The 141,673-nt window shown below is 51.3% G+C and overlaps 3 protein-coding genes, 1 long non-coding RNA gene and 3 other non-coding genes across 8 annotated transcripts; 5 read left to right on the top strand and 2 right to left on the bottom strand.

Annotated features, from left to right (window-relative positions):
- Positions 1-43,744: 43,744 nt before the first annotated feature.
- On the bottom strand, positions 43,745-43,818 carry TRNAT-AGU (transfer RNA threonine (anticodon AGU)). Its single transcript has one exon. It is a non-coding gene; the product is annotated as a tRNA-Thr (tRNA).
- Positions 43,819-48,115: 4,297 nt separating this feature from the next.
- TRNAS-UGA (transfer RNA serine (anticodon UGA)) lies at positions 48,116-48,198 on the top strand. Its single transcript has one exon. It is a non-coding gene; the product is annotated as a tRNA-Ser (tRNA).
- A 2,094-nt stretch (positions 48,199-50,292) lies between these two features.
- On the top strand, positions 50,293-55,800 carry LOC132249414 (perilipin-3-like). Of its 2 annotated transcripts, XM_059724488.1 has the most exons (6): positions 50,293-50,403; positions 51,490-51,577; positions 52,391-52,676; positions 53,480-53,679; positions 54,098-54,226; positions 54,335-55,800. In XM_059724488.1, the coding sequence occupies exons 2-6, from the start codon at positions 51,515-51,517 to the stop codon at positions 54,701-54,703; spliced, it is 1,047 nt and encodes a 348-aa protein (XP_059580471.1). In that variant the 5' UTR covers positions 50,293-50,403; positions 51,490-51,514; the 3' UTR covers positions 54,704-55,800. The 2 variants fall into 2 exon arrangements, with proteins under 2 accessions (XP_059580471.1, XP_059580472.1); XM_059724489.1 differs by lacking the exon at positions 51,490-51,577.
- Positions 55,801-66,316: 10,516 nt separating this feature from the next.
- On the top strand, positions 66,317-66,388 carry TRNAA-CGC (transfer RNA alanine (anticodon CGC)). Its single transcript has one exon. It is a non-coding gene; the product is annotated as a tRNA-Ala (tRNA).
- A 13,504-nt stretch (positions 66,389-79,892) lies between these two features.
- On the top strand, positions 79,893-83,240 carry LOC132249110 (olfactory receptor 2B6-like). The gene has a single exon (XM_059723485.1). The coding sequence runs from the start codon at positions 80,307-80,309 to the stop codon at positions 81,342-81,344; it is 1,038 nt and encodes a 345-aa protein (XP_059579468.1). The 5' UTR covers positions 79,893-80,306; the 3' UTR covers positions 81,345-83,240.
- Positions 83,241-97,202: 13,962 nt separating this feature from the next.
- On the bottom strand, positions 97,203-99,730 carry LOC132249186 (olfactory receptor 2B6-like). Its single transcript, XM_059723535.1, has 2 exons — positions 99,697-99,730; positions 97,203-98,206 (listed from the first exon to the last, which is right to left on the bottom strand). The coding sequence occupies exons 1-2, from the start codon at positions 99,728-99,730 to the stop codon at positions 97,203-97,205; spliced, it is 1,038 nt and encodes a 345-aa protein (XP_059579518.1).
- Positions 99,731-108,780: 9,050 nt separating this feature from the next.
- LOC132249413 (uncharacterized) lies at positions 108,781-117,729 on the top strand. Its single transcript, XR_009460902.1, has 3 exons — positions 108,781-111,648; positions 115,720-115,971; positions 117,332-117,729. It is a non-coding gene; the product is annotated as an uncharacterized LOC132249413 (long non-coding RNA).
- The last annotated feature ends 23,944 nt before the right edge of the window (positions 117,730-141,673 follow it).

Below are 141,673 nucleotides of genomic sequence, written 5' to 3'. Positions count from 1 at the left end.
CCGAGCCCCCAAGACCTGGAACAGACTGCCACCAGAGGTGGTGCAAGCACCTACTCTGGAGTCCTTGAAGAGCCAATTGGACGGTTATCTTGCTGGGATCCTATGACCCCAGCTGACTTCCTGCCCCTGGGGCAGGGGGTGGACCCGATGATCTTCCAAGGTCCCTTCCAGCCCTAATGTCTATGAAATTTATGAAATATATATATATATGTTGATGAGCAGACCCCACTGTGGTTTTGGGCATTACAGGGATCTTTGGCTTAGGTAAAAGAAGGGTTGCTGCAGAGCAAATGGGGAGTTGAAGGGGAAGGAAGAGTAGGTGAGGTTCAGAGAAAAAGTATAGCAACAGCTTGACTATAACAGTTATTTCTTGCCAGGTATAGGGACTTATGATGATACCAGTAATAACAGGCATACAAGAGAGAGACAAATAAACACTTACAATATGACATAGTCATATTGGCAGGAAGACAGGGGCAGCCGGCTGCTCGGACAGCTGGGACACGTTCCCCACCACCCAAGTTCCCCGGCAGCGGTGCAAACCTGTGTGCCGCCCAGCCAATCGCCGCCTGCCCTTTCGGGGGCACATGCACAGCTGGCTGGAAGCAGTACGGACAGACATTCAGACAGACACACAGCCAGCCAGACTGAGCCTTGTATTATGTTAGTGGTTATGGGGGCTGCAGGTAGCAGCGTGGCATGAAGAAACCACGCTCCGGGCCGGGCAAGACTCTGGTCAGGGATGTCCGGGGGAGTCCACCAGTGCCACAGAGGCATGGCATGAGGTGGCCAAAAAGGATTTCCATTTCTAATCCCAGCCTAAAAAGAGCTCTATTCATGTCATTGTCCTTAGTACAGTTGCTGGGGTGGGGGGCGTGCTCTGAGTTGACAGCACGGTGGAGTCGAACGCGCTTTGGGCCGGACAATACTCTGGTCGGGGATGCCTGGGAGAATCGCCCAGTGCCACAGAGTCATAGAGTGGGGTGGCCCAACAAGGACTTCCATTGCTAATCCCAGCTCAAAAAAACGTTCCTTATTCGAGCCATTGTACTTAGCGCAGTGGCTGGCGGGCTGTCAGATAGCAGCCAGGCATGGGCAAACCACATCTTGGGCCTGGCAAGTCGCTGGTCAAAGATGTCCATGAGAGCCCTCTGGGGGCACAGAGGTATGCCATGGGGTGGCCCAAGAAGGATTACTAGCTGTAATCCTAGCCCAAAAGATTGTTCCTTTTTCAGATCCATCTATCTAGCACAGTGGCTGGGGTGCTGTCACTTAGCACCCTGGCACGGCCCAAACTGCCTTTTGGGCCGGGCAAGTCTCTTGCCAGAGATGTCCAGGAGAGTCCCCCGGTAGCACACAGGTAAGTCAAGGAGTGGCCCAAAAAGGATTTCTAAGTGTAATCCCAGCCCAAAGGCCAATTCCTTCTTCAAGCCAATGCATTTCGTACAGTGGGAATGGGGGGCTGTCAGCTGGTAGCCTGGCACTGCCAAGCTGTGCTTTGGGCCAGGCAAGATTTTGGTTACAGGTTTCATAGTTTCATAGTTGTAGGGTCGGAAGGGACCTGAGCAGATCATGAAGTCTGACCCCCTGCCATGGGCAGGAAAGAGTGCTGGGGTCAAACGACCCTGGCTAGGTGATTGTCTAGCCTCCTTTTGAAGACCCCCAGGGTAGGAGCCAGCACCACTTGCCTTGGAAGTTGGTTCCAGCTCCTAGTCACCCTGACTATGAAGTAGTGCCTCCTGATGTCTCGCTTGAATCTACTCTCTGTCAATTTATGGCCATTATTCCTTGCTACTCTGGGTAGTGCTCGGGGGAACAGGGACTCTCCCAATGCCTGCTGGTCCCCTCTGACTAGTTTGTAGACTGCCACTAGATCCCCTCTCAGCCTTCTCTTGTGGAGGCTGAAGAGGTTCAGGTCCTGTAGCCTCTCCTCCCTGACCATGCGACTGGCCCTCCTTTGGACCCTCTCGATGCTCGCCTCATCCCTCCTCAAGTGCAGCGCCCAGACCTGGACGCAGTACTCCAACTGAGGCCTGACCAATGTCGCACAGAGGGGGAGGATCACCTCCTTGGACCTGCCCGTGATGCAGATCTAGTTGTAGCCTGTCCTTCTTCTCTAGCGTGCCCACTTCTCCCCACATCTTAATGTCAGCCGCGAATTTGAACAAGGTGCTTTTCACCCCCTCGTCCAAGTTGCTCATGAAGGTGTTGAACAGTGTGGGCCCATGGACCAAGCCCTGGGGAACCCCACTGTCCACATCCCTCCAGGTTGAAAATGACCCATCCACCACCACTCTCTGGGTGCGGTCCTCCAGCCAATTTGCGACCCATTTGACTGTGTAGGCATCGACACCACAGTCGCCTAATTTTTTAATGAGAATGGGGAGAGTGTCGAGGAGAGTGGCCCCGTGCTGCAGACTCATGGCGTGGGGTGGCCCAGGAAGCATTTCCATCTCTAATCCAAGCCCACCAAACAATTCCTAATTCAAGACCATATACTTAGCACAGCGGTTGTAGTGCTGTCTGTTGTCAGCCTGGCACGGCCAAACTCCAGTTTGGGCCGGATAAGTCTGTAGTGACAGATGTCCAGGACAGTCCCCTGCTTGCACAGAGGTATGATGTGTGGCCCAAGCAGAATTTCTAGCCATAATCCCAGCCTGAAAGCTAGTTCCTTATTCAAGCCATTATACTTAGTATAGTGGGCATGGGGACTGTTAGCTGACAGCCTGGCACGGCCAAACCAACCCGTGCTTTGGGCCAGGCGGGACTGTGGTTAGGGTTCTTTGGGACACTTCCCCAGTGACATCGCCATGAAATATGAGGAGGCCTAAGAAGTATTTTGCCCCATAATCCCATCCTAACCTGACCTGCATTTAGGGCTCTGTACTTGATGTGGAATATTATTTTACATATTAATTAGTATATATGCATAGCTAATGGAATTCTCTTTCGTTAGGATGTGGAATTCATTAATAACAAGTTTTTATTGGGTCTAGATTAGCTTTGAAAAAGGAACCGGGAACCAGGAATAAGGAATAAGGAACTGGGAATAAGGAATAGGGAACCGAGAATAAGGAATTAGGAATAAGGAACCAACTTCAGCCTCATGGACTGGGCTGCCTTGTCCCTGGGGCAGTGCGAGAAGGTCGAAGGAAGGCTGATGCCTTTGCTGGTGTTGGGAGAAGGTAGCGGGGATGGCGCCCGGGGTGGTGGAAACCCAGGCAGGCTGCTATCTAGCCAGGTACTGCCCCAGCTCAGAGGCACCTGATCCAATGCTTCCCTGATGACATAGCAAATCAATTTACCTTCCAATAAGGCTCCATTTATTTTTGCATTGAACTCAAACTGAATAATATAGCCATAGTCTCTAGCATATTAGTAACTTTTCTATTTTCTTTTTAACTGGAGAAAAAAAAATATTGTGTTACATATGGTGATGATGCACTACACTATCTGCACCCACCTTTTTAAAATCCTAAATCCACCCATGTGTATTATTAAGAAGATCTGGCAATGTGATCACAGGGAAAGTTCCCTGTGACTGAGAGATGCTAGAATCATTACCATATTCAAAAAAGGGGATCGATTGGATTCCGGCAATTAGCAAGAAATTGGACTCCCATCCATGGCTGGGAAGATCCTCACCCACATTCTCCTCAAAACATTCAGTTTTCTTACTAAGCAGATTTTACCTGAGTCCTAATGTGGTTTCAAAACACTGAGAGGCACAATAGATATCATCTTTGTTCCTACAGAGCTGCAGGAGAAGTGCTGCAAGCAACACTGAGATCGTCACATAGCCTTCTTTGACCTGACTTAAGGCTTTTGATTCAATCTACAGAGAGGTCCTATGCAAGATGGTGCAGTCACTTGGAAGAACTGGATGCCTTTAAGTCATAGATTCATAGATTCATAGATGTTAGTGTCGGAAGGGACCTCAATAGATCATCAAGTCCGACCCCCTGCATAAGCAGGAAAGAGTGCTGGGTCTAGATGACCCCAGCTAGATACTCGTCTAACCTCCTCTTGAAGACCCCCAGGGTAGGGGAGAGCACCACCTCCCTTGGGAGCCCGTTCCAGACCTTGGCCACTCGAACTGTGAAGAAGTTCTTCCTTATGTCCAGTCTAAATCTGCTCTCTACTAGCTTGTGGCCATTGTTTCTTGTAACCCCCGGGGGCGCCTTGGTGAATAAATCCTCACCAATTCCCTTCTGTGCCCCCGTGATGAACTTATAGGCAGCCACAAGGTCGCCTCTCAACCTTCTCTTGCGGAGGCTGAAAAGGTCCAGTTTCTCTAGTCTCTCCTCGTAGGGCTTGGTCTGCAGGCTCTTGACCATACGAGTTGCCCTTCGCTGTACCCTCTCCAGGTTATCCGCATCCTTCTTGAAGTGTGGCGCCCAGAATTGCACGCAGTACTCCAACTGCGGTCTGACCAACGCCCTATAGAGGGGAAGTATCACCTCCCTGGACCTATTTGTCATGCATCTGCTGATGCACGATAAAGTGCCATTGGCTTTTCTGATGGCTTCGTCACACTGCCGGCTCATGGTCATCTTGGAGTCCACTAGGACTCCAAGATCCCTTTCCACCTCTGTGCCACCCAGCAGGTCATTCCCTAGGCTGTAGGTGTGCTGGACATTTTTCCTCCCTAGGTGCAGCACTTTGCATTTCTCCTTGTTGAACTGCATCCTGTTGTTTTCTGCCCACTTGTCCAGCCTATCCAGGTCTGCCTGCAGCTGTTCCCTGCCCTCCGGTGTGTCCACTTCTCCCCATAGCTTTGTGTCATCTGCAAACTTGGACAGAGTACATTTCACTCCCACGTCCAAGTCGCTGATGAAGACATTAAAGAGTATCGGTCCAAGGACCGAACCCTGCGGGACCCCACTGCCCACACCCTTCCAGGTCGAGACCGACCCATCTACCACGACTCTTTGGGTGCGACCCTCTAGCCAATTCGCCACCCACCGGACTGTGCAGTCATCCACATCACAGCCTCGTAACTTGTTCACCAGTATGGGGTGGGATACCGTATCGAAGGCCTTCCTGAAGTCTAAGTATAGGACATCCACCCCTCCTCCTGTGTCCAGGCGTTTCCTAACCTGGTCATAGAAAGAGACTAGGTTGGTCAGGCACGATCTGCCCGCCACAAACCCATGCTGGTTTCCCCTCAGCATAATTTGTCCTGCCGGGCTCTCACAAATGTGAGCCTTGATAATTTTTTCAAATACTTTACCAAGGATGGAGGTGAGACTGACCGGCCTATAGTTGCGCGGGTCCTCCTTCCTCCCCTTTTTGAAAATGGGGACCACGTTAGCCCTTTTCCAGTCCTCCGGGACTTGGCCCGTGCGCCACGAGCATTCGAATATTCCTGCCAGTGGCTCTGCAATGACGTCGGCCAGTGCCTTCAGCACCCTCGGATGGAGCCCATCCGGGCCTGCCGACTTAAAGGCATCCAGTTCTTCCAAGTCAGCAGCCCCGGATGAGCTCCATCCGAGGGTGCTGAAGGCACTGGCTGACATCATTGCAGAGCCACTGACGGGAATATTTGAACACTCGTGGCGCACGGGCCAAGTCCCGGAGGACTGGAAAAGGGCCAATGTGGTCCCCATTTTTAAGAAGGGGAGGAAGGAGGACCTGGGGAACTATAGGCCAGTCAGTCTCACCTCCACCTTGGCAAAGTTTTTGAAAAAATTATGAAGGCTCACATTTGCGAGAGCCCAGCAGGACAAATTATGCTGAGGGGAAACCAGCATGGGTTCGTGGCAGGCAGATCGTGCCTGACCAATCTAGTCTCTTTTTATGACCAGGTTACGAAACGCCTGGACACAGGAGGAGGGGTGGATGTCCTATACTTAGACTTCGATACGGTATCCCACCCCATACTGGTGAACAAGTTAAGAGGCTGTGACTTCGATGGCTACACAGTCTGGTGGGTGGCGAATTGGCTGGAGGGTCGCACCCAGAGAGTCGTGGTGGATGGGTCGGTTTCGAACTGGAAGGGTGTGGGCAGTGGGGTCCCGCAGGACTCGGTCCTTGGACCGATACTCTTTAATGTCTTCATCAGTGACTTGGACGAGGGAGTGAAGTGTACTCTGTCCAAGTTTGCAGATGACACAAAGCTATGGGGAGAAGTGGACACGCTGAAGGGCAGGGAACAGCTGCAGGCAGACCTGGACAGGTTAGACAAGTGGGCAGAAAACAACAGAATGCAGTTCAACAAGGAGAAATGCAAAGTGCTGCACCTAGGGAGGAAAAATGTCCAGCACGCCTACAGCCTAGGGAATGACCTGCTGGGTGGCATGGAAGTGGAAAGGGATCTTGGAGTCCTAGTGGACTCCAAGATGAACATGAGTCGGCAGTGTGACGAAGCCATCAGAAAAGCCAATGGCACTTTATCGTGCATCAGCAGATGCATGATGAATAGATCCAAGGAGGTGATACTTCCCCTCTATCGGGCACTGGTCAGACCGCAGTTGGAGTACTGCGTGCAATTCTGGGCGCCGCACTTCAAGAGGGATGCGTATAACCTGGAGAGGGTCCAGAGAAGGGCCACTCGTATGGTTAAGGGCCTGCAGACCAAGCCCTATGCGGACAGACTAGCGAAACTGGACCTTTTCAGCCTCCGCAAGAGGAGCTTGAGAGGTGACCTTGTGGCTGCCTATAAGTTCATCACGGGGGCACAGAAGGGAATTGGTGAGTATTTATTCACCAAGGAGCCCCAGGGGTTTACAAGAAATAATGGCCACAAGCTAGCAGAGAGCAGATTTAGACTAGACATTAGGAAGAACTTCTTCACAGTTTGAGCGGCCAAGGTCTGGAACAGGCTCCCAAGGGAGGTGGTGCTCTCCCCTACCCTGAGGGTCTTCAAGAGGAGGTTAGATAGGCATCTATCTGGGGTAATCTAGACCCAGCACTCTTTCCTGCCTATGCAGGGGGTCGGACCCGATGATCTATTGAGGTCCCTTACGACCCTAACATCTATGAATCTATGAATCTATAAGATCCTAAAGAGATATGAATGCTTGCAAAATGTGTTACCATTCTCGGACTTCTTCGTGATGACATGACAGCAACAGCCTAAAAAATGTCTCAAAATGACCCCATAACTATTAGAAGCGGAGTCAAGCAAGGGTGTGTACTTGCACCGACACTCTTTTCAATCTATACTGTAGCTGTGCCACATCTCTCTGCTGACTAGACTTCCACCTGGAGTCAGCATCCAGTAGTGCATGGACGGGAATCCTTTAACATCAGCGGGTTATGTTCCAAATCCAAGATAACCAAACACCTTCATTACTAGGTTTCAGGAAGCTGGTGGTTGTCTTGCATGCCCAGTCAGTTGAGGAGCTCTGGATCAAACTTGATTGCTTCTGCGAGGCATATGAAATACTTGAACTCACTGCCAGCTTTATGAAAACCAAGATACTTTACCAAGCTATGCCAGCTCAATCAGTCGCTCATCCACAATTAGAGAGCAATCCTTGGAGAATGTTGAGAATTTCCCCTACCTTTCCCAAAAACTAAACATAGCCACTGATATTCAGCAGCCAAGTCTGCCAGTGCTGTCTTTGGACATCTCCAAAATTGTGTCCTTCATGATCATGACATCAGGACCGAAACCAAACTTCTCCTCTATCAAGCTGTTGTCATCTCAATGCTGTCATATTGGTGTAAAATTTGGATGACATATCAGAAACACCTGAAAGCCTTGAAAAGTTACCACCAGCAATGTCTTTGGAAAATCCTCCATATTAGTTGGAAGGACAGAAGAACAAATGTCAGCGTTTTGGCTCAAGGAGACACCACCAGCATTACAGCCATGTTTCTATGTCACCGGCTCCATTGGACAGGACATATCATAAAGATGCCAGACAACTGGCACCCAAAATAGGTCCCAGACTCCCACCTCACCAGTGGTCGCTATTCTACAGGTAGTCAAAAGAAGAGGTTGAAGGACACCTCGAAGGCTAACGTGAAGAAATATGATAGTAACATCAATGCTTCAGTGCCGGGAGACTTGAGAGCCCCCGTGGTGTTGTGATGTGTGAAAAGGCACTGATCATTTCCAGTAAACTCACCTCACTATAGAGGCAGATAGATGAGAGAGACAAAGGGAAAAAAGAGCTGTAACCCAATATTACCAGGATATGCTCCTTCCCCGCAAACTTTGCCATGTCTGAAGTCAAATGTACAGATCTTCAGTGATCTATGAACTCACAGATGATGTCCCTATTTCCTGGAAAATTTGCTGCCTCGTATCAAGGAACTGCTGCAGCAGAAAGCGAGGGGCCATGTCCTTCACTACTAAAATAAAGAAAAGCACCTGGACTGGGATGGGTGGGGCGTGGAATAAATATCAGCAACATCCACCTCCATTCATCACACAGGAGTTGGATTGCGACACTGGGATTAATTCAGAGAGAAGGGGACCATCAGCCTGAGTCGATGAAGGCATGAGGGTGTCCCATCCCTAACTGGCTAGGTCCAGACCTACTCAATTTCTTAGCCTGCATGACTCCCTTTTCCCTTCCTCACCATTGCAACAAGCCATGAAAGACTTAAGAGGAGTTTATACAAATTACAGCAGATGAAACATAAGTGGGGGGAAGAAGGGGACAGCATGGGTAACATGGGAATGAGCATCTATTGCAACGCACCAAGGCAGATGGGGGACAGGGAAAACAGCAAGGACAATGTCCTCCTTTTATACAGGCCATGCAACCAGGGAATGGGGGAAGGAAAAGAGCAAAGGGGATGTCATAACGTTTGTCCATTACAGATGACCAATCCAGGTTTGGGGAACAGCAAGGATGATGTCATAATGGAGAATCAATACAGACCTCCAAACAGGCTGGGGGAAGGGCAAACTACAAGGGTGAGGTCATAATGTATCTCTAAAACACATCGCCAAACCAGGGAGTTGGCAGGAAGGGAAAATAGCAAGGACATTATCAGAATGGGTGTCTGTTAGAGACCTCCAAACTGGGACGGCTGGGAAAAGCAATGATGACATTGCAATGGATGTCTCCTGGAGGTTTCCAAAGAGTCAGGGGGACGGGAACACAGCAGGGATGTTGCCACAACGTGTGTCTCTTACAGACCACCAAATGGGGGAGGAAGGAGGAGGAAGCTTTATTAAGCCACTGTCCAAGGCTTCCATACTGCAGACTGTGTGAGAAAGGCCAACAAATGTGTCAGCTCCTCAATGAACACAGAGAGGAATCAAGTTAAGGGGAAGTGGAGAAGGCTGACAGAAATAGTCAGGGAACATGAACTTGGCGGAAGGATCTGAGCGCACAGTTCGCAAGTTTGCAAAGGACCCCGCAGAAGACAGGAAGCTACCGAATGGTCTTAAATTGCAACAAGAGGAGCTTAGGCTGGATATCAGGCCTATGATTTGATTACTCAGTCATGTCTCTAGTGGGTTATGGAATAGAGAAAATCCCACACAATTTACTGATTTGTTTTGATGCACTGGCTGGGGGAGTAGTTAACTGATTGCACGATTTCACAATGATTACACACTTAATTTATACAACACAATTTTATTTTAAAACTCTTTGCTACGTATATAACACTGCTTAGCTTTAAGAAACACCACAAACATTAAAAACACAATAATTACATATATCAGAAACAATGCTCCGAATGCACTTCCTTCCCAAACAATACTATAAGAATTAGTGTTACAAAAACTACAATTACAACTAAAAGTTAAATTTGAATCAATACTATTATTTTTCATATTATACTTACAATCCTAGAATTCCAAGAAGCCAAATACCAAAATATGGTTTCATTCCTCAGTAGTACGAGTTAATGGGTTGGCCTCAGTAGTACGGTTCAATGAAATGGGCTCAGCAATACAATTCAATAGGCTGGCTTCAGCAGTGATAGGACTAAGTCCCCTTCCTTCAGTCCTTTTCAGGTGCTCCGTGGCTTCAGCGTGAACTAAGAGATTCGTGTTCACGGAGAGGGTGGTTCAGGTGATCAGTCTGGACCCGGGCTATACTTGCGATTTTTCCTTCGTTGTTCTACAAGTATAGTCACCTCCAAATTGGGACAGTAAGTTACGGTTTTTATTGAGCGAGCTGCCGTCAGTGGGCTCCTCCTACTCAATATATCACTGCTCCCAAATTTGGGCTCGGATCTTACTCAACAGATTCTTTTACCTTTGTTGAGCATTTTAAATTACCTTTGGGAAACTTCCATATCACTGCAAATGCCCTTTTCTTACCAACCTGGTCAAAAGGCCTCAGGGTTTGATCTCTTGGAATTCAGGATATTTGCTCTCTTTGTAAAAGATTTCTAAAAGATGAAATTTAAATTAAGACTTTAAGCAAAGTCAGGACCTTTTGCACGTAGTCCCCAAAACAAAGAACTAGATAAGGAGATAAATCTTATCTTCTTCCTGAAACTGGCTAATGGGCAACCTTTACAAACATTCAAACTATTTCATTCAATATGACAAGTCAGTGCAGTGTCCCACCCCTACTCCATCCCGTATCTTCTCTGTCTGCAACTTCTCCTGCAGCTGAGATTTCAGGTACTTCCAGGTTGCCACGATCCACATTTGAGCAGAGAGGTGCAAAGGACAAGCTTCTGATCCCGAGTGAATTGTCCCAACTTTAAAGCAGGCAATTTCTAGTAGATTTGTCCAAAGGAAAATCAGTTGATTCCCTGCACTTGGGTCCCAGCAGTGGAAAAAAAGTTCTGCTTCTGCACGGTTTAGCCCAAGAGCACAACAAATCCTGAAGTCTCTGTGGAGAAGAGAGGAGAGGACATGGTATGTAGAGAGTGGGTGAGTTGAGCCCAGGAGGGGGAGGCCCCTCGCCCCATGCCTTGCCCCAGAGCCAGGCAATGCCCTCCTATGAGGCAGATCAGAGTTGGGGTCCCCTAGCAGGGAAAAGCACCTGCCCCTTTCTCCACAGCCACTCGGCTCTCTCATCACAGCCATCTCTTCCACCCTCCTTGGCATTGCCCTTCTCCTTCCTCACACCAGGGCCACTGGGCTCTAGTCCTCACCTCAGCCAGGGCTGCCCCATTGGCCAGCACTTTCCAGTCCTCGGGCCGTGCAGGCAGGGAGGGACCATGGCCACAGAGGGAGCAGCCAGAGGGCTGGAAATGGACCCAGAGGCTGCCCCACAGATTCACACTCGGTTGGGGGCACCGTGTGCCTCGATGGAGCCGTAAGTCCTGAAAACAAGCAGACTAAAGAAAGGAGGCTGCCAGGAGCTCACCAGGGCTGCTGCCCTCGCCTGGGCACTCCAGGTCGCAGTGGGCACCAGGGCAGCCGGGCAGCATTGTGACATCAGCCAGCTCCCAACAAAGGGCGGTGAGGCCGGCAGCGCAGATCCCTGCCCCAGAGGACGTGATTCTCACCCTCGTGCTCCAGGCTCCCTCCACGTGGGGAAATAGTCCCCATTCAAGGCCCAGGTTGAACCAACAAAACAGTGAGGACAAAACAGCAAGAAACAATAAAGAGTAGGGAGAGATGTTACAAGGCAATGGGACTTGTTGCATTACCCAGTCTTTATACAACCAACAATTAATCAACATGTTAGCAATGACTGCTTAAGTGTTATCAATAAGTAATCACTAAATTGTATATTTCCAATGACATTCAGTTTGCGTTGTTAAATATGAACAATAATACTAGGAGCAGAACAATTTGAGAATATCTTTTCTTGGAGGGACTTGAAATCTGGGCAGAGGTGGTGGAGAAGTAAGATGCAGATTCAGTAAGGGCATCTTGTGCCCAAAAGCTTGTCAGCTGCATTTCTTAAGTCTGGGGTTTGACTGATAAAACGTATTGTCAAGCAAATCCACAGGACTCCCAGCTACACCCCAGTACAATGCTCACCCTAATGTGCACACGCTTTTCTATCACAGATGCAGAGCTCTTCCTCAGCACTGAATGATGAAGATGGGATGCACTGCGTGTCCACGTCACTGCTCCCTGTGTCAGCCCTGGCACCCCAATCTGGTGTGGGGCTGCCCCTCTGCTCTGCAGGGTCACTTCCTCACTCCTGGCCCCGCACTGTTGGTATTTTTCAGGCAGTCGGATCCTTCTGCTCTGGGGTCAGTTGTTGTGTGGGTCAGAGGTCGCTCTCCGGTTCTGGCCTCCCTTCCCTGTCCCATGGGATTTTCTCTGTGAAGCATTTTGATGCTGCCTCCTAAATCAAATATCACCACCCCTGCCCCCAGACTACAAGCCCATCTCATCTGCACACGGAGTTCATTCAACTCTGCAGCAGGCCATGGCCAAATCCTTTCAGCTTCTTCCTGGTGGTTTCCATGGCATGAGTGGAGGGAAGGGCCACCCTTGGGGACTATCTGCTGTCTTGCACACCCTGCAGTGCTGCCACTTGACACCAGTGGGCAGGACCCCTGCAGCTGTGAGGAAGGGCAGGAGCCCAGGGCCTGGGGTTTGGGCTGCCAGGGCCAGCCTGGCTGGGTGGACTCACCAAAAAGCGGTGGGCATGATTAGGGAGCATTTAGTGCATACTGACTCAAACTTGGCTTGATCTTGTTGAGAGTACTATAAACAGTTCTGGCTTCTGTTTCTTAAAACACACAGGGAGAAGTTAGAAAGGGTCCAGAGGTGGGCAGCTATGATGATCCAAGACCTCAACAGCAAATCATGCAATAAGAGGCTGTAGAAGCAAGGGCATATCATGGCAGTCTTGAAGTACTAGCAGGGCTGCCATACAGAAGAGGGAAAGACCTTTTTTTCTCTTGCTGCAGAGAGGAGGATGCATGCCAATGCTCTGAAGCTGTAGCAAAGGAGGATTAGGTTGAATATCAGGGAAAGCTTCTCCACAGGGTGAGAGCCTGCCTTGGGAAGTTGTGGACTCTCCATCACTGGGGTTGTTCAAGAGGTTGTGCAGCAACTGCTAACAGAGGATTTGGACAAGCTATGCCTATGTTGTACCATGGGTATTTCCCAGGCTTCTGCTCATTGCCTCCTGCCCCACTTTCAACTACGTCTCGTGACATTTTTAAGCCTTCCTCAGAAGTATTATGTATTGACTGCAGCCAAGGCTGGGGATTTTGATGGATGTGCCTGTGGCAGGCGAGCAGGGGGAGCTCGTGCGCTGAGCCACCCACATCATTGCACCCGACCACCTTCCAGGCTCCGAGTGCCTCCCTGGGAGCACCTCACGTCTAGCCGACCCCCTTCCTGGAGCAAACCCGCTACCCTGGGGATAATGCTGCCACCACCCAGGGTCTGAACTTATCCTGGCTCTGTCCCCCCTGGGAAACACAGGCCTCGTTGCCCTTGAGGGTACTCGACTCACTTTAAGAACTTGGGGTGCTTCCCTTAATCTGCAGCAGAAATAGCGGTCTCTTTTAGTCAGTCGAACCAAGGGGACCCCAAGACATAATCTAGCTCCTCTCCCAGTAAGTCTCCCATGCTAGGTACAAAGAAGAACTTTATTGGTGACAAGGAGTACGTTTGGAATAGGGTACAGATTAGAGCAATATCAAATAAATACCATAGAGCAAACAGGGTGGGTTTCTAGCCTTTGACCACGCATCTGAGTTACTGCAAGTTATATATCTAGTTAGATCTCAGGTAGCTTATTTACAAGTATCATCCAGAGGCAGGTGAAGGTTCCCTCTGGAAGTAGGCAGTTTATTGATCACGAGTTTCAAGAAAGAGAGCAAATTTCAGATGGTCCAGGTTCTCTCTCTGAGTTCTTTCATAATGACTACAGCCCCTTCTCCTGGTCTGTCCTTAACTTATGTAAACCTTATGACCTCATTTACACGGTCCAATGGAGGCCAGCACCTGTTGGCTGCCAGCCAACCAATTTGAAATGCATCACTGGTTGCCAGGTAGACTGGCATTGCTTGGAACAACAGGGGAGCTAAGCCCCGCACCCAGGGTTGTGATGCCAGTCATGTAGGCAGGGGGAGCAGGTTTCCATACTCCCTCAGGAATGTATCCAGATCAGGTTACAACTCAGGGTTAACTAAAAAGATGGGATGTCTGCCCCCTCCGGGGCCATGTTAACCAAATTGTCACATAGCAGAATTTTTGGGGAGAGACAGAGGTGGCATTCTGCCACAGTGCCAATGCACCTGCTGAAAAAGCTGGCAGTTCATGCTCCAGAAAGAGGGCCTTTCTTTTTGCTCAGTGGTATGGCCTGGGCGGGGAGGTTGCCTTCCTCTGTAGAATCATAGCCTGAAAGAAACATAGCATTTCAGGTTTGAAAGGGACCTCAGGAGGTCACATTTAGCCAATACGACGTGGCAGAGGGTACCCTCTGCCCCATGGTTGTGCGAAACACAGTCCTCAAAAGGCTTCACTCCTGGCCCACCTGCAATGCCACCACCCACAGAATGGGGCTCCAGGGCATGAGCTGGGTGGACTGTGACAGGGGAGCACAGCCGACCCCAAGCAGGTCATGCGTGAGATCAGCGGGAACCCGTGCACTGACTGGGACTGGGAATAGGAAGTAGGGAAGGAGGACGCATGAAGAGCTCCGCAAGGCTAGAGCAGCATGCCTGGAGTTGGAGAAGAGAGAAGGATGGATGGAGGGCACAAGCAGTGGCTGCAGAGCAGCGATGTGGGCAGAGAGGTGGGTGGGATCAAGGTAGCTGAAATCCCAAAAGTGGGAGCAGGTTAAGGAAACAGTCCCCACACCCGCAAGCTAAGGAGCTATGTCCCCTGAGAGCCAATGAGCTATGGGGCTCTGGGGGAAAATACATGATGACAGGCGTCAGAAACTGTACAGAAACTCCTCAAGGCTCCACAACACAGGACACAGAGCACATCACAGCATGGCGCACTGTTTTACTGTGGCTTGAGGGACAGCCCATGGCCGTCTTTCTGAAGCAGTCCCCAGAACTCAGGGACTCCTCCTGGTCTCTCAGTTGGACACTGGCTGTTTGTCATCATCCTTTCAGCTGCATGGACCTGCTCTGGGCAGTGGTCGCCTGTCCTTTGAAATGGTTTTCTGTAGCACTTGGTGGAGATGCCTGCAGAAGGGGGAAACCCTTGAACCATGAAGCAGGATGTCCAGCTCATTCTGTCCCCTGGGGCCTGGCACTGAAAACACATGGCTGAAGGCATAATTGTGACCAAGGTTTCAGGGCAGTGACTGACAAATACTTTTTCCCCTTCCTGAGGCCACCGTCCCTTGTGGGCTATCCAAGGCACCTGTCCAACGGGCCCGGCCATGCTACTGTCAACTGTGAGCTCTTGTAGGGTTGGAGGAACCGCATTACTCTTCTGCCACGCTGCATCTCCATCCTTTTCACTGGGTACCTATTCTGGGTGGGCCTACCAACAGGCTCAGGAGAAGCAGTTAGACACTCTTGGGAGGCTGCCATTACCAAGTTAGGCTCTTTCCTTTGAATTCAGAAACCCCCTGAGTGCAGATTCCCATGCCTACAAATGCCACCTGGAATATTTCAAAGGATGTGAAGAAGGGATGAAGAAAAGATCCAAAATTTGCTAGCACTGCTGGATGCTTGGTGGGAAGTTTAGGACACTTCCCTTATTCAAACCCAGGGAGTTCGAATCAGAAACGACCTGGGCTCCCAAGGAAATGTACTTGTCCTGGACTGTCACCATTGTCATATGAATATAATAGTTTGAATGTTTGTAATAGTTGCCCATTAGCCAGTTTAGGAAAAAGACAAGATCCATCGTCTTATCTAGACCATTGTTTTTGGCCTATGTGCGGAAGGTCCTGACTTTGCTCAAAGTCTTAACTCTTGAATTTTATCTTTAGAGGCCTTTAACAAAGTTAACATAAAAATGACCCTTAAGCAAACATCCCACATTGCAAGAGATCAAACCCTAGGGCCTTAGAAAAGATTGGAAAGAAAGAAAATTCCCCACAGTAGTTAAATGATCAACCAAAGAAACTGATTACCAAGCAAAAGAATCTGCTGACTAAGATCCGAGCCCAAATTTGGGAGTAGTGACAGGTTTGGGTAGGAGGGGCCCAAGACGGCAACTCACTCCATAAAATCTGTAACCTACTGTCCCAATTTGGAGGTAACCTCACTTGCAGAACAACCAAGGAAGAATCGCAAGTGTAGGCCGGATCAGACTGATCACCTGAACCACCCTCTCCGTGAACACTTAGTTCACGCTCTTAGTTCGCTCTGAAGCCGCGGAGTGCCCGAGCAGGACTGAAGGAAGGGGACTTAGTCCTATCAGTATTGAGGCCAGCCCATTAAATTGTACTACTGAGGAATGAAAGCATATTTAGGTGTTTGGCTTCTCGGAATTCTAGGATTGTAAGTATATTATGAAAAATAATAATATTGATTCAAATTTAAGTTTTAGTTGTAATTGTAGTTGTTTTTGTAATACTAATTCTTATAGCATTGTTTGGGAAGGAAGTGCATTTGGAGCATTGTTTCTGATAGATGTAGTTATTGTGTTCTTAATGTTTGTGGTATTTCTTAAAGCTAAGCAGCGTTATATGCGTAGCAAAGAATTTTAAAATAAAAATGTGTTGTATGAATCAAGTGTGCAATCATTGTGAAATCATGCAATCAACTAACTACTCCCCCAGCCAGTGCATCAAACGAATCAGTAAATTGTGCGGGATCTTCTCTATTCCATAACCCACTAGAGACAACCATGATTTGCCACCAAGCACCAGCCTCGTAGTTCCCTGCAGTTCCTGCTTCTTGATGCAACAACCATCTTCCCATGTGAAATCCCCATCTGGCAGAAGTGTAGTGTGAAGCTCCTGGCCTAGGATACCAAAAACAAGGATCGGTGAGCAGAGCTGTCCCTTGTGGTGGGGGAGGGAATCAGGGGAACCTCCCCGGGCCCTGTGCTTTGGCGGGCCCCGCGGAGCCGGGCTGAACAGCGGTAGCGCAGAGCTGGGCAAAGCGGAGGCTCCACGTTCAGCCGCTCGCTACCCACCCCCCGTCCCCTGCCGCCACGACCGATGGCAGCGGCAGCCTGCCATCAGAATTGGGGTCCACCCTAAGGGACCCCAACTCTGATCTGCCTCAAGGGAGGGCATTGCTTGGCTCTGGGGCAAGGCATGGGGTGAGGGGCCTCCCCCTCCTGGGCTCAACTCACCCAGTCTCTAGGTACAATGTCCTCTTCTCTCTTCTCCACAGAGACTTCAGGATTTGCTGTGCTCTTGGGCTAAACCGTGCAGAAGCAGTCATTTTTTACAGTGCCGGGACCCAACTCCCTGGAATCCAATGATTTTCAGCAAATCTGGTTGAAACCGGCCGCTTTGAAGTTGTCCATTGCACCTCTCTGCTTGAATCAGCTGCCTTTCAGGAGTACAGAGGTGCTGAAGCCTATGTCATGGCAACCTGGAAGTACCTGAAATCTCAGCTGGAGAAGTTGCAGACAGAGAAGGTACTGGGTGGAGTAGGGGTGGGACCCTGCATTTTCTGGGTCATTGAACCATAGGCCTGGAAGGACCATCAAGAAGTCGTCTAGTCCAACCCCCAGCTCAAGGCAAGCTCATCCCTGGCCCAATCAGCTCAGTCATGTGACTATCTAAACTGCTCTTCATTTGCAAACTTCCTAACTGGGCACTCAGATCCTTCCTCCATGTTCATGTTTCCTGACCATTTCTGCAGCAACCTTCTGCACTTCGCCCATTACTTGATTGCTTTCCATGTTCATTGAGGAACCTACACTTTCCTTGGTCTTTCTCACAAGGCCTGCCGTATAGTTGCCTTGGAGAGTGGCTTAATGAAGGCTCCCACTCTCCCCGCACCCAATTTGGGGGTTCCCCTCCCCATGACTCTTTGGAAATCTGTAATAGACATCCACTGCAATGTCACTGTTGCTTTTCCCAGTCGGCCCAGGCAAGGTTCTTGCTATTTTCCCCTTCCCCCAACTCCCTGGTTTGGTGTCTGTTATAGAAATGCATTATGGCATCACCCTTGCAGTTTGCCCTTCCCCCAGGCTGTTTGGAGGTCTGTATTAATTCTCCATTATGACATCATCCTTGCTGTTCCCCAAACCTGGATTGGTCATCAGTAATGGACTCAGGTTATACCAACACCCTTGCTCTTTTCTTCCTGTATTCCCTGGTTGCATGGTCTGTATAAGAGTAGGACATCACCCTTGCTGTTTTCCCTGTCCCCCATCTGGTTTGGTACTTTGTAATAGATGCTCATTCCCATGTTACCCATGCTGTCCCCTTCTTCCTCCCGCTTGTTTTATCGGTTGTAATTTGTATAAACTCCTCTAGGTATTTCATGGCTCGTTGCAATGGAGGGAAGGGAAAAGGGAGCCATTCAAACTAAGAAATTGAATAGGTCTGGGCCTAGCTAGTGTTGGCACTAGATTTATGACCCTTTATGACCTTTTTCTGGGCAGATTCAAACCCTCAGACTGAGCACAACTTCTTCCATTTGATAATAAACAAATGTAATTGATACACAGTGAAAGCAGATAAGAATAATGCAGGCAAGGCAAATAAAATACCCCCCGATTCTATATGTATCAGTCCTAGGGGTTGTCAGAGAGGGAAGGTATGTCTGGCCAGTGCACGAGCTTCACCTTGTGGTTCTCTCTTGAATGTCTGATGTCAGCAGCCTGGAGGTCGAGGGCCAAGGAACACCCTCCTCAGTGGGGTGGGGGAGATGGGCTGGTGAGGCACGCTCAGTCCATGGTGGCCTTGGGGTCCCCCCTCAGGGACCCTTTGCGGCTCTGAAGTCCCTCCTTTGGTATTCTTTCTCTTCCTGATGACTCTTCTTCTCCAAGTACCAGGGATTGGTTTCCCAGTGATCGACATACTGCCCATGTTCTGTCCTGTCAGCATATTCCTTTGTTCCCACGTTCCCATCATATACACACATCTTAACTTGGTCTTTTACCGATGTCTTAAGTTGGGCAAGCCCCAGCCTCTAAATTTGGTCCATACAACAAAACTGGAAATCCCAAGAGCTCTGCAGCTGGACACTCTGACCTAGTCGATGCAACAAGCCTATCTCCTGTTATGGAAACACTGTTCACGTTTCTCCGCCTGGTTGTCTGTTGGCTTCACACACAGAATCTGCCTTGAATGCTGTGAACCTTCATCACCAACAGGCTTTTGGAAACCACTTCACCCTTGCTGTTCCCCTGGATCACCGTTCTAATACATATCTACTTTACCTACAAGCCAAACCTGAAAGCAAACCTCTAAATATCATTTTCTAGCCACTGGCCAGTTAGGGATGAAAGACCCTCATGGCTTCATCGACACAGGTTGATGGTCTCCTTCCCTCCAAATGAAGGCCAAAGTCCACTTTTCCCCCTCGGGAATAATGTCCTAATCATGGGACATTAAATAGGGATCATGTCCCAATAAATAGGGACATGATCACTGAAGACCTGTACATCTAGTCCATAGACCACTGAAGAGCTGTGCATTTGACTGCAGACATGAGAAAATGTTGCGGGGAAGGAGCAGATCCTGGTAATGGGAGAGTCACTAACTAACACCTGTGGAATGAAATGCTGCTTCCACTGCCAGGTGCTTGTTGTTAATGTTTTGGGTAGACCAGATATCAACGTGGGGTGCAACTGTACCACTTTTCCCCCTCGGGCTGCCCTCGTAGCTGGTGAGAGAGCTTTTTTCCACCTTGCTTGTAACTTTCAGCTGGAATTCGATCAGCACCACATGCTTTGTTGTTCTTCGCCCGCTTACGAGCTGTCCAGGCCTCTTGATCAGTTGGTGGATCTACAAGGTACTCTTAATGGGGTGTTGTGGAATCGCATTAATGTTATTATCGTCAACATTACAATCCCGGTTTAGGATGCTTAAAAGTGCTCTGCCCACCACACTTACATGGCAGAGCTCCTATCACAGTGTTTTTCCATGCTTGGACCTCAGAGAGATGGCTTCTTGTGTGTTTGGCCTAGAGCTAGCTTTGATTGTGCTGAAGAAACCACACATTTTGTGGTTGTCAACAAAAGTTTTAATGCCTTTTGCTTTGTGCTCCCACCACTTGTTCTTTCACTCTTCAGTTTTCCTCTGGGTCTTGGTTTTAATGTGGTCACAAACTGTTTGGCTTCTGTTTGGAGTTGATGTCATTCTGCCAACATCTACAAGCTCTGCTTTTCCTGTCAATGAGATCTTGTATTTGAAATCCATTGGGATCGATCTTCCCCACCTCTTCCTTTCCAAGTGCTCCTTTTCATAACTCAGAGTCCCTCCCCACTCCAGTATTAATATCACCAAGAAGAATTATTTTATCATCTTTGGGGACAGATGACAGGACTTGGTCGAGTTTAGAATAGAATAATTTTGTTTCGTCTTCTGCATCAAGGGTTGGGGGGGTGTACTGATGACTGTTACTGTTTGGTTGAAGATGCTCATTGTTGCCAGCCAGACATTTCAGTATCTGGAAGACAACCTTGGACTTGATAGCAAACCCAGCACCATGGCTATGTTTGTCTTCTGTAGCTTTTCCTTTCCAAAAAATGTGTGGCTCTGTGAGCTGGCCCTCCTCTGAGTGTCTGGGTCTCACTAAGTGCAAAAATGGAAATATCTAATCATGGAAGTTCTGGATGTTCCAGGTTGCAATCTTCTTGACTCAGTTCGGGCTGTGGATAGATTGATCCCATTTGATGCCATTTTCAGTCAGGTGAAGTGAGATCGTCTCTGTTTAGGGCCCCTTTTCTAACTCCCTACCCATATGGGGGAAACAAAGTGGATCCTAAATAGGCCTGTTCAGTCATGATTGCAGCTGCTGAATTGCACACCTGTTATAGCTCCCAGTGCAAAAGTAAGCATCATCATGAATGGCATGTGCTCCTGGCAGCTGCGGGGGCATAGCTGCGGCAGGAGTTCGGAGCTAGTAAGTGTGTGGGGGGGAGCGGGGGTTGGGGCGTTGACCAGGGGTCTCAGCAGCACCTTTTTGTAGGGGGTGCATGTGCACCCACCACGCGTCACCCATGAGCATCATATGCCTCTATGTAGGTCTAACATGGGGTTTTTGGTAATCATGAGCTGCTATCTCCATCACCTCTCACCTATCACCATAGGACTTGCTGAGAAAAGAAGGCGCTTGCATGTGTGTTCTTTAACATGGGGATGTTACGGAGCTTGAGTAGCCACAAAGTACTTGGTGAGAAGGAAAACTGAATCCAAGATCAAGGAAAATCTAGTTGACCGGAGGCTTCTACTTTGCCACAGCCTTCATCCACCTGTGCATCCATTGTGAAGTGTCCTTGCTTCATCTGCTTGCTCTACCACTGAGGGGTTTTATTCTTGTTTTTGGATTGCTGTTAGTGCAAAACTCCAGATGCCATCACTTCTGAGGTCATTGGTGGCACATAAGACTGTGCACCACATCAAGGTTGCTTTATTTGGGAGGTATCTCTTTCAGATTGACTGTGAACTGCTGTCCATCTCTCTCATGTAAAGGAGGATTGTAAGCAGGTTGCTTACCCTGTTGCCTTAGCCAGGTGTGTCAGCTCCATTCTCCAGTTGTCAGGGCAGCTTGAGTCTTCATGAAACAACCACGAATCCACAACAAAACCACACAAACAAACCAAAGCCCCTTGGGCCTTTCCAGATTTTAGGAGAATCGGCCTGCCCTTTCCTCTCTCCAGTACCTGTCTCCTGCGGTTCATAGCTGTCTCTTTGGCTCCACCCGCATCAGGTGTCTTCTAGCTGACCCCAAGCCTCAGGGTCCACACTATTGTGCACTGAGCCCTGCAGCTGGGCTCCGAATCCTTCATGGGCTCAGACCTAGACACAGGCATGGGCGAACCAGGTGGCCACTTGGAGCACAAACAGAAAGAGACCCCAAAAAGGAAAAAAAAAAAAAATTACAATTGCAACAAATGTTTTAATGCTGTGCATATATAGGACTGGGAATGCTATCAGTTGAGAGCAAACTAGTTAAAGACATCGATACCACAGATGTGATCAAGACTTTTTCAACAAAAAAACTCATCTCTGGCGAAGCGGGGCCCAATACTAAGAGTTCTCCTGGGGCTGCCAGGAGGCTAGGTACGGCACTGCATGGGCTGAGCACCTCCTTACAAGGCACCTCTGAAGGGGAAATATTCTCATGGTCTCTGCTTGCCACTGAGGTCCCTGCAGGCTGCTGCGGACAGCAGGATGTGGTAGCGATCTGTGACCTGCTGTTGTCCCGCTGGGACGTCACTGCTTCATTGACTGTGCCTCTGCTCCATGGAGCAGCACTGCAGGAGACGTGCTGGCGTGCTGCAGCAATGCATTGGCTAAATCTCTGTCCGTCTCTGGCCTAACCCTAAGCTCCTGCCTCACACAGGAGGAAGGAGCAGGGAGTCAGCTCACAGCTTAGACTCGTTCTTTCCTCAGGGGCCTTGGACTAAGTGCAAATCTCCAAGTGCAGCAATCAAGCCGTTTGCCCCTTCCCTGGACTTGTCTTCTGCGTGAGGATGGGCACTTGCCCATGTCCTTTGTCAAGTGCAACCCTGGCCAGCAGCTCTGCTTCCCAGAGGCGCCGTCATGTTTTGGTTTGAAGCATCAGCGGTGAGAGGAGCTCAGGCAGCAAATCCCCGCAGAGCAGGGGGCTGGGGTTAGCCCTGGTGCCAAGGTGGACTCAGGGGCACTGGCACAGTACAGTGACAGGCCTCAGGCACCAAAAGCATTCAGTGAGATTAGGAAAGAAGTGGAGCGTGTTTCTCAGTGATGGTGTGGCCCACACTGCGGGGAGTGGGGGCACTGAGACTGTGTGCATAGTCCCTGTATGCAGCAGGGATCCCAGCCTGTCCCCGCAGAACAGGTCTCTGCCCAGCCATCCTCCATGGCGGTGACAGTGTGGGGCTGGGCAGCGCAGGGCCGGGGTCTGCTGCCCCAGGCTGTCACGGCCACGCTGCTTGGGGCTCTCCGTGGAGTCTGGCTGGGAGCGGCGCAGGGAGAGGCTGCAGGGAAATGGAGTCTGGCCAGCAGCCAGCTCTGCCATTTTGCCCACCCTGTACTAAATGGTTGCAATCCTTGGCTCCAGCAGATGGCTGTGCATAAAGACACCTGCACTGCACTCCTTTGGGGAAAAAACATCTGGATGAGATCCAAGCTGAAAGACGAAGTCAAACCAGAGGATTTCCCACGAGCTTTTTCTTCCACCGCAGCTCCCTGCAGCCAGCGTCGTCTCTGTATCGGCTTGGGAAGCATCTTTGACTAGAGCCGCTCTGTGAGTTGCCTTGTTGCTCACCACCTCCACTGCGGTCAGCTTTGGCCTCCAGGCATGAGACGCACGCTAGCTCCTTGGGGTCTGAAACCACTGAAAGGAGGAAGAAATGTTTTGCTTATATCAACTCACAGGGTCTGGGGTATTTTGAGAGGAGGAAAGGACAGGCATACGAGGTGGGGAAGGGAAGAGGTGATGATCAGGAGGCATAACACCAGCACCAAGTGGCTGCTGAGACTCCAATCCTTAGGAATTTCGCCCTCCCAAGAGCCGGCGCGAGCGCTCCTGGGGAGCGCCTGGTGCCATCACAGCCCAGGCTTGGCTGCTTCTCACCTAGCCCAGAGCAGCTGCCGTGCTTTGATACATATTTACTTCTCAGCGTAGGACCAGCTTGGAGCTAGAAACATCAAATCACTGCACTCTTCTCAACTCAATACAAAAGCCATTTAGGGCAAACATTTGTTAGAAGCTACTAGGAGAGACCGGGCAGCTCCACCCCTTCTCTCCAGGTTGCTGCACTGCCCACCCAGCAGAAGAACACTGGTCACCCCTTGAGACTGTTGGCACTGATGGAGTAAAACACCTGTTGTCTTTCAGAGCCTGAGAGCTCCCCATGGTTAAAGTGAGAAATGCTGAACTCCAGCCTTCGCAGCCTCAAGAGCTGGGATGGAGCAGGGGAAATAGAGGGGGCTTGGAGGCAAGAGAAGGGCAGCTCAGCCTTAGATCTCTCTGCAGCCAGGGAGGGAGTTGCTCTGAAAAAAGGCAGATGGGAGCAATGAAGGAGGGAGACGAGGCTCCTAGCAAAATGCAGTGTCAGTGCCTGGCACACAGCACCTTATCTCTGGTACAATTTACATCCGCTTTGTGCGCTGAGGTAGCTTGCTCCAGAGCTTGGAGCAGAGGTGACTGGTGATCCTGCTCCGACTTCCCCAGCACCACCTCCAGGCCACTCACAACCTTCTGGGCCAGAGATGAGCCAATCACAACGTCCGTACTGCTGGTCACTTCTGATCTGGTCTTCTCCACACCCTCCTGGACGGCCACATTCACTACACTAGACACTGCAGCCTTGGCCCCAGCAAATGCACTGCAGACAGTATCCTTGGCCCCTGCCACTGGAGCTGCCCTCAGGTCCTTGGCCTCTGCAGGCACCTAGAGGAGGCAGAGGCAGCTTACTGCAGGAGTCTGGAAGAAGAAGGCCCGCCTTTCTCCCTGACAAGGTTGCCTAGGCCTCAAGTCACCAATAACCTCCTGAGGTCCTAGAGCTGGTGCAAAGCCCCAGGGCTTCAGCAAGGGCCCTCATGTCCACAGGAGTGAGGGATGATGATGGTCACTGCTCCCTGCTGCAAAGCTGGGAGGCAGAGCTGAACCAGGACCGGGCAGCCCCCTGCCACTGTAGTCTCCAAGGCTTGTGGAGAGGATCTACAGCAGGGGAGGGCAATTATTTCAGCTAGAGGGCCACTTAACAAGTTCTGGTGAGCTGTTGAGGGACTTGTTGCCCCACCTTTAACAAGCGCCCCACCCCCTGGTTGCCATCTTGGGACTGGAAGTCCCACCCTCTTCTGACCTTTGTCACTGGAAGTCCCTCTCTTTGTGGGGATGCGTGGGTGGGTGTGGGGTTTGTGGGGGGCTGTGGGGTGTGTGCAGGGGGACGGTAGCTGGGGTGTGTGTGTCGGTGAGTGCATGTGTGTGGTGGGGTGTGTGCACACAGCATTGAGAGGGGCTCCCCCAAAGGTTAGTGGGTGTGAGTGTGGGGATTGTGGGTAGGTGTGAGTGTGTGCAGTGTTTGTGGGGTGTGTGATTGTGTGTGGGGGAGGGTGCACTTGTGGGGTTTGCAGGGGAGTGTTTGCGGGTAGGGTGGGGTGTGCATAGGAGCCCCCTACACGCGCTCCCCTGAGGCAGTCAGCACTCGCCCCTGCCCCACAACAGCCCAGAGCCCATGTGCTCTGCAGCACCTCCCTGCCATCTCCACTGCCAGCAGTGCACGGCCACAGCATGCCCCTATGCCCCTGCACCTGCTCCGCACTGCCTGGTTGTGGTGCTTTCCGGCACCCCTGGGCACATAGCAGGGCTGGAGCAGCCCCATGGTGGGACTGGCTTTCTAGGCAGTCCAGGAAGCAACATCTCCTTCCAGCTGCTGCTGCCACTGCCCCCAGCCCCGTGGTTCTGGCAGGGACCTGCACACACAGGCTCGGCCCAGCACACCCCGTGTATGCTCTGAACTCACATGTCTGGGCTCAGCAGTGGTGGCTCCAGGCAGAAACTGTTGCTCTGCATGGCGGGGGAAACAAGCAGCTCTTTCCACTCATCGCTGCTGGGCAGTTCTCACTGCAGACATGGAAAGCCCTACATCTCCCTCACCGCCACCTCTGGGCTGCCCAGTGCAGCAGCGGTAACAGTGCAAAGCAGCCACAGGGCAGCCTGGTGCAGTGTGGGCTGCAGGCAGCTGCAATGAGTACTGCCCAGCAGCAGTGACAGGGAGGGGCTGCTTCCCCCCATGCTCAGCAACAGTTTCTGCCCGGTGCAGTGTGGGCTGTGGGCAGTCTGAGTGAGTGCTGTGCACCAGCAGCGACAGCTAGGGGCTGCTTCCCCCCATGCTGAGCAGCAGTTTCTGCTGGGTGACATTGCTGCTGCTGCTGCTCAGTCCAGACAGGTGAGTCTGAAAGAGTTGCAGGTCCCCACCAGTACCACAGGGCTTGGGCCAGTGGCAGTGGCAGCCAGAAAGAGCCACCACTGCTCAGGTTGCCTAGAAAGGCAGTCCAGCCACGGAGCCGCCCTAGGCCCGTTGCCTGCCCAGGAACAGCAGGACATGCCACGGCCAAGTAGCAGCTGGACCAGGTAGGTCCAAGGGCCCCCCATGGGTGGGATACAGACCCTCCACAGGCCAGATCCATCCAAGGGACCATATTTTGTCCAGCCCTGGTTTGGAGAGACCTCCTGTCCAGCCTCTGCCCGCAGGAAAAAATGGAGACATCTCAGGACCTCATATTCGGAAAGCATGCGCTCTACCACTGAGCTACATCCCCTCGCTTCATCTGCTCTTTTTTGATGCTCACCCACTTGAAGCTCACTGTGCAGGTACTGGGATCTACGCTTGGAGTGATCTAGTCCTCTCTCACCTTCCTGTTGACCCAGGCCTTTGTCTGATTGAATGCTGTCCAGGTGTAGGGCAAGGCCATGATGAGTCCTGCTCAGGGTTGCAAACTGTCACTAAACTTACTGACTGTCAGCATTCAGAAAGACTAGCACAGTTGAGCGTGTTTCTTGACACGCATTTCCTCTTTGAAATCTTGAGATATATCTTGTGAATTATGTGCAGGTATTCCTACAATTAATGGTGATGTGTCACTATTAAAAGGATCTCAGAAAAGCCCCTACCATGGGTAGAGAATCGCTCATCTAGATCATTTCAACAGCACTTTCAGTGTGCTAGAAATGAAGAAAATCCCAAGAAAAGTGAGCCCAGCCCTCTCTGAAGCAGGGTTACCATACGTCCAGGTTTTCCCAGACACGTCCTCTTTCTGGTTCTTTCCATCTCCATCTGGCAGGTTATTTTTGTTTTGTTTTGTTTTTTAAATATTATCAAATGTTCGGGATTTTGCTCCGCTCAGCTTCCAGGCTTGCCCTAGGGGCTTGCCCTAGGGGCTGTAACTTGGGAGTGAGAGGCAAGGGAATGTGCAGGGGGAGGGCACCAGCATATCACTGCCCCTACAATCATGTACCCCCTCCTCCCCCCGTGACTGGTGTCCTCTATTTTGAACTAGAAATATGGTAAGTCTCAGCCAAAGCTACTCCTGAGACTCCTATAGTGCTGCCTATTTTGCAAAGAGGTGGCTTAGCTCAGTTCCCTCCTTAACCTTCCCTCTCCTTTGCTCTTCCTGCAGTTTCTTCCCTTTGATGCTCCTTGTTTAGAAACAAAAGTGAAACCCTGGGAAAAGGCACAGCCTTCATCCCTGGCTTCCTTCCCACTTGCAAGGTTGAGGCCCAAACCCTGCCCTAGGGGAGCGTGTGTGAGGGAGAAGTCAAGAGGAGGCCCCGAGCTGTGGGGTCTTTCTCAGAAAGACTGTCTGGGGCCCATCAAGCTCTCGCCTGGATCTACCTGCCCAGCACCCTTTCCCCGACCCTGTCTGACTTTGGCATGTTTGACCAGCCTTGGACATAGTCAGCAGTGAAAGGACACTGCTGCATGGAAAGTGTCCTGAGAGAAAGGAGAAGGTGCATCTTGCTCCCTTGCTTGGGGCCACCATGCAGGGTAACTCCTGCAGTTGCCAGACTCAGCAGTGAAGCTCTCAGCTGCCAGGATTTCTTTTCACGTGTGGCTGGCATTCATTCACAGGTCCTCATTTTTAGTCTCCTAGCCCTAGAGATTCTCACTAGACTGCTCCCAGACGGGGATTTCAAGCAGGAGGATGGCTGTTGCCTCAAGAAAGAGGAGCTGCAGGAAGCTCCAAGGCAGGATGCCCAGTGGCAAATTATGGTGACATGACAGGAAAAGGAAGCTGGGTACTTTCTGATTTGATCTGACTTCCCTCAGTTTGGACATTGCCCACCAAGTGCTAATACATTTTGTACCTTTCCTTCATCCCTTCTTCAGATCCTTTGAAACATTCCCTGTTGTGTTCATAGGAATTGAGAACTGCACTCAGGGGGTTTCTCAATGCAAAGAAAGAGCCTGACTTGGCAATGCCAGCCTCTGGAGGGTATCTGGCTGTCTCCCCCGAGTCTGTCGGTAGGCCCGCCTGGAATAGGCACCGGGGAACAAGGAGGGAGACGGAGCGCGGCAGAAAAGAAATGCTGCTCCTCTCACCCTACAAGAGCTCCCAGTGGAAAGCAGCGTGCCCGGGGCTTTCAACACATGCCCTTTGACAGACCACGAGGGATGATGGATTCAACAAGTAGGGAATGCATTTGTACGGCAGTGCCTGGGAACCTCGGGCACAAAAGCAAATTCTTGAGTGGTCTCAAGCAAATCCCGGGACGTCATTCTCCCCTTGTACTCGGCCTTGGTGAAGCCGCAGGTGGAGTACTGTGTCCAGTTTTGGGCTCCACAATTCAAAAAGGATGTGGAGAAGCTTGAGAGAGTGCAGAGGAGAGTCACGCGCATGATCAGAGGTCAGGAAAACAGACCTTATGATGAGAGGCTGAGAGCCATGGGACTCTTTAGCAAGGAAAAGCACAGGCTCAGGGGTGATCTGGTGGCCACCTATAAGTTTATCAGGGGTGTTCACCAGGATCTGGAGGAATGTCTGTTCACCAGAGCGCCCCAAGGGATGACGAGATCAAACGGTCGCAAACTCCACCGCGACCAATCAGGTTGGACATAAGGAAGAACTTCTTTACTGTCTGAGCCCCCAAGGTTTGGAATAGACTGCCGCCGGAGGTGGTTCAAGCACCCACTTTGAACACCTTCAAGACACATATGGATGTTTATCTTGCTGGGATCCTATGATCCCTGCTGACTTCCAGCCCCTGGGCATGGGGCTGCACTCGATGATCCTCTGGGGTCCATTTCAGCCTGAATGTCTACAAAATCTATGAAATTCTGCTGGGGGCTGGGTCTCTTCAGTGCCTGGCCCTAGGGGACATCAAGAGCTGGACATCCTGCTTGGTGGTACCAGGGTCTCCACCTTTGGCAGGCAGCACCACCAAGTGCTATAGAAAGCCATTGCCGGGGAGGGGGCAAAAGTGCCCAGAGCAGCTCCACGTAGCTAAAGGGATGGTGACAAACAGTCAGTGTCCAACTGAGAGGCCAGGAGGAGTCCCTGAGTTCTGGGGACTGCTTCACAAAGACGGCCATGGGCTGTCCCTCAAGTCACAGTAAACCAGTGCACCGTGCTGCGTGGTGCTCTGTGTCCTGTGTAGGGGAGCCTCGGGGATTTTTTGTACAGTTCGTGACCCCTGTCACCATGTATTTTTCCCCAGAGCCCCATAGCTCTTTGGCTCTCAGGGGACATAGCTCCTTAGCTTGGGGTGTGGGAACTGTTCCCCTACCCTGATCCCCCCTTTTGGGATTCCACCTGCCTTGATCCCACCCACCTCTCTTCCCACCTTGCTGCTCTGCAGCCACTGCTTGTGCCCTCCATCCACCCTATTCTGTTCTCCAACTCCAGGTATACTGCTCTGGCCTTGCGGAGCTCTTCATGCATCCTCCTTCCCTACTTCCCGTTCCTTTTCCCACTGGGAGAGCAGTCAGCCCCATCCTCAGTCTCAGTCGGTGTATGGGCTCCCCGTGACCTCACTAGCATGATCTGCTTGGGGTCGGCTGTGCTCCCCTGTCAGCTTCAGACCATTGGCCTGCACCCTCCTGTCTGCAGCAAGAGAAAATAAGGTGCTTTCCTTCTTTATGGCAGCCCTGCTAGTACTTCAAGACTGCTATCATATGCCCTAGCTTCTACAGCCTCTCACTGTATGATTTGCTTTCCAAGTCTTGGACCATCTTTGCTGCCCACCTGTGGACCATTTATAAATTGCCCCTTTCTGTTTTAAAACACAGAGGCCAGAACTGTTCACAGCGCTCCAGGCAAGAAGAAAGAAATGTTGAGCCAACATACACTAAAAACTCCTTTAAGGAGCAAATTGAGGGAGCATCAAGGGATTTAAACTTACTTTGCTGTCAACCACTGTAGACTTGAGTGATCTACCAAAACATCCTAAACATCCTTGGAGGTGCAGGCATCTAAGCCCCAGTCATAGGCCTTAGACTTTTCTTTTTTTTGGAGTTTCTTTTTTCAACTTACAGATCCTTAAACCGTTTGAGCGCCAATATGCTTATGGATATACCTTTGTTTTACCAGCAACCTGGTTAATACTTAGCTTTTGGAGCTGACCTGCACCCTGGTTACGAGTTACGTCATTTTAGCGACAGGTGGGCTTTGAAACCACAACCTATGGCTAAGAAGTCTAGAGACTTCTACATTGGGCCACTGGGGCTGAGCTGGTTTGACTGCCACTTCCTAAAAAACTGCCGTTTATTGGGTCAGCCCATAGATCCCTCTTGCTCAGTATCGTGTGTCTCAGTGCTAGACAGAGGATGCTGAAAGGCAGAGCAAACCAAATCAGACCAGGGTATTTTGCACTGTTCCTCTCCCTCTTGCAGCCTCCAGGGTTTACTGTCTAGGAAGCTGTGATCCAGATACTGCATGCTCTAGAAGCAGCTCCTGGGTGACCACCGTGCTCTCGAGAAGGACAACATGCCTCTCTTGAACTTAGGAAGCCAGATTCCTTTGCTGCTCGTGGGCCACCTGCACCTGCTCGTGCACCTCTGGCGCTCAGTGCCCCCGTCCCCCAAAGTCCTCCTCCATGTGCAGGGCTTACCAGCTGGGCATGGCAGGTGGTCTTGGCAGTTGGTCTTGGAGCTTGATGGTTTCATAGTTTTATAGTTTCATAGTTGTTAGGGGATGGAAGGGACCTTACAGATCATGGGGTGCAGCCCCCCTGCACTTGGGCAGGAAAGACCGCTGGGATCAGACGACCCCAGCAAGATGGACATCAAGACACTTTTTCAAGATTGCCAGGGTGGGTAACTGTACCACGTCTCGGGGAAGCCTGTTCCAAACCCTCGGTACTTGACTTGTAGAGAAGTTTTTCCTTATGTCTAGCCTGCAGTGATATTCAATCAGCTTGTGCCCATTATTTCTTGTCCTCCCCAGGGGGCCTTGGTGAACAGATGCTCCCCAAGGCCCTGATGTATGCCCCTGATATAATTATAGGCTGCCACCACCTCCCCTCTGAGTCTTCTCTTCTCCAGGCTGAACAGTCCCAAGTTTTTCAGCCTCTCCTCATATGACCTGTTCTCTAGGCCTCTAATCATGCATGTGCTCCTCCTTTGCTCTCTCTCAAGCTTCTCCACAGCCTTCCTGAAGTGCGGCGCCCAGACCTGGATGCAGTACTCCAGCTGCGGTCTCACCAGATCGAATTAGAGCGGGAGGATGACATCATTAGCTTTGCTGGAGATGCCTCGGTAGATGTACGCCAGTGTTTGATTAGCTCTGCCAGCTACGGCATTGCACTGGGGGCTCATGTTCATTCTGTAGTCTGTCACAACACCCAGGTCTTGTTGAGATTTTGTGCTAGCAAGCCTAGCACTGCCCAGCCTGTAAGTGTGTTGTGGATTATTTCTCCCCAGATGGAGCACTTTATATTTCTACGTATTAAATGATAATGAATGACATTCGTGACTCCATCCTGAGAGGTACGGAAGGGCCCATCTGCTGCCAGGACCCCTCAACACGAGAGGTCTACTGCCTGCCTGGAGCAAAGATTCGGGATGTGATGGGAATAATCCAGGCCAGGATTAAGCCCACCGATTACTACCCCATGGTCCTAGTCCATGTGGGTACTAATGATGCGGCCAGGAGAAGCCCCGATCACCTGATGACGGACTACCACGCTCTGGGCGGTGTGCTGAGAGAGATCGGTGCACAGGTGGTATTCTCTTCTGTCCTACCAGTGAGCGGATGCGGAAGACGGCACAAGAACTGCATCAGAGAGAACACCTGGCGGCTTCGGCAGTGGTGTCTCGAGGCAGGCTTCGGCTTCCTGGACAACGACCCGCACATCACAACGAGGGACATGCTCAGTTGGGATGGGCTCCACCTGTCCCTCAAAGGTAAGCATTGTGGCGGGCCAGTAGGGGGCGCTTTTGCGTTGAGCCGCCCACCTCCCTGTGCCCGACCACCTTCCAGGCTCTGAGTGCCTCCCTGGGGTGCCTCCCGTCCGGCCGACCCCTTCCCTGGAGCACACCCACTAGCCTGGGGTTCCCGCTGCCGCCATCCAAGGCTCTCGACTCACTTTTGGCTCTGTGCACCTTGGAAAACACAGGCCTGATCGTGCAATGGGTACTAGACCCAATACAGGCACTTGGGGCACTTCCCCAAGTCAGGGGCTTATTAGGAAGCCTCCCTTAGTTCACAGACCTAAGGGGCCTCCTTGGCATAATTTAGACCCACCCCTCAATAAGTCTCCCACACCGGTCACAAAGGAGAACTTTATTGATTACAGGGGGTACGGCGGAAACAGGGTAAAAGGTAGAACAGTATCATAGAAATATTACAGGAATATCAGAGGAATCCCATAGAGCAAACCAGGGTGGCTGAGGTAGCCGTTTAAACACGCATCTGAGTTACTGAAGCTAAATATCTAATCGGATCTCGAGTAGCTTACTCACTCGCATCATCCAGAGGTGGTTGGAGTTTCCTCTGGAGGCAGGGCACTGTTGGAGCATGTGGTGATGAGGAGAGAGCCAGGTTCAGATTCACCTGGATGACCACATGGCTAATGGCTGCCTTCTTCCTGGACCGGGCCCTTAAATAACCTCTCTGACCTCAGCAGCCCGGTCCAATCGAAGCTGCCAATACTGGCCACAAACCGACCGATCTCCCAAGCATCCCTGGCTACCTGGGCCCGCGCGCAGGGCCGGGCCTTTCCCCCCTGCCCAGGTGACCAGAGCATCACCTCCCAGGCACCAGGCTTTTGTCATGTAGACAAGGTGGGAGATCCCCGCCCTGAGGGATTCAACACCAGCCTCTCAGGCTGGATGAGACAGATCTCTGGAGAGGGGCACCGACGGTGGCATTTCTGCCACACTTCCCCCCCCTCCTTTACAAGCTCGGACACGGGGCCTCTCAGGGCCGTGGGTCCGGGCGTGTTGGGTTAGGGAGTTCCCACGGGATGCCAGAAGAAGAAAAAGGAAAAAACCTGGAACATGAAACAGGTTAAGAGAATAACACAGAAACCATAAAACTTGATGGCAGTTTTACACTAGTGATTTCCTCACTAGTCCCGAGTCCCAAGGACCCACTACCCAGAGTCCTTTCGTGACAAGGCATCCGCTATCACGTTTTGGCTTCCTTTTATGTGTTGGACCGTAAAATTAAATTCCTGCAGCTGCCAAGACCAGCATTGCAGCTTGGCATTGGTGTTTTGCATGGTTTGCAGCCACTGCAGTGGGGCATGGTCCGACAGGACAGTGAACTGTTGTCCCCACAAATAGGGCTTCAGCTTGTTCAGGGCCCAGACGATGGCCAAGCACTCCTTCTCGATTGAGGACGGGTTTCGCTCCCGAGGGATTAGCTTCCGGCTGAGGTACGCCACGGGGTGCCGTGTTTCCTGGTGCTCCTGTAAGAGCACAGCTCCCAGTCCTACGTCGGAAGCATCCGTTGCCACGTAGAAGGGTTTATGCCTTCAGGATTGGTTGTTTGACCAGGGCAGCCTTGAGGGTGTTAAAAGCTTCCTGGCACCCCTGCTTCCAGACCACCAGGTTCGGGCTGCCCTTTTTGGTCAGCTCGTGCAGCGGAGCTGCGGTTGCTCCAAACCCCGGGACAAATCTTCGGTAGTAACCCGCCAGGCCGAGGAAGGCTCTGACTTGCTTCTTGGTTTGTGGAGGTGGCCAGTCTTTGATGGCCTCGATTTTGTCCCACAAGGGAGCAATATGACCTCCACCCACACGATGACCCAAGTACACTGCCTCCGATAGTGCCCACTGGCACTTTTTGGCTTTCACCGAAAGACCAGCTTGCTTGATTTTACCTAGCACAGTGGTCAGGTGAGTTAGGTGCGACTTGAAATCCTGGCTGAAGATGGCGATGTCATCGATGTAAGCCATGGCAAACCGCTCACATCCTTGCAGCAGATTATTGATCAGTTTCTGGAAAGAGGCAGGCGAGTTGCGCAAACCGAACGGTAAAATTGTGAACTCGTATAGCCCCGTAGGTGTAGTAAAGGCAGACTTGGCTATGGCATCTGGGTCCAGGGCCATCTGCCAAAATCCTTTGGACAGATCAAGAGTTGAGATCACCTTGGCTGGGCCCAGGCGATCCAGCAACGTGTTCATCCTGGGCATAGGGTACGCATCAGGGGTGGTGATGGCATTCAGCTTCCGGTAGTCCACACAGAACCGGATGGTCCCGTCCTGCTTCCGGACGAGTACCACCGGACTGGCCCAGGGACTCATTGAAGGCCGGATTACCCCCAACTCCTCCATCTCTGCGATCTCCCATTTTATTTCTTGCCACACCTTCTCATTGACTGGGTAATGTTGGGAGTATATAGGGCGATGGCTGCCCGTCTCTATCGAGTGTACCGCCAGGTCCGTTCTACCTGGTTTATTAGAGAACACAGTTTCAAAGTCCTTGAGTGCTGCGGGCAGCTGGTCCTTGTCCTGGGAGGGCAGATGGTCCGGCAGGCGGAGTTCCTCGATCCCTGCCTCGCCATCCCAGTCTCCATACATGACCGGCTCCTCGGGGTCCTCCGGAGTTCCCTCAACCGAGGGGACCCAGAATACCATCTCCTTTCTGTTGTAGTAGGGTTTAAGCATGTTCACGTGAATTGTCTTAGGTTTCCTACCCTTAATACCCACTACATAGGTTACATCATCCAGTCTGTCCAGGACAGCATGAGGACCTTCCCAAGCAGCTTGCAGCTTGTTTGTTTTTAGTGGCAGGAAAACCATCACATTCTCACCCCGCTCAAAAGTACGTAAGCGGGCCTTCTCATCATACCAGGACCTTTGCTTCTCCTGGGCCTGTCCCAGGGAGTCCCGTGCCACCTTCATCATGTCAGTCAGTTTCTGACAAAAGTCAAGCACATACTCCACCACGGAGGTCTTTGTGGAAGCGATCTTCCCTTCCCACTCCTCTCTCACCAAATCGAGAGGACCTCGCACTCGCCTCCCGAACATCAGCTCGAAGGGTGAGAACCCAGTGGGCTCCTGGGGCACCTCCCGGTAGGCAAAGAGCAGGTGCGGCAGTTTCTCATCCCAGTCATTGGGGTTGGAGTCCACATAGGCCTTGAGCATCCCTTTCAATGTCCCGTTGAACCTTTCCACCAGCCCATTTGTCTGAGGGTGGTAGGCTGTGGTCTTAAGGTGTTGCACCCCACAGCAGTCCCACAGGCACTCCATTATCTCCGCCATGAAGTTCCCAGCCTGGTCTGTCAGGATCTCGGAGGGAAAACCCAGCTGGCAGAAGACCGTGATGAGGGCATCAGCAACCACGGGTGCCTCGATGGAGGTCAAGGCAACTGCCTCCGGGTACCGCGTTGCGTAATCCACTCGAGTTAATATGTATTTCTTTCCTCTACGAGTTCTATGCTTCAGCGGTCCCACAATGTCCACTGCCACCCTGGGGAAGGGTTGGTCGATGATAGGGAGGGGTTGCAGGGGAGCCCTTCTCTTGTCCCCGCTTTTGCCTGTCCTCTGGCATGTCTCGCAAGATTTGCAATAGCTTGTTACATACTGGGCAATTCTGGGACAAAAAAAGTTCACCTGCAACCGCTGGCGTGTCCATTCCCTGCCCATGTGTCCAGCACACGGTAGATCGTGAGCCATGGCAAGCAATTGCTGTCTGTATTTTCGGGGTACTATGAGCTGGCGCTGGGGCTCCCAGGTTTTGGCATGTTTTTTCGGGACCCACAACCGATAGAGAAGCCCCTTATCCCAGACCACCTGTTCCCTCTTGTCCGGAGTGAACTCAGTTTCTTGTTCCTGAGCCATCTGCCGGAGTCCCTCCAAGCTGGGGTCCTCCCGAACCTCCCGCTTGAACTCCTCTTGCCCAGCTAGGCAATCAGCAGGGAGCTCAGGAGCTCCTGCAGGGAGTTTACACTCACCCACAGGGACTTCCTGGGTCTCCTCCCTGCTAGTTTCACCTCCCTCTGCCACTGACGGAATACACACCTCCCCGGGACTGTTACTTAACCCACCCTCGGGGTTACCAGTTCCCTTCGGGACCAGGGTGCAATCGCCATTGCAGGGGTCCCTTCCCCTGCGGCCAATGGTGTGGCTTTCTCCTGGGGATTTTCTAACCCCACTTCTTTAGCTTTCCTGCTCTGCAGGCGAGTCACTGCATGAACAGTGTGGGGCTTTGACTCTTGGGTCTGTTCCCACCTCCGGAGCTGGGCTTCCTGCTCTATAAGATCCCGTCCCACCAGGATGGGGACCGCAGTCCCTTCCAGTACCCCCATTTCCAGGTACGTTGCACAGTCGTTCCACACGACGGGGGCACGGACTACCGGTACCTTCAGGGGTGTGGACCCCACTCCTTGAATAGTGAGGGTCTTCCCCAGGATTATGTCTGCAGGCGAGACCAGGTTGGAATTAATTAGTGTCACACTGGCCCCCGTGTCCAGTTCCCCCACAAGGGTCCTTTCCTTTACCGTGATCATGGTCCGGTGGGGGGCCATCACCTCCTCCGAGTTTGTGATCCTGTAGCAACAGACACTCTCCTCAGAGTGGCTCCAGCCCTCCCCCTCACTGCTCACGGCTGTTGCACGCCTGACGGGCTTGGGTCTAGTGCTTAGCTTTGGGCAGTTGGGCTTGATGTGGCCCTGATCCCCGCAGTTATAGCACCCCCTCTTTTCCGAATTGGGTGGTTTGTCCGAATCTGGGGCCGCCTTGCGCTCTGCAGGAGGTGGCCCTCTTTCCCCTTTTTGACCTGGGCCTCCCTTCCCCCCTCTTTGGAACTCTTTTTGCTCCTTCCCAGAGTAGGGAGGCTTCTCACGGTTTAGCAACAGTCGGTTTGCAATGTCTGCGGCCTCGTAAGCATCTTTGGGGTCCCTGTTCCTGACCAGGGTCTTAATCTCTCTCGGACACCAAAAACAGAATTGTTCCAGCACCAGGAGATGGCTTGCCTTATCTAAAGTGTCAACCTTGGCTTCGGTTAACCATTTAAGGTATGTGTCGTACAACATGACCACATAATCAGTTAATGACTTTTCGGGTTGTGGGCATGTATTCCGGAATTTTTTCCGAAAATAATCCGGTCCTAACTTGAACAGGTTGGACACAGCAGCTTTGAAGGCATTATAGTCATCAGCTGCATCTGAGGGCAGGCTGTTCAGGACCACCGCCATGTCGCCCTCTACCAGCGCAGACAGGTACATCATGATCTTTTCCTCCGGCACCTTGCACCGCTGGGCTTGTCTTTCGAAGTTGCTTAGGAACATCGCAGGATCGTCTCCTTCTCGGTAGCGAGCGAAGGCGGAGACTTCCAGTTTGGGGGGTTCCCCGGATGCTTGCGGAGGGTTCGCGTTTCCCCCGTTGGTCTGCAAAGGGAGCTGAGCATCGAGCTTTTTCTGCTCGAGCTCCATCTGCATTCTCTTTTCCTCCATTTGGGCCGCCAGTTGTTCCCTCTCACGCTGGGCTTCCAGCTCCAGCCTTTTCTCCTCTAGCCGTTGTTGTTCCTTCTTTTCTTCCCGTTGTTCCCTTTCACGCTGAGCTTCCAGCTCCAGCCTTTTCTCCTCCAGCCGTTGTTGTTCCTTCTTTTCTTCCCGTTGTTCCCTTTCACGCTGAGCTTCCAGCTCCAGCCTTTTCTCCTCCAGCCGTTGTTGTTCCTTCTTTTCTTCCCGTTGTTCCCTTTCACGCTGAGCTTCCAGCTCCAGCCTTTTCTCCTCCAGCCGTTGTTGTTCCTTCTTGTCTTCCCGCTGTTCCCTTTCACGCTGAGCTGCCAGCTGCTCCTTTTCGCGCTGGGCCTCCAGCTCCATTCTTTTCACTTCCAGCTGTTTCTCCTCCAGCTCCATCCTTTTCAGCTCTATCTCATGGAGTTTCTGTTGCTCGCTCTTGGAGGGTGATCTCCCGGCAGCCTCTGGGCTTGGCGAGCGGGAGTGTGGTCCTGGGTCAGGCCCAGGACTTGATGAGCATGAAGCTGATGTTGGTCTTGACTCGCTGGTGCCCAAGAGTTTAATCAGCTCATCCTTCTTCTCTTCTAGGTCGGCGGATCTCCTCCGGCGGGCTTTAAACTAGGCTCGTCGTGGGGAGGGGAAGATGAGGGCAAGGGAAGCCGTGGACCACCAAACCATGTGGCACCCACAAGGACAGCCCAGCCTGAAGAAGGAGAACATCGGGAACCTGCAGTCCATGGGGCGGCCAGCAATACAGCACAGGTAAGCAATAAGCAGGTTAGCAATAAGGGGCCCTTTGGGAATCGGAGCTGGGGGGCAAAAAAGGCACCAGTCACAGGGCTCAAGTGCCTATATACTAATGCTAGGAGCATGGGGAACAAGCAGGATGAACTAGCACTCCTGCTTGCAGAAAACACCTACGACTTAGTAGCGCTATCTGAAACCTGGTGGGATTCTTCCCACAACTGGGCGGTACATATTGAGGGTTATAGGCTGTACAGAAAGGACAGGGTGGAGAAGAAAGGGGGAGGGGTTGCGCTCTGTGTGAATGAGCAATATACTTTGACCCTCATCAAGACAGAATCGAAGGAGGAGAAAGTAGAAGGATTGTGGGTTGTTACATGGGGGGCAAGGAGAAAGGGATTTGGTGGTAGGGGTCTGCTACAGACCCCCACACCAAGGGAAAGAACTAGATTCGGGGCTCCTGAGGCAGCTCTCAGAGACCATAAAAACTAAGGAGGCGGTAGTCATGGGGGACCTAAACTACCCAGACATCTGCTGGGAGACACAGACAGCAAAGTCCCACTGTTCACACACGTTCTTATCCTGCGTACAGGACCTCCACCTGAAACAGGAGGTACACGGTCCCACTAGGGGGAATGCCTTACTGGACCTGGTATTGGCAACGGGGGATGATATGGTAGGGGACCTACAGATTGGTAGTCACCTGGGGGACAGTGATCACCTAATAATAGAATTCATCATAAGACATTGAGTGGGTAAGGTAACTAGTAGGGTGAAAGTGCTAGACTTTAGGAAAGCTGATTTCAATGAACTCAGGGGATTAGTCATGGACGCACTGCAGAGTAGGAGTTTTGAAGAGATGGGAGCCCAGGAAGGGTGGCTGTACCTTAAGGAAATGATCCTTCGGGCACAGAGGGAGATGATCCCGATGCGAGGAAAAAGAGGGAAATGGGCCAGGAGGCTTCCTTGGCTGACCAGAGAAATCCAGGGCAGCCTGCGGACTAAAAGGGGAGCATATAAAAAGTGGAAACAGGGAGAGATTATCAAAGAGGAGTATATCTCCTCTGCTCGTGCTTGTAGGGAGGCAGTTAGACGGGCCAAAGCTACCATGGAGCTGAGGATGGCATCCCAAGTAAAGGATAACAAAAAATTGTTTTTTTAGATATATAGGGAGTAAAAGGAAGGCCCAGGGTAGAATAGGACCCCTGCTAAATGGGCCGAAGCAATTGGTGACGGACAGGGGGGACAAGGCTGAACTCCTCAATGAGTTCTTTGCCTCAGTGTTCCTAAGCGAGGGGCACGACAAGTCTCTCACTGGGGTTGTAGAGAGGCAGCAGAAGGACACCAGACTACCAAGCGTAGACCCTGAGATGGTGCAGGGTCACTTGGAGGAACTGGATGCCTTTAAGTCGGCAGGCCCGGATGAGCTCCATCCGAGGGTACAGAAGGCACTGGCTGATGTCATTGCGCAACCACTGGTGGTAATATTTGAGCAGTCGTGGCGCACGGGCCAGGTCCCGGAGGACTGGAAAAGGGCCAATGTGGTCCCCATTTTCAAGAAGGGGAGGAAGGAGGACCCAGGCAACTATAGGCCAGTCAGTCTCACCTCCATCCTTGGCAAAGTCTTTGAAAAAATTATCAAGGCTCACATTTGCGAGAGCCTGGCAGGACAAATTATGCTGAGGGGAAACCAGCACGGGTTCGTGGCAGGTAGATCATGCCTGACTAATCTAGTCTCTTTCTATGACCAGGTTACAAAACGCCTGGATGCAGGAGTAGGGGTTGATGTCATTTACTTAGACTTCAGGAAGGCCTTCGATACGGTATCCCACCCCATACTGGTGAACAAGTTAAGAGGCTGTGACTTGGATGATTACACAGTCCGATGGGTGGCGAATTGGCTAGAGGGTCGCACCTAGAGAGTCGTAGTGAATGGGTCGGTATCGACCTGGAAGGGTGTGGGTAGTGGGGTCCCGCAGGGCTCGGTCCTTGGACTGATAGTCTTCAATATCTTCATCAGTGACTTGGACGAGGGAGTGAAGTGTACTCTGTCCAAGTTTGCAGATGACACAAAACTGTGGGGAGAAGTGGACACGCCGGAGGGCAGGGAACAATTACAAGCAGACCTGGACAGGTTGGATACACGGGCAGAAAGCAACAGAATGCAATTCAGCAAGGAGAAATGCAAAGTGCTGCACATAGGGAGGAAAAATGTCCAGCATACCTGCTGTCTAGGAAATGACTTGCTTGGTGGAACGGAAGCGGAAAGGGATCTTGCAGTCCTAGTGGACTCCAAGATGAACATGAGTCGGCAGTGTGACGAAGCCATCAGAAAAGCCAATGGCACTTTATCGTGCATCAGCAGATGCATGATGAACAGATCCAAGGAGGTGATACTTCCCCTCTATCGGGTGCTGGTCAGACCGCAGTTGGAATACTGCGTGCAGTTTTGGGCGCCACACTTCAAGAGGGGTGTGGATAACCTGGAGAGGGTCCAGAGAAGGGCCACTCGTATGGTTAAGGGCTTGCAGGCCAAGCCCTATGAGGAGAGACTGGGGCACCTGGACCTCTTCAGCCTCCGCAAGAGAAGGTTGAGAGGCGACCTTGTGGCTGCCTATAAGTTCATCACGGGGGCACAGAAGGGAATTGGTGAGGTTTTATTCACCAAGGTGCCCCTGGGAGTTACAAGAAATAATGGCCACAAGCTAGCAGAGAGCAGATTTAGACTAGACATTAGGAAGAACTTCTTCACAGTTCGAGTGGCCGAGGTCTGGAACGGGCTGCCAAGGGAGGTGGTGCTCTCCCCTACCCTGGGGGTCTTCAAGAGGAGTTTAGATAAGCATCTAGCTGGGGTCATCTGAACACAGCACTCTTTGCTGCCTATGCAGGGGGTCGGACTCGACGATCTATTGAGGTCCCTTCCGACCCTAGCATCTATGAATCTATGAATCTATGACATAGTTTGTTGTCCGCGAACTTTGCGCTTAATAGTTTGCTTTTAATGGTTTGCTAGTTTGCTTTTAATACCCGAATGCAAATCATTGATGAACATGTTCTGGTCTGAAGACTGAACCCTGAGGGATGCCACTGCTCTCCCTCCACCATGATGACTCAGTTCTGTCAATCAATACGCTCTGGGTCCTACCTCGTAGCCAGTTACCTCTCCACTGGACTTGAATGAAGTTGAGGCCACATTTTCCCAATTTTTTCATGCGGACTTTGTGGGAGACCAGGTCAAAGGCCTTTTTGAAGTCCAAGTATATGACATCAACCTCATTTCCCCCATCCAGGTGGTGAGTGACCTGATCATAGAAGGAAATGAGGTTGGTCTGGCATGACCTGCCGTAATGAAGTCATGCTGGCTGTCCTTCGGCATGCTGCCTTGTGCTAGCCTGTCTGCTATGGATTCTTTGATAATTTACTTCAGGCATTTATCAGGGATTCAGGTCAAACTCCCTGGCCTGTAGTGGCTTTGGTCCTCCCTTTTCCCTTTCTTAAAGATAGGTGTCAGAAAGACTCAGTCTCTCATTCAATTGCTCTCTCTTTCAGTCTATTTGTAGATGACTTTTCTTCACAGTGGTTTCCTACCCATTCTTGATCTGTGACCATTAAATGCATTTGGAAAAGTCCAAAGCAGAATGCCTCTTTCAGAAATGATGCCCCTGGGATCTGGATTTGGGCTCTCAGTGCTGCTCCTGGGATCTAGTTTGTAACAGACTGCCAATGTGGGCTCACCAGATTGGCTTGAGATACTTACCCTGGGCTAGAAACAGTGCCAGTGAACTCGGAGCGACCCCAAGGGTGGAGCAGGGCAGCCCTGCTCTTGGAAAAGGAGAAGCCAGTCAAAAGAAGGGGTTTTCAATCCCCTCATTCGCATGGGAGGGGGTGGCTGGGATTGGGGACCTGCCACCCTGAGCCCTTGTTGGCCGGTTTGCAAGCCAGGGAGGGACTGCCGGAGGGGATAAAAGCAGCCACTGAACTGGCATGGGAGCTGCTGACAGTGCCCTCTCTGAAGAGCTTTGAAGGCCCTGGGAGAAGAAAGCAGGGGCAGGTGGCCGAGCCTCCAGCCCTGCAGCAGAGAGGGAGCAGCGGGCAGGGCTTGGGGCAGACAGCTGGCGCCCCAAGCCCTGGTTATGTGATTGAAGTTCACTGGTGAATAACCTTTCCTATTATTCTTGTTTTGTAAAAAAAGTGTAAATAGTTAAATCAGTTAAGTGTTAGACCTTCGTGGGACCATGGGCTGCTCTGTGGGGAGCAGGGGCCGGCTGGAAAGTAAATTGGTGCTGGCTGGAAGCCCTCCTCTACTCTTACCACACTATCCCTGATATTGGGCAGGGGTGGCTGTCACAGACCAGCTGGGCACTGTGAGTGTTCGGTTCAGTTTCGGATCAAGGAGGCCAAGTTGGGAGTGAAGCAAAGGCAAATTTATTATAGCTTACACACACAACAGTTAACAGAAAGATAAATGCAATAAGCAGATAATGCAGTATTAAAGAGCTAATAGTAAATAATAACAACAGACAATAACAACAGATAGATGGATCGATTCTGTTGCAGGCCAACTGGGCACTGCGAGGGAATCAGCCACTGGGCTGTTTAAAACAACAGAGAGACAGACATGGGTTGGTAACTTATCGATAGTCCCTCGATGCCAGGTCCCTCGATGCCAACTTATCGATAGTCCCTCAAAGTCAGGCGTCCTCCATCGACACTGTCAGAGGAAGATCCCTTGATCAGGATCTGAATCTCACTCATACTGGGAGTCCGGAGTCCGGGCTTGGAACAGCAATGACCGTTCTGTTCCCTCCTTCCTTCCTGCTGGTCACCTGATGCACGTGCTTTTTATACCTAGTCTTATTCTAATCTGCTGGTTTTAGAGCCACTCATAATCTTGCCCTATAGCTGTTACCCTATGGGATTGAAAGGTGTTAAAAATTACTACCCAGACTTGGGTTTATCCAATAAGCAAATTACATGCAGCATCTTCAGGTTTGAAATTAACATTACTTTGTTTAGCCTTTTAGGTGTCTCAGAATATGCTTTCTTGGAACGTGCTTTTCTGGAATGTGTTGGGTGTGCCAGGTGGCTGGATCCAGTTTTTATCGTCAAGGCTGAACCCTGAGCAAAAACCATTAGGTCAGCTAATCTTGCAGCTACAGCTTTGCCTTTGAGGCCCAGTCAGTTCCACAATTAATACAAACAGTTAGTTTTATCGTTTTGGTTAACCTTATGACAGACAAGTTACATTTGTGGGTTACAAGCTCACAAGCTTTATATTAGCTAAAATTACCTGTTAGGAAAAATACTGAACGCGTTCAAGAAGCACATATTTATTCATTATTAATCCCTCTGGTTAGGGCCGTCACAGGTGGCAACTATTGGGCTGCCACCCGGGTTACAAGTTGAATTTCACTTGGGTCTTCCTGCATCAACCAAAGACAACCTTTGAAACATGAGACGGTCTCTTGGCAAGAAGAAAAAAGTCAGACCCATGGATTTCCTATGAAGAATGGGGGTTTACATTGCACAGGGCTGCAGTTCTACTTAGAAACAGGGAAGGGATCCCACTCTTCCTGATGGTTCCCCACTGTAAACACAGCACTTGACCTACCTCTCAGCAGACCCCATTTCTTGTTAATTGGAGACAGCTTTAGTTGTCAATCAAAGTCCCAAGGGGCGGGAAGATGGAGCCAGAAAGCTAGTATTGACTCTAGGTTCAATCCTGTTTTGATGGTAAGAAACCTTCTATTGTGGTGAGAAAGGAAGCAGATACTGCTGGGATTTGAACCCAGACTCCCCTATTTACTGAACAGGTGCTTTTACCAACTAAGCCACAGTGCCCACACATAGGAAATGCTCACCCACCCCTTTGAAAATCACCAGTTTGCTTTGGGAATTAAGACAGAAGTGTTTCTCACAAGTTAAAGAAGTTGGTGGTGGGGGCAGGTGGCCTGAGTTTGAGGCAAGGTCTTCACAGACCTGACCTGACCCCAGGGCCTGGCCCCAGGGAGTCAACGTGACTTCAGCCCAACCTGGCAGCTGCACACCCAGTGCCAGCAGGGCCCCGCTGTCTCCTCTCTGCTAAGCGGTTCCCTCCTCCCAGGCCCCTGCACAAGGTGCATGCTCCTGAATCCATGCTCCAAAGCCGGGCAGTATCCTCAAGAAGCCATGCATGCTCATGGTGTTGTCCTCACATCTGGCATAAATCACAGAGTGGCCCATTCCTGTGTCTTGATGGAGGATGAAGCGCTGGCTCAGGTTTCACAGGAGCTGTAACTTCACAGGAGGAGCGTGTCGTCACAAAAGGCACCAGGAGTGGGGGTGCGGGATTTGATAGTGTCAGAACGTGGTGTGCCTGGACCAGCAACAGAAGTTGCAACCTGGTCCCCGAGGCAGACAAGTGAGTTAGTCCTCACTCGAGCAAGCCACTGAGGGCTGCTATTTCCAGGCAATACCTTGCAGCAGCCACAACATGCTGTATGGCTCTTCTTCACCAGGCTTTCCTCAGAAGATGGCTTCCTTCGTCAACACGGGCGTAGCTTCTTATGAAGTCAGCTGCAGCCAGGAAAGCTTATGCCTCCTTGCATGAGTTACTCCCCCAAGTATTACCCTGCCCTGCCTTCTGCCAATATAGCCATACTGTCCCACCATCGAAGAGGGGACCATCCTGTCTGTGAAGCAGGCTGGGTTGAAGGTAAGTCACAAGCATAAAGGAGATGAAATGCAGCCATATGAGGAAAGGCTGGGAGAACCAGGTGAGGTTGGCTTGGAGAAAGTTCAGGGGGCACGTGAGGACAGTCAGTGATTTTGGACAGCTTGCCATAGAGAGGAGGGAGGAGAAGTTTCTCCCCCCACTGCAGAGGCTGCCGTCTGCACTGAGCGCTGAGACAGACGCTCCGGAACCCCGTCATAACAGCAGGGCCAGGGAACAAGGTGCCCATGGCACCCGTGGGCTCTGTTTCATCGGAGGCGGGGTAGTGCCTGGAGAAGGGCGGGTTTCATCCAGTGCACCCTGCATTTGCGCAGGATGTAGGAGTAGAAGACGATGGTCCTTCCCAACCTCACGACTCAGAGGAGACGCTGACTCCATAGAGCTGATTCATTATTGGCACTTGCCTGGTCCTGGCATGGGCAGGGAGAAGCCCCCTGCCACTGACATGCTGCTTCAGCCACGCGGTCCACACTGGACTGGAAACAAGTTGTTTTGGCCCACGGCTTGTAAAAGGTCGCCAGTCCATGCTCCAAGTCGTGTGGAGGCAGAGACAATTACATGTAGTTAGAAAAATTCATTTTCTTGAGCAGCTGTATCTATTCAGCCCCACTGGCCTAATAGCAAAGACACTGGTGTCTTGGATCAAAGATTCTGGGTTCAAATCTTCTCCCCTGGGGCAATGCAAGGGAAAGCTTCTCCTACAGAAGTACTTACTGGGTCCTCTTCCTGTCTCTGTTGGGGTAGTGGAAGAGAGACCTCTGTGTCCATGTAGGTGGTGAGAGGAGTGTCAAGGGCTAGAAATATGTGGGGGTGTTGTGGTGCAGTGAGAGCATGCTTGGGTCTGTGACTTGTCATTGGAGCTTCTAGTTTCCAGGGCCTTCCTCACAGCTGGTGTGAGGTGAGCATAGCTGGGGGCTCTGCTCTTGGACCGTATTCATGCTTTTGCACGTATCTAGACCTGCACCATCTGCCTTTCAGGTTTCTTCCCAAATTTCCCCTTGCCTCATCTTGGCATCCTACAGGGACCTGCCTGGGCTCTTTCTGCTGCTGCTCTGAGCCAGGCTCCTTCTGCGGGAGCAGCTCTGGTATGTCTCGTTGTGTTTTCCTTGCACTGTCCCTTTACGGCTAACGCCCTCATGCTCAGCACCGCAGGGTTCGCTTTGCTTGTGGCAGTTTTGCAGCACTGGGGACTCCACGTTCTCTGCCCTGAGGATCCAGAGACATTTCTTGGTTCTTCTCTCTGCACCGGACTGGACTCTGTCAAGTCAGAGGCAGAGCAAGTACAAGATCTGCATACATCTACTGAGGCAATTGTTGAGATCCACCCTGGATATGATCCCAGAGAGTTATAATAGGAAATAACTGCTAGTTCAGCCCAGGAGTGCCCAGAGCATTGTTGCTGAACTCACAACATATTAAGCTCCCAATGAAATGCAGCAGCACAGTCTCCCAGCCCGAGGGACTGGGTTATCTCCTGGCTTCTCCCTTTTGTCAGCATGTGAGAGGAAGGCTGTGGTGGGTGCTGCAAGCACATGTCATCACCTGCCTCCTTGGGATGGGAGTGCAGGCAGCGATCAGGGCTGTGGCTGCTCGGCTCGTGGTGTCCCTCCATGGTGTGGGGTGGGAAGAGGCTCTGCCTGTTTGCATTGAAGGCAGGGAGGGGAAAGACAAACCTGATGAATAGGGGGTGAGGGCAAAGACCTTTCTCTTCAGCCACAATCCTGTCAGCTGCAGTATACCAGCTCTTGTCAGCTTTTAGCTGTGTTATGTGTAAGTTAGGCCATATTAGCAAATGAGGCAAAGGGAAGTAGAATAGAAACTGAGTCGGGGTAAAAGAAATTTCTTAAAAAGAGGAGCCAGTGTTAGGACATGAAATGTTAATTAAGTTTTCAGGTTAGCATCCTCTATCTCAACCAACAGGATGATGCAAGATCATCCCCTTTCTCCCCCAGATTGGCAAAGGTCTGTCTGGTAATGCTGGATGAAAGGAGGATAAAAGGAGTGGGATGGAAAAGGGATCCATTCCCTGTGATATGACACCCTCTGGTGTCCTTTGTTGAGGTTCCCACCTGCAAACCTAAGTGAAGATCTAATGCCTCTTAGTACTTAGTCTTCAGATTTCATAGTGTAAGAGTGATGTAGCCGTGACAGTACAGAGATGATGTGGGAGCCAAGGATCTCTCAGGGTGCTCTATCTCACTACACCTGCTGCATAGTTGGGATAGAGTTAGAGAAGCTTTCCAATGCAGGATATTCTTGATCTAAGGAAGACTGTCTAAAGATTCAAAAGGTGGTTTCCCTGTCTCAGCTATGAAGTTGTTCCAACGTAAGATATCGCCCTAAGAAATCCTTGCCTCTCTCCAAATCTGAGTAACACGTCCCCAACAAGCTGGACGGCTCTAGAATTTTTCGATTTTTGAAGATGTAAAGATTTTACTTTGTAAGACTGCTTATTTCTACTTAGATCATGAAGTCTATACACTTATGAAATGCATGTATGTGTATTTGTGTATGTGATTCTGTATTGGATAGCAATACTCCAAGATTTGCTAAAAGTATTCATAATTGGAGACTTGCAGTAAAGATTGCTTCCTCATTCACTCCATTGAAGGAGGCTAGTTTTGCAGGAGAACAGAGGCTGTCAAAAGAAACCCTCATACCCTGAAATCGCCTTTAAGGGCCAACCAGGCTTTGTGGGAGTTGGGAGGGAATAAAAATCCCTCTGGGCAGGAAACAAGACACACGCTTCCAGAGAGGTCTGGAGAACCACGGGGAACAAGAAAACCGTTGTTTGTGATCCGATGGTGCAATGTCAGTGCACATGACCCCACCTCCGAAGGCTGCGTCTCCAAATCATAGTGGGCTCAGGTGTTTCTCCTGGAGTTGTTCAGATCCTGTGAGGGTGCCACCTGGCAGTGGGGGCAGCAAGACACCCTCCACAGGATCTCATCATTCCCCACCGTTGAGAAACTCTGACCTAGACATGCTCTCCCTTGCCCAGCTCCTTTAGCTCCTTTGCTCTCCACACGTCCAGGGCCCTGTCTCTCCTTGGGTGTCTGCAGGTGCAACAGGAAGAAATGTCACATGTTCACCTGCTGTTGGAGTCCAACAAATATCTGTGCAAACGAAGCAGAGGTTTTCTGGATGCTTGACATCCTGGTCTGAGAGAGAGCACTGAAGTGAAGTGACAGCAGAGAGCTCTGTCTTTGCCCCCGCGAGAAGCAGCCTCTCTGGTTGAGGACAGCAAGATCGCTGCCCGGGTAACCAAATGGATGTGAAGTCGCTCCATGGCCACAGTGATAGATTTTGTTTCCAGATTCTGGACTTGGAGCGAGGCTTTTCTTCATCATTCATTGTCATCACTGCTGTCTTCTGCCTCTGGTCTTTCTCTTTTCCATGGGTTAGGGTCCCATACTACAAGACCCAGCTGTGGTGGCCGAGTGGTTAAGGCGTTGGACTTGAAATCCAATGGGGTTTCCCCCACGCAGGTTCAAATCCTGCTCACAGCGTCTGTCTTTGTTTAAGTTCATTCTCCATGCAATGCAATGAAATGTTCAGTTCTGGCTATACAATAACTTCTCAGAGGATGTGGAGAACTATCCCTTGGGCTCTTAAGGAAGTAAGAATATAGTCTTCTACCTGAGGTGGAAAGCAAAATTCAAGCTAATGAACTGGAAAAAAACAAAGTGATTTCTAAAAAAATACAGTCCCAAATTCAAAGACAGCACTGGGTCTACTATCCTCTGCCTTGGGGTTTTAGACTCCCCTTGTACTTTACAGCACAGTAAGATTCTTTTCACTCCACAGGCCAAGGGGGACACTGGGGAGGTGAGGAGGGAGGAGGTATAGGAAGATGGGAACTACCTGCTGCAGCCAGTGATGTCCCTGGCTCACCCCAGCTCCCCATGAAGGCAATTCCCACAGCTGGACTCCTCTGGTCAGTAGGGGAACTCCAGGACAAGACTACGAAGGACTTATTACAGCATGCATCCAACGCAAAAAGAAAAAAAATGGAACCAGTTTCTACAGGACCAACTTTACAAGCCGCAAAACAACCGTCAGAAGAACATCACCAATACGGTACACCATGTTAACATCATACTCGATGATCATCATTTGATCCAGTGGGAGCATCTACGCCAGATGCTTACCATGCAGCAGCCTAATTAGCTCTGCAGTAAAATCTCAGGCAGGACCCACGCGAGAAGCAGTTTGCCTTTTTAGCAACACAAAATGTAGCGGCACAAATCTGTGCCACTGTTTGTGCCCCAGTGCATGCCCCTGCCTGGGTGCTTTGCAGTAGGGCACATTGTCCCACTGTTCCACCTACTGCAAGGTGGGAGGAGGGGTGGTGGGGGCACAGGGTGCCTCGGCAGGCGCTATCTCTAGCCTGCACTGAGGCACCCTGTGCCCCAGCCACCCAGGCAGCGGCACGTGCTAACAGGGGAAGCAGGCAGCCCAGTGCTGCCTGCTTCTCCCTCTCCATGCACTGTGAACCCTTGCGCTGAGGCACCTGCACCCCGCGCACCCCGTGCAGCCGGTCCCCATCTGGCTGCTCCCCTGTCTCAGCGTTTCTCAGCGCAGGGACTCCACATGTCTCAGCGCGGGACCTCCACTGCGGCGCCTCGGCACTGAGGCATGCACAAACGGGAGCAACCAGCCCAGGGCTGCCTGCTCCCCCATTTGGAGGAACCCTGCGCCCCAGTCAACCAGGGACCAGCTTGCTGGGGCGCAGGGTGCCTCAGCACGGGGGCTCGACAGCGCACGGATATGGGAGAGCAGGGAGCTCCAAGCTGCCTGCTCCCCATCTCTGCGTTGGCCCTGGCACGTGACTTTGGCTTGGTTTGCACCACCTTTTTTCTATTTTGTGGCAAACGTTTCAATGTCTTTTACTTTCTCCTCCCACCACTTGTTCTTTCAGTCTCAAATTTTGCTCTGGGTCTCAGCTTTAAGCGGCGTAATATGAAAGCGAAGCAATTTAAAACATCTCGGAGTAGTGTTAGTTTAAGGTGCTGAATGGACTTTAAGGCAGCAGGAAATCCCGGGTCATGCAAACACTAACACAGTCGCGTTGACGTAAACAGGAAATGTTGTTTCCTCTACACACGGCCAAAGTGGTCACAAATTAATTTGCTTCTGTTTGAAGCTGATGTCATTCTGCCAATGCCTAGTCTCCCTCAACAGAATTGTATCAGGTGAGTTAAAAACCAGAACAAACAAGTCACAGTTATGACAGGCACCGAGGTGTGGGAGGCAGAGACAAATTAGATAGCACCTCTTTAGGAGACCAGGAGTTGCACATGATCGGTTACTAAATGTGCCATTAGGGAATGCACCTATTGATTGGCTTAACTATGTGGAAGGCTTTGGATCTGTGTACCCTTGCAGCTCCCTGTTCTGTTACCCAGGCTAATCACCTGGCTGAAAGCAAAGTTAATTAATTTATAATCACTGTGCCAGGTAGGAGAGGAGGGCCCCTTGAGAGCAACACCTAATTGGTCTGGACAGACAGTACCTCTTTCTGATTGCTCTGCAGAGCTGTCTGTCATGTGGGCCCTGCCTGCTGCTGACTTTATCCCAGGTATATAAGGGCTGGGTTGAGGCAGGTGGTGGTGTTGCTGCATGGTGAGAGATTTTGGGTTTGGGTTGTGTGTGGTCTGCTCTGAGCTGTGAAGGTGTTTATATCTTTCCAGTTGCTTTTCTTGGTTTCTGGGGTAAGAATATTTCTTGTGAGGTCTGTTTTGCTGTTCCATTTTTTTAGAAGATATTGGCTGGGCTGGGCTGGGCTGGGCTGTGCAGCAGAATCTGTATTAATAACTCTTAAGGGTGCAAGTTATTAGTTCTTCCTCTAATCTAAAAAGAGCTGATTTGTGCCTTGGGCTGGGAAAAAGTCTCCCTAGTAATTCCTTGGGTGAATTGCTGCTTGACCTAGGATAAGAGCAGGATCCTGGCTCAAGAAAAGAGCCTTAGTACCTAAAGGGGATAGTCTCCCTTGGTGGCTCTGCTCCCTGGGAAGAAGGAAAGCTCTTGCACTCAAGATGCAATACCCACCTGGGCTGTGCCTAGTCACATGGAAAACCTGTGTGAGAGGCAGGCTGTGCTTCAGCTTGTGGTGTGAGGTAATGGCCTAGTTGCCTATGCTCATGCACTAGGCAGTGCTGGTTGAGGTTTCCCAAGAGTGCTGATGACTTGGTGGAGAGGGCAGGCAGGGCTGTGCTTGGAGAGAGGGCGGCCACCAGGAAACCGCAGCTGATCTAGAGAAGGGAGCTGAGGGGTTGGCTTTCCCTCCCCTTCTAGCTCTAGGAGTGGGGGCAGCAGGTAGCTCTTCCATCCTGGCTCTCTGGGCAGCAGTGAGAAGAGGCTACCTTGTCTCATGTGCAGAGGCTGTGTTCCCCATCAGTGTGTCCTGGCCCTGCACCCCAGTGGGGTGTGCTATTGCTCCTATGTTTCCTACTATGCAGTGGATTCCTGAGCAACTTGCTGTGCTGGTGAGCAGGAGTGAAGGCCCAGGCAGTAGTACTTGGCTTGGAAATGAGGTTTTGTCATCCCTGCCCTCAGTGCAGCTGGGCCAGGCCTGAGTGCTTGGCTGGAGTGGCTCTTGTGGTCCGCTGTCTGGCTGCTGGGCTGTCCTACCCTTAGCAAGCTGCATGCTTAGGATAGCCCCCACTCCACTTCAAGGCAACTACTTGTACAAACAGCTGTGCAGCTCCTGGAAATGCTGGGTGGGGGGCAGGGAAGCTGCAGTCTCTGGGGTACTAGAAGGTATGCTGCCTGCTTAGCTCCTTGCTGCTTTCTCCTAGTTTTCAGTGACTCTATTCCCCTGCCATGGCCTCCAAGGACAGTGATCCCCGGGCTGCCATCTCTGAGCCCCAGGGGCAGAAGCAGCAGGTAGGTGCACCCTGCAGTGCTGGGGCTGCCTGGGGTGGGTGTGGTCCTGCTTGGGACTAGGGACCCTGCTCCCGAGCAGCCCAGCCTGGTGCTGGTGCCAGCTGTTGTGAGCCGAGAGTGGGGAGCAGGCCCACCCTTGGCAGGGAGTGGGCTCTGCTCGGCAAAGCTGAGGGACTGGATGAGTCCCCCTCGGCCCCAGAGCAGTCAAGTGCTGGCTCTGCCCACCCTGAGACCTCCTCTTCCTGTGGGGTGAATGTGTGACCGTTTGAGCTCAACGGTGAATAAGTCAATGTATATGCCTGAGGGCAGTTGTCCTATCTGGCCATGTGGAGAAGGAGGGTCCTGGAGGTCCAGTTCCTAAGGTAGCCATGAAAATGGAGTCGGTTGAGGGTAAGTGGAGCTGAGCAGGAACTGGGGCGTGTAATCCTCCACAATGAGTCTGTGGCCAGCTTGTTACAAGGCTGGAGACTCAATGGCAGGACCAGTGAAGGCTGTGAATATTTTCCACAAGCCTTGGAGGCTGCAGCGGCAGGGGGCTGGTCAGCCCTGGTCCAGCTCTGCTTCCTGCTGCAAGGTTGGGAGGCAATGTCCACAATAATCCCTCTGCCCCATGGGAGTGAGGACCCTTTCTGAAGCCCTGTGGCTCCGTGCCACCTGTAGAGCCTCGGGAGGAGGCAGCCGTGAGGTTATTGCTGACAGAAGTCTTGGCAGCATCTTCAAGGAGGCGGACAGGCCCTCCTCTACCCAGCTCCTGTCATCTTCCCTATGCAGCCCTGTGCTTCCAATGCAGTAAAAACTCTCTCCCTCCCCTAGGTGCCTGCAGAGGCCAAGGACCTGGATGCAGCTCCAGTGGCAGTGGCCAAGGATGCTGTCTGCAGCACAGCTGCTGGGCCCAAGGCTGCAGTGTCCAGCATGGTGGATGTAGCCAAAGCAGCTGTCCAGGAGGGTGTGGAGAAGACCAGATTGGCAGTGACCAGCAGCGTGGATGCTGCAGCGGGCTTGTCTGTGGGCCAGAAAGTTACAAGTGACCTGGACCTGGTGCTGGGGAAGACAGGGCAGTGGGTGGACCACTACCTCCCCATGACGGCTGAGGAGCTGGGTGAGGAGACTGGTACCAGGGAGGGGGAGCTTGGCAGCTGGTGGCTCCATAACCAGGGCAGTGGGCATCCTACCCTTGTGGTCACTGAAGCTACTGACCTTCATGGCTTGAAAAGCCTTTCCCAGTCTTGTGGGATCTCCCTCTGGCTGCTCCTGGCACACATGGGGGAACTGGAGGACGAGTGAGGAGCTGGATTGATTCCAGCCTGTTCTCCTTCCCTCCAGGAGGGCTACCGCTTCCAGCGGGCAGTGCTGCACAGCCAAAAAGCTGTGCAGGAAGTGGCGACCATTGCTTTTTGCTATTTGAAGTAGTACAGTTGGGTTAGTGCAACACGAAGTGGCCACAAACACTGGGCAGGGGTGTCCTGGTCCAGGTTGCCCCAGCTCCAGTTATGCCATGGTGAGCAGAGCCTGGAGGCACTTGTGGTTCAGAGGCTGCTACTTGAGCCCTCTGAGGGTCCCACAGGCGGGATGACACTATGCAAGCCCCTTTGTAGGGCTTGGTTGGAGTTAGATTGTTTCACTGGGGTGGAGGGGTCCTCAACACTTTGGGGGCAGGGAGGCTGTGCCAGGCTTTGGAGGCATCCTCCTAACCCCCTAGCTTACACCCTCTCCTGCTCCCCCCCCTAATGCAAGGCAGCTGTGCCATACTTGCTTTCCCATGGGTTCACTGTCCTCACAAGCTCCCTCAGGGGCCCTGACCCCCCTTTTTCTCCCCCCCCCCCCCTTGCCTGGGCTAATGCTTGAGTCTGCAGGTCCTGACTGGTCCCCACTGATGGGGTGGTTTCTCCTGCTTTCTTCCAGCTGCACTTGCTGCCTCTGTGCAAGGGGCAGAGGTGGCTCCACTGGAGCAGCAGAAGCAGCAGCAGAGCTACTATGTGTGCCTGGGCTCCCTCTCTACTCGCCTGCAGCAGCGAGCCTACCAGCACTCCCTGAGCAAGATGAGGAGTGCCAGGCAGAGCGCCCTGGAGGCCCTGGTCCAGCTGCAGCAAGCTGTGGACCTGGTAGGGCCTCCCTTCCTGCAGCACCCCTTCCTCCTCCCAGGGTTCAGGGCGTTGCAGGAGTTGGCTTGCAGGAGCTGGCCAGCCTGGATGTGTACCTGGACAAGCGTGCCGGCAGGGGCTGAATGTGCAGGGTTTAGGTACAAAAGGATCCTGAAGGACCTGTGGTTCGGGTGTCCCCTCCCTGCCCCATTTGGGCATGGGATCAAGTGGTCCCTCTTTCCCTAGCCCTTAGCTTGCCTGAGAACCTAAGTCTCCAGGGCCTGCTGCTTGGGGAGGACCTGCCTTCCAGTGAGGCCCGGTGGTATCTCTGCTCTAGTACCATTGGCTCCAGAAGGCATCTGTGGCTGCCTAAGTGGAGGAGGATGCTGTGGGGGTGTTGGCACTGTCCTGCCTTGTAACCTCATCTTGTGTGCCCTAGATTGGCTCAGCCAAGCAGACTGGGGATCAGATGGTGCACGACAGCCAGGAGAAGCTGCAGCAGCTGTGGCTGGAGTGGCGCCAGGGCCAGCCAGGAAGCCAGGAGGGGGACAGCACCCCACAGCCTGAGGTAGGAGTGCCCCTGCTCCAGAGCAGCCTGGCCATGCCCTGGGGCAAGTCTTGCCCCTAGGGAGCCTGCTGAGGCTTTCTCTCACTCTGGCTCCATCTCTCCCTGCAGGAGATGGGATCCCAGGCTCTGGCCACTGTCCAGACCCTCCTCCAGCAAGAGCAGGATGCCTGGCAGAGCCTGATAGCCAGTATCCAGGGGCTGCCAACCAGCATGCAGGAGCAGGTCCAGCAGGGCTGCCAGCACCTGGGGGAGCTCCAGGCTGCCTTCTCCAGTGCCCCGTCCTTCCAGGAGCTGCCTGAGGGGCTGCTGAGCCAGAGCAGGGAGAAGCTGGCCAAGGCCCAGGAGTGCCTGGATGATCTGCTGGAGTATGTGATTAAGAACATCCCCCTGACCTGGGTTGTGGGGCCACTTTCTCCTGCTGGAGGCTCTGCAGAGCAGGTGGAGGAGCCTGCAGGGGAAGGGAAGGTGGAGCCCTGAAGAACTAAACCCCTCTTGGGTTATGCCTAGTAAAGGGGTCCTTTCTCTCCAAGGGATTTGATTCAAGCTGTGAAGGTGGGGTAGTCTCATCATCTTCCTTCTGATGGGCAAGTCTTTTGCCCTCCCCACTGAGCTGGGTATTCACTTGGGTGTCCCAGAAAGGGCTGCCTTTCCCTGGATGGCTCTAATCCTGCTGTACCAATTGGCCTGTCAGCTGCCTCCTGATCGAAGGCTTCTTCTGCTCCAAATCCCTTGCCTGCCTTGTGCCTGTTTGGTTGCTGGCTTAGTGTTGATCACTGTTGCATTCACAGCCTGTCCTGAACATGTTCTTCCACCAAGTTGCAGGGAGGAAAGGAGTCCTCCTGAAGCAGTTTTGTAGAGGGGATGGTTTCACCTGCTACTAGAATAAATGCTGCATTTGAAAAAATGCTCTCCTAATTGGCTTCTAATTTGTTGGTCCCCAGCAACTCCTGTTCCTGCAGTGTCTCCCTTCCCCAGTTGACTTCCTCATCCTACTGCTGGAAAGGAAGCAGCTCATTCTCTTTTTTTCCTCGTGGCCTTGTCTCACTTGTTCCAGCTTCCTGCGTTCTATTATTCCTTGCTCCTGTTGTGCTTCTCACTTCCTCCAGTTCGTTACAGGAAACAGGAGGAGGAAGCAAGGCACCTGGTGTCCCTCTGTGTTTTGCCCACTTCCAGGAAGCCTGCAGGAACTATGTATACTTTTTGCCCTTTTCCCCTGCCTTCCTTTCTTCCCTAGTGCAGCAACTCCTTTCCTTCCTAAGAAGTCTCGGGGCTGAAAGCAGGGCATGTGGCTGAGAAGCTGGGTGGGGATCTGCATCTGAGGGCGGGAGGGCTTGGGGCTGGGACCAGGATGATGGGTTGGGAGAGCATGGGGCTAGGGCCTGAGCAGGAGCCGTAATCTCCTTGTTCCATCCTTGCCTGTTGAACTGATGCTGGTTGCATGGTGGGCCGCAGCTCTGCCCCAATCCAATGCTGTTACAGCCCCATAATCACAACTTCTGGTCTCACTTCCTTTCCTGCTTCTGACTGCAGTTCTCCACCTGGCTACAGCCCTATCCTAATACCCCAACCCATCTGCCTCACACCCATGGCTGGGGGTGAAGCCTGTGTGGGCTGGGTGATCTGTCCAGTGGAGCCAGGCTAGGCTTCCCACCCATCCCTAATTGGGTGGGACAGTCCTGGAATGAGAACACCAAGTCCTAGGCTGCATGACTTGGAGATGACACTTGTCTGGGGTTCACAGCATCAAGCAGGGATGTGGGGTTTCTGCTCACCACAGGAGATGATGGGCTTCCTCTTGTAGGCTGGCAGTGTTCTAGTTGGCAAAGGGCTGCCAGGAGCAGGCTGCAGGGGGGCCACGTGCATGTGTGGTGCATGGGGTCTGGGCATGGAGTGGGTGGAGCCCTGGCCAGTTTGCTGTCACTGTGTGCATTCCCCAGGGTGGGGTATGGAGGGGACATGTGCCCCCTCCAGATTTCTGTGCAGGGTGGGGGTGGATGCAGGCTGCCTGCTGCAGTCTCAGGGTTCCCTGCTCTGCTGTTGTCCCCTGGGAACCCCACATAGGCTGTACCACCATGGCAAGGTAGTTGGAAGGAGCTATTACCAGGGCTGCTGGGAAACGGAATCAGGTAGCTGTACTGCCCCCAGCCTGCTGCACAGGTCGGGGTGGCAGGGCTGGCTACATGTGCCAAGGCCTGGGCTGCTCTCCATGCCTGGACTGAGCAGGGCTGAGGGCCCCATTGTGGGCTGGCCAAAATGCCTTGACACAGCCCACAGTCCAGATGCAGTGTGACTTGCCTATCCCTATTCTAGGAGCCTCATCTCTTTCCATTGCTCCCGCCTGCCTCTCTTTAGAGTGAATCCTTCTCTGGTGCTGCGGGGGGCCTGCACTGCTCTTAGGTAAGCAGAAGGATCTCGGGCTGAGTTGCCCTTTTCTTGCCTTGAGACCCTTGTATTGCCCCCTGTCCCTTCCTCGTTTTTGAGGAAATGCTGAACTCCACCCTTCCCAGCTCACTTTAACCATGGGCAGTTCTCGGGCTCATAAAGAGATCAGATGTTTTACTCCATCAATGCCAATGGCCACAAGGGGCAACCTGTGCACTTTTGCCTGCCTGGCAACACAGGGACCTGGAGAGAAGGGGTGGAGCTGCCAGATCTCTTCTTGTAACCTGTAACAAATGCTTGCTCCAAATTACTCTTGTACTGAGCTGAGAAGAGTGCAGTGACTTGATGTTTCTGGCTCTAAGCTGGGCCTACCCTGAGAATTAAAAATGCATCGGACCAAGGGAGCTGCTCTGAGCCCCGGTGAGAAGCAAACAAGCCTGGTCTGTGATGGCACCTGGCACTCGCAAGGAGCAGTCACGCTGGCTTTTGGGAGGACAAGACTCCCTAAGGAGTGGTGTCTCTGCAGCCACCTGGTGCTAGTGTTATGCTTCCCAATCATTATGGCTTCCCTTCCCCACCTCATATGCCTGTCCTTTCCTTGTCTCAAAATACCCAATGGCCATGTGAATTGATATAAGCAAATCTCTTCCTCCTTTCGGTGGTTTCAGACCCCAAGGAGCTAGTGTGTGTGTCTCCAGCATGGAAGCCAAGGCTGGCTGCAAGGGCGATGGTGAGCAACAAGGTAACTCAGGGCAGCTCTAATCAAAGATGATTCCTTACCCGATATAGAGATGACCCTGGCTGCAGTGAGCAGCAGTGGAAGAAAAAGCGCTTGGAAAATCTTCTGGTTTGACTTCACCTTTCTGTTTAGATCCCATCCAGATTTCTTTCAGAAAATAGCTGCTGATACTGGAGTGAGTGTCACCCAAAGCCTCCGGTAGAAATGGGGAATCTCTGCAGTGCTGTATGCCACTTTTCATCGATTTCCTCCTTATCCCATGAGGAAGAGGAAAGGGAACAAGAAGCATTGTCGAATGTGCCTAACACCAAAAGGAGTGCACTGCAGATGTCTCTATGTGGCCAACTGCTCGAGGCAAGCGTGGTTGTCCACCTAGTACAGGGGTGGACAAATGGCAGATGTGGCCAGTGGCTGGACTCCACTTCCTAGCAGCCCCTGCCTGCACCCCTCCTTGCTGGTCTCAGTGGAGACCCCCACAGCAGTGGGGCCACAGGGCCTGGCCCTGTGCTGGCATAGCCCCACACTGTCAGGGCCCTGCCACTCCTGTGGTCTTCATGGAGGCCAGCTAGGAGGGGCATGGGCAGGGCCCGTGGCAGGGCAGGAGCTGGGCAGGGCCCAGGCCAGGATCTGGCAGTGGGCATGGTGTGGGTATGGGGCTGGAGCTGGGGTGGAGCTGCAATGCATTCCCTGCATGCCTCCGCCTCTGGAGCCCACGCTCGTTGCAGGGGCATGCGGGCAGGGGATAGCAGCTCTGCCCTGACCCTGGCTTCCCCAAAACTGTATTCTCCCCATCCATGCCTGTACCTCTTGCTCCTGGATACAGCCACATTGTAGCTGCCTAGCCATGCCTCCTGCTCATGCAGGTCCCACCTCTGGCAGTGGGTGTTGCAGGGGAGGGAGCCAGGGCAGCGGGGCTGGGTCCAGCAGGGACAGCCACAAGGAGCTGCTGCCATAGGCACTGCTGGGCAATGGAGTCTGCTGTAGAACAGAAGTTACCCACCCCGATCTAGTAGCTTTGCTTGTGCTATCCGTACACCTAGGAGCCCCAGACATAGGCTGGGACTGCGCTGGGGTTAGTGCTGTGAAGGCACCTGGTACAGAGGTGGTCCCTGGTACTTGCGTTCTGTTCTAGTGAACGTGGACCTGTGCACATGAATGTGTCCCCTGAAAGGATGGACCCAGGCATCTTGGTACCCATGATGCTTCGTGATGTTCTCAATAAAAGAAATCAGGGGTAAAACTCCCCCAAACGAGGATGGTCTGATTCACACGTTCCCATTGATTCAAATTTGCCCACAGGCAGGTTTGGCCATACATGGGTCCATCAAGGTGAAAAACTACAGCACTGTCTCTACCAGGATCTTACTTTCCTAGTCCCTATTGATGTCCTCCCTGGAGTGTGTGATCTCAATGGAAAACCCACAGCTTTGTGCAGTGGAGGCCAATTTTAGCATGATCCAACATCTGGGGCACGGTGAGAAGAAGAAGAAGACGCAATGGGTTATGGAAAACTGCAGAAAATAGAAGGGAACCATAAAGAGCAAACAGGTTCATGTCAAGGAAGCAGCCACAGCTGCCCAGCAGCCCCAAGAAGACTGCAGCTGTCTGCTGCCACTATTTGTTCAGTGAGGGGGAATCCAGTCTCCATGCTCCAGGCCTCTTTGGGTGTCAGTCATGTCACAGATCAGGGCATTTTATTTGCAAATACAGGTGAGTTTTCAAGCTGAAGATGATTGGAGGGTGTGTGGGCAAGCAAGGTACTGACTTGCAGGGGTGGAAGATGAGAGACTGCTGTCCCTGTCCAGAGCACAGAAACTGCTTGTGGGGCTTCTGGATGTTACTGTCCCTGTTGGAAAATGATAGGTGCAAAGACCTGCACCCACAGGGCCTAGGGAGGGTCATCCTCACCCTAATGGCAGTCTGGGGGAGCTGGTATAATAAAGCATGGAGAGGAGCCTGTTGGCCCATCTCCCATGTTGGGAAGACCCTCATGTTTCTGCGAGATGTTGATTTCTCTTTCAAAAGCTAGCTTGCAGTTGGGGTGTTTCAAGGTGGTAGATGGAGTTAAGATATCACAAGAACTGTTTCGAAGTGGGGAGTGGAGTGAAGATGGTGCAGAGGCAGCTTTGATTCAGCGATCAGAGTAGAAGCATGATCAGAGTAGAGGCGACAGCAGCTTTGCTGAGGTGCTCCCCTGAAGGCCTCCCTAAGTGGCACGTGAGCTGGGATTGCTCTGGCTGGGAGAGCCCCCAAGGCAAGATGTCCCTCAGGGGTGAGAGAGAGTCTGGCCCGGACTTCAGGCTCCATCATTTTGGGCAAGGAACAGAGTAACACAGGACAGGAAGAAGTGACTCTCGAGCTCAGGGGCCACCCACAACCCGGTGAGGAAGATTAATTTTAGCAATGTGTTCAGCTGGCTTCCCTGAGTTGGTGCCATGCTGCTTTCCTTCCCCTCCTAGTTCAGCCCTGTTTCTTTGAACCCTTAGACTCATTTCTGGCTAGTGGAAAATGTTGCTTGTTGATAGCCTTCTTTCTGTCCCCCATAACCAATGGTGACATTTACTTTCCCCGGCTCTGGCCAGCACTCAAACTGGCACGTGGGTTTGTCAGGACGGGATGCCTCTGGTTGAACAGGGCTTCATTCACTGCCACAGGGTGCCCAGCAGGAACAGGAACTATCTCTGCCCAGGCCTGCACTTCTGCCCTAGTGCAGAATATGTGCCCAATAGGCTGTGTGCTTGTTCCCCTGCCAGCTATAGGGACTATGCAAATGGTCTCCCTCTGCCCCCTCTCCCTGCAGGGTGGCGCACACTGTCACTGAAAAACACACTCGACTTGTTTTCTAATCTCACCGAATGCTGTTGGTGCCTCAGGCCTGTCATTTGACTGGCCTTTCTTCCTTCCTTTCTTGAAGATTGGCACCGCATTGGCATTGGCATCTCGACACAGACTCTATGCCAAAGTGTGCAGGAACATCTAGCGCAAGGCTTGAACTGGCACGCTGGTCACTAACAGCGTGTTGCACTTTGGCAGGGGAGTTCTCTGGTTACAACTTTAGATGGCTTCTAAACTGGTGCAGCAATGAGCAAAAGATGATTAGCAGATCCCCACTTCAAAGAAGTGGTTAGTTGAAAATCCTGATGAATGACAATATTATAAGGGTTCTGATGGAAACAGGACTCAATCCTCAGCTGCTATAAATGGGTGCAACTCCGCTGAAGTCACTGGGACAACAGCCAACCAATTTAAAAAGCATCACTGGTTACCTGGTCAGAGGAGCAGGGGCTTTTCCCTCCCCCACCCAGGTGACCAGAGGGACCACACTCTCGGCACCAGGCTTTTGTCACGTAGGCAGGGAGGAAAATTCCCCCCTCCCTTACAAATTCGACCCCAGTGTCCCAAGCTGACCGGCACAGATTTCTGGAGGGAGATGCAGACGGTGGCATTTCTGCCACACTTCCCCTCCTCCTTTAAAAGCTCGGGCACAGGGCTTCTCAGGGCCATGTGCCTGGGTGTGTTAGGTCAGGAAGTTCACATGGGATGCCTAAAGAAAAAGAATACCTGACACATGAAACGAGTTATAGCAATAACCTAAAAAAAACATAAAACATGTTGGGTAGTCCCCACACTAGAGATCACTAGAGATCTCTCCGGTAGTCCTGAGGAGCCGTTGCCCAGAGTCCTTTCATGACAGGGCAGCCGCTATCGCATTCTGGCTCCCCTTGATGTGTTCAATGGTGAAGTTGAACTCTTGAGGCTGCCAGGCCCATCGTTGAAGCTTGGTGTTGGTATTCTGCATCGTTTGCAACCATTGAAACGGAGCATGATCTGACAGGACGATGAACAGCTGCCCCCACAAGTAGGGCTGTAGCTTGTTCAGTGCCCAGACAATGGCCAGGCACTCCTTGTTGGATGAAAGGTTCTGCTCCTGCGAGATCAACTTCCTGCTCAAGTAAACCACGGGGTGTTGGTTTCCCTCGTGTTCCTGTAAAAGTATTGCTCCCAGGCCTGTGTCAGAAGCATCCGTGGCCACGGAGAATGGTTTCTCGTGGACTGGTGCCTTCAGGATCGGTTGCTTGGTCAGGGCAGCTTGTAGGGTATCAAATGCCTCTTGGCACTCCTGTTTCCAGGTCATGGGGTCAGGACTGCCCTTCTTGGTCAGCTCATGCAGCGGAGCTGCTGTTGCTCCAAATCCAGGGACAAATCTCCAGTAGTAGCCTGCCAGGCCAAGGAAGGCTCTGACTTGCTTCTTTGTCTGTGGGGGTGGCCAGTCTCTAATATCCTCAATCTTGTCCCGCAAGGGAGCTATGTGGCCTCTGCCCACGTGATGTCCCAGATAAACCACCTCAGGTAGTGCCAGCTGGCACTTCTTGGCCTTCATGGTAAGACCAGCTTGCTGTATCTTACCTAACACAGTGGCCAGATGAGTCGGGTGCGATTTAAAGTCCTGACTATAGACGGCGATGTCATCGATGTATGCCATGGCGAACTGTTCACAACCGTGCAGCAAATTGTTAATCAGTCTTTGGAAAGATGCAGGGGAGTCGCGCATCCCAAAAGGCAAGACGGTAAACTCATAAAGTCCCACAGGGGTGGTAAAGGCAGATTTGGCCACGGCATCCAGGTCCAGTGCCATCTGCCAGAACCCCTTGGACAGGTCGAGGGTCGAGATGATGTTGGCTGGGCCCAGGTGATCAAGCAAAGAGTCCATCCTGGGCATAGGGTAAGCATCAGGGGTGGTAATGGCATTCAGCTTCGTGTAGTCCACACAGAGCCAAATGGTGCCATCCTGCTTCCGGACGAGTACCACCGGGCTAGCCCAGGGACTCATTGAAGGCCGGATCACCCCCAACTCCCTCATCTCTGCAAGTTCCCACTTTATCTCCTCCATCACCTTTGCATTGACTGCGTAGGGTCAGGATTGGATAGGGCAGTGACTACCTGTGTCTATCGTGTGCACGGCCAGGTCCGCTTTACCTGGCTTGTTGGAGAACACCGTCTTGTAGTCCTTGAGTACGGTGAGCAGCTTGTCCTTGTCCTGGGACGGCAGATGATCCGGCAGGCAGGGCTCCTTTATCCCTGCCTCTCCGTCCCAGTCACCATACATGACCGGCTCCTCTGGGTCCTCGGGTGAGCAGTCAGCTGGGGAAACCCAGAACACCATCTCCCCTCGGTCAATGTAGGGTTTCAGCATGTTCACATGCACTACCTTAGGCTTCTTGTGGGACCCGCTCTTGCTCACCACATAAGTCACATCATCCAGCCTGTCCAGGATGAGCCGGGGACCTTCCCAGGCCGCTCGCAGCTTGTCTGATTTTAGTGGCAGGAACACCGTGACCTTGTCGCCTCGCTCAAAGGTACGTAAGCGAGCCTTTTTGTCATACCAGACACTCTGCTTCTCCTGCGCCTGGGCCAGGGAGTCTCGTGCCACTTTCGTCATGTCAGTCAGTTTCTGACAAAAGTTAAGCACATACTCCACCACAGAGGTCTTGGTGGAAGAGATTTTCCCTTCCCACTCCTCTCTCACCAAATCAAAAGGACCTCAAACTCGCCTCCCAAACATCAACTCGAAGGGCGAGAACCCAGTGGGCTCCTGGGGCACCTCCCAATAGGCAAAGAGCAAATGCGGCAGTTTCTCATCCCAGTCATTGGGATTAGAGTCCACATAGGCCTTTAGCACCCCTTTCAAGGTCCCATTGAACTTTTCCACCAGCCCATTTGTTTGAGGATGGGAGGCTGTGGTCTTGAGGTGTTTCACCCCACAGCACTCCCACAGGCACTTCATCACCTCCGCCAGGAAGTTCCCACCCTGGTCAGTCAAGATCTCGGAGGGAAAACCTAGCTGGGAAAAGATCTTAGTCAGGGCATCTGCAACTACAGGTGCCTCGGTAGAGGTTAAGGCAACTGCCCCTGGGTACCGTGTCGCAAAGTCCACCAGAGTCAAGATATATTTCTTCCCTCTGCAGGTCCAATGTCTCAACGGGCCCACAATGTCTATACCCACTCTGTAGAAAGGTTGATCAGTGATCGGGAGGGGCTGTAGGGGCTGTTTGTCCCCACTCTTGCCCGTCGGCTGACACGTCTCACAAGTGTGACAGGCTGGCTGGCAGTGACCTAGCCCAGGGGTTTTGAAAGGGCAAAAGATGATTAGAGGACTTGGGATTCCCTTTCCTCACCAATCAGGCCCCAGACACTAGCCCCTCGTGTCCCCTGATAGGTCCTTTGGGTCACCTGGAGGGGGATAAAAGGGGCAGCACGGCTGACTCAGGGAAGAGACCAGCGAGGGACCACGAGGAAGGAGCTTCAAAGAGCTGGGCCAGCGGGGCAGAAGCAGTTGTCCCAGAAGAGCCTGAAGGAGCAGGACCTGCAGGCAGCAGTTGGACTTTCAGCAGCACGGCATGTGGCTGGCAGAAGAGGCTTCCTGCTGGGCTCCAGGATCACCTATGAAAGGCTGTGGCCAGCAGGAGAGGCTTCCCTGCTCCAGCAAGGATCTAGCAGTGACCTGAGAGGTTCCCAGCTCTGCTTCCAGCTCCTCCAATCAGAGGCCAGGCAGCCCTGGGGCCAGGGCTCCAGGAAGGACAAGACGCCTAGCAGGCTGGTACAATACTGGCGCTGGTGGCTGTGTGGCAGTGTTTCTGCTTACCACATGGGAGATCTGAAGTTCAAGTCCCAGCTTGGGTGACTGGGGGTGAGTGAGATACCTAGGAGACCTTCCTCTTGCAGTGGGAAGGGGGACTTTGAGTTTTCTCCCCTTCCAAGCACCTAGGCCCTATATTTCTTTGTCCTTTGACATTTGTATTTTGTGCCTTTTTATATTTCCCCAACCAGTATTGTTTGCTCTGCTGTTTGTGTTTTGTGTTTTGTAAACCCAGTCTTGTGTCAATTATTGTAAGTGTCTAACCTTTGTTGAATCCTGCCCCTTGAGGCATTGTGGTGTCCACTATACCCCCTAATTCTGCCTGTTATATTCCCAGTATTGTTCCCTCATTAAAAGGTATATGGTTAAGTCCCCAGTGGTGGTCTGGCTCTGCTCTATAGGGGGGGGGGGGGAGAGTCCCTACACCTACTTTACAAGGGATTCTTGCTGAAGAAGCATCCTGTCTTTTAATCTGTGTCTGTAACTTCGGTCGGAGGAATGTTTGCCTCTAAAGCCAATGCCGGATCAGTTTATGCCTGGGTACTTCTCCAAAGGGCTCTAACTTTTACTGAAGGCAAAATAAAAAACATCCATTCTCACAGTCAGGCCCAAGCAGGTGGTCTCATCTATCTAGTTATGTTATGGAGCCCTCATTTAAACCAACTCCAAAAAAAAAAAAAAAATTCACTCAAGTTTGAGATTGCACTCTTTCCCCTGTGGCTTCCCCCCATCCTTATGCATGCTAGAGGGTGCAAGTTCCTTGGTTGTTCCTCTTATGAATCCCTGTTAATAGCTGGGGAGTCATGTGCAGGCTGTTTCCAGGTTTGCAGCAGAGAATGATGGTCAGAAATATTGACTGACCTTCTCTCCAGCAGATCCTTGTAAAGTAGTCCGTCACGTTCTGGGCAATCCTGGGCCAATAGAAGTTCGGCTGCAGCCACTGGCGAGTCTGATCCCTGCCCATGTGACCGGCACAAGGTAAATCATGAGCCAAGGAAAGCAACTGTTGCCTGAACTTTCGGGGTACTATGAGCTGCCAACAGGGCTCCCAGGTCTGGGCCTGGTTCTTCGGTATCCACAACCGATAAAGGAGTCCCTTGTCCCAGACCACCTGTTCCCTCTTTTCTGGAGTGAACTCCGTCTCTGACTCCTGAGCCATCTGCCGGAGCTCCTCCAAGCTGAGGTCCACTAGAACCTCCTGCTTGAACTCTGCTTGCCCCGGTAGGCAATCAACAGGGAGTTCAGGTGCTCCTGCAAGGAGTGCACCCCCACCCTCAGGGATTGCCTCAGACTCCTCCCTGGGAGCCTCAGTTTCCTCTGCCCCTGACCGACCAGACTCCTCCTGGGGACTGTCACTTAAGTCGACCTCGAGGTCACCGGTTTCCCCGATGGCTGGGGGCTGCTTGCAGTCAGAGGGAGTCAGAGTCTCTCCTTCCTCCCCCTCTGCCTCAGGAGCCAATTGGGTGACCAGGCCTTGGGAAGTTTCCACTCCTCCTGCCTTAGCCTTTCGGCTCTGTTGACGAGTCACCACATTAACACGGTAGGGCTCTAGCTCTAGGAGGTGGCCCTCCTCCCTGTGCAGGTATTCTAGCTCCATAATATCACGTCCCACCAGGATGGGGACAGGAGCCCCTTCCAGCACACCCAGTTCTATGCACGTCCCACAGCCTCTCCACTTGATGGGGGGACGTGTTACTGGTACTACAAATGGCGGGGACCCCACCCCTTGAATGGGAAGGGTCCTCCCGGGATTATATCTGCAGGTGACACAAGGTTAGCATCAATTAATGACACACTGGACCCCGTGTCCAGTTCCCCAACAAGGGTTGTCCCGTTTACCATTATCTTAGTCTGGTGGAAGGCCGTCACCTCCTCTGGGTTTGTAATCCTGTAGCAACAGGCACACTCCTCAGAGTGGCTTGGGTCTCCCCCCTCACTGCTTACAGCTGTTGCATGTCTGACAGGCTTGGGTTTGGTGCTTAGCTTTGGGCAGTTGGGCTTGATGTGGCCTGACTCCCCACAGTTATAGCACCCCCTCTTTTCCAGATTGGGTGGTTTGTCTGAATCTGGGGCCACCTTGCTCTCAGCAGCAGGTGGCCCTCTTTCCCCTTTTGACAGTCAGTAAATTTAGGTACAGTTTGCAACCCTGACCAGGACTCAGCATGGCCTTGCCCTACACCTGGGCAACATTCAATGCAGACAAAGGCCCAGGTCAATAGGAAGGTGAGCGAGGACTACAGCTCTCCAAACATGGATTCTAGCACGTGGCCACTGGGCTACAGGTGGGGGAGAGTGAGAGCGAGTGAGAAGCAGAGCTCAATGTAGGTGGAGTGGGGATGTAGCTCAGTGGTAGAGCGCATGCTTCGCATGTATGAGGTCCTGGGTTCAATCCCCAGCATCTCCATTTTTTCCGGTAGACAGGAGGTCCCTCCATACCGGGCGGACAAAAACTGTCTTGCAGACAGATCTGGCCTTTGGAGGGGCTTTATACCACCCATACGGGTGGAGGAGACCCAACACATCACAATCCCCCATTTCCACCTGCACTGAAGCTTTCTTCTCTGTAAGTGCATCTACATGAGACATTTACTGTGGAGTTGCCTAGGTAGTTGTGCAGTAAATGTCTCTTGTCTACACATGCACCCCTATTTGGCTGGACTAAATTAACTAACTCTGCAGCAGAGTAGTACTTATAAATTACAGTACAGTCAGACCCCGAGTTACGCGGGGGACACGTTCCTGAAAAACACCATGTAAGTTGAAACCATGTGTAACCCGGGCGGTACTCCAAAAGGTACCCCCTCTCCAATTGAAGGGATCAGAGCAGGTGCACAAGCGCTGTGGGAGGTGTAGGGATTCTCCTCCCCCTATAGAGCAGAGCCAGACCACCACTGGGGACCTGAAGAAGCTGCTGCTGCCATTGGTGGTGGTGGCAGGAGATGGGGGTGGGTAGTGAGCGGCTGGACGTGGAGCCTCCGCTTTGCCCAGCTCTGTGCTACCGCTGCTCTGCCCAGCTCCGCAGGGCCCTGCAAAGCACAGGGCCCAGGGGGGTTGCCCTGATTTCCCCCCTGCTCTCCCCCGCGCCCCCCCCCCCCCAACCGGGACAGCCCTGCTCACCGATCCTCGTTTTTGGTATCCTAGGCCAGGAGCTTCACACTACACTTCTGCCAGATGGGGATTTCACATGGGAAGATGGTTGTTGCATCAAGAAGCAGGAGCTGCAGGGAACTACAAGGCTGGTGCTTGGTGGCAAATCATGGTGACAGCCCAGGACAAGGACATTTCCTTGGGAGCCCAGGTCTTTTCTGATTCAAACTCCCTGGGTTTGAAAAAGGGAAGTGTCCTTAACTTCCCACCAAGCATCCAGCAGTGCTAGCACATTTTGGATCTTTTCTTCATCCCTTCTTCACATCCTTTGAAATACTCCAGTTGGCATTTGTAGGCATGGGAATCTGCACTCAGGGGGTTTCTGAATTCAAAGGAAAGAGCCTAACTTGGTAATGGCAGCCTCCCAAGAGTGTCTAACTGTTTCCTCTGAGCCTGTTGGTAGGCCCACCCAGAATAGGCACCCAGTGAAAAGGATGGAGATGCAGCATGGCAGAAGAGTAATGCTGTTCCTCCAACTCTACAAGAGCTCGCAGTTGACAGTAGCATGGCCTGGCCCGTTGGACAGGTGCCTTGGATAGCCCACAAGGGACGGTGGCCTCAGGAAGGGGAAAAAGGAATTGTCAATCACTGCCCTGAAACCTTGGTTACAATTATACCTTTACCAGTGTGTTTTCAGTGCCAGGCCCCAGGGGACAGAATGAGCCGGACATCCTGCTTCATGGTTCAAGGGTTTCCCCGTTCTGCAGGCATCTCCACCAAGTGCTACAGAAAACCATTCCAAGGGACAGGCGACCACTGCCCAGAGCAGCTCCATGCAGCTGAAGGGATGGTGACAAACAGCCAGTGTCCATCTGAGAGACCAGGAGGAGTCCCTGAGTTCTGGGGACTTCTTCAGAAAGACGGCCATGGGCTGTCCCTCAAGCCACAGTAAAACAGTGCGCCATGCTGTGTGGTGCTCTGTGTCCTGTGTTGGGGAGCCTTGGGGACTTTCTGTACAGTTTCTGATGCCTGCCACCATGTATTTTCCCCCAGAGCCCCATAGCTCATTGGCTGTCAAGGGACACAGCTCCTTTGCTTGGGGTGTGGGGACTGTTCCCTTACCCTGCTCCCACTTTGGGGATTCCAGCTTCCTTGATCCCACCCACCTCTCTGCCCACATTGCTGCTCTGCAGCCACTGCTTGTGCCCTCCATCCATCCTTCTCTCTTCTCCAACTCCAGGCATGCTGCTCTGGCCTTGCGGAGCTCTTCACGCGTCCTCTTTCCCTACTTCCTATTCCCAGTCCCAGTCAGTGTACGGGCTCCCGCTGACCTCATGCATGACTTACTTGGGGTCGGCTGTGCTCCCCTGTCACAGTCCACCCAGCTCATGCCCTGGAGCCCCATTCTGTGGGTGGTGCCATTGCAGGTGGCAAGGAGTGAAGCCCTTTGAGGACTGTGTTTCGCACAGCCATGGGGCAGAGGGTACCCTCTGCTAGGTGGTATTGGCTAAATGTGAACTGAGGTCCTTTTCAAACCTGAAATGCTATGTTTCTTTCAGGCTATGATTCTACAGAGGAAGGCAACCTCTCCACCCAGGCCATACCACTGAGCAAAAAGGAAGGCCCTCTTTCTGGAGCATGAACTACCAGCTTTTTCAGCAGGTGCATTGGCACTGTGGCAGAATGCCACCTCTGTCTCTCCCCAAAAACTCTGCTATGTGACAATTTGGTTAACATGGCCCTGGAGAGGGAAGACATCCCATCTCTTTAGTTAACCCTGAGTTGTAACCTGAGCTGGATACATTGCTGAGGGAGTGGGGAAACCTGCTCCCTCTGCCTACATGGCTGGCATCACATTCAGGGCTTAGCCTCCCTATTGTTCCAAGCAATGCCAGTCTACCTGGCCACCAGTGATGCATTTCAAATTCGTTGGCTGGCAGCCAACAGGTGCTGGCCTCCATTGGACCATGTAAATAAGGTCATAAGGTTTACATAAGTTAAGGACAGACCAGGAGAAGGGGCAGTAGTCATTATGAAAGAACTCAGAGAGAAAAGCTGGACCATCTGAAATTTGCTCTCTCTCTTGAAACTCACGATCAATGAACTGCCTGCCTCCAGAGGGAATCCCCACCTGCCTCTGGATGATACTCGTGAGTAAGCTACCTGAGATCTAACTAGATATATACCTTGCAGTAACTCAGATGCGTGATCAAAGGCTACAAAGCCACCCCGTTTGCTCTATGGGATTTCTTTGATATGACTCTAACCTGTATCCTATTCCAAACCTACTCCTTGTCACCAGTCAAGTTCTCCTGTATACCTAGCACGGGAGACTTAATGGGACAGTAGCTAGATTTCTGCTGCAGATGAAGGGAAGCACCCCAAGTTCTTGAAGTGGGTCGAGTACCCTCAAGGGCTACTAGGCCTGTGTTTCCCAGGGGGCACAGAGCCAGGATCAGTCCAGACCCTGGGTGGTGGCGGCGTTACCCCCAGGGTAGCGGCTGTGCTCCAGGAAAGGGGTCGGCCAGACTTGAGGCGCTCCCAGGGAGGCACTCGGAGCCTGGAAGGTGATCGGGTGCAATGAGGTGGGTGGCTCAGCACAGGAGCTCCCCCTACTTGCCTGCCACAGGCACATCCATCAAAATCCCCAGCCTTGGCTCCAGTCAATACGTAATACTTCTGAGGAAGGCTTAAAAATGTCATGAGACATGTAGTTGAGAGTGGGGCAGGAGGCAATGAGCAGAAGCCTGGGAAATACCCATGGTACAACATAGGCATAGCTTTTCCTCGATCCTCTGTGAGGAGTTGCTGCACAACCTCTTGAACAACTCCACTGATGCAGAGTCCACAACTTCCCTAGGCAGGCTCTTCCCCTGTGGAGAAACTTTCCCTGATATTCAACCTAATCCTCTTTTGCTACAGCTTCAGAGCATTGGCCTGCATCCTCCTCTCTGCAGCAAGAGAAAAACAGTGCTTTCCTTCTTCTGTATGGCAGCCCTGCTAGTACTGCAAGACTGCCATGATATGCCCTTGCTTCTACAGCCTCTTATTGTATGATTTGCTGTTGAGGTCTTGGACCATCGTAGCTGCCCACCTCTGGACCCTCTCTAACTTCTCCCTGTCTGTTTTAAAAGACAGAAGCCAGAACTGTTCACAGTCCTCTGGACAAGACCAAACCAAGTTTGAGCCAACATGCACTAAACACTCCCTAATCATGCCCACCTCTTTTTGGTGAGGCATTTGAACTTGCTTGCATGCTTATCCCTGCAGACTCACAGGCACTCTAGAGATCTACCAAGACATCCCAGTTATTCATCCCTTGTTAGCATGCTCAGCCTTCTTATACTTGTATTTATGATGTCCTTTTTTTTTAAAGTTGAAGTTCCTTGAACTCAGTTCTTAAAAATAAGTACAGACCAGTTTGCCCAACTCTGACAAGGCCAATGAGGACATACTTTTCTTTTCTGCGTCTGGGTTAAGGATTAGATCACTGCACCTCAGGTGGGGCATGATGCCACAACCCCTGGCTTTAAATGCAAGTATCTTATCCATTAGGCGACTGGGGCTGAGGCTCTGGCTGCCCCTACTACATAAAAATTAGTTTCCTGGGTCAAATCACAGATCCCTCTTGTTCAGCATCCTGTGTCAAGCAGTGCTTGACTGTGGATGCTGAAAGGCAGTGCAACCAGGATCAGACCAAGGTATTTTGCAATTTTCCTCTCCGTCTTGCAGCCTCCAGGGTTTGCAGTCTAGGAAGCTCTGATTCAGAGGCTGCATGCTTTAGAAGCAGTTGCTGGGTTGCCACCATGCTCTCGAGGAGGGGAACATGTCTCTCTTGAACTACAGAAGCCAGGTTCTGTGGTTGCTGGACATCAGCATGTGTGTCAGCCGTGTTGCGCTGATCATCCTCTATGCCATCCTTGGGGAAGCCAGGCACCTAATCAGGGACAAGGTAAGCAGAGGGTTGGGCTCAGGGAGTGGGTGGGGGGGGCATAGGGCCCCTCACCTGTAGGCTACTTCATCAGACTGCCACTTGGTGGCCTGGGGAAACAAGTGTGAAAGCAAATGCGAACCTTGGAAAGTGCCTTTCAGAAAGGAGTTTGTTCAGCTGTATGCTCAGGATGGCACCAGTCTGTCCCCTGCACAAATACAGCCCCTTCAGCTGCAAATCTCTAGGCAGGACCTATGACAACACATAAAACTCCATCAGGAGAAGCTGCCATGGCCTAGGTAAAGGGGGAGGGTGGCGTGGCGAGCGCTGACCGGGGTCGTGGACCACCCGCAGATGCTGCCAGCAACATTGGCAGCCTCCAGCAGGGATCGCGGACTGCCCGCAGATGCCGCCAGCGGCGTTGGCAGCAGGGTGGGGAGCGGCAACTAGCCTGCAAGCACCACCGACAGTGTTGGCGGCACCTTTCTGTAGGGGGTGCACCGCCACACTCAGGGTTTGTATGTACAGCCACATGCACCCACTACGCGTCACCCTTGACTCAGGCAATACCTTGTCAAGCTGGAGGACTTCTGGAAACATGCCACAGATGTCATCAGTTGTGCTGAGACATGCATCCCTGCCTGTGCTACAGCTCTGCCATGGGCATGATCCACTGACACAGGCTCTTGTCTCCCTATGACTGGAGCTCCCCCTGCCCCCCTACTCTCAGGTCTCCTGCCCTGAGGGGAGCACTCCCTGGGGTCCCTGGAAAGCTCTTCCTCAGGCAGGAACAGAGCCTGAGACGGGGGTGGGTCCATGGTGCAGAGCAGTGGTGTGTAGGGGCTGGTGAATGCAAGTAGACATAGTTTTGTATATGAGGTCATGGCTTTTTGCCCCCCACCCCCAACCCTCTGTCTGTCCAGCTATGTCCGTGCTCCACCACCCCCTGCTCTAATGACTAGGCCCTCCTCACCTCCCAGACCTTGGCAGAGAGCCCAGGAGTCCAAGCACCCAAGCCCTGCCTTCTCTAACCTCGTCCTTCTCCCCAAGACCATTTTGACCTAGCTCACTTGGCACTCACTGGTCTCAGTACAAGTTGATGCACACTGAGTCCACCCGCCCAGGCTGGCCCTGGCAGCCCAAACCCCAAACCCCAGGTCCTGGGCTCCTGCCCTTCCTCACAGCTGCGAGGGTCCTGCCCACTGGTGTCAAGTGGCAGCACTGCAGGGTGTGCAAGACAGCAGACAGTCCCCAAGGGTGGCCCTTCCCTCCACTCATGCCGTGGAGACCGCCAGGAAGAAGCCGAAAGGATTTGGCCATGGCCTGCTGCAGAGTTGAATGAACTCCGTGTGCAGATGAGATGGGATTGTGGTCTGGGGGCAAGGGTGGTGACATTTGATTTAGGAGGCAGCATCAAAATGCTTCACAGAGAAAATCCCATGGGACAGGGAAGGGAGGCCAGAACCGGAGAGCGACCTCTGACCCACACAACAACTGACCCCAGAGCAGAAGGATCCGACTGCCTGAAAAATACCAACAGTGCGGGGCCAGGAGTGAGGAAGTGACCCTGCAGAGCAGAGGGGCAGCCCCACACCAGATTGGGGTGCCAGGGCTGACACAGGGAACAGTGACGTGGACACGCAGTGCATCCCATCTTCATCATTCAGTGCTGAGGAAGAGCTCTGCATCTGTGATAGAAACACGTGTGCACATTAGGGTGAGCATTGTACTGGGGTGTAGCTGGGAGTCCTGTGGATTTGCTTGACAATACATTTTATCAGTCAAACCCCAAACTTAAGAAATGCAGCTGACAAGCTTTTGGGCACAAGATGCCCTTACTGAATCTGCATCTTACTTCTCCACCACCTCTGCCCAGATTTCAAGTCCCTCCAAGAAAAGATATTCTCAAAATTGTTTTTGCTCCTAGTGTTATTGTTCATATTTAACAACGCAAACTGAATGTCATTGGAAATATACAATTTAGTGATTACTTATTGATAACACTTAAGCAGTCATTGCTAACATGTTGATTAATTGTTGGTGGTATAAAGACTGGGTAATGCAACAAGTTCCATGGCCTTGTAACATCTCTCCCTACTCTTTATAGTTTCTCGCTGTTTTGTCCTCACTGTTTTGTTGGTTCAACCTGGGCCTTGAATGGGGACTATTTCCCCACGTGGAGGGAGCCTGGAGCACGAGGGTGAGAATCACGTCCTCTGGGGCAGGGATCTGCGCTGCTGGCCTCACCGCCCTTTGTTGGGAGCTGGCTGATGTCACAATGCTGCCCGGCTGCCCTGGTGCCCACTGCGACCTGGAGTGCCCAGGCGAGGGCAGCAGCCCTGGTGAGCTCCTGGCAGTCTCCTTTCTTTAGTCTGCTTGTTTTCAGGACTGATGGATCCGTCTGGGCACACGGTGCCCCCAACCGAGTGTGAATCTGTGGGGCAGCCTCTGGGTCCATTTCCAGCCCACAGACTGTTTCCTCTCGTCTGTGACCATGATCCATCCATGCCCGCACGGCCCAAGGACTGGAAAGAGCTGGCCCCTAGGGCAGCCCTGGCTGAGGTGAGGACTAGAGCCCAGTGGCCCTGGTGTGAGGAAGGAGAAGGGCAATGCCAAGGAGGGTGGAAGAAATGGCTGTGATGAGAGAGCCGAGTGGCTGTGGAGAAAGGGGCAGGAGCTTTTGCCCCCTAGGGGACCCCAACTCTGATCTGCCTCAGGGGAGGGCATTGCCTGGCTCTGGGGCAAGGCATGGGGCGAGGGGCCTCCCCCTCCTGGGCTCAACTCACCCATTCTCTACATACAACATCCTCTCCTCTCTTGTCTGCAGAGACTTCAGGATTTGTTGTGCTCTTGGGCTAGACTGTGCAGAAACAGTCATTTTTTTCCACTCCTGGGACCCAACTGCTGGGAATCCACTGATTTTCCTTAGGAAAGTTGCAGACAGAGAAGGTACTGGGTGGAGTAGGGGTGGGACATTGCATTTACTTACTCATCAAATTATAGGCCTGGAAGGACCCTCAGTATGTCCTTTATTTAGAGCCCAGCCAGGTGTGGGGTGTGCTGGATTGAGGCTGTGTGCACGGGTCCCTGTTGTGACCTAGCCAAGTGACTATCTAAACTGCTCTTCATTTGCACACTTGCTAACTGCGCACTCAAATCCTTCCGCCATGTTCCTGTTCCCTGACCATTTCTATCAGCCTGCTCCTCTTCGCTTAAGTCTCCCACTCTTCCCCCACCCCATTTGGGGTCTGTAAGAGACACATTGTGACATCATCCCTGGTGTCCTTCCCTCCCGCTGACTGGTTAAACTCCCATTGCAATGTCAATGTCACCGTTTCTTTTCCCAGCTTCCCAGTTTGGAGGTCTCCAACACACCCATTCTGACATTGTTATTTCCCCCTCCCCGCAACTCCCTGGTTTGGTGTTTGTCATAGCGATGCATTCTGACATCACCCGTGCAGTCTGCCCATCCCCCAGGCTATTTGGAGGTCTGTAGTAATTGTGCATTATGACATCATCCTTGCTGGTCCCCATACCTGGATTTGATGGGCTGTAATGGGCACAGGTTATGGCAACACCCTCTCTCTTTTCCTCCCCCCATTCCCTAGTAGGACATCATCCTTGTTTTTTTTCCCTGTCCCCCATCTGGTTTGGTGCTTTGTAACAGATGCTCCTTCTCATGTTACCCATGGTGCACCCTTCGCCCCACACCCTCCCGCCCCTCCCCGCTTATGTTTTATCTGCTGTAATTTGTATAACCTCCTCCAGGTATGTCATGGCTTGTTGCAATGGAGGGAAGGGAAAAGGCATCCATTCAAGTTAAGAAATTGAATAGGTCTGGGCCTAGGCAGTGTTGGCTCTAGATTGTCTACCAATTAGAACCGCTCGAATTGAAACACCCTCCCTCCGTACCCAAGCATGTCTATAGGCAGCCTTTGTGGTTTTCTGACATTTTGAACACTTGATACTTTGCCATATGCTGTGGTCATGTGCAGCTTAGCCACAAGTTGGGGGCTGGGGGCAGGAGTCACAGGATGGGATTCTCTGGTCTCTGTTACGTGGCAAGTCAGGGAAGATGGTGACAATGGGACCTTCTGGCCTAAATGCTGGGGAAAGGGCAAGAAGGAAGAACATCAGGTACCAGCTTCTGTTCTCCATCTCCACATCAGCATAACAAAGCACCAAGACACGTCCTTTGGAGCGCAGAAAGAAGCCTTGGGATGCTGCCTTGCTCTGCCCCTCTGCACTTCGTGTCTGAGACAGTGAAATCAAAGTCATCAATTGTTCTGCTGCATTTCTCAGTTTGCCTGTAGTACTCATTGTTATCTTAACAAGCCCCAGTGGAGCTCATTTATAGGACAAATAATAATGCCAAGGGCCCAGGAGCTGCTCCTTTTGGGTAACCGGTTCCAGGTGGAAGGAAAAGGAGAACAAATGCTGGAGAGGAGTCTGTTTATTAAACTTTTTGGCAAACTTTGCTTCAGTGTGCCAAATCTCTCTCTAGTGCTTCCTGGCCATTGAGATCAGGGATGGGAAGTAATGACAACATCCTGCCCGCCCCTTGGCTCTGCCTAGATCCTCTGCTCAAGAACATTCCCAAATGTGTGGTCTTGTCTCCTAGTGAATGATGTAGCTGATGGGACAGCCGGGATTCACCATCTTCAAGTCAGAGAAATTTTCACCTGGTAAAATCAGGAACAAAACTCCCCCTGGCTTCAGTAGGAACCTGATTCCATACCCCAGCCCCAACGCCCTAATATTGTGGCACCCGTCCATCCTTAATGCAAGGGACATCATAAAACTCCCAGCAGGCAGCAGCCTGATATTTGTAGCAATGAGGACCTGGGTCCCAGGGACTGCTGGAGGCCACGTGGGACGGTGGACACTGACTGAAGGGGCAATGTGCAAACAAGGAGGCCCTGCCTCTATTGGGAAGCCAACCAGCTGCTGCTGGGAATTGCTGCTGCCTCATGCACTACCACTGTCCAGTGCACAGAGCCGCCCTCTTAGGCTCTGGTGTAAGGGGCTCAGCTCCACTGACGTCCCTAGGGAATCATCTCCTTTTGCTACCAGAGAGCATGACTCTGTGACACATTTGACCTATCCCACTTCTTAGGTATTGCACACTCTTGGGCCAAAGTGTTCAAACACTGGTGTCCAGAGTTAGTTGCCCAAGTACAGCCTGTGACACCTCCATAAAAGTCACCTGGTTTTCAGGGTGTCTCAGGCCACAGTGGCAGGAGGAGAACTGCCCTTCGCACAACCATGTCGTCTGGTGAAGTAGCCTCTGGAAAGGTTTAGTTACCCAACTCCAGGCCCCCAAGCTGGAGGGTTTCTGCAGGAGTTTCTGCACTCCCTGACCCCTTCCTTGTCACACTTTAGGCAAACAAGTGCTCTTCACTTGGGCTGTTCTGCCCAGCAAGCCAGGTGCCGTGCGCCGTGCAGGACACAGCGCCATGGGCTGCCCAGCCTTACCAGGCTGCTTCACTATTCCTGTAGCTCCCATGAGACAGCCGGATAATTAATTTTGGATTAGCGCTCTGTGCACGTGTGTGCTGGGTGGAGCTGTTAGGGTAGATTGTCACATTTCTGCTTGAGGTTGCACCTGCCTGAATGCGCATTATAGTATTATTTAAACTTTTGTTTTATATTTAGCCTTACTTTACCATTGCTTAAGTATTGTATAGCCTTATTATTATTGGAACTTGTCATTTTCCCGCTGTCTGCAATATCAGCTGGCCTTGAGCTGTTCTCACATTACAGCCTCTTGCAGGAAGCTGATGCCCTTGAGTTTACTTGCATGTTGTTTCTTTCCTTTTTATCACTGAGAAGTTTGTCTAACATAACATAGTATTAGCCTTGTTACCAGCTCAGACTAACTGAACTTGGCACTAACCAGCTGAATCAGAGGGTTGAAATGATTGGATGTGTTAATGAAACGTGATGAGAGGAGACCAATGGACAGCAGGCAGATTGGGACACTGGAAAAAGACCAAACTGAGATGTGGACATGTGATGGGTCTGTTGAACCCAGTCACAGGATGGGATTCTCTGGAAGCAAAGAGTCATCAGAGAAGTGAAGTTGAAGAAAGCATAAAATGGGGCAGCAAGAAAGTTAAGGGTGTCTCATCATAAATCCAGCCTTCAACACCTGTCTGAATTTTACCAGCCATAAAAACGTTCCACTGATACAGCCTCTGCCTTCAGGAAGTGACGTGCCACCGTTTCTCTGGAGCAGGGTTACCATCTGGAAATTGGGTGACCTCATTGTACTAAGTGTTTTTCTCTCTCTTGGATGGCACCAAATTATGGGGAAGCGTGGTCACACTTGAAGATAGGCCACAGATATAGGTGGACCTAGATAGGCTGGCAAGTTGGGTTGATCGGAAGCACATGAAGTTCAACATTGAGAAATGTAAAGTGCTCCATCTGGGGACGAACAACCCCCTACACACCTACAGGCTTGGCGGCACCAAATTGACCAACACTACGAAGGAAAGGGACCTGGGGGATCTGGAAAAACGTCTTCACAGTTAGGGTGTCCGGACTGTGGAATAAGCTCCCCCCAAGAGGTGGTGCAATCGCTTACCCTGGAAATCTTCAGGAGGAGACTGGACAGTCACCTTGCTGGGGTCACCTGACCCCAGTTACCTTTCCTGCTTGGTGCAGGGGGCTGAACCCGATGATCTTCCAAGGTCCCTTCCAGCCTTACAATCAATTAATCTATGAACCTCTCACTAGATAATGCCCCCCTTAGGCAAGAGGTCACAAAGAATGCCCTCCATGTCTATAGCATATTTCGGAGATAAAAATTATGATGCAAACTTTCCGATTCACCCTCATACAATATCAGCATACGTGCCCTTGTCCACCAGAGGAAAAAGGCCATTGTTTGAGACGGGGCTATGTTGGAAAATAGCTGTGCGTTCAATATCAATGCATACCTTATCTGTGCATAGTTAATTCTTTTTTTTTGATAATATTAAGAAAACAGGAGGAATTACTTTTGGACTGACCATTGTAGTAATGCATGAGACATTTCTATTCTGTCCATTGTGTTCCCAGCATCAAACCCAGTTATGTGGCTACCTCACGGTATAACGTACTGTGAGTTCACAGCTTATCCCGTGTTTGTGCTGCAAATTAACTTGGAACTATCTCTACTCAACGTGCAGTTTACAGCTGAGTTAAAAAAAGAATGATTATATCTTAATGTGCCCTAATACAGAAAGCTCCAAAAGAGGTTTCTGAAAGGAGAATAAAGTGAAAACAACACACTCCCTTCAATTATGGGGTTCACAGTAACCCTAAAGAGCTAATCCAAAAGAACTGTGTCGTCCTAAGTATGACGTATGATGAGAGCTATCTACCATCAAAACTATGCCTTGATTTAATTCTGTGTTTGGGACACCATCCCTGGAGCATTCTGCATCTCTCTGAGCCTAATAATACAGAGCTGCATTAGCAGGTGCAGCCTTCTTTCAATGGAGACTCAAATGGTTAATCCTTTGGAGTCATTCCAGTAAGATTTTCCTTGTTTCATAGCATCAGCCCTTTCAGACAGTTGCGGCATCATTAGTCAGTCTGCTCTGAATCTCCGAGTTTCTACTTAATCTCTGAGTCGACCCACTGTTTATGTTAGGTACATTGTAAGCCCATCATTTCGGCCAGATGAAGCCGTCTGCAAACCCAGGATTGTAAGTGGCTTTCACCCTGCTCAAATGCTGACATCTGAACTAGACTGCATGGTAGCAGGTGAGTTGAGATTCCCTTTGATTACCTTTTTGTGCCTGTTTCTGTCTCTGCTGACTCTTGGGACTTCCAGGGCCGGCAGTCTGCACAGATGAGGGGCTCTGTCCTGGCTGGCACTGTTCTCCCTCAACTCCAAATGACTTCCCTGGGACACAGCTCAATGAGGGGCTGAGCCCACAGCTTGTGGTCCTGTGAGTCTAACAAATCCCAAGTATACAAAGAGCTATGCATGGCCAGGGTGTGTCCGGAGCAGAAGTGAGATCCATAATCTTTTCCAAGATTGCTGTGTGAGGCTTTGCTTTCTGTTCCTTACGAGGAGCACCGAGTCTCACCAAGTCTCCTCCATACTGCAGCAAGTGCTCTCGTGTGTGTGCCAGGCACATCTGCAGGGGAACAGCACTGCCATGATCCACTTCAGAAACCAGAGCTATTCTGCTTTTCTGAATCAAAAGTCAGACTTGCTTTGGCAACATGGTCCTAATGTTACTTGAGACATTCGAGTGATCAGTCACTTCCTGCTCTTGGCTTTTCCCCTAACGCTGCACAGAAAGCACTGGCAGACTCTTCAAAGTTAAAGGCAGAAGAAGGATGTGCAGTGTACCTTCACAAACAGGTCACCTTTCTGCCTAGGGTCCAGTCCAGGATATGGGATGCTCTCTCATCTCTGGTCTCTTACAGTCAAATTTGGATACCCAAACTCATTCTGGATAGCCCCTTCCTCCATTGAGGTGCATGGAACAGTTCAGGATGGCAGGGGTGCTGAGTGTGTGAGGGGCCATGGCAGTCTGGCACACCCTGTGGTGTGCAGAGAGGAAAGTGAGAAGAGCAAATCACCCCACTAAAATATCATCAGCTCTACAGAGCTCCCTATGTTCACTCACTGTGAGCCAAAATCTCTCACCCTTCCTTACTTTGGGAAGTACCGCTGCAGGTAAATGGCTGCTCCACGTGTAAGCAGGAAGTCATGGTCCTGCGGAGTGTTTCTTGGCTGGTTCGTTTGGTGATCTAGAATGAAATTCTCAAAGCATGTACTCCGGGAAGCTAGGGCAAGAGCAAGGTTGTTTTTTGATTGAGAGAAGACGGAGGAAAAAAATCAAGAGAGAATATCATACACAGCATTTGTTTTTTGTTGTGCTGAATGCAAACACTGCATGCATGAGCTAGGTATAATCTGGGGTCAGTTCTGATGCACTGGGCATATTATGCTTATGGTAGTCTTTGTAAATGATTACCACACTCAGACCTGGGCGTTCTTTCCACCTCTGGCCGTGTGTCACCGCTCAGTTCAACATCCACCAAGTCCCAACAGGATTTTTGTCTCCCTTTTCCAGCTGATATGCAGAGGAGGTCTCTCAAACTGCATAGTTAAAACCTGTGTGTCCAACTCAAGAGGTGACAGGTTCAATCTTTTCCCCTACCCGTCGTGCAACATTTAATAACATCAGGGTCTATTCCCATGCTGTCATTCTAACCCACAATTCCTTTTGTCCCTTTCTGCAGGCCTGTGCATATATGTCCGTCCACATTTGGCCTACGCAATTCTGGGTCTAGCATGGAGAGCAAGGTGGGAAAGAGGAATCACAGCATGGGCAGAGAGGTCATTCTGCTGGGAATTTCTGACCAGCGAGAGCTGCAGTGGCTCGTTTTTGTGGTGTTTTCCTTGGTCTATGCTGTGACTGTGCTGGGAAACCTCACTATAATCACACTGGCCTCCTTGGACTCTCAACTGCACACCCCTATGTACTTCTTCCTCAGCAACCTGGCCTTCTTGAACTTGTGCTATGTTTCTATTGTGGTCCCGAAAATGCTGACTAACATCCTGACAGGGAGCAAGAGCATTTCCTATGAGCTGTGTGCAGCGCAGGTCTGCATCACTTTGTTCCTGGGCTCCACTGAATACCTCATCCTCATGGTGATGGCTTTTGACCTCTATGTAGCCATATGCAACCCCCTGCGCTACAATACTGTCATGGACAGGAGAGTGTGCATCAACCTGGCAGCAGCATCATGGGCAATTGGCATCCTGGCAACAGCCATTCCTTCACCTTTCTTGTGGCCAGTGCTGTGTGGCCCCAATGTCATCAATCATTTCTTCTGTGAAACCCCAGCCCTGGTCAAGTTATCCTGTGCGGACACCTCCAGCACAGAGAAAATGATGTTTATAGGGGGTTTCTTCACCCTCATGTTCCCTCTCTTCCTTGTCCTGATTTCTTACATTGGCATCATTCGGGCTATACTGAAGATTGGCTCTGCTGTGGGGCGCAAGAAAGCCTTCTCCACATGCTCCTCTCACATGACTGTGGTGACCATATTCTATGGGACGAGGATGTTCATGTACATGCAGCCCCAGGCACAGCACTCCCCAGACAAGGACGAGGTGGTTTCTGTCTTCTACGCTGTTCTCAACCCCATGCTGAATCCCCTTATCTACAGTCTGCGCAACAGGGAGGTGAAGGGAGCCCTGGGCAGAGTGCTACAAAGGTACGAGGCCTTTACTGGGACGGAGATGGGAGTCAGCTGTGAAATCAGATTCAACTGCGCCCCCTATAAAACCTTGGGCGTAAGGAAAGGACAGGACAGCAGCAGTTAGTGTTGATCTCACTGTATGTTTGGGAGACAGTCCCTGCACATAGTGCAGGGGGGGGGTGCGGGATTTCTGCAATTGCGCGTCATCAAAGGGTCACCTGGCTCAAAGAGTTCATTACTTGGAATTATTCCACTGTCTTGTAACATCGGTCCTGTTAGGGTGCCGTGTCAGTCAGATGCGAGTGCTGCGGTCCTAGGATGAGCTGGTGGGCATTTTGGTTGTGTTTATAAGAATCCCACACTTTTGGCCAGGAGAACCCTCCAGCAGGCACAGCATAGGATGCTGGTTGTCCCAGCTCATCTGAAGTTGCAGGTGAGTTGGGACGCTTTCCAAATCCCATTTTGTATCCCCTCCGTCGTCTCTGTTGACTCACTCAACTGGAGTGCTTGGGACACAGCCTGTTGAAGCCACCAAAATGTTAGTCCCGTGAGTCTATTCTAGTCCTCACTAGCAACACCTCAGCATGAGAGCGGGGATTCCCTTAGATCTCCTTTTTGTGCCTGCTGCTCTCTCTGATGACTCTTGGACCTTCCCGGGTCAGTAATAGGTGCAGATGTGGAACCCCATACTGTGAGGGACTGGACTCCTGCAACTCCCACTGAATTCCCAGGCTGGGGACTGAAAAGTCAAAGGGACTGAACATCATAGCAGGATACTTTTTTCCACTTGGAGCAGAGAATTGGCTAATAAATAGATGTGAGACTGCAGAAATAGCGAGGGGCTTTGAGAAAAGCTGGGACTGCTCACGGTACCTGTGGGGGAGATGGGTAGAGAACTAGACAGCTGTGCCTGTACAATGTCCCTTTCTCTGTCTCCCCCTCTCTCTTTCTCTCTCTCTTACGATCTGTTTTGTCTGTCTGACTGTTGCACAGAGGCTGTTAAATCTCTGATCTTGTCCATCTTTTCCTTGGAGGAAACAAAGTCTGGGTAGGAGCAGACACTTCTGAAAACTGCCCTGGTGGGAGAGAGTGGGCAGTGTCGTGGCAGGAGCTGCAATTGAGAGGTAGCTCCAGATCAAACGTTGTCTGCAGATGCAGGTGGTGGACACCCTTAAAGACACCGATTCCTGCCATGGAAGGTGTCTTGGAGAGAGGGTGTGAGAACCTTGAATTGGGATTATTGTGGCAGTAGCAGGTTTTTCTTCTAGCACCTCTGCTCTGCTCACCAGGGCACTCCAAGGGAAGACAAGATCCAACAGCCACAAACTCCTGGAAGACCATTTTGAGCTGGACCTAAGGAACAACTTCTTTACTGTCTGAGTCCCCAGGGTCTGGACTAGACTCCCCTCCAGATGTGGGGCAAACACCCGCTCTGGACACTTTCAAGAAACACTTGGATTCTTGCTGGGATCGTCTGACCCCAGATGACTTCCTGCTCCTTGGGTGGGTGGCTGGACCAGGTGATCTTGCGAGGTCCCTTCCAGCCTTAATATCTATGAAATCAATGAAAACCTGTGCCTACACCATGCTATAGCAAAAACCTCTCTCTTGCACCATGCAAGCTGGCTGTAGCAGAGCACCTCTGCTTTCAAGCAGCTTGACCTCATACTTTTGGGTGTGCAAGATGAGGTGAAGTGTCACAAGGCCTGGGCTGTGCCCTCCTGTACACGTCCCAGTGACCCTGCAGCTCCACCATTTTTGGCTCCATCTGGCAAAGCTCACAAGCTCTTGCTTCACCTCTCGCACATGCTCTGTGGGGTCTGATCTGAGCTGCACTAACGCTGCAGCTGCAAAATGGTGCCCTTGTTGTGTCTGGGTGCAAATGGCCTATGAGCACAGTCCCTCTTTTTTGGCATAGGCAAGGGTCCAATCACATTTCTCTTGCCCTCTCTTTTTGCACCCTGGTCTCCCAATCTAATAAATGCATTGTGTGCGCTCTGTGCACCTTAGTGTATTTTTCTGTGCATGTTTTCTCCATTAAACTTGTTATAGTGTTTGGCAGTTGTTGTTTGTCTTGATCTGTACAAGGGTTGCTAAATCTATACTACACCAGTATATCAGGCGTTTAAGAGGCAATCAGCTGTGTGGCAATATCAATACCATATTTACTCAAATCCAAAACAAGGCTTTTCCCCATTCAACATGGAGACTGAAAACCCTCACTTGGATTCAAGTACCAGCTCGAGGCAGGAGGCTGCTGCAGGTCCGGCTGCCGGCCCGGGTCACGGACAGGATGTCTCATGCAGCAGGGGTAGTGCAGGCGTGAGCGCAGGGTGGTGGTGGAAGGAGAGAGGGAGAGATCGTGTAGTGTATGGCCCGGGTGAGTGCGAGGGAGGGGGTGTGTGGTGGGGTTGTTGCACAAACGGCTAGTTTCGTGCCCCTGGAGGCTTTTCCAATATACCTCAAGGAGAGAGTCACACACACTCAGGCTGGATCCATCTTGAGTTTATTTGTTTGCAAACAGATCGACAAGGGAGTTCAATGCTCAAAGCCGAGTCGACGCCTAGCCACGCCCGAAGTTACATTTTTATACCTCTCATGAACAAGATTCCATTGTGGCAATCTGTGATTTGCTACGTTTTTCTGCAAAGTTTAGTACATGCGTAGTCCTAAAACGAGCAAGTAACAAGGGTTGCAAAATTTATGTGCAAAGCAGGCAGTAACTAATCTTTGTGTTCCCACAGGAATCAGCCTTATCGCAAACCGAACATTTGTTCGGACTGTTCCTTATTATGCTACTGATTATCTAATGCAGGAAGAAAGAAGAGAAAAAGAAACAATTTTCAGTTCTCAGCTGTGAGGCCTTTTGTGTAGTGAGATCATGAGACATTTTTGCCACAGGGTGACCCTGGCAGGAGACGGTGCAGGGACAGGGCAGCTGCTGTGGCTCTGGCTCCTGCCACAACTCTGATCCTGACCTGGGCCCCAGGCCACAACCACAACTGTCCCGCAGGGGCCGGGGTTGGAGCAGCCATCACTGGTGGTGTGCCGGGAGAGTGGCTGAGTTGAGCCCAGGAGGGGGAGGCCCCTCACCCCATGCCTACTCCAAAGCCGGGCAATGCCCTCCCCTGAGGCAGATCAGAGTTGGGGTCCCCTAGGGGGGAAAAGCACCTGCCCCTTTCTCCACAGCCACTCGGCTCTCTCATCACAGCCATCTCTTCCACCCTCCTTGGCATTGCCCTTCTCCTTCCTCACACCAGGGCCACTGGGCTCTAGTCCTCACCTCAGCCAGGGCTGCCCCATGGGCCAGCGCTTTCCAGTCCTCGGGCTGTGCGGGTAGGGAGGGATCATGGCCACAGACTGGAGGGAGCAGCCAGCGAACTGGAAATGGACCCAGAGGCTGCCCCACAGATTCACACTCGGTTGGGGGCACCGTGTGCCCAGACAGATCCATCAGTCCTGAAAACAAGCAGACTAAAGAAAGGAGACTGCCAGGAGCTCACCAGGGCTACTGCCCAGCCAGGTGGGGTTTGGGCCAAGGCCTACAGCGCCCCAGGGAGAAGCAGGACAGGGCCGTGGGTGGCTCATCTGGGGGATGGGGAGGGCCGCTGGACTTCATGGAGACAAGGAGACCCTGGAGTGAATCTCTGATCCCTGTCATGCCAGGTCATGGGGCAAGGAAGCAGTGCAGAGCGGTGAGCAACCCTGCTGGTCCCTGCCGTGCAATTCGGTTCTTCAGGGAGCAGAGATCTGTGCCGGGGGTCTTCTTGGTGCCGCTGCCCACCCGCTGATCTCTGCCCCCTGCGGAGCCAGGTTCCATCATCTAATCCAACCCCCTGCTCATCCCCAACTAGATCATCCCAGCCAAAGGTTTGTCTAGCGGGGTTTTGAAAACCCCCAAGGTTGGAGATTGCACCACCTCTCTGGGTAGCCTGTTCCAGTGCTTTACTATCCTCCTAGTCAGAAAATTCTTCCTAATATCTAACTTAAACTTCCCTTGCTGCAACTTAAGATAGTTGCTTCTTGTTCTGTCAACTGACACCACTGAGAACAGGGAACACCTTACAGTCCATTCATCCACCCTCTTTCAAACCCCACTTCAGGTAATTGAAGGCTGCCGTTAAGTCCCCTCTCAGTCTTCTCCTTTCTAGACAAAATAAGTCCAGGTCACTCAGTCTTTCCTCATAAGTCATGTGCCCCAGCCCCCTCACCCTTTTTGTTACCCTCCGCTGGACTCTCTCCAATTTGTCCACATCCTTTCTGTAGTGAGGGCCCAAAACTGAACACAGTACTCCAGATGTGGCCTCACTGATGGTGAATAGAGGGGAATAATCACTTCCGTTGACCTACTGGCAGCACACCTAGCAATGTAGCCCTGTATGCTGTTAGCCTTCTTGGCAACAAGGACACCCTGCTGGCTCATATTCAGCCTATTGTCCACTGTAACCACTAGGTCCTTTTCTGCAGAGCTGCTGCCCAGACAGTCTGCCCCCAGCCTGTACCGGTACGTGGGGTTCTTCCGTCCTAAGAGCAGGACTTTGCATTTGTTCTTGTTGAACCTCATGAAATTCCTTTTGGCCCAATCCTCCAATTTGTCTAAGTCACTCTGAATCCTAGCCCCACCCTCCAGTGTATCTACTACTTCCCCGAGCTTGGCGTAATTTGCAGACTTGCAGAGGGTCTGCAGACTTGCAGACTTGCAGAGATGACTCTATGCCATCATCCAGGTCATCGATGAAGACATTGAACAAAAACGGCCCCAGGACCAACCCCTGGGGCACTCCACTTGATACCGGCTGCCAAGCAGACATCGAGCCATTGATTACTACTCTCTGAGCCCAATGCTACAGCCAGTTTTCCATCCACCTTACAGTCCATTCATCCAGCCCATACTTCCTTAGCTTGCCTCTGAGAATGCTGGGGAAGACCATATTAAGAGCCTTACTAAAATCAAGGTACACCACATCCACTGGTCTCCTTGCATCCACCGAGCCAGTCATCTCATCATAGAAGGCAATCAGGTTGGTCAGGCATGACTTGCCCCGGTGAATCCATGCTGACTGTTCCTAATCACCTTCTTCTCCTTCAACTGCTTAGAAATGGATTCCTTAAGGATCTGTTCCATGATTTTTCCAGGGATCGAGGTGAGGCTGACTGGTCTGTACCACCCTGGATCCTCCTTTTTCCCATTCTTAAATATGGACACTATGTTTGCTGTCTTCTAGTCATCTGGGACGTCTCTGTATCACTATGAGTTTTCAAAGATCATTGCCAGCGGCTCTGCAATCACATCAGCCAACTCCCTCAGCACCCTTGAGTGCATCCCATCTGGCCCCATGGACTTGTGCATATCCAGCTTTTCTAGGTAGTCCCCAACCTGTTCTTTCATCACTGAGGGCTGCTCACCTCCTCCCCAGACTGAACTGTGCTGCCCAGTGTGATAGTCTGGGAGCTGACCTTGCCTGTGAAGACTGAGGCAAAAAAGGTATTGAGCACTTTAGCCTTTTCTGCATCCTCTGCCACAAGGTTTCCTGCCCCTTTCAGTAAGGGATCCACACTTCTCCGATCTCCTCTTGCTACCGACATACATGTAAAAACCCTTCTTGTTACCCTTCACATCCCTTGCAAGCTGCAACTCCAATTGCACTTTGGCCTTCCAGACTTCATCCCTGCAGGCCTGAGCAATACTCTTATATTCTTCCCTAGTTATTTGACCAGGTTTCCACTTCTTATAAGCTTCCTTTTTGTGATTTAGTTTACTAAAGAGTTCCCTGCTAAGTCAAGCTGGTCTTCTGCCATACTTGCTAGTTTTCCTGTGCATCAGGGTGGTTTGTTCCTGCACTCTCAGTAAGGCTTCTTTCAAGTACAGCCAGCTCTCTTGGCCTCCCCTCAGTCAGGCTTCCCAGGGGATCTTGCCCATGACTTCCCTGAGTGAGTCAAAGTCTGCTTTTCTGATGTCCAGGGTCCTTATTCTACTGCTCCCCATCCTTCCTTTTCTCAGGATACTGAACTCAATCCTCTTGTGGTCACTGCTGCCCAAGTGGCCATCCACTACTACATTCCCCACCTATACTTCCCTGTCTGTGAGCAGCAGGGAAGAATTGGTGGGAAAGGTAATAGTGAATGGCAACTTGGGCAACAATTGTCCCAGCTGCCTGTGGAGGGTTTGGGATTGAGAGTATGGTCTGGGGTAGAAAGGTAAGAAAGGTTTATTGACTTCACAAAAACAGGACTAAGCGTAGTATAATAAGACAGATAATGACAGACGATAATAATTCACGTTGGCAACTTATTGGTAGTCCCCTCTGATTCCTGATGTACAAGTTTCTCTTTCCACAAAGCTCAGCGAAGTCAGGTGTCCCCGATCAGCGCTGTCTGAGAAGTGCTGGGAAGGACCTTGGTATTCAATCCTTGGGCTCCTTGAGATCCGCGGGCCCACTGATCCAGGTCAACAGCTAATTAGTAGTTCCTTTCGCAGAGCTGTTTCTTCCTTCTAAATGATTTCCGGATGTGCCAGCCAATTTATAACTTCTGAGCAGTGCTGATAACTTACAGCCATTCAGATTCTTTTTACTTCATCTCTCCTTAGACTGACCCATAGCGGTACAAGCCTTGCATTCTTCTGATAAGGTTAATTTTAACTACGCCACAGAGCCTACCATCACTACTTGTATAAGGCTTTGCTAAATTTACTAGGCCTCATACTACATCTTAGACTTTAATTAGGCTCTTAGCACCAACATATAGCTTAATATCTGAACAAATGACAGAAAAACACTTGGTCTAATCTTCAGAGAGCCTTCAGCAAGCACCCTTATCACACAGACGTAATTTTCAGCTGTCACAACAGTGACCACGAGATGATGTACTTCTGCCTCAGGACCCCACCACTACAATAGAAGGCTGGCTGCCTCCCAGGTCTCTTATGAGCTTAATGCCATTAATGATGGAAATGTGCCCTGCTGTTATGGTGATAGGGTTATTAATGAAATCTTTGCTGTCCTGAAGTCAAGGTGAGTTTTGTCACTGTCTTCACACAGGCCTGGAATTTTCCTCACATGTGTACTTGACAACAATGTTGACTCTGCTGGACAGCTAGCACCTTGCTACACAATGGATACATCTAGATATGCATTGATGCACTGTGGTTGCAGTGCATGAAGTATAATAACTGTAGTAACAGGTACTAACTCAATGTGTAATAACTGACACTACTGCGCAGTAGCACCAGCGAACGTGTTTTAAGTGATGCTAATGCACAAAAGACTAATTGTACTGCACATTGGCCCATTCACATGGCTTTTACCATGATATGCTAATGCACAGTATAATTACTCTACTGCACATTTTGTGCACTGTGTAGACATGTTCAGTTCTGTCTCGTACATGGGATCTCCTAAGGCCAAAGAAGGCTTCTGATCAGCTGCACAGAGCACAAACAGCATCTGAAATGACTGGAAGGCTGAGGGCATTTTCAGCAGGTGCAGCAAATCTGCTCTGCCTGACAGAGACCTGAGCTAAATTGTGATGTCCATTCCCCACCCATGTGAAGAGACACCATTTCTTAAAGAGAACAAAACTTCACCCACTGTTGATTGCCATTAAGCCTCAAATCTTTTTTTTCTGATCTCAAGATGAAAGATGCACAGTTCTTCCATCTCCTGTCTCACTCCCCGGAGACAACATGGGTAGTTAACTTTCCTGTTGTGGATAATGTGGGCAAAGCCAAAGGATGCATAGGACACGTTTCTTCCCACCCCCAATTTCAATGAAACTTTGCATAGAGAGCACAAAAGCGAGGCTTACATCATTACAAACAAAATTGAACCAAAAGTTAATTCATTTGGAAACTTACTCTGTGTTTGTTATCTTTTTCCTTCCACCTGGGATCCGTGTCACCTAAGAGGCTCATCTGTTTCCTCAGCATTAATTATTTGCCTTTTAAATGAGTTGCCCTGGGCCTTGTTAAGAAACCATTAACACGCACCAATGCATCAAAACAATCACTAACTTTAGTTTACTGACATTGCTGCTTTCAGGATGTGGCCATAGATAATTTGTCTTGTCGAAGTGAATCTGTGCTTTCAAGACCTTGTTTCACCCAGTAGAGGGTGATGGCTGGCTTGTGCATCCCCAGATCGTGGCTCAGAGGGCAGCTGAGATAGTGCCCGAAGGCAGGTCAACACCCGCAGAAAGGTCACCACATCACTGAAAAAGAGTTGTCCCCAGGAACTCACATACGCACACTCACCCACCACTAAACAAGGCAAACAAGGACAGGCAGCTCCCAGAGCATGCAAGGAGCTGCCATGACAGTTTACAAGGCAACCTGCTACATTGGCCACCAGGACACTTTGGCACCTCCCTGCCCCTATGTGGGGTACCTCAGCACACTCTCCCCCACCCCCAGCAGCTCCGCCTACGGGGAGCAGGTTGAAGACTGGAGGGTGGGGAGTGCTCAGTTGCCAGGCCGTGCGTTACCAGTCAACCCCATTAATGTTGCAGACCTCCACAGGCACTTCACAAATGCAGCCGAGGCAGAGGGACAACTCTGCAGTTACTGCCAGGCAGCAGGCCCAGAGCTCACTGAAAGTACCCAGCAATTCATCCAGGGGCACAGTCTTTCCAGGCAGGCTCTGCCCTCAGCTGCAAGCTCTGCACACACTGCTGTGCACCGTAGCCCATTCAGAAGCAGCACTTACGCAAGTAATGCCACAGCCAATTCCATTGCCCTTTGGCCGGGGAAGCCATAGTTAAGTAAGTGCAATTCCAGCCTACCCACACATCAGGGAGCTGCCTAGGGACACTCCTCTGACCTCATGAGCTCCAAGCAATGCTTAAAGGGAAATGGTTCTAGTTAATCCACTTCAGGCATCCAGCCAGCCACAACCACGCACAGGCCAGGCCACGCAGCAGACGTTGGTCCAGGCCACCACTGAAATGTCTACCTTGCTCCCTGACATTGCAAGAGGCCTATCAGTGGTGGCTGCAGTGTACTTGTGGTCTACAGAGGGAGCTCCTGTAGCCATTGGCATGAAGGCAGCCCACAGCTGGCACTCGGCCTTAGGTGCATCAGCTGCAAGCAAGAGAAGGAATCCAGGCCCTGTCCTGCCTGGAGCGCCCTCCTAGCCAGGGTCAGCAGGCAGGGAGGTTTTTCTCCAACATTATCTGCCACCACCTCTTACCCTGGAAGGACCCACTTGGCAGTGGAGATCTGACCCCAGAGGTGAGCACAAGGATGGGGGGAAGTGCAGGGAAGGGGAGCCAGCAATAGTCGCCCTTCCAAGTGTCCCTGACGCTTTTGATAGAATTTCAGGTCCTGAGAGGGGGAAAAGGACAAGGTCAGCACAACTAGGCTGGTAGAGTTCAAAAAGGAAGATTTCCCCCAACTCGAGGAGTTAATAGCCAAGGTGCCATAGGGAGACAGGCTGAATGGTAAAAAGCACCCAGGAGAGCTGGGAGCTTCTAACGGCCAGAGCACTGGAAGCCTCCCAAAAATGGGAGCACAAGAATGTCAAGGGACTAACGTGGCTGCACAAGGAGCTTTTAGGATGTCTCAAATGCAGAGGGAAAGCATGCAGGCAAGGCAAGAATGGGCAGGTCACCAAGGAAGTGTATCAGGAAATAGCAAGAACCTGCAGGGACAAAGATGGGGAAGGCAGAGGTAAAGAAATGAGCTCTATCTGGGGAGGGAGGTTCAAGACACCAGGAAGAAATTCTAGAAGTATATTGGCCATAGAAGTAAGACCAAGGAACCTGTGGGTCCTCTGTTAACAAGCCAAGGGGGAAGTCCTAACCAAGGGGTAGACAATTAGTTTGCCTGGAGGGCCACTTAATGAGTCTTGGTGAGCTGTCAAGGGCCACAAGGGTAGCTCTGTCCCTTGACAGGCACCCCACCCCGGTCAGGATCTTGGGACCAAAAGTCCCACCCCTAACCCCTGACCTTTGTCACCACAAGTTTCTACCCTGCCTCCGCCCTTGCCCCAGAAGTACTCCTCCTGGGAGGCACTGGGAGGGTGTGGAAGGGAGGAGGGGAAAGGTAGTGATATTTTGGAACCAGAAACCTCGCCCCACAAATCATATGCTAAAAATCAAAGATCTACTATAACATATTTTAATTTTATTTCAATAAATATTTTTGTCCTGGTTTATGCACATTTGCATAGTGTATGTTGAGGCAATTGCATAACAGCTTAAAACACAGTCTTCCTCTTTTATATTGTGTTGGGGAGTAGGGGGTGAAAATGAGGGGAGTGGGTGTGTGTGTGGTGGGGATGGGTTATGTGCGTGGGGGTGTGTAAGCCTCCGAGCTCAGGCCTGCAAGTAGGATGCCCGCCAAAGGTTTTGGGAATACCTGAAGCCCCAGATGGGGGTGGAGGATGGTTGCTGGTGGTAGGGCCACTTACGGTTCTGGACTGACTCTCGGATTTGGAATTTGGCTTGGAATACAGAAAATTTAAATAATAAGAAAACAAACAAAAAACCAAACCTGTTCCTCAGCGAGGAAGCCCTCTTAGGAGGCTTCTTCCTTGCGGTGTATTTTGCCAGCATTCTGGAAACTTCCAGCAAGAGAAAGGGATTGGCAGATTTCTACCTACTTGTCCTTTTAAAAATGAAACATGGGGAAAGGGTTTGCAGCCAATTTCTGCAACCGCTCTTTTCCTGCCCTCGCCTGAATGCAGGCTTGTTAGAATCGTTCATGTAAAAGCAAAGGGTCCCAACACTGTGTTCCCAAATTGGCGCATGCCACTGAATTCCACGGCGCAGTGAAGTGAGAGGAACAGCAAGAAACAGGAAACAGTCACTTGGCAAGAGAGGCAAGCTGAGCACTGCACTACTGTTGCACAAATTGCTAGTTTCGTGCCCCTGAAGCCTTAATCCAAATACCTCAAGGAGGGAGTCACACTCAGGCTAGGTCCATTGTAAGTTTATTGATTGCGCGATCGATCGACAAAGGGGTTAAGTAACCCAAAGCAGAGTCGACCCCGGGGTACGGTCCAGGGGTCTTTTATAGCTTACCTAAACAAAGAACCGTAGCATGCTGTGACCTATGCATTTAGTGGCTGTTTTACAATTTCTACAAGCTTCTATTCCAGACGTCACAGTTTCCATGATCATATCTACGTCTCCACAGGATGTCGAAGTTCAAAGGTAGCTATGCTCAACTTATTATGGGATATGTTGCACCTGCGTGTTTTGCACAGGGGTACTGCGGTAAACTTGGTGCCCTTTAGTAAACCCCTGGCTTCCTGTAACTCTAGGTCACTGTGCTAGTTCTAAGTGTTAAGCAGTCTTTAACTTATATGCAGAATCTGCTTGCAAGCCATACTGGATACAGAAGCACATTTGCCAAAATAAAGCATTAGGTCTAAAGTTAGGCATAAAATCTAGCATATTTGTACTACACTACCTAGGGTTATACCAAGAGATATAAAGCAAAGGCCAGGCCAATGTGGGGGATTACAACCTTGTCAGGGCTCGACCTGGGGGAGACCCGGATTCCCAGGTTCTGTATGAGACTGGAATGTACAATCCTAGCTTTGCTGGAGCTGCATTTCCAATGCTTCTTACCTGGCACATATGTTGTAAGTCTTAAAAACAAAATCTTTTTAATAGGGCCCATTCAGGCCTGTTACCAGGCAAGATCCAAGCCTGCAGGAGTGGAGGCATTGATTCCCATCCCCACTGCTACCTATTGGTGCATTGCATGACCTTGTACTACCTGCACTGAATTCACAGGCATTCCCTGGCCACCTCCCTGTACTTGCTAAATTCTGGGAATTAGACATTGCTGACATGTCTGGGTGCTTCTCTAGCAGTCCCTGAAATAAAGTTGTGCGAGCGTGGCAGAATCTTGGCTCTGGAATTGATTTCCCTCTCAGCCCAAAGCTGCATCTCACCGATCCTCAATGCACAATGGGAGGCCTAGGATTTTACGCAGGCACTTGTCAGAGGTGCTGCTGGAATGAACAGTACCTTTGTTTTCTTTCTGGATATTGCACAAGTTTCAAGGGGCCAGGTTTAAACCCTTGCAAGTAATTGTCAGGACTGAAAAGGTGACATGCATTTACAGAGAAGGAGCCATGTCCCATTAGCTTTCCTAAGACGAGCAACATTTTTAGAGATAAGGCTAGTTGCCAAACTAAGGTCAGCAGGATTTGCTGTACCTGCATCATGGAAAAACACATATCAACTCTGTATTTCCACAGTTCTGAGAGGAAACAGCTTCAATAGCCTGCCTAGTTCTGGGCTTCCATGAAAACCTCTGGACTGTTGACCAGCGAGTGGGACAACAAGCACAACCAAGAGCCAGGACCAGACTCAGATGGGCTCACCTCACACGGAAGACACAAGGTCATGTAAGATCTTGAAAGAACCACCTTGGGCCTCGAGAGAAGGTTTCTGTTAAGCCCACAGCCCCCTGCACCTTGGTTTTGACTCTGGGCACAGCGGGAATGATAGGGATGGGATGGGATAGAATCCCAAGGGACTGCTCCCTTCAGGAATCAATAGATTCAGAATTATTACATCCCTTATGGACAGACAATGTACGGGATCATCCTTCCTAAAATTGCTCGAGTCTTCACTGGCATTTGTGGGATAGAACCATTAAAAAATAACAAAGTAATAATCACATATTAAAGCATAAGTGTCATAATGGGTAAACTACCTGTCATAGATCATGTTTAGGAGCATTTACATACAGATCCATCCATCCATCCATCCATGCATCCCAGAGAACATTTCCATACTTCCTTTACCTAAATTTATTGAGATTTTGAAAAAGAATATCAACTTTCAACCTTGGGTGAAGAGAGGCTGTCTTCACATACATTTTTACATTTAAGGTATTTTTCAAAGTAGCCCATGGACAATAATTACTTTTAAAACACAAGTTGTTAAAAGGACACTGAAATTAACAACAAGTTAAAGGTTATCGCCATGTAGCATGGTTTCATGTAGACTGCAATGTTCATATTTTTGCTAGGAGAATATAGTATGCAGTTTAGACCACCTGATCTTTCTGCTAGTTTTTACTTTTACTCAAGTGCAAATGCAATAGGGTCTTGTCTCTATACCATTTGCCATTTAATGCAGTGTAAGCAAGATAAGGGTATGAGCATGCTTTATTTCCTAGGGCACCCCCTGGAGTAACTAGGAACAAGGGACACAAATTGACAGACAGCAGATTTAGGTTGGACATTGAAAAGACCTTCTGCACCATAAGGGTTGCCACAATCTGGAATTGGCTCCCGTGGGAGATGGTGCTCTCCCCTACCCTAGGGGTCTTTAAGAGGAGGATAAATATGTACCAGGCTGGGGGTCATCTGAATCCAGCGCTCTTTCCTGCCGAGGGCAGGGGGTCAGACTCAACGACCTACTGAAGTCCCTTCTGGCCCTAACATCTATGAATGTATGACACGGAGCTAGGCAGTCGTAGCTTGACTCCAGAGCAGGGACAGGCAATTATTTCGGGCGGAGGGCGGCTTACTGAGTTTTGGCAATCCATCTAGGGCCGCATGACAGGCAGCCAGGGGCAAATACATATTAATTTTCTAAATTTTTTAGGGTCCCCGCAGGCTGGATAGAATGGCCTGGCAGGCCACATCCAGCCCGCGGGCCGCATTTTGCCCACCCCTGCTCTAGAGCAGTGGTTCTCCACCCATGGCCCACGGGCCACCTGTGGCCCAATCAGCACACTGCTGTGGCCCATGTGACATTCTGTTAAAAAAAAAGGAAAGATTGCTGCCTGCAGCTTGTTAAAGTCAGGGATCTGGGTTTTCCGATTGCCATGGAAAAATGTGGAAAAATGCAGATTTTCCCATTTTAAGGAAAAAAACATGGATTTTCCCCTTTACAGGAGAAAAAGAAAATGCAGGAAACAGCGGGTTTCCCCTTGCAGGATGACAGATTTCCAGCCTACAAGGGGCGATTGGGGTTGCAGGGAGTAGGAGGAGGGTGACCGGAAGCAGGGGGCACCATGTACATGTACACAGCTGCACATGGCAGCTAGGCAGTAGGGAGAGAAGCTCCCTCCAGGTAAGCCTATGCAGGGGAGGGGAGGGCAGACTGAGGCCCCCAGTGAGGGAGGGCGGGAAGGAGGGAGTGGGCAGAGTAGGACAGGGACTGGGGACATCACCCAGCCAGGCCAGCAATGTGAGGTTGCGGGGCCAGGTCAGGGAGTGGGATGGAGCCACAGTTGGCTTGTCTGGGGGGGCAGTGGTGCGGCCAGCTCCCCACTGTTGCGCGCACACCCAGCAGGGTATGGAAGGGGGCACATGCCTCCCAGATTTGTGCGTGGGGTGGGGGTAGATGTGGGCTCCCTCCTGTGGGCTTGGTGCCCTGTTGCCCTCCCCCCAGGGGATCTTGAGGGCAGAGCGGTGCAAGGAGGCTCAGTGCCACTGCATGGATCCCCCTGCCGGCTGCGCCACCATGTTGATGCGCCCCCTGCCTGCCTGGCAGCAATGGGGGGCACGAGTCCACACTGCAACTGCTGCTGAGCAGGCAGGGGGCACCTTGCCATGGCGCTGCGGCTGGAGTAGGGCTCCTGGCATTGGACTGAGCCTCCCCACCCACCAGTGCCAGGTTCGTCCAACTGAGTGCCAGATGCTTTAGTGGGAGGGCAGCATGGTGCGAAGCCCTGAGTCTTCAGCGGGCAGTCTGCATCCACCTCCCCACCACAGCCTCCGCTCCAGCCATGCCACCTGTGGGGAAGGGAGAGTGGGGGCAAGGGAACCCGGCTCCGCGCTCCACTCCATCCAGAGCAACCATCACCTCCCACAGACAGCAGCTGGGGCTCGGGCACTGCTGGGGGGCAAGGGGCTGTGGGCCCTGGCCCCATATCCCTGGCAGCTGGACCCCTTCAGCTGTGGGGTGTGGCCCACATAACAGGGACTCCAGAGCAGGCAGCTATATCTGTACAGGACCAGGACATGAGTGCAGGGGCAGATGAGTGGGGTGGGGGTGCACTTGCACTTTTCTTTCATTGCTGGCCTACCCAAAGTTTAAAGAAACTGCCTGGGAGTGGCAGCATCATTTCTATTCTGGCAGCAATGAGGAAGTCACTTGACTTCATGGCTCATTATAATCCACTTGATTCCTTCCCAACTCTTCATTTCACAGGTGTTACCAAACCGCTGTCCTTTTTTCCACCCCTAAATAAATGGCCTTAATGTCCCACTAATAAAACTTCTATTTCTTCTGCAATTCTGCTGTCTCCTCACTGCTTCTGGCAGTATAGCTCTGCAAACTGCTTTTAACTCAGGTGCAAAAACAACATGCATTGGATGCACTATCAAGATGGCCAAAACTTTATTTCGGTTTAGGAATGTGAGAAAGACGTACATTTAACACTAACGGCTCCAAGAATAAATAAACAATGGCTTTTGAGCATTTCTGAGCATTTTCCTCAGCCCCTCATGATTTCTGCAGTCTCACTGGCTCGGTCCAGTCTATCTATTCATCAGCAGCCAATGCTCTGCCCCGAGTGGAAGAAAGTATCCATGCATGCTGCTCAGTACTTTTGTCAGGCTGGCAAAACAAGGCTGCATCTTCATTGCAGACTGGATAAAAGCTCCTTCAAGCTGACTGTTTGGCCCATTTCCATTCCCGTATGGACAGGGGTGCTCCTCTTCCTTTCCTTTTTGTCCATGTGACCTCTACTATACTAGAGCAGTGTGTCCTTGTAAAACTAAACCTTTACAGCCCCATAAACAGTGACTTCTGGTCACAGACTAGGCACAGATCACTGTGACAGATAAATTTCACATGTAGTGAAGGGGCAAGATCCCTGCTGGGGTCAACTTCTTTAACTGACTTCCATGGTTATCACACAGACTTTGGCAGTTCACTGTGAGGTGCTATCTGCCCTTTCATGACTCCCCCTGGCCTGCTTATAGGCAGCTGGAAATGGCCAAACAATACTGTGTGTGTCTAAATGCCCTTTACATGACACCGCATTGCATAGATATGGAAGGGAAGGCTATATTCTTCCAAAGGCCTTGTACCTTTGCAGCACTCTGCCCAGGGCTCCCTTCACCTCCCTGTTGTGCAGACTGTAGATAAGGGGATTCAGCATGGGGTTGAGAACAGCGTAGAAGACAGAAACCACCTTGTCCTTGTCTGGGGAGTGCTGTGCCTGGGGCTGCATGTACATGAACATCCCCGTCCCATAGAATATGGTCACCACAGTCATGTGAGAGGAGCACGTGGAGAAGGCTTTCTGGCGCCCTGCCGCAGAGCCAATCTTCAGTATAGCCTGGATGATGCCAATGTAAGACACCAGGACAAGGAAGAGAGGGACCATGAGGGTGAAGAAACCACCTATAAACAATATTCCCTCTGCGTAGGAGGTATTCTCACAGGATATCTTGATAAGGGCCGGGCTTTCACAGAAGGAATGATTGATGACATTGGGGCCACACAGCACTGGCCACAAGAAAGGTAAAGGAACGGCCATTGCCAGGAAGCCAGTTGCCCATGAAGCTGTTGCCAGGTTGATGCACACTCTCCTGTTCATGATAGTATTGTAGCGCAGGGGGTTGCATATGGCTACATAGCGGTCAAAAGCCATCGCTGTGAGGATGAAGCATTCAGCAGAGCCCAGGAACACAGTGACGAATGCCTGAGTTCCACACAGCTCGTAGGAGATGCTTTTGCTCCCTGTTATGATGTTAGTCAGCATTTTAGGGACCACAATAGAGACATAGCAGATATTCAAGAAGGCCAGGTTGCTGAGGAAGAAGTACATAGGGGTGTGCAGTTGAGAGTCCAAGGAGGCCAGTGTGATTATAGTGAGGTTTCCCAGCACAGTGACACCGTAGACCAGGGAAAACACCACCAAGATGAGCCACTGCAGCTCTTGCTGGTTAGACAGTCCCAGCAAAACAACCTCTATAACCACACTGTGGTTCCCCCTTCCCACCTTGCTCTCCCTGCTAGACCCAGAATTGTGTAGGCCACATGTGGACGGACATATGCACAGGCCTGCAGAAAGGGACAAAAGGAATTGTGGGTTAGAATGACAGCATGGGAATTGACCCTGATGTTAGGAAATGTTGCACAACGAGTAGCAGTAGAGATTCAATCTGCCACCTCTTGAGTTGGAAACACAGGGTTTAAGTAGGTGGTTTGAGAGACCTCCTATGCAGGTTTGCCTGTAAAAGGAAACAAATATCCTACTGGGACTTCAGGGATGTTGAACTGAGTGGTGAAACAAGTCCAGAGGTGAAACTACACCAAGGTCTGAGCGTGGTAAAAATTTACACAGAGTAGTATAATCATAATATGCCCAGTGCATCAGAACTGACCCACAGATTTTACCTAGCTCTATAAATGCAATACCTGCATTCAGCACAACAAAAAACAAGGGATGCATTCCCTCTTGGTTTTTTTCTGTCAATCCTAAACAATCTTGTTCTTGTGCTAGCTTCCCAGAGCACATGCTATGAGAATTTAATTCTAGACCATCAAATGACCAGAGAGGAAACACTCCTCAGGAACATTACTTCTTGCTCATATGTGAAGCAGTGATTAACCAGCAGTGGCACTTCCCAAAGTAAGGAAGGGTGACAGATTTTGGCCCACAGTGAGTGGACATAGGGAGCTCTGTAGAGTTGATATTTTGGCGGGGTGAATTGCTCTTCTCGCTCTCCTCTCTGCACACAACAGAGTGTGCCAGATTGCCATGGCCCCTCACACACTGAGCACCCATGCCATCCTGAATTGTTCCATGCAGTTAACTCATTGTGAGTTTCTGGGGAGGAAGGTGCTATTCAGAGTGAGTTTGGGTATCCAAATTTGACCGTAAGAGACTAGAGATGAGAGAGTATCCCATATCCTGGACTGAACTCTAGGCACAAAGGTGACTTGTTTCTGAAAGTACATTGCACATCCTTCTGCCTTTAATTTTGAAGAGTCTGTCAGTGCTTTCTGTGGAGCATTAGGGGAAAAGGCAAGAGCAGGAGGCAACTGATCACTGGAATGGCTCAAGTAACATTAAGACCATGTTGCCAAAGCAAGTCTGACTTTTGATTCAGAAAAGCAGAATAGCTCTGGTTTCTGAAGTGGATCATGGCAGTGCTGTTCCCCTACAGATGTGCCTGGCACACACACGAGAGCACTTGCTGCAGTATGGAGGAGACTTGGTGAGACACGGTGCTCCTTGCAAGAAATGCAAAGCAAAGCCTCGCACAGCAATCCTGGACAGGACTACGGATCTTAGTTCTGCTCTGGACACACCCTGGCCATGCCAAACTCTTCGTATACCTAGGGATTTGTTAGACTCACAGGACCACAAACTGTGGGCTCAGCCCCTCAATGAGCTGTGTCCCAGGGAAGTCAGATGGAGTGGAGAGAGAGCAGTGCCAGCCAGGACAGAGCCCCTCATCTGTGCAGACTGCCGGCCCTGGAAGTCCCAAGAGTCAGCAGAGACAGAAACAGGCACAAAAAGGTAATCAAAGGGAATCTCAACTCACCTGCTACAATGCAGTCAAGTTCAGATGTCAGCATTTGAGCAGGGTGAGAGCCACCTCCTATGAGACAAGCTAAATCTTACTGGAACGACACCCAGAAATTAAGTCTTTGAGCCTCCCTTGCAAGAAGGCTGGTAATGCAGCTCTGTACTATTAAGCTAAGAGATGCAGAATGCTCCAGGGACGGTCTCCCAAACACACAATGACGTCAATGCATAGCTTTTACTGTAGACACCTCTCCCTGTATTTCACTTTTAAGATGACACAATATTTTTTGGATCAGCTGTTTAGTGTTACCGTGAACCCCACAACTGGACACAGTGCGTTGTTTTCACTTGACTCCTTTCAGAAACTCTTTCCAGGATTTCTGAATTAGAGTATGCTAAGATGTAAATGTTTTTTTTCCTTAACTCATCTGTATATTGCATGTTGAGTAGGGATAGTTCCAAGTTTATTTGCAACACAAACACAGGATGAGATATGAACTCATGGTGTGTTATAACATGAGGGAGCACCGCATGTTATGGATTTGGTGTTGGGGAACACAATGGACAGAACAGAAGTGTCTGATGCATTACTACAAAGGTCAGACCGAAAGTAATAGCTCTTGGATTTTTTAATATTATTGAAAAAATACTTAACTAGGCACAGATACAGTGTACATTGATGTTGAACACACAGCTATTTTCTAACGTATCCCCCTCTCTATCAAAGGCATTTGTGCACTGGCAAACAAGGACATGTATCCTGATATTGTATGAGGGTCAGTCAGAAAGTTATGCATCATAATTTTTACCTCCTAAGTATGCTGTAGACATGGAGGGCATTCTGCTTGATCTCTTGCCTAAGGGGGCCATTGTCAAAACAGAGATCTATGTCACGACCCTAAAGAAACTGAAATAGTGCCTGCAAAGAGCCTGTCCTGATAGAGATGTGCCCCTGGTGCTGCTTCTGCATGATAATGCTTGTCCACATACATGTCTTGGAAAAAGACAACTGATGATGAAGGAAACTGTTGGAAAATAACTTGTGTGGTCAGCAATGCTGTAGAATTTTTTTGTGCAAGTTTATCATTCTTTCAATGATATTTGGCTGAGAAAAAAAGAGAAGTTATTGCTGTCTTACTGGCTCTGGTATTTTCTGGACATTTCATTGGTGCTTGGTGTGGTGATGCTAAACACAAGGGCATATACAAACATGCTGGGCAACTTTGCCAAATTAAAGCATGGGCCCACATAATTTTAAGTAGTCCTTGTTAGGCTAAACCCTGGATAATCCACCAAAGTGAGTGTATTCCACTTAGCAGAAAATGACAACACTTTGCCCCTGGTAATAAGGAGCCAGGCAGCTGTGAACATGCTATCCCTCCGCCTGCCCATAAGTCAAATTTCTACTCCTTACCTTCTGCTTCTATTTCACTCCCACTCTGCCCCACCCAACACACACACACACACACACACACACACACACACACACACACACACACACACATTGGCCATCCAAAATGATCTGGTTATCTCGTGGGAGCTACTTGGAGAAAACTAAGCAGCTACATAAGGCTGGGCAACCCATGGAGCTACGCTCTGCTAGGACAAGGGCAGGCAAAATATGGCCCGCAGGCTCAATCTGGCCTGCCAGGCAATTTCATCCTGACCACGAACACCCACCAACTAACTGCGCCCTGCCCAGCCTGTGTGCCTCATTCCCGCCCTCATTCAAGGGCCGTGGCCCAGCCAGCACACAAGGAAGGGAAGGGGTCTACCTCTTTATGTGAAGGAGCAGTATACTTCCCTACAAGCAGAGATTGGCACCCAAGGAGGACAACTTGAGACCCTCTGAGTTAGAATATGGGGAGTGTGTGATGAAGGGGATATAACTGTAGGTGTCTATTACAGACCTCCTAGCTGGGAGGAAGAGCTTGACCACAAATTTGCTAGGGAACTGGCAGAGGCTGCACGCTCTCAGTGCATGGTTGTCATGGGCGGCTTCAACCACCCTGACATCTCATGGGAAGAGCATTCAGCCAAATCTGATCAATCACGAAGCTTCCTCACTTGCATTGGTGAACTCTATTTGACCCAAGAAATCTACGGGCCGACAAGAGGTAAGGCACTACTGGATCTGGTACTGGCCAAAGGGGATTATCTAGTCAGTGACCTGAGGATCGAAGGAAAGCTTGGTGACGGTGATCATAAGTTGATCGCTTTCTCTATCCATCACAAAGCTGACAAATAAGTCAGCAATGCAGAAATCTTTGACTTCAGGAAAGCTGACTTTCACAAGCTCAGGAGGTTGGTCGTTGAGGCTCTGAGAGACCATGATCTGACAGGGAGGGGAGTCCATGACGAGTGGTCGCTCCTTAAGGGCGTGATCCTAACAGCACAAAAGAAGTCCATTGCAGCCCATAGGAAAGATAGAAAAAGGGCTGGAAGACCCCCTTGGCTCATTAGGGAACTCATGGACCTCCTGAATCTGAAAGAGAAGCTTCTAAAGGATGGAAGCTGGAACCACCCCTAAGGAGGATTATGCAGCACAGGCCCACACCTGTAGGGAGCAGACCAGAAAAGCCAAGGCTGAAACCAAACTCAAACTGGCAATGGGAATCAAGGACATTAAAAAGTCCTTTTTTAAATATATGGGAAGTCGGAAAAAAAAAAACAAAGGCAACGTCGGACCCTTGCTGAACCAAATGGGGCTACTAACAAGTGACACCCAGGAGAAAGCTAATCTCCTCAACGATTACTTTGCATCAGTTTTCCACCAGCCCAAGGGGATCACTCTACATGACAGGATGCAGGACTACCAGGGTAAGGGCAATCATATGCCTATAATTGGTGAAGATCTTGTGAGCAAACAGCTTGAGAGGCTGGACATCCACAAGTCAGCTGGCCCTGATGGAATGCACCCAAGAGTGCTAAAAGCCTTGACTGACGTCACAGCACAACCAATGGCAAGGTTATCTGAGATCTCGTGGTGCTCAGGAGAGGTTCCTGAAGAATGGAAGAGGGCCAATGTGGTGCCTATCTTAAAGGAAGGAAGGAAGGAAGGAAGGAAGGAAGGAAGGAAGGAAGGAAGGAAGGAAGATCCAGGGAACTACAGGACAATCAGTTTGACCTCAAACCCCGGAAAGATCTTGGAAAAAATCATCAAAGAAACCATTAACAACAAGCTAACAGAAGACAATGTTCTGAGAGAGAGCCAACATGGCTTTGTTGCGAGTAGGTCTTGCCTGACCAACCTAATTTCCTTCTATGCCCGGTGATGCATCACCTGCAGAAAGAAAAAAAAGGTTGATTTCATATATTTAGATTTTAAAAAAGCCTTTGACTTGGTCTCCCAGGGTGTCCTCATGATAAAATTGGGGAACTGCTGCCTCGACAACCTTATGGTCTGATAGCTGGGAAACTGGCTCTGTGGTTGGACCTAGAGAGTGATAGTCGATGGAACACAGTCAACATGATGCATGGTGACTAGTGGCATCCCCCAGGGCTCAGGACTAGGACCATTATTCTTTAATATAGTCATAAATGAGCTGGATTCAGGTGTCAGAATCAGACTGGCTAAATTCACAGATGACGTCAATTTATGGGGAAGTGCAGTCATGCTGAGGATAGGCTGGCAATTCAGGCCAACTTGGACAGGCTCACAAGGTGGGTGGATAAAAACCTGATGACATTCAACACAGAGAAATGCAAGGTACTCCACCTTGGGAGAAAAAACCCACATCACACTTATCAGCTCAGCAGTGCTACACGCACTAGCTCCACAACCAAAAGAGACTGGGGGGTCACAATTGACCACATGATGAACATGAGCCACCAATACGATGCCGCAGCCAGCAAAGCAAATAAAACTTTGCTTACATCTACTGATGCATCTCAAGCAAGACCCAAGAAGTCATCCTCCCACTTTACTCAGCCTTGGTGACGGCTGCAGCTGGATTGCTGCATCCAATTCTGGGCTCCACACTTTAGAAAGGATATAGAGAAGCTTGAGAGAGTCCAGAAGAGAGCCACAAACATGAGTAGAGGTCAAGAGGACAGGCCTTATGAGAAGAGGCTGAGAGGCATGGGACTCTTCAGCCTGGGGGAGCAATGACTCAGGGGTGATTTGGCAGTCTATAGGTATATATGGGGTGTGCATCAGGAACTGGGAGAATGCCTGTTCACCAAGGCACCCCAAGGGAAGATGAGGTCTAATGGTCACAAACTGCTGGAAGACCATTTTCAACTGGACATAAGGAAAAACTTCTTTACAGTCCGAGTCTCCAGAGTCTGGAATAGATTCCCCCCAGAAGCGGTGCAAGCACCTACTCTGGATACCTTTAAGAAACACTTGGATGCTTATCTCGCTGAGGTCATCTGACGCCAGCAGACCTCCTGCCTCTTGGGCATGGGGCTGGACCTGATGATCTCACGAGGTCCCTCCCAGCTCTAAAGTCTATGAAATCTATGAAACTTCTGGGTGCGGCTGCTGCTGACACTACTGCAGCCATTGGGGGACCTGTTCAGCCTCCCGTGTCCCAGCAGCTTCTCCTATCTCCTTGTGGCAGCACTTGCTCTGGGAAGCAGGTAAGGAAGTGGTTGGAGCAGGGGGAGGCAGAGTTACAGCTGGGCAGGTGTGCAAAGCATGGGGCTAGTGAGAATATGAAGCCCGCGCCCACTGGAGCAGCAGGAGTGTGGAGCTTGGGTGGGTAGAGTGTGGGTGTGAGGGAAGGTGGGGGTGTGTGGGGATCCTCCCAGACACTCCCCCTATGGCACACAGGCCCCACCGTGAGTGGCAGCAGCAGCAGCAACAGGAGCTTGGGGCACACGTGACCTGCGTAGCTTCTGCTGCCTGGCAGCGCACAGGTCTGGCCACCACTGCACATGGTGGCAAAGAGTGTAGCCAAGCCTTCCCGCCTCTATCGCACAAGGCTCCCTGCAGGGCACACGTAGCTCCCAGCACTCGTGCGTCACCGGGGGAAGCCACGTGCGATGGAGCCGGCTGCCTTCCCCGCCCCCTGCTGTGCAGGTCCCCAGGCTGCTGGGAAGTAGCAGGGCGGGACTCCCCCCCACTTCCAGTGGAGTTCCAAGGACTTGCACGGCAGCCAGTGGGGAAGGCAGCTGGCTCCATTGTACAGGTCTATCCTCGGTGGCACACGAGTGCCAGGAGCTGCATGTACACCATGGGGAACCCCCCACAATAGAGGTGGGCTGGCCTGGCTGTGCTCCTTACCACCATGTGCAGCTCTGGCTGCAGCCAAACGCCACCCGGTGGCAGTGCCTGTGCAGGCCATGAGTGCTACAAGTGCCTGCTGCCTGCTGCTGCTGCTGCTGCTGCTGGCAGGGGCTGTGAGCCATTGTGGGTGGGTGTTGGGGGTCACCATACTCTCCCACCTGTGATGGGCAAAGAAGCTATTACCCTGAAATAAAATAGTTCACATAAGACAAAGAAGCCATTGTTCTAAAGTACAGTGAACATGCACTCAAGAAATGTCTGTTGCTGTGCAGTTCTTGCTAACATATCATAATGTAACCATTGCCTAACTTTTGCTTTTGAGAAAGTATTAATTCAGCTAAAACAGAAAAATGCTGATAAAGAAATGATCGCAACAAGTATTGCTTATTTGTTAACCCTGTAGTCTTGCCTTGTTGTAAAAGTATAAAAGAACGCCCCACCCTTCAGTCGGGGCCATTTTGCCTCTTTGCAGGCTTATGGTCATTTGCTTGAGCAAATAAATTGCAGTAAAGCCTTTACTCGTGTTGCCTGGTTCCTATGCAGCTAGACAAGGAACTCCAGGGAGTTTTCTCCCATGACACACCCTCCCTCACATCCCACACACCCACGGCCTGCCCCCACATGCACCCCCACAGCATACCTTATGCCTCCCCGTACACAGCCACAGCCCATCACCACTCCTCCCCCAACACCCTCCAAGCCGCCCAGCCCCACAACTAAACAAGAGTAACACTTTATTTTTGAGTAATTATGCATTTACCTCTATATACACCGTGCAAACACAAATCATTGGAAAAAAAAATTGTAATAAAATGGAAATATGTTAAAGCAGGTGTTTGACTTTTAGTATATGATTTGGTTTTCTTTGGGATCGAGATGGCACCTGCGCCTCCCAAAAGGAGAACTCCTGGAGGGCAAGGGAAGGGACTTCAGGCAGCTAAAGTCCGGGGTTAGGGGCGGGACTTCTGGTCCCCAAATGGCGACCAAGGGGCGGGGGAATCTGTCAAGGGGCAGGGCTACCCATGCAGCCCTCGACAGCTCACCAAAACTTGTTAAGTTGCCCTCCTGCCAAAATAATTGCCCACCCCTGTGCTAGGACAATGGTACCTGGCCTGCTGGGCAGAACAGCCCAAGTGAAGAGCACTGGTTTGCTTAAAGCACGAGAAGGAAGAGGTCAGGGAGTGCAGAAACTCCCGCACAAACCCTCCAGCTTGGGGCCTGGGGTTGGATAACTAAACCTTTCCAGAGGCTACTTCACCAGAGGGCCTGGTTGTGTGAGGGGCAGTTCCCCTCCTGCAGCTGTGGCCTGAGGCAGCCTGAAAACCAGGTGACTTTTATGGAGGTGTCACAGGCTGTACTTGGGCAGCTAACTCTAGACACCAGAGTCTGAACACTGTGGCCCAAGAGTGTGCAATACCTAAGAAATGGGATAGGTCAAATGTGTCACAGAGTCATGCTCTCTGGTAGCAAAAGGAGATGATTCCCCAGGGACTTCGGTGGAGCTGAGCCCTTTACACCAGAGCCTAACAGAGCAGCCCCATACACCAGGCAGTAGCAGTGCCACAATATTATTGCATTAGGGCTGGGCATGAAATCTGGTCCCTACTGAAGTCAATGGGAGTTTTCTTCCTGATTTCACTTTCTAATGCACCAAGTCTGCTTCCTTGGAAGCAACTAAGGCTGGAGAAAACTCCTGACTGCCTCCACTGGTTTCTGGGTTACTCTGAGCATGACCAAGTTCTAACATAGCTGGACGGCTGTGGGCATTTTCAGCAGATGCCATAAATGTATGTGCCACATGGAGAATGGGTGCAAATGCTGGGGGCTCCCCTTCAATTGCACCCATTCCACTAATATCCACAGCTGAATTTAGCCCGTAGGCTCCAAACCTTCGTTCTGAGATGAAGATGAGGAAGCACGGCTGTCCCATTGGCTACATCATTCACTAGAAGACAAGACAACATATTTGGGACAATAAATGACAACATCCTGTCTACTTCTTGGATCCAGGCAGAGCTAAGGGGGGGGACAGGACATTGTCATGACTTCCCATCCCTGATCTCAATGGGCAGGAAGCACTAGAGAGAGCGAGTCAGGTCACCACAAACAAAGTTTGCTAGAAAAGTTTAATTAACAGAATCTTCTTCAGTATTTGTTTTCCTTTTCCTTTTCCCTGGAAGCTGTGTCACCCAAAAGGGGCAGCACCTGGGTACTGAGCTCCAATTATTTGCCACTGAAATGAGCTCCATGGGGCCTTATTAAAACAACTGCAATTAAGACACTCTAACTGGGGAATGCAGCCAAACAACTGATACCTTTTAGTTTACTTTCTCAGCAAAGGAGTCCTGGTTGACACAGCAAGAGACGAATCTACAGCTCCTTCCAGTACACCAAGGGCCTCCTGTTCCTGCATGGCTGTTTCAGGATGCTAGTGTACATCACCCTTGTGCCATCATAAAGCACAAAGCTACACCCTGGATACCTTGTGCCATCATAAGCACTTTTTACCTGGGGACACATCTCATGGCTGGCATCCCAGTGTGAAATGTGTGCCCAGGGTGTCTCTTCCAGGGGGCTTCCTGCGGCGTGTGGTCAGCAAGCCGGAGAACCCCTATGGGGAGTCTGCTGCTTGCAAACACATACTCCAGGTTGAGGGTGGCACCCAGAGCCATTGTCCCACAGGGTTGGACCCCTGAAGTCCTGGGAGTGGCAGAAGCCCAACCCTGCAGGACAACAGCCCTAGTGACTTCTGTTTCTTCTGGTCAGTCGGATTAGCTGTGCTGGGACACATCCAGGCACAGGTGAAAGGACATAGGGCGGGCTCCTGTATGTCACAGGCTGGCAAGGATATGGCATAGGGCAATGCTGCCCAACCTTTTGGTCCTGAAGGCTGGATGAGTGCTTTGGAGTCAGGCATGGCCATGGGGCCAATCCAGCATGCGTGGAGCCTCGGCTCTGAGCTCGACCACGCCTTAGCTCCACGCACACACCAGATACAGCCCATTACCCCAGCCCCTGTCCTGGCTCCACCCCTACGAATGCGAGATCAGGCCCACTGCCGATCCCTCAGCCCCGGCCCCAACAATGCCCCCAGAGCTGCATAGGCCAGATCAGGTTGGGTGCCATACCCCCTGCCCCAGGCCCAGCTAGGAGTCTCATCTCTGATCCTAGCATGAACTGCAAGGCCCGACTGCCAATGCCCTCGTCAGCCCTGACACCGCCCTCCTACATGGATAACAAGACAGGCAAGCATGGACACCACCAATCAAATCCAAAGCCGCCTCCTCCATAGCAGCACAGAGATGTGAGTTCTTATTGCGACTGCCTTGGAGGCACTGGCCTCTGGGCCTTGGGCTCTGTCCTGGGCAGTGGGGGACGCAGCTTAACCGCCCTTCAGGATACGAAGCAGGAACCGTCTCTCAAGCCCACTCACTCACAAAGGACACCTCTGCCCACATGGCCACCAGTCAGCAAGGCAGGAGGCGGGCTGTGGTGCAGAATCGCAGACATGACCCTCACCATGGGGGCTCCTCCCAGCCTTCGCTGAAAAAAGGCAAAAGGTAAGCAGGTTCTTTCCATTTGGAAAACATCCTCTGACCTCAAACTAGCTCTTGTTCCCGTCTCGTGAGAACGGGTCACACGTGCAGTCTGGACCTAGGCAGCTACTGCACAGGGCTCCTCCTGCACCAGTGGTCGGGCCAAGCCAAACCCCTCTGCTTTACCAAACTGTGGCTGTGTCCACACGCAGCCTGGGCCCAACCCCACTGGTTGCTTGTATCCACCTATCCCCCAACCTGCTGCAGACACAGCAGCAGCAGCACTCTCTCCACAAGGAAACAAGACTGTTTACTGTCGTTTCAGGTCCAGTGACCATGGAGCCTGTCAGGGGATGACTCCCGGGAGCCCAGCTCTGTACGCTTTGTAGGGATCCTGCCTTTTGAAGAGGTCTGTTTCTCACAGGACGAGATTGAATCTAGCTGTGAGAAGCTGGTGAGACATAAGGCTCCAAAGGGTTGCATGATGGAGTTGTCCCCCTGTTGTAACCCTTGGCTCTGGATGACCGTATTATTCAAGTTTAGTCTGGTGGCTGCTACGTGTCAGAGCCACAGGCTGGAACAATCCTGCTGCGGGCCCAGGCAAGCCAGTGTTTCCACCTGGCCACTGATGAATCTCCCTGCTCCTTGGCTGCAGCACATCCCTGGCACAGCTCCTCCCTCCCCAGAGCTGGGCTGGTGCAGGCAAAGCTCCTAGCTCCCACACGCTGCTGGAGCTCCCTGGCTCCCTGCGCTGGACCTGGCCTGCAGGCTGCATGTTGCTGGCTCCTGGTGTAAGCTTTCCTGGTAGCTACTAGAGCTCCTGTACTGAACCTACTAACACCACAAGCTGCTCCTTCCCCAAACCTGGTGGGACAGAGCCCAGCAAGGGGCCAAGGCAGTTTCTGGCTTTATGCTGCCCTTGTGCTGATGGTTCAGCCTCCCACAGCCTGCATCATCTGCTTCAAGGAATAACCCAGGAGCGGGACACTTTGGTGACTTGCCTCTTTGCCTCAGCTTTGCAATTTTCTCCTTCCCATTGCACAGCTGAGCCTGCTTTAGCCCTGACCCTGAACGTTAGACAGACACTCTGTCAACTTCCTCTCCAATCCCGCCCCTCTTCCCCACACCTTTAGCCAAACTTGCAGGGTCAGGTTTATTGCTCTGGTGTCCTGCTCTTTCTATATAAGATACACACAATATATAGTGATCCAGAGCAGGACAGAGGGCAAATATCAGTGCCACTTTGGGCGCCTGTACACGTGCAGCAAGGCTGCTCCAATACACTATATTTACAGCACATTGGAGCAGACTCGATTAATCGTGTCTACTTAAGCATGGTAATTACCATGCTCTAGCAGACTCCAGTATCGTGTATCTGTTTCTTCATGCTGAAAAACGGTGGGGGGTGCTCTAGCTAACGCTCACTGGGCGAGCTTTAGTTAAAGCACCCCTGCCTCCATTTTTCAGCATGGGGATGCTGATACACATGAAGCTCTGGGCACTTTAATTAGAGCAGCTCTCGGAGCCACTCTTATTAAAGAGCCCCCCTGCCACCCGCAGTCCCAGAGCACGTCTATGGACGCCCCTGGTTCTGGCTTCTGCCTTTCAGTCTCTTGCAGGCTCTTCCCCAGGCTCCAAGACCCTCCAGCAGGAGCAAAGGGTGCCAAGATCCAGCTGAGGGGGCCTGTTTGCACCACACAGGTCTGCAGCCCATGCAGGCAGCCCTGGGCCTTGGACCGGTAAGACAAGCACAACCTGCTATAGCAGAAGAGCCCCTCAGGTTCGGGCTTTTAGGAAAGGCACTCACCTCCATGGCAGGACCCATTTCCTTCTCCAGGGCTAGTGGGGACACTTCAGTCCTGCCAGGGAGAAGCAGATTTTTTCAGAGCTGCTGCTTCTTCTAGCATGTGGCTCTTGGCCTCAAAATACTGCCCTTCACTGCATTGCCAAGAGCTTCTCACCACTTGTCTGTAGCCAGCAGCTCTCACGGGGCATCAATACACCAAAACTCACCTGGATAAGGTTCAAAGCAGCCCACTTTTGCCATGAATTTGGTGGGACCCTAACAATTCCTGAATGAACCCTCTCCTTGAGGGAGCAAACTTCTCCAAGAGAGAAACCAGCATTTGTCTCACATAATATTTCCACGTATATGAGACCCACAAGTAGGTGGCATGTGGCATACTCTGGAAAGAGTTTGAGCTGCCTTTAACCCAGAGGAAGGATATCAGAGAACCTCTGGCAGGCGAAATACCACGGTCTTCCTATTTAGCAAAGAAGCAGGACAGTCCTTCTCTGCCAGGGCAATCTTTCCTACACCAAATATCAGCAACAAAGATGGGCTTAACTTAAATACCCACAAAGTTTAGAGGGAAACAGTTCAGGGTAGGTATAACGGGCATGGGCAGGATAAGGACAGAAACATAAAAATCAGCACAGCCGCCAGTCAGCGATAAGAAACAACCCACCCCACAGACGGAGAAACCAGAGCCACAACTCCAGCCCAGCTCTCGCCGCACCTGATCTCTGCTCAGTAGCACCAGCCCCAGCCCCAAAACACCTGAGAAGACGTCAGTCCAGGGGCTCACATGAGATAACTCTGCAGCGCAGTCGACAAGAGGCACTCTCTGCCCTGGCCACTGGGACAGGAGGTGAGTGGAGCAAGGTGGCCTGGGAAGGGGCAGGATTAGGAGAGTCCCTGAGGCTAATGCAACCAATCCCATGTCCTTGTAACATCTCTCCTTCCTGTAACACTGTTTATTTGTTCCTCACTGTGTGTTTGGTTTACCTGGGTCTCAAATGGGGACTATTTCCTCAAGTGGAGGGAGCGTGGAGGAGGGAGGTGAGCACCGCGTCCTCTGGAGCAGGGATCTGCGCTGCCAGCCTCACCGCCCTTTGTTGGGAGCTGGCTGATGTCACAATGCTGCCCGGCTGCCCTGGTGCCCACTGGGACCTGGAGTGCCCAGGCGAGGGCAGCAGGCCTGGTGAGCTCCTGGCAGTCTCCTTTCTTTAGTCTGCTTGTTTTCAGGACTGATGGATCCGTCTGGGCACACGGTGCCCCCAACCGAGTGTGAATCTGTGGGGCAGCCTCTGGGTCCATTTGCAGCCCTTTGGCTGCTCCCTCTGTGGCCATGATCCCTCCCTGCCCGCACGGCCCGAGGACTGGAAAGCGCTGGCCCATGGGGCAGCCCTGGCTGAGGTGAGGACTAGAGCCCAGTGGCCCTGGTGTGAGGAAGGAGAAGGGCAATGCCAAGGAGGGTGGAAGAGATGGCTGTGATGAGAGAGCCGAGTGGCTGTGGAGAAAGGGGCAGGTGCTTTTCCCCTCTAGGGGACCCCAACTCTGATCTGCTACCTGCAGCCCTCATATCCATTAATATTATAAAAGGCTTAGTCTGGCTGTCTGAATGTCTGTAATGCTTCTAGCCAGCTGTGCATGCACCCCTGGGGGGGGCGGGCAGCGATTGGCTGGACGGCACACAAGTTTGCACCACTGCCGGGGAACTTGGGTGGTGGGGTACGTGTCCCAGCTGTCTGAGCAGCTGGCTGCCCCCCGTCTTCCTGCCAATGGGCAATGGGGCCAGTGGGGTAGCACGGTGGCCACATGTCCTGGATGCCACAGAGCCATTGTTAGTTCTCTACAAAAACCCCTGCCCAAGCTCAAGTTTCTGTCCTGGTGCTTGCATCCAAATGTGCACCAGGTCCACTCCTTTCCTGCCTGGACTCCCCCCATGGGCCGTGCTCAGACCTCTGCCCATCTGCCAGCTCCAGCAACTCCTGGGAACCTCGACCGGTTCAAGCTTTGCTGAGTGGTGAGACCCCAACTCTCTCTCTCTCTCTCTCTCTGACTCCAGGAACCTGCCTTTTATTCTCTTACTGGAGTCACAGTTTTCAAAACCTGACTTTTGTTAATCAAACTCGAGCTAGACTTCCTCAAAAACCTAACTGAAACTATGTCATTTTGTAAGTGTTCATTTGTCTCTCTCTTGTATGCCTGTTATTACTGGTATCATCATAAGTTCTTGTACCTGGCAAGAAATAACTTTTATAGTCAACCTGTTGCTATACTTTTTCTCTGAACCTCACCTACTCTTCCTTCCCCTTCAACTCCCCATTTGCTCTGCAGCAACGCTTCTTTTACCTAAGCCAAAAGATCCCTGTAATTCCCAAAACCACAGTGGGGTCTGCTCATCAACATATATGTATTTCATAAATTTTATAGACATTAGGGCTGGAAGGGACCTTGGAAGATCATCGGGTCCAGCCCCCTGCCCCAGGGGCAGGAGGTCAGCTGGGCTCATAGCATCCCAGCAAGATAACTGTCCAATTGGCTCTTCAAGTTCTCCAGAGTAGGTGCTTGCACCACCTCTGGTGGCAGTCTGTTCCAGGTCTTGGGGGCTCGGACTGTAAAGAAGTTCTTCCTTATGTCCAGCCTGAAACGGTCTTGGGGAAGTTTGTGACCATTTGACCTTGTCATCCCATGGGGTGCTCTGGTGAACAGGCGTTCCCCCAGATCCTGATGTACACCCCTTATATACTTATAGGCAGCCACCAGGTCCCTTCTGAGCCTGCGCTTTTCCAGGCTGAAGAGTCCCGTAGCTCTCAGCCTCACTTCATAAGGCCTGTTATCCTGCCCCCTGATCAGGCGCATGGCTCTCCTCTGGACTCTCGCAAGCTTGTCCACATCCTTTTAAAATTGTGGAGCCCGGAATTGGATACAGTACTCCAGCTGCGGCCTCGGCAAGGCTGAATACAGTGGAAAGGTGACAGCCTGCGATTTACTAGAGAAGCATCAATGGATGCTTGATTTCATGCTTGAAATCTGGAAAGCTGATTTCAATGAACTCAGACGATTAGTCAAAGACGCACTGCAGAATAGGAGTTTTGAAGTGACGGAAGCCCAAGAAGGGTCTTTGTGCCTTAAGGAAATGATCCTTCGGGCACAAAGGGAGACGATCCCGATGCGAGGAAAAAGAGGGAAAGGGGCCAGGAGGCTTCCTTGGATGACCAGAGAAATCCAGGGCAGCCTAAGGGCCAAAAGGGGAGCACATAAAAAGTGGAAACAGGGAGAAATAACCAAAGACGAATATACCTCCTCTGCTCGCGCTTGTAGGGAGGCAGTTAGACGGGCCAAAGCTACCATGGAGCTGAGGATGGCATCCCAAGTAAAGGACAACAAGAAATTGTTTTTTAGATATATAGGGAGTAAAAGGAAGGCCCAGGGAGGAATAGGACCCATGCTAAATGGGCAGAAGCAATTGGTGATGGACAGGGGGGACAAGGCTGAACTCCTCAACGAGTTCTTTGCCTCAGTGTTCCTAAGCGAGGGGCAAGACGAGTCTCTCACTGGGGTTGTAGAGAGGCAGCAGCAAGGCGCCAGACTTCCATGCGTAGACCCTGAGATGGTGCAGAGTCACTTGGAAGAACTGGATGCCTTTAAGTCGGCAGGCCCGGATGAGCTCCATCCGAGGGTACTGAAGGCACCTGCCGACATCATTGCACAGCCACTGGCGGGAATATTTGAACGTTCGTGGCGCACAGGCCAAGTCCCGGAGAACTGGAAAAGGGCCAATGTCATCCCCATTTTCAAGAAGGGGAGGAAGGAGGACCCAGGCAACTATAGGCCAGTCAGTCTCACCTCCATCCTTGGTAAAGTCTTTGAAAAAATTATCAAGGCTCACATTTGCGAGAGCCCGGCAGGACAAATTATGCTGAGAGGAAACCAGCACAGGTTCGTAGCAGGCAGATGGTGCCTGACTAATCTAGTCTCTTTTTATGACCAGGTTACGAAACGCCTGGACACAGGAGGAGGGGTGGATGTTGTATACCGAGACTTCAGTCACGCCTTCGATACGGTGTCCCACACCATACTGGTGAACAAGTTAAGAGGCTGTGACGTGGATGACTACACAGTTCAGTGGGTGGCGAATTGGCTAGAGGGTCGCACTCAGAGATTCGTGGTGGATGGGTCGGCTTCGACCTGGAAGGGTGTGGGCAGTGGGGTCCCGCAGGGCTCGGTCCTTGGGCCGATACTCTTTAATGTCTTCATCAGCGACTTGGACGAGGGAGTGAAATGTACTCTGTCCAAGTTTGCAGATGACACAAAGCTATGGGGAGAAGTGGACACGCCGAAGGGCAGGGAACAGCTGCAGGCAGACCTGGATAGGTTGGACAAGTGGGCAGAAAACAACAGAATGCAAAGTGCTTCACCTAGGGAGGAAAAATGTCCAGCACACCTTCAGCCTAGGGAATGACCTGCTGGGTGGCACAGAGGTGGAAAGGGATCTTGGAGTCCTAGAATAAATTCCTAGCCGCCCTGACAGTGAAATTACGCTTCCTAATGTCTACCCTGAAACTACCCTCCGCTAGCTTGTGTCCGCTGTTTCTTGTAACTCCCGGGATTGCTCGGGGGAACAGGGACTCTCCTGATGCCTGCTGGTCCCCCTTGACTAGTTTGCAGACTGCCACTAGATCCCCTCTCAGCCTTCTCTTTTGGAGGCTGAACCAGTTCAGGTCCCTCAATCTCTCCATGTAGGGCCTGCCCTGCTGCCCCCTGATCATGTGGGTGGCCCTCCTTTGGACCCTCTCCATATTGGCCACATCCTTCCTGAAGTGCGGCGCCCAGAACTGGACGCAGTACTCCAGCTGCGGCCTGACCAGTGTCGCGTAGAGGGGGAGGATCACCTCCTTGGACCTGCTTGAGATGCATCTGTGGATGCACGACAAGGTATGGTTGGCCTTCCTGACCGTGTCCCCACACTGTTGGCCCGCGTTCATTGTGGCATCAATGACGACTCCAAGATCCTTTTCTGTCTCGACACTGGCGAGAAGCGAGTTCCCCAGCCTGTAGGTGTGTCGCTGGTTCTTCCTCCCCAGGTGCATTAGCCTGCACTTGTCAGTGTTGAACCCCATCCTGTTCTCTTTGGCCCACCCCTGTAACCTGTCTAGATCCGCTTGCAGCCTGTTCCTTCCTACTAGCGTACCCACTTCCCCCCACATCTTAGTGTCATCTGCGAACTTGAACAGGGTGCTTCCTACCCCCTCGCCCAAGTCACTGATGAAAATGTTGAAAAGTGCAGGCCTGAGGACCGAGCCCTGGGGAACCCCACTGCCCATATCCCTCCAAGTCGAATAAGGGGACTCCAACTCTGATCTGCCTCAAGGGAGGGGGATTGCCTGGCTCTGGGGCAAGGCATGGGGTGAGGGGCCTCCCCCTCCTGGGCTCAACTCACCCACTCTCTACATACCATGTCCGTTCCTCTTTTCTCCACAGAGACTTCAGGATTTGTTGTGCTCTTGGGCTAAACTGTGCAGAAGCAGTCATTTTTTCCACTGCTGGGACCCAAGTGCAGTGAATCAACTGATTTTCCTTTGGACAAATCTGCTGGAAATCGCCTGTTTTAAAGTCGGGCCAATTTACTCGGGATCAGAAGCTTGTCCTTTGCACCTCTCTGCTCGAATGAGGATCATGGCAACATGGAAGTACCTGAAATCTCAGCTGGAGGAGAAGATGCAGACGGAGAAGGTACGGGACAGAGTAGGGGTGGGACACTGCACTGACTGAGTAATCAAATCATAGGCCTGATATCCAGCCTAAGCTCCTGTTGTTGCAATTTAAGACCATTCGGTAGCTTCCTGTCCTCTGCGGGGTCCTTTGCAAACTTGCGAACTGTGCACTCAGATCCCTCCGCCACGTTCATGTTCCCTGACTATTTCTGTCAGCCTTCTCCACTTCCCCTTTACTTGATTCCTCTCTGTGTTCCTTGAGGAGCTGACACTTTTGTTGGCCTTTCTCACACAGTCTGCAGTATGGAAGCCTTGGACAGTGGCTTAATAAAGCTTCCTCCTCTTTCCTCCCCCATTTGGTGGTCTGTAAGAGACACACGTTGTGGCAACGTCCCTGCTGTGTTCCCGTCCCCCTGACTCTTTGGAAACCTCTGAGGGACATCCATTGCAATGTCGTCATTGCTTTTCCCAGCCTTCCCAGTTTGGAGGTCTCTAACAGACACCCATTCTGATAATGTCCTTGCTTTTTCCCCCTCCTGCCAACTCTGGTTTGGCGATGTGTTTTAGAGATACATTATGATCTCACCCTTGTAGTTTGCCCTTCCCCCAGCCTGTTTGGAGGTCTGTATTGATTCTCCATTATGACATCATCCTTGCTGTTTCCCAAACCTGGATTGGTCATCTGTAATGGACAAAGGTTATGACATCCCCTTTGCTCTTTTCCTTCCCCCATTCCCTGGTTGCATGGCCTGTATAAAAGGAGGACATTGTCCTTGCTGTTTTCCCTGTCCCCCATCTGCCTTGGTGCGTTGCAATAGATGCTCATTCCCATGTTACCCATGCTGTCCCCTTCTTCCCCCCACTTATGTTTCATCTGCTGTAATTTGTATAAACTCCTCTTAAGTCTTTCATGGCTTGTTGCAATGGTGGGGAAGGGAAAAGGGAGCCATTCAGGCTAAGAAATGGAATAGGTCTGGACCTAGCCAGTTAGGGATGGGAGACCCACGTGCCTTCATCGACTCAGGCTGATGGTCCCCTTCTCTCTAAATTAATCCCAGTGTCACAATCCAACCCCTGTGTGATGAATGGAGGTGGATGTTGCTGATATTTATTCCACGCCCCACCCATCCCAGTCCAGGTGCTTTTCTTTATTTTAGTAGTGAAGGACATGGCCCCTCTCTTTCTGCTGCAGCAGTTCCTTGATATAAGGCAGCAAATTTTCCAGGAAATAGGGACATCATCTGTGAATTCATAGATCACTGAAGATCTGTACATTTGACTTCAGACAGGGAAATGTTTGCGGGGAAGAAGCATATCCTGGTACTGTTGGGTTACAGCTCTTTTTTCCCTTTGTCTCTCTTGTCTATCTGCCTCTATAGTCGCCGACCGCTTATCCCTGACATATCCCTGCCCTGCGTTCCCGTTGAGTCGTACACCAACGACTCTCAACTCGAGAGCTCCGGTTCAAGAGCTCTTCGTCCAGTTTCTTCTTCTGTTTTTTGTTTGCAACTGTAACTCAAGTGAAGTTGACTTTCTGCCTACGCTGTGTCCATCAACAGTGTAAGTAAAGCATTCTTTGTTCAACCGCTACGAGTCCGTGCCTAATTCTACTCCGTCGTGAAAAAGTACCCACCTGCCGGTTCGGGCTACTGGCCATAGCCCCGAGCCTTACCGCTCGACCCGCACAGTCAACTGACTGGGCATGCAAGACAATCACCAGCTTCCTGAAAACCAGTAATGAAGGTGTTTGGTTATCTTGGATTTGGAACATAACCCATTGATGTTAAAGGATCCTCGTCCATGCACTACTGGATGCTGATTCCAGGTGGAAGTCTAGTCAGCAGAGAAATGTGGCACAGCTACAGTAGAGATGGAAAAGAGTCGGTGCAAGTACACACCCTTGCTTGACTCCGCTTCTAATAGTTATGGGGTCATTTTGAGACATTGTTTAGGACTGTTGCTGTCATGTCATCATGAAGAAGTCCAAGAATGGTAACACATTTTGGTGAGCATTCATCTCTCATTAGGATCTTCCATAGGACCTCACTGTAGATTGAATCAAAAGCCTTAAGTCAGGTCAAAGAAGGCTATGTGACGATCTCAGTGTTGCTTGCAGCACTTCTCCTGCAGCTCTGTAGGAACAAAGGTGATATCTATTGTGCCTCTCAGTGTTTTGAAACCACATTAGGACTCAGGTAAAATCTGCTCAGTAAGAAAAGTGCATTTTTTGAGGAGAATGTGGGTGAGGATCTTCCCAGCTCTGGATGGGAGTCCAATTTCATGCTAATTGCCGGAATCCAATCGATCCCCTTTTTTGAATATGGTAATGATTCTAGCATCTTTCAGTCACAGGGAACTTTCCCTGTGATCACATGCCAGATCTTCTTAACAATACACATGGGTGGATTTAGGATTTTAAAAAGGTGGGTGCAGATAGTGTAGTGCATCATCACCATATGTAACACAATATTTTTTTTTCTCCAGTTAAAGAGGAAATAGAAATGTTACTAATATGCTAGAGACTATGGCTATATTATTCAGTATGAGTTCAATGCAAAAATAAATGGAGCCTTACTGGAAGGTAACTTGATTTGCTATGTCATCAGGGAAGCGTTGGATCGGGTGCCTCTGAGCTAGAGTAGCACCTGGCTAGATAGCAGTCTGCCTGGGTTTCCACCACCCCGGGCGCCATCCCCGCTACCTTCTCCCAACAACAACAAAGGCATCAGCCTTCCTTCGACCTTCTCGCACTGCCCCAGGGTCAAGGCAGCCCAGTCCATGAGGCTGAAGTTGGTTCCTTATTCCCAGTTCCTTATTCTCGGTTCCCTCTTTCTTATTCCCAGTTCCTTATTCCTGGTTCCCGGTTCCTTTTTCAAAGCTAATCTAGACCCAATAAAAACTTGTTATTAATGAATTCCACATCCTAATGAAAGAGAATTTCATTAGCTATGCATATATACTAATTAATATGTAAAATAATATTCCACATCGAGTACAGAGCCCTAAATGAATGTCAGGTTAGGGTGGTATTATGAGGCAAAATACTTCTTGGGCCTCCTTATATTTCATGGCAATGCCACTGGAGAACTGTCCCAAAGAACCCTGACCACAGTCCTGTCTGTCCCAAAGCACGGGTTGGTTTGGCCATGCCAAGCTATCAACTAACAGCCCCCATGCCCACTATGCTAAGTATAATGGCTTGAATAAGGTACTAGCTTTCAGGCTGGGATTATGGCTAGAAATTCTGCTTGGGCCACACATCAGAATACCTCTGTGCCACCGGGGGACTGTCCTGGACATCTGTCACTAGAGACTTATCCGGCCCAAACTGCAGTTTCGCCGTGTCAGGCTGACAACAGACAGCACTCCAACCGCTGTGCTAAATACATGGAACTGAATAAGGAACTGGATTTTGGGCTAGGATTATACCCACAAATCCTTCTTGGGCCACCCTGGAACACATCTCTGTGCCACGGGGGGATGCTTCTGGACATCTCTGAACAGAGACCTGCAGTTTGGCCGTACCAGGCTGCCAACAGACAGCACCCCAGCCACTGTGCTAAGTATATGGTCTTGAATTAGGAATTGGTTGGTGGGCTTGGATTAGAGATGGAAATGCTTCCTGGGCCACCCCACGCCATGAGTCTGCAGCACGGGGCCACTCTCCTGGACACTTGCCCCATTCTCGTTAAAAAATTAGTCGACTGTGGTGTCAATGCCTACACAGTCAAAAGGGTCGCAAATTGGCTGGAGGACCACACCCAGAGAGTGGTGGTGGACGGGTCATTTTCGACCAGGAGGGATGTGGACAGTGGGGTTCCCCAGGGCTTGGTCCTTGGGCCCACACTGTTCAACACCTTCATGAGCAACTTGGACAAGGGGGTGAAAAGCACCTTGTTCAAATTCGCGGCTGACACTAAGATGTGGGGAGAAGTGGGCACGCTAGAGGAGAAGGACAGGCTACAACTAGATCTGCATCATGGGCAGGTCCAAGGAGGTGATCCTCCCCCTCTGTGTGACATTGGTCAGGCCACAGTTGGAGTACTGCGTCCAGGTCTCGGCGCTGCATTTCAGGAAGGATGAGGCTGTGGCGGGCCAGTAGGGGGCGCTCCTGCATTGAGCTGCCCACCTTCCTGCGCCTGCCCACCTTCCAGGCTCCGAGTGCCTCCCTGGGGTGCCTCACGTCTGGCCAACCCATTCCCTGGAGCACACCCGCTAGCCTGGGGTTCCCGCTGCCACCATCCAAGGCTCTGGACTCAATTCTGGCTCTGCACACCTTGCAGAACACAGGCCTGATCGTGCAATGGGTACTAGACCCAATATAGGCATTTGGGGCACTTCCCCAAGTCCGGGGCTTATTAGGGAAGCCTCCCTCAGTCCACAGACCTAAGGGGCCTCCTTGGCATAATTTAGATCCACCCCTAATTAGTCTCCCACACCGGTCACAAGGAGAACTTTATTGATTACAGGGAGTAGGGTGGAAACAGGGTAAAAGGTAGAGCAATATCATAGAACTATCAGAGGAATCCCATAGAGCAAACCAGGGTGGCTGATGGTAGCCGTTTAAACACGAATCTGAGTTACTGTAAGCTAAATATCTAGTCTGATCTCAAGTAGCTTACTCACTTGCATCATCCAGAGGTGGTTGGAGTTTCCCTCTGGAGGCAGGTTGCTCTTGGAGCATGCGGTTATGAGGAGAGAGCCAGTTTCAGATTCACCTGGATGACTGCATGGCTAATGGCTGCCCTTCTTCCTGGCCCGGGCCTTTTTATCCCCTCACTGACCTCAGCAGCCCGGTCCAATCGAAGCTGCTAGTACTGGCCACAAGCCAACCAATCTACAAAGCATCCCTGGCTACCTGGGCCCGTACGCAGGGCCGGGCTTTTCCCCCCTGCCCAGGTGACCAGAGCATCCACCTCCCGGGCCCCAGGGTTTTGTCATGCAGACAAGGAGGGAGATCCCCGCCCTGAGGGATTCAACACCCGCCTCTCAGGCTGGCAGAGACAGGTCTCTGGAGAGGGGCACCGACGGTGGCATTTCTGCCACACTAGCGAGCATTGAGAGGGTCCAAGAAAGGCCACTCACATGGTCAGGGAGGAGAGGATATGGGACCTGAACCTGTTCAGCCTCCACAAGAGAAGGCTGGGACGGGATCTGGTGGCCATCTATAAACTTGCCAAGGGGGACCAGCAGGCAATGGGAGAGTCCCTGTTCCCCCAAGCACTACCGGGGGTAACAAGGAATAATGGCCATAAATTGATGGAAAGTAGATTCAGGCGAGACATCAGGAGGCACTACTTCACAGTCAGGGCGGCTAGGAGCTGGAACCAACTTCCAAGGGAAGTGGTACTGGCTCCTACCCTGGGGGTCTTTAAAAGGAGGCTAGACAATCACCTGGCTGGGGTTGTTTGACCCCAGCACTCTTTCCTGCCCATGGCAGGGGGTCGGACTTCATGATTTGCTCAGGTCCCTTCCGACCCTACAACTATGAAACTATGAAACCTGTGTGGCGGGCCAGTAGGGGGCTCCTGCATTGAGCCGCCCACCTCACTGCACCCAACCACCTTCCAGGCTCCGAGTGCCTACCTGGGGTGCCTCCCGTCCGGCCAACCCCTTCCCTGGAGCACCCCCTCTAGCCTGGGGTTCCCGTTGCCACCATCCAAGGCTCTGGACCCAATTCTGGCTCTGCGCACCTTGGAAAACGCAGGCCTGATCATCCGATGGGTACTAGAACCAATACCAGCACTTGGGGCACTTTCCCCAAGTCAGGGGCTTATTAGAAAAAGTCTCCCTTAGTCCACAGACCTAAGGGGCCTCCTTGGCATAATTTAGACCCACCCCTCAATAAGTCTCCCACACCCGTCACAAAGGAGAACTTTATTGATTACAAGGGGTAGGGTGAAAACAAGGTAAATGGTAGAGCAATATCAGAGGAATCCCATTGAGGAAACTAGGATGGCTGAGGTAGCCGTTTGAACATGCATTTGAGTTACTGTAAGCTAAATATCTAGTCTGATCTCGAGTAGCTTACTCACACGCATCGTCCAGAGGTGGTTGGAGTTTCCCTCTGGAGGCAGGTCACTCTGAGCATGCGGTTATGAGGAGAGAGCCTGTTTAAGATTCACCTGGGTGACAGCAGGGCTAATGGCTTTCCTGCTTCCTGGCCTGGGCCCTTAAATAACCTTCCTGACCTCAGCCGCCCGGTCCAATCGAAGCTGCCAGTGCTGGCCACTTGCCAACCAATTTAAAAAGCATCACTGGCTACCTGGGCCGGAGGGCTGGGCTTTCCGCCCCGCCCCCAGGTGACCAGAGAATCCAGAGGCACCAGGCTTTTGTCATGTAGTCAGGAAGGCAGACCCCCGCCCTGAGGAATTCAACACCAGCCTCTCATACTGGCAGAGACAGATTTCTGGAGAGGGGCACAGATGGTGGCATGTCTGCCACAACCTGTAACCAAAATTTTGCCTGGCCCAAAGCACAGCTTCGCGGTGCCAGGCTGCCAACTGACAGCCCCCCATTCCCACTGTACGAAATGCATTGGCTTGAAGAAGGAATTGGCTTTTGGGCTGGGATTACACTTAGAAATCCTTTTTGGGCCACTCCTTGACTTACCTGTGTGCTACCAGGGAACTCTCCTGGACATCTCTGGCAAGAGACTTGCCCGGCCCAAAAGGCAGTTTGGCCGTGCCAGGGAGCTAAGTGACAGCACCCCAGCCACTGTGCTAGATAGATGGATCTGAAAAAGGAACAGGCTTTTGTGCTAGGATTACAGCTAGTAATCCTTCTTGGGCCACCCCATGGCATACCTCTGTGCCCCCGGAGGGCTCTCGTGGACATCTTTGACCAGTGACTTGCCCAGCCCAAGATGCGTTTTGGCCATGCCCGGCTGCTATCTGACAGCCCGCCAGCCACTGCCCTAAGTACAATGGCTCGAATAAGGAACGTTTTTTTGAGCTGGGATTAGAGATGGAAGTCCTTGTTGGGCCACCCCACTCTATGACTCTGTGGCACTGGGCGATTCTCCCAGGCATCCCCGACCAGAGTATTATCCGGCCCAAAGCACGGTTTGGCTCCGCCGTGCTGTCAACTCAGAGCACACCCCCCACCCCCAGCAACTGTACTAAGGACAATGACATGAATAGGGATCTCTTTTTGGGCTGGGATTAGAAATGGAAATCCTTTTCGACCACCTCATGCCATGACTCCGTGGCACTGGTGGACTCCCCTGGACATCCCTGACCAGAGTCTTGCCCTGCCCAGAGCGTGGTTTCTTCATGCCATGCTGCTACCTGCAGCCCCCATAACCATTAACATAACAAAAGGCTTAGTCTGGCTGTCTGTGTGTCTGTCTGAATGTCTGTCCGTAGTGCTTCTAGCCAGCTGTGCATGCTCCGCCAAGAGCACGGGCAGCGATTGGCTGGGAGGCACACAGGTCTGCACCGCTGCCGGGGAACTTGGGTGGTGAGTGTCCCAGCTGTCCGAGCAGCTGGCTGCCCCGTCTTCACACACACATTAACTTATTCAATTAAGATAAAATGATAGTGTTGTGGGTTTATTAATATAAATTTAAAATTACACTAGCACTTCTGTGCCACGAAAATAACCAGAAAAACGTATATGAGTCAAATTTAATACTAAATATCTTTTACTCCTTCTGCTATGGCTGCTGGAATTTTATGGTATTTTGCTATATCAGGAGCTATAACAGTTATTACTTCATTAAAAGTTTTGAAGTTCATTGTTAGTTTCTAGGTTCTTGTTTGTTCTTAAAATGGACAGAAATTAAAGAGTTATCTATACTAAACTATTTTTTTACTTAAATTATCTATTATGAATTATAATTTTATTTTATCCCATAGTGATTTTTACACTACTTTTGTGAGGAGGAAGCTTGTGGAGCCTGTGTCTAGCTCTGCCTGGCCTATCGGGGTGTTGCCCCTCCCCTCAACTCGCCTGCCACGACTTGGATGTAATCAATTACCTTTAGAGGGGTCTACAGTGGAGATCTTTATCCTGGGTGGGGCCTCCCGATAGACGGTGTTACTCACGGTTGTCTGACGCGGTGGTCCACGGGGCTCCACCTCCCCTACACCCCGTCCACACGCCAACCGCTGGGTGATGCGTTCCAGATCTTTCCAGGCCCTGTATGACAGCCTCAGACCGGGTCCCCGGTTCCCGGTCGTTCTCCCTCCTGCCGGGAGTGATTCCTCCTTCCTCCCTTCTTACAGAAAATACTCCTCCAAATCAGGAGAAGCTGGTGGGTGCTCCCCCTGGTTCCAGCTCCCTCCTGGAGCCTCCGCTGTCTCCCCTCTCCTACCGGCAGCAGAGCGCTCCCCTGCCTCCTGAGCGTCAGCCGCTTCAGGATACTGAGAGAGTGCCTCGGCTTGCACTCTCTGACCGCCTTTCACTCTGCTGTTCACGAAAGCCGTACAGCTCTTAGATAAGCTGCCTGCTTGAGACCCGCAGGCTGGGTCCTCTCCGCTCTGTGCGAGAGCCCGCAGCACGGGCTGCCCGCCCGTACTCTCTCTCCCTGGCTCCCCCTCTCTCCCTGTCCTGCCGGCATTTTTAAACCTTCCCGCTGTGGCCGCTACGGCCGCTGGGATTGGCTCAGCTGTTCGCCGCGCCGGGAACAGCTGTTGCCAGAACCGGCGTAATGGCGGTTCGCGCGGCTGCAGCCGTGGATGCGGCTCCTCTTCCCGCTGCTCTTCAGCCGGTACGTATGCCCCTCTGGGGGCTTGCTCTCGGGGTCTGGGGTCTGTGGGTCCTCCCTTCTCTCCCTCACTAGCCTGTGGGGGCACTTCGCCTCCACAAAGCTTAATATCTTATTTAAAGAAAACATGCTGGTATCTTGTTGTGTTTTAACTCTTTTTCTGCCAGACTTTAGGAAATGATTTATTTAATTGTTTTGGTTAACTTTATTAATTACTCAATAACAGCGAAAACTTTAATAGCTGCTAGCACTTTTTTTTGCAGAATATTAGGCTATCCCCACGCTGTTTTTAGATCTATTTTATCCCATTACCAATGAGACTGCACACATTCATACTTTTCATCATTTCAGAGTTTCATAGTTGGTAGGGTGGGAAGGGACCTGAGGACATCATCTAGTCCGACCCCCTGCCGTGGCAGGAAAGAGTACTGTGGTCAAAAGACCCTGGCCAGGTGTTCGTCCAGCCTCCTTTTAAAGACCCCCAGGGTAGGAGCAAGCACCACTGCTTTTGGAAGTTGGTTCTAGGTCCTAGCCGCCCTGACAGTGAAATAGCGCTTCCTAATGTCTAGCCTGAAACTACCCTCCACTAGCTTGTGTCCGCTGTTTCTTGTAACTCCCGGGATTGCTCGGGGGAACAGGGACTCTCCCAATGCCTGCTGGTCCCCCCTGACTAGTTTGTAGACTGCCACTAGATCCCCTCTCAGCCTTCTCTTTTGGAGGCTGAACCAGTTCCCTCAGCCTCTCCTCGAAGGGCCTGCCCTGCTGCCCCCTGATCATGTGGGTGGCCCTCCTTTGGACCCTCTCCATATTGGCCACATCCCTCCTGAAGTGCAGCGCCCAGAACTAGATGCAGTACTCCAGCTGTGGCCTGACCAGTGTCGCGTAGAGGGGGAGGATCACCTCCTTGGACCTGCTCGAGATGCATCTGTGGATGCACGACAAGGTATGGTTGGCCTTCCTGACCGCGTCCCCACACTGTCGGCCCATGTTCATTGTGGCATCAGTGACAATTCCAAGACCTTTTCTGTCTCAATGCTGGCGAGAAGGGAGTTCCCCAGCCTGTAGGTGTGCCGCTGGTTCTTCCTCCCCAGGTGCATTACCCTGCACGTGTCAGTGTTGACCCATCCTGTTCTCTTTGGCCCACCCCTGTAACCTGTCTAGATGCTCTTGCAGCCTGTTCCTTCCTACTAGCGTAGAAGAAGATTGAGACCACATTGGCCCTTTTCCAGTCCTCCGGCACATCGCCCGAGCGCCATGAGTGCTCGTAGAGCTGTGCCAGAAGTCCCGCAATGACCCCTGCCAGTTTTGACACTCTCTGCCGTACACTACAGCCATAGAGCAAACACATAACACTGTTTACACACTCTGTTTTACATAAATAGCTTAATAATTTCTGAAATGCAGCCCATTTTTTTAGGCTTCATTTTCATTCTAAACATTTACATCATTTTTAGCACAGAGCTTAGTCTTCTCTGCTACTGACTTGCTATCGAACCAGCAAGAGAAGGCATTATACCTAACCACAGCAGGAGCTCAGTTATTCTGAAATTCGGTTACAATTTAGAGCAGATCTCCCTCTCCTGCTTCTGGCTCACCGCCATCTCCAGCACCTGTCCCATGCTCCTGTGGCTCCAGCCGTCCTGAGCTCCTCTCTGTCTGCAAACCCGTTTCTTTGCTATTGCCTCACACTCACTGCCTTTCCCCCGATCTCTGCCACTGCTATTGCCCCATATCCACTGCCTATTTCCCCAAACTCTGCAACTGCTATTGTCTTATCCCCATTGCATTTTCCCTAATCCATGCCACTGCTATTGCATCATATCCATTAACTTTTCCCCTGATCTCTGCCACAGCTAATGACTCATATACACTGCTTTTTCCCCGAGTCTCTGCTACTGCTATTGCCTCATCCCCACTGCCTTTTCCCTGATCTTTGCCACTGCTATGGATTCCATCATATCCACTGCCTTTTCCCTGATCTCTGCGACTGCTATTGCCTTATCCCCACTGCTTTTTCTCTGATCTCTGCCATAGCAATTGCCTCCTCCCCACGGCCTTTTTCCCGATCTCTACCACTGCAATTGCCTTATCTCCACTGCCTTTTCCCCCGATCTGTGCAGCTGCTATTGCCTCACCCCCACTGCCTTTTCCCTGCTCTCTGTCACTGCTATTGCCTTATTCCCACTGCCTTTTTCCCAATCTCTGCCACAGCTATCGCCTCATCCCCGCTGCCTTTTACCCTGATCTCTACCGCTGCTATTCCCTTACCCCCACTGCCTTTTCCCATGATCTCTGCCACTGCTATTCCCTTATCTCCACTGCCTTTTTCTCCAACCCCTGCCACTGCTACTTTCTCATCCCCACTGCCTTTTCCCCCATCTCTGCCAATGCTATTGCCTCATCCCCACTGCCTTACTTCTCCAAACTCTGCCACTCCAGCTGCCTTATCCCTGCTGCCATTTCCCCTGATCTCTGCAACTGCTATTGCCTTAGACCCACTGCTTTTTCCCCAATCTCTTCCTCTGCTATTGCCTGAGCCGCACTGCGTTTTTCCCCAATCTCTGCCTTGCTATTGCCTCATCCCCACTGCCTTTTCCACTGATCTTTTCCAGTGCTATTGCCTCATCTCCACTGCTTTTTTTCCTGATCTCTGCTGCTTGCTCTTTAGTTACCAAGCACCCTCAGCATAGGTACCACAGGCACCAACACACACACACTGTCACCTGAGCCAGTGTTTCACCTATGTATCTATGTGTATGTATGTTTGTATTGTGTATGAGTTCGTCTCATTATCGTTAGGGTGTGTATGTGCCTAATTGATTCTCATATGTGTATATGTGCAATTGTGTCATACCCTACCATCTAAGACTGCAATTTTGAGATCCTGAGAGTTGGCCTGACCCCACAGGACAACAATAGGATGCAGTACAACAACAACAAGTGCAGAGTGCTGCTCGTAGGGTGCAAAAATATCCAGCACACCTGCTTGCTGGGAAGTGACCCTCTCAGCAGCGCAGGAGCAGAAAGGGATCTCAGGGTCTTTGTGGACTCCAAGATGAACATGAGTCGTCAGGGTGATGATATCATCAGCAAAGCTAACAGCACTTCACCATGCATCAGCAGATGCATGACAAATAGATTCAGGGAGGTGATACGTCCCCTCTATGCGGCATTGGTTACACCGCTGTTGCAGTACTGCATCCAGTTTTAGGCGCCGTACTTCAAGAGGGATGTTGATAGACTCGAGAGGGTCCAGGGGTGGGACACTCATATGGTTAGGTGCTTACAAGACAAGCCCTATGAGGAGAGACTGAGGGACCTGGACCTCTTCAGCGTCCGCAAGAGATGGCTGAGAGGTGATCTTGCGGCCACCTTCAAATTCTTTACGGGGATGCAGCAAGGGATCAGAGATGCTCTCTTCATCAGGGCGCCTCTTGGGGTAACAAGGAACAATGGTCACATACTGACAGAGAGCGGATTTCGGCTAGATATCAGGAAAAACTTCTTCACAGTAAGGGTGGCCAAACTTTGAAATGGGCTCCCAAGGGAGGCGGTGCTCTCCCCTACCTTGGGGGTCGTTAAGAGAAGGCTGGATAGGCATCTGGCGGGGGTCATCTCACCCCAGTACTCCTTGCTGCCTAGGCAGGGGGTTGGTCTCAATGATCTCTTGAGGTCCCGTCTGACCCTAGGACTATGAATCTATGAATCTACGTCCCTCCCCACCCTGCCTTCCCCGCTGGCCCACCCCGCCAGGCAGGCATGCACATCGCACAGCAGACCTGCTTGCAGCAGCTGCAGGTGGGGGGGATTTCTGTCAAAGGGAAGGTCCCATCTCCCCAACACAGGGCAGCTCTTTCCAAACAATACACTCTCTCATGGGACACCCCAGCAACCACAAGCAAGCACTGTCATTGCCAAGGGCCACCCACAAGTATATGTATTTATGCAGCAGCTCCATTTGAGGGAGCGACTGCCCTGCCCACATGCAGGTCCATCCCTGGGAGCACGTGAGGGGGCTGAGCTGGAAAGGGATGTGACCCTGGCGGACAGAGGGGCCGGCCGTGGTGGAGCGTAGCGTGGCGTGTTGCCGCAGCAGCGCTCGTATCATCGCGCTGGCGCCCGGGAGTTGCAGGCAGTTGCCGTCGGCGGCTGGAGCGGTGCTGACAGCCGCCCCGCGTCTGGGCAGGGACAGGTGCGTGGGACGTTGGGGACGCTGCCCCTCTCCTGCCGCCCCTGGTCGGACACGCTCGCTGCTTAAGTTGGGCAGGGGGGCAGGCGGGAGTGATGGTGTCCCCTTGCAAGTGGTGGCTGATTACTGGAGCTGCTCCCAGAAGTGGCTGCAGCGATCGGCCACGGGGGAACTCTCTCTGGGCAGCGAGATCGGCCACAGGGGGGACCCCCACTCCCTGTGTTGCGAGACTGGTTGCAGGGGGGGGCACGTGCCCGCGACTAAGGTGGAAGCAGTTCCCCATGACCTGACTTGATGACATTTCCACCATCTTCCCAGTCTCATGGGGCCTTGGGGTTTACTGGGACCTCATCTTGCAGTTTTTACTCAGCAAAATGCCCCTTACATCACAGTTTGAGAAAGGCCTGGACAACTGGCTGGTCCCTTTTCCTACTCCTTTTTTTACTTGCTTTTAAAGCCAGGCGAGAGGATCACCAAGCCGTGCTCAGCCTAGGTGGCCCCCGCAGAAAGTCTGTTTCCGTTTCCTTGGTCTGCAGGAACCAGGACCAGAGCTTTCCAGGCCTGTTTAAAAAAAACCAGGACAGCCAAGTCTGTGCACCAGGCGAGGAGAACTCCTTAAGCTAAAGGGGTCAAATCTCCAAATTCGGTCACAGCTCCAAATTATTTTTCATAGAAAATCCTCCTCCTATTATTTCCTCCACATTTTCACAACCTCAGCCTCGCCCCTGAGCATGTAGCCTGTTTCCATCATCTTGACCCATAGACGTGTTGCTTACATGAGATCCTTACTCACTGACCTCACTTCAGGATTCATTTCCCTGTTTAAATCAGGGTCAGGATGCTTAAGTATTTCATCCAACTTGTGAGACTTCATGGCACTTTTGGTTTCTCATAGTGATTGCCTGACAGCGGCTGGAGAAGGACAACAAAGCCAGTCCAGAGGAGGATTTGTCCTAGACATCACTCAGCTGAGGGCGAGCAGGTAAGGCTCGGGTAAATGGACAAACCACCCTGAACCTCACATCCTTGTGGAGGTGGCAAGGAAGCGAGGGTCTCTTCTGATTTCAGGCCCAGGTCCTGCAGGTCAGAAACAGGTAAAGACTAATTCTGCATCCACAGAAGACCTGCCTTGAGAGTAACCTTTCCTAGCAGCTCCACATGTAGGAGGCAGGAGCTGGGCATGGTCCAGAGGCAACACTCTGAATTGGACAGGATAAGAAATGTTTGTGTTTTAACCCTGTGTGTGTTTTGTATCTCTGATTCAGACCGGTTTTTCCTCAACTGTGAACCTGAAGCCACCAAATGGTTCCTGATGCAGGGTCTCCTTCAGAGCCAGGATGGATAAGGCATGGTGCACAGCCAGTATGGACAGGAACACTGGATGTCATTAGAATAAATGTAGCCTGAGATATATTGGTAATGTAGAGCTGGGGAATAGATCCTTTCCTGGGCATTGACAGGGATCAAGACCCCATAGGTAGGAGAAAGGCAGAGAGCATCAGAGAGGATCCAAACATCTACCTGAAAGGAGCAGGATTTCAATCTGGTTTGGGGTGAAGGGCCAACCTGGGCAAGTCAGGGAGTTGCAAGTCTCCTGTGAGTGGGGAAGCACTGAGGGAAAGGGCAGGAAAAAGGAGAAGTGCAAATTCTTGGAAGGGAAGGGGCTGTCTACAGGGCTATGGTCAAACCACCCTAGTGATGTGATCCTGTAGTCCCTTTTCACCTAGCGGACCTCACACCCACCGGCTACAGCTGCTGGGAAGTAGCGGAGGCTCCAGAGAAGAGCGTCAGGACCCCTCAATGCCTGAGCCTCAAGCGGATCACAGCACACCCGGAGGGTCTGTGAGCATCTGCCCAGCAGCGCTCCATCCCCCAGGGCAAGTGAGTGGCCTTCAGCGTGCCCCTGCCAGCTTCACATATTGGCACATTTGGCTGGAGAATCAAAACCTCCACGTAGTGACGCAGCCCCTGGGGCTCTCCAAGGCCACCTGCAGGGTGTTTGGAAAGATCCACAAGAGCGGACTCTCAACCCCTCCCCAGGCAGCACGAATGGGCTGCGGCAGGGGGAGGGAAGTGCATGTCCAAACCAACTGAAGGTCTTTGTCCCTCACCATGCAGTTCTCAAAGCCTGAGACCCCTGTGACCAAAGCTGCTAGGATGGGGAGGGAAAAGCTGAGTGAGCTGCCTGTCTCCTGGACAAGAGAGACTGGCCGAGGTGGCCAGGGAGGGCAGACAGGTGGTTAGGGAGAAGATGCTTTGATGCATGGCCCACGACTGCTCCTGCTCCCTGCCAGGATGGACAGGCTGGTAAAGCATCGGGCAAGGATCTTTGAAGAGGAACAGGCTTGTATTTCTGCAGAGGTTTGGATCAGATGGCCCTTCCAAATATATGGCTGTATGATTCTTCCTCCAACCATAACCATTTGGGGCCACAGAGGTCCCAGGATCCACTGCAGCTGTGCAGAAATGGCCCAGCCAGGCCTGATCCAGCCAAATAGAAACAGGGCTTGGTTCCTTCCACTCAGGGCCAGCCCAGTAAGGCCAATGCAGCTGTGCAGGGCTTGACAAGTTCAGTGGTAGGGGAGCGGTAGCAGTATAAATTGCTCCTGCTCCTCTCCCAAATTTCCGGACCTGTGGGAGGTCCTGCAGGCCTAATTACATGGGTTTGCAGGTTGGACCTGGCCCACAGGACAGGGGTCGAGAAGCCCTTATCTATTATACAGCAAAGACTGCTTCTATACTCTCACAGAAAGGTCAAGGCCTATTGACATTGACTGCTTTTACGTTGGTGGAGCAGTGGCTTTTCTGCAAGCAGGACCACGGACTTCAAATGTTTGTCTTCACAGAAGCCAAATTGGGCCTGGGGGCCTGGCTTCCCCTCTAGTTATAGCACGTGGGTAACAAGAGTGCCTGAGACCATTTCAACTGAGCCCGTGGCACTGAAGCAGTTGTGGGCAGTGGTTGGATCTAACCGTAGCAGCCGACTGGACTGGGTGGTCATACCCAGCAGTTAATGATCATGACATTGTTACCTTGTGCTTTTCCTCCTGTTTCTTCTGTATTTACCTTTTCTCCTGTACCTATATTGTGAGACTTAGAGGCAGGGGCTCTTGCTGTCTATATTTATACAAGCACTTAACACAATGGCTCTTGATTTGCCACGCTGGATGTATGATCACTCTTGGATTTTTTTCTGTCTCAACCTTATGAGGAAATTTTATTCCTATGCACTTAGATAGGAGCACTGTCTCATGATGAGAAGCACAGAGTTCTGGTAGGGATGTCAGAAAAAGGAGAGGGAAGTATGAAAATAGCAGATACCAGGATCAAAGCAAACTAAGTGGGGGGGGTAGAACCATAGAGAGGAGGGCTGGAAGCAGGGGCAGACACGGGGCCGGGGCCGGGGTGTTGCTCTGGTGGATTTGTAACCCAGATTCCTGCTCTACTCAAAGTTTAAAACCAAGTGCCTAGCAGCAGAGGAGGTAGCCACCGTTGTGGGCTGGGCTTTGCACCCCAAACCCACTGCAACCCACCCAGGAGTGGCCCAACACCACGTGCATCCAGCTGCTGGGCAGGCAGGGGACGAGGCTCAGCCCAGCAGCAGAAAGCACGTGGCGTTGAGCCGCTCCCAGGAGCCGCAGCTGGATGTGGGCAGCTGGCAGCCCTGCGTGGCGTCGCACCTGGGCTCTCGGGGGGCGGGGTCGGGCAGGGGCAGGTTGCTGCTGGGCGGGGCGAAGGATGCGGGCAGACATGGGGCTTTGGCTCAGTCCAGCTTGCATTAGACTCACTAATACACGTTTCGTATGACCCACAATAAAAGTTGGTCAACTAGAAGTTACCAGCTTGACCCAAAGCCCCTTGTCTGCACCAGGGCCGACCCCCCACCCTGGGTGCCGCAAGTTGGGAGTGGGGTCCAGGCATGGGGGTGCGCGGGCAAGTTGTGGGCTGGTTCGCCGTGCCCATCGCATTTCCACGGTGTGCTGCCAGGGCCCGCACAGCAGGCGAGGGCGCTTCTTAGGTGTGCCCGTGGGGCTGGTGAAGGCTTTTTCTTCGGGGATTGTCACAAGGTAGTCCATGTTCTTATCTACGCGGGACAGTTTTAAGAAAACGCCTTCCAGTTTGGTCATTGTTTTTTTCAATCATCCTTGTGAAAAGAAGAAAAAAAATCGTGGGCATCCCAGTGAAGAAAAGGTTTCAATGAGCACAGATGATTTTTTCAAGTTTTATTGTTGTTGGTAGATGATTTTTTCAAGCTTTCCCGACCTGTTGTTAGGTAGATGTAACAAACCATAATTGACTGTTGGAACTCTGCCCCCATCAGTCTGGGTAATGGGGCAGTTGAAATGTTATGAAAACCAAGGATATTTCCGCCCTGCTAAACTTGCCCAACCCTTGGTTTGGGGATCCACTGGAGATGGAGGCAGAGGGTGCAGACAGACTTAACAATGGAAACATGTTCAAGTGAAGCACACTTGGATCCGTTTCCTGCAGGAAACTTCAGCCAGGGGCCCCTGTGCCATCCTGTCTGCCTGGGGGGTGTCTGAAAACCCTGCAGCCTGCTCTGCTGCTCAACAGGGAGCGGTAGAGCTCACCCCCACTTCCAGGATGGGGAACTGGAGGGAAGTGGGGAGCAGAGAGATAAGCAGGAGGGGTTGAGGGTCCGTAGCCCCATCATGAATGTGAGAATGAACCTTGGGTTATGTATTGTTGGTTGTTAGCCGACATTATTAGCTTAGTTATGCATTTTCCTTTTCATGTCATTTATAAATGTGTGCCTATAATTTATCTGTGTGTGTCTGTATACATTTGTGTGTGTGTATAGTATTAAGTACTATATCTAGTTTGAATAAACGCGCGCATGCACACACACACACACACACACACACACACACACACACACACACACACACACGTGTTAAAGTTTGTACATGTATATATCAGTTTGAACCGTGTCTTGCACTGCAGGAGGGGACCTCCAGGCACTCTACTCCTCAGCTGGTACTATTTCTTTGGTGGGCTGGTAGAAAGGCTGAAGCCATTGGCACCCCAGTGATCTGACATCATCAGCAGGACGCCCCTAGCATGGTGGACCAGGGTGACAGTACTATAGTATGGTATCATGTAGACATGCTACAGAGCACTAAAAGTGTATTCAAAAGCACTTGTAGTCTGAAGAGTTCATTGAAAACGTTCAGGGAGCAACTCTGCTCTGGAATCGTTTGCTTTTGCCCACAACTGCGTTTTACATCAAGCAGTGTAGACACAACTTCAGCCCCCGAGCTTTCCCAAAGTTTTGTATACTGACAGAATAACACGTTCATAAAATAGGTTTAATGCTCCTGATTGCTCTAGGGACACCTGTGAATATTAGCTGAAAGGCATGTTTTAACGATTATAGATTCATAGACATTAGGGTCAGAAGGGACCTCAGTAAAACATCAAGTCCGACCTGCTGCTCTGGGCAAGAAAGAGCACTGGGGTCAGACGACCCCAGCTAGGTGCTTGCCCAGTCTCTTCTTGAAGACCCCCAGGGTAGGGGAGAGCATCACCTCCCTTGGCAGCCCATTCCAGATTCTGGCAACCCTTACTGTGAAGAAGTTCTTCTTGATGTCTAACCTAAATCTGCTCTCCATCAATTTGTGGCCGTTGTTCCTAGTTACTCCAGGAGGTGCCCTAGTAAATAGAGCATCTCCTATTCCCTGCTGCCCTCCCCTGATGAAATTATGGCAGCCCCCAGGCCCTGCAGAGAGGGCCTGACTCTCCTCTCCCCACAGCGGCATGGGGGTTGTAGCACAAGCACATGGGGGGCTAGTGGCGGGTGCAGGCAGCACACCCTGTACTCTTCCTCTGCTATGAGGATCTCAAGGAGGTCAGTGGCTGCGAGCTTCCCCCTACAGTGCCCTGAAGCCGTGAACTTCCCCAGCAGTGCCCTGAGGGGAGAGGCAGTGGGGTGAGACTCTTCTGCTGGGACCTTGGTGGTCCTGACTGCCGGCGCTCCCCAGCCCTACTGGTGCTCCACACTCCTGACCTGCTCCCAGCCCCCTCGCGTGGAGCTGCGCTGCAATCCCAGCCATGGTTTTAAACTTGGCATCATATTTTGTCTTCATGCTGAAAGACGAAACCATGCCAAATTTAAAACCCTCTGACCTTCCCCCTGTAGCATCCAAGCAGCCCAATTTCCTGCCTATCACAGGTGGATGGTGTCTTACCAGGTGTCTGCTTTTTTTTTTTTTTTTTGCACCAGCTCAAGGGCTTTGTTTTGGCTTTTGATGACATGGTTTTCAAGATGATATTAGTTCTTGTAATGGGTCCGAGAGCACACCCCATATTTAGCTAAGGGCAACCACTTCTTTGCTGATTGCCTCCACCTTTCAACAGCACACTGCCCTCCAACCCCTAGCAAACTGACAATCAGAATGAGTAAACCAGGTCCTAAAGCAGTAACTAAGATGCTTTGGGAGTTATCAGGACTATTAGTCCTGCCTGAACAGGCAAGCAGCAATGTGGAACACGCCTCAATGGGAGCCAGTTGTCTTTTCTTTGGTAAGTGATGTGCTTCATGTGTTTCTAACATACAGCCCCTTTTCCCTGACTAGTTATTGTGGCGCTAGAGCTCCTCAAGACCATTCACCAAGTCCAAGCCAACCTAAAGGCCGCTAGGACTGCCTATAAAAAGAAACAGGAAGACCGGCAGCATCAAGAAGTTCCTTTGTTGGCAGTAGGTCAGTCGTTATGTCCAGTAAGAAGAAGGGCAATCAACAGTTATCAGAAAAGGAAAACAATATTTACTTTATTATGCTACAACAATTTAACATGATGGATAGGACACCGCATTTGCTGCTTCTTTCTCTCTCCTGTGCCCAAGGAGTATTCGTGTTTTGGCCAGGTGAAGTAAGTCCTGCTGTTTGGAGAACTGATACCGCTGTGATCTCACTGTGCCCCAATGCCTCAGAGGAAGGCGAAGAAACCCCCCCAGCCAGTATGATCTTCAAGGGAAGCGGGAGGAAAAATTCCTTCCTGGCCCCAACTGGTGACAGGCAAAAGCCCTGAGGCCTGGGATTGCAAAATGCCACACACACTGCAAGAGCTACCTGGATCCCGCAACTGAGGGGTCAGAAATTCATGACACCAGTTCATTGTCCCCAACACCTTGATGGGCAAAGTGGGTGGAAGAATAAGCCAAAGTCTCCACCCACTAGTAACTTCTCAAGTCCGGGCAGATGTCTCTCTGGGGAAAGGATAGCTCTGACTGATTCAAGGGGTGTTCACATCAGTCGATGACCCTAGCGTGGTGGCTGATTCCGGGCTGGAGGTTCCCTCTGGGGCCGTCTTGCTGCCTGTGAGGCTCTGGATATTGCATTTGCTCAGGGAGGTGCTGTCAGCCTCGCTGTTGGTTGAAGCTGTCACCGTAAGGGAGGAGAAAAAGCAAAGGGTGATCAGATATGCACACTGGTGAATTTAAGTCTTCTAAACAGTAGACTTAATGGTGATGGGCTGTATGGTTGCCTTGTGCTTGAGGCATAGTCAAACACCTAAATTCTTTCAGCAGTCATATAGGATGAGGGAGGCCTGTTTTCTAGCCCCTTTCATCCGTGGGGAGATGAATGCACACTGTCTGGTGTGTAGGGCAGGGATGGAGGAAATGGGCCCTGGCAATGGCAGGAGGAGAAGGGAATGGGGCCCAGTGAGGAGGTGATGCCAGGCCAGGTGTCTTTGGGGGTGATGAAGCACCCCTGGACTTGCACTTAATTTTAACCAGGGAACAGCTTTGTATGTTTTGAAAAAGTATTTTATCTAACCAAGGGCATAGAGTAGGTTGTTTAGGCTGGGGGAGATCGCTTGTTGCTTAGTTGCTTAATTGCTGGCCTCGCTAGAAGGAAAGCTGTATCAACAAAGTCCGGAGCTGGAAGGGGGGTTACTTGGGGGGGAGCTGGAAGGGGGGTTACTTGCTGGGCTTGCTATACATTTCATCACATCAGCAAGTTTAACCTGTTACGTAGCTATATAAGGCAGACACCCACTGGGGTGTGGGTGCTTGCTTTGCGAACGATTGCCAAGCACCACTTTCTGCGCAGAAATAAAGATTAAGTTGGATCCTTCACCCCTGTGTGTTTATTGGCACAAGCGCACGGGGCATGAACTCACTGTCCTTTGGGGACAACAATTTCTGGCGACCCAGATGGGACCCTAGCTGACTGCCTTGCCCGGTCCACCTCTTCGGCTCCGGCAACAACTGTGGACGGCGCGAGGGCCAGGCGCCACCGACCTTATTCATCGGAGGTCTGACCGTCTCCTGGTTGCCTGACGGAGTCGGGGAGGGGCACAATGGCGCAACGCTCGAAGGACCAACTTAATCAGGTGGGGCGAGGGAGGTTTCAATGGACTGGTGAGTACTTCTTTCCATATTTTGGGCAGGTTGGGAAAGAGACGGCTTTGAAAGTTCCAACCGTATAGATGCCCTAGGTGAGTGAGATCGGGTGGCAGCCCCGTGAACTCCCTTTAATCAGTTTGGTTCTGAGGCTGAGCGGCGGTCGTCGTCCGGTAGTTGGATAATGGGAAGTAACCAGTCTAAGATTCCACCCTACAGCCCCTTAGGATGCATTTTGAAAAATTGCCCAAAGTTTGGAAGTGACCCTATGACAAAACAACAGATGATTCGGTATTGCAATACATGTTGGCCACAGTACCAACTTGCGGATGGTGCAGCCTGGCCGGAGAATGGGTCTTTGGATTATAACACAATCTTGCAGTTACAGTTGTTTTGTAGGCGCCAAGGGAAGTGGGATGAGATGCTTTATGTAGAGGTATATATGACTTTGTATGGGGATGGGGTTGCGCAGAAGCTGTGTGGGATATTTAGGGGAAGTGGGGTAATGGCTTTGCAGGGGGTCACCACAGTATGTCCGGAGGAGCCGGAGGAGGGAGACGTGCAGTTGCTAATTGCTCCCACGGCTCCCCCATCTTATCCTGTGAGCCCTGCGTCACCACAGGGGACTTCCACTGCACCTGTAACGGCTTGTCAGGGACTCCCGGCTGGCTCGTCCAGTCCGTCGTCCCCCACCTCCCCTGACAGTCTTGGGTTGCCGTCCCCGGGTCCGGCGGATGTGGGTGGTAGCAATCTGGTGGTAGAAGGGACTGTAGGAGATGGGGCGTTTAGCCCTGTGGTGAGTCGCTTACGATCAGGGGCCCAACCAGTAGTTCAGGCCCCTTTACGACAAGCGGTGGGACCTGAGGGTGAACCAGTTTTTGTCCATGTGCCATTCAGCACAGCAGACTTGATAAACTGAAAACAGTCTGTGGGCCAATATCACCAGAATCCGGAGGCAATGGCACGGTTGTTCTCTATTATTTTCCTCACCCACCAACCAAACTGGATAGATATTCAGGCCTTACTGGCCGCTCTTCTGACTCCAGAAGAAAAAAGGTTGGTCTTAGAGAAAGCATGCACGATAGCACAGCAGCATCACCCAGCTGGTGATGTAGATGAACTTTGCCCTAAGGAAAATCAAGACTGGGATCCCAACACCCGAGGGGGCCGGAGGGAGTTAGAGCTGTATCAGGAGTTTGTGCTGGCTGCTCTCCGGGAGGCTATCCCCAAGCAGAAAAATTTGTCTAAATTGTACGAAGTGCAGCAGGGTCCGAAGGAGGATCCATCCAGTTTTTATAAGAGGTTATGCGAGGCAGCCAGACAGTGGACGGATTTAAATCCGGAGCTGCCAGAAAATGCCAAGATGTTTAACATACTGTTTATAGGACAGTCAGCCCCAGATATTAGAAAAAACTACAGAAGACTGAAGGAGCAGCTGGAATGAGCATCAGCCAAATGATTGAGATTGCTTATAAAGTATACTCCAACAGAGATCAGGTTAAGGAGAAAAAGGAAGATAAAAGAATAAAGGCACAGGCGTCGTTATAAGAATCGTTGTTGGCAGTGGCAATTGTAGATCAGAGGAGTCAGGGACGAGGCAGGGGAAGTAGAGGGCATAGAGGAGGCGTGGGCTATACTCCGGGAGGCTACAGCCAGGGTCCCAGGCTGGGACCTAATCAGTGTGCTATTTGCAAGCAGGAAGGGCATTGGAAAAATGAGTGCCCCAAGAGGGAGAAGAAGAGATGAGAGGAGGAAAAAAGATTGTTGATGTTGGATGGTTCTGACCAGGAGTGATGGGGCCCGGGGGCTAACACTGAAGTAATCTCTGTCTCCCCCGACGAGCCCCTGGTTAAAATGCAAGTAAGGGGAGAACTTATTGACTTTCTAGTAGATAGTGGAGCCACGCATTCAGTTGTAACCAATTTTAAAGGACCCTTATCAAAAACCAAGATCCCCATAATTGAAGCCACCAGCTAGCGGATGTATCGTCCTTTGGTGCCACCCATGGAATGCAAATTGGGAGGAAAGAATGTGTCTCATCAATTCCTGTATATGCCTGAGTGCCCCATACCTTTGTTTGGGAGGGATTTGCTGTGCAAATTGCAGGCCCAATTGATCTTTTTGGAGGGGAAAATTACTATGAAGATACCAACTGAGGAAGCCTAGAAGGCTCAGGTGTGTCTCCTATTGCAGGAGGGGGAGGAAGGGAGAATCCCCCCCGAAGTAGAAGACGCTGTAGTACCATGGGTATGGGCGGGAGAGAAGCCAGAAAGAGCCAAACTGGCCACCCCTGTAAGCATTGATTTAAAGCCAGGAATTACCCCGCCCAGGGTGCCACAGTATCGATTGAAAATAGAAGCTTGGAAAGGCCTGGAACCATTAATAAAGAGATTCCTTAAATACGGTTTACTTCGGGAGTGTCAATCATCAACTTTATGTAATGCTGGTAAAGGAATCTAAGAAACTTATTTTAAGACAACCAATGACTGTGTATACCCCACATTCAGTGCTGACGGTGATGAATGCAAAGGGGGGAACCTGGCTTTCCCCTGGACGAATGGCTAAGTACCAGGCGACTCTCCTGGATCAAGGAGATATCCAGTTGCACACCTCTAGTACCCTGAACCCAGTTACGTTGATGCCATTGGAACAAGATGAAGGATTACAACATGATTGCATTGAAACTATTGAGAGTGTGTATGCTAGCCGGCCGGATCTTAAAGATGCCCCACTACCGAATGCAGACCTTGAATTCTACACAGATGAAAGCAGCTTCATGGACAATGGAACCCGAAAGGCGGGATACGCCGTGGTTACATCATGGGATACCGTGGAAGCAAACGCCTTGCCTCCAAATACCTCTGCACAGAGAGCTGAGCTTATTGTGCTGACCCGAGCTCTCCATTTGGCAAAAGGAAAGATAGCCACTATATACACGGATTTGAAGTACGCCTTTGGAGTCTTACACGCCCACAGAGCTATATGGAAAGAGAGAGGACTCTTAACGGCAAGTAAAAGCCCAGTAAAGCATGGAACAGAGATCCTGAAATTACTTGAAGCCGTGATGGAACCACTAGAGATAGCTGTGGTGCACTGTAAGGCCCATCAAAAGGGAGATGCTGACGTTATTAAAAGAAATCGATGAGCAGATGCTGCGGCGAAGAAGGCAGCTAGAGGACAAGTTCAAGAGACTCAAATGTTGGCATTGATGCCTCAGGTAGTGTTGCCTGAGGAACCTCCCAAATATACTGAAAAAGAGAACCAACTCACAGAGAAATTGGGAAGCAAAGAACAAGATGGATGGTGGGTTTTGCCTAAGGGACAACTCCTGATGCCAAAACTGATTCTTAGCAAAGTGCTCCAAGAGTACCACCAGAGCACCCATATGGGAGCTAACGCCATGACCCAAGGTCTCCAAAGAATTGTAGTGGGGCCTAAGATGAAAAAAACAGCAGAACAAATAGTGCGTAGATGCCCTGTCTGTTGTGCCAACAACCCTAAGATTTCCCCCAAAGCTCCGCCAGGAGCAGGAAGGCAAGGACTATTAGCAGGAGAATATTGACAGATAGATTTCTCTGAAGTTCCCAAGAAGGGACACTACAAATACCTGTTAGTGCTCGTGGACACTGACTGGATTCATAGATTCATAGATGTTAGGGTCGGAAGGGACCTCAATAGATCATCGAGTCCGACCCCCTGCATAAGCAGGAAAGAGTGCTGGGTCTAGATGATCCCAGGTAGATGCATATCCAACCTCCTCTTGAAGACCACCAGGGTAGGGGAGAGCACCACCTCTCTTGGGAGCCCGTTCCAGACCTTGGCCACTTGAACTGTGAAGAAGTTCTTCCTAATGTCCAGTCTAAATCTGCTCTCTGCTAGCTTGAGGCCATTGTTTCTTGTAACCCCTGGGGGCGCCTTGGTGAATAAATACTCACCAATTCCGTTCTGTGCCCCCGTGATGAACTTAAAGGCAGCCACAAGGTCGCCTCTCAACCTTCTCTTGTGGAGGCTGAAAAGGTCCAGTTTCTCTAGTCTCTCCTTGTAGGGCTTGGTCTGCAGGCTCTTGACCATACGAGTTGCCCTTCGCTGTACCCTCTCCAGGTTATCCGCATCCTTCTTGAAGTGTGGCTCCCAGAATTGCACGCAGTACTCCAACTGTGGTCTGACCAACGCCCTATAGAGGGGAAGTATCACCTCCCTGGACCTACTTGTCATGCATCTGCTGATGCACGATAAAGTGCCATTGGCTTTTCTGATGGCTTCGTCACACTGCCGGCTCATGGTCATCTTGGAGTCCACTAGGACTCCAAGATCCCTTTCCACCTCTGTGCCACCCAGCAGGTCATTCCCTAGGCTGTAGGTGTGCTGGACATTTTTCCTCCCTAGGTGCAGCACTTTGCATTTCTCCTTGTTGAACTGCATCCTGTTGTTTTCTGTCCACTTGTCTAACCTAT

This window comes from Alligator mississippiensis, chromosome 3 (genome assembly GCF_030867095.1).
Source record: "Alligator mississippiensis isolate rAllMis1 chromosome 3, rAllMis1, whole genome shotgun sequence".
NCBI classification, from domain to species: domain Eukaryota; kingdom Metazoa; phylum Chordata; order Crocodylia; family Alligatoridae; genus Alligator; species Alligator mississippiensis.
The sequence above is the reverse complement of the archived record's forward strand: the minus strand, read 5'-3'. Positions and strand labels throughout refer to the sequence as shown.

Coding starts and splice junctions, on each gene's coding strand:
- LOC132249414 (XM_059724488.1), top strand. CDS start 51,515: ATGGCCTCCAAGGACAGTGATCCCCGGGCTGCCATCTCTGAGCCCCAG. Junction 51,578..52,390: donor CCCAGGGGCAGAAGCAGCAG/GTAGGTGCACCC, acceptor TCCCTCCCCTAG/GTGCCTGCAGAGGCCAAGGA. Junction 52,677..53,479: donor CATGACGGCTGAGGAGCTGG/GTGAGGAGACTG, acceptor GCTTTCTTCCAG/CTGCACTTGCTGCCTCTGTG.
- LOC132249110 (XM_059723485.1), top strand. CDS start 80,307: ATGGAGAGCAAGGTGGGAAAGAGGAATCACAGCATGGGCAGAGAGGTC.
- LOC132249186 (XM_059723535.1), bottom strand. CDS start 99,730: ATGCTGACATCTGAACTTGACTGCATTGTAGCAG. Junction 98,207..99,696: donor ACTTGACTGCATTGTAGCAG/GTGAGTTGAGAT, acceptor CCCTTTCTGCAG/GCCTGTGCATATGTCCGTCC.